Raw genomic sequence first — 144,179 nt, 5'->3', positions numbered from 1 at the left:
GGGCACACGCTTGCTTGAATACCCACTCACTTGCCATAGATGAAGTAGAAACCACTTACTGCTCCTTGTTGTGAAGACAAATCCCCTTTGTGGACAAAGGTGATCCCTCTAGCCCGATTAGTGGGTCTAGCAACAAACCAAACAATCTAATACACACTTTCCTAGCTTATGCTTGACAAATGCAATAAGAAAGAGGAACCTACATCATTCTAATGCTAATTGCTCAATCCTCAGAGATGGATTTTAATCTTTCGCTCCAGGCCGCGCTCCTAAGTTGTTATTCACTTTCGAAAACACGCAAGGAAGATCAAATTACTATGCAAGACACGAGGGCATATATAACATACATCAAGCATAAACTACTTAACAGATCAAGGAACATTAATCTAATTGCATAAATATTTACACAATTATGGAAAGTGAACATCAGATGTTATACTAAGAAACTAAAAAGGGAAGCATACGACCTATGCCTTGATGTTGAGGCCTTCCTTTGGGTGGATGTCCAAGTCCAAGCAAAGACTCTTCAAACACTTCTCCAAGCTAAAATGGGTAGCATGTGAGTATAATCTCAGAATAGGGATGCACCAATCAATGACTAACCATTTTGGGATGGAATGGAGTGAATTTATAGGAAGGGAGAGGGAGTTAGGGATCCACAAAAGAGGGAGGAAGGTCCACATCTCAAGGGGAAATCCCATGATGATAAGATCAAGAGGCCCATATAAGAGAGCTTGACCATATCAATAACAACCAATATCCAGCTCGTTGTTCCTGAAGGTTCTAGTGAGCAAAGCTTCTCCCCTAGTTAAGAAAACCTACCAGAAGACGTTCAACACGAGTTTTCCTATGAAAACCCGCGTTGGCAGCGTGAGTGTCTAACTGAGCAACCTGCCATCAGCACGGGAAAGTAGTGGAGAAAAGCACGGAGATGCCAGAAATTAGGTTTTTAGTCAACTTTATCGAGAATGATTTCAGGGCATCTTTCCTTTGATTCTTCAAGAAGGTTTTGGTTTGTATATCATGATGGATATGCTGCACATTAGTCAATTTTTTTGACACTTTGGGATATGGCACAAGAAGTGGACATGAGATGTGACAAAATATTGTGTAACAATCTCGGGGGCACCTTCAACGGTAAGTGGTTTCACAAAGGGGTGTTGTCAAGGTTCATCTCAACTGTAAATTGCCCCGATTACAATTTTCCACCGAACTGTCTACAAGGCACTACTCTGCATAACGAACGATCCTTTTGTGATGTTGGTGTTAATGTGAGCGAGACCTCGACGCGTTCAACAACCACACACCAACTAAAATTCCCTCTCTTTATCCTTTGATCTGGCATAGGGTGGCCCACGTGTTCATAATTACATTTTAATATCCGCTCCCAACTTTGGTCCTGTGTCAATCTTTGACATTCAAACATTATGTTATAAAGAATATGTGCATTTTTCTATTCTTTTTTTGAAAGATATATATATATGTTCTCATCACTTTTTTTTGTCATTTCATTTTTGTTTCTTTTGTGATCTTATATGATTTTTACAATTTTCTTTTTGAAAAGTAAAGAAGCTAATTATAACATTAGCTCCACCTGGGGATAGCGTTTTGGAACAAAACATTAAGAACCACAGATTAGTGCCCTCACCTCGGGCATGGATTCATATTGTAGCTGAGACATTTCAATGAGTTAGCACACCAGATACTTATAGTGGGCACACCGATATTTATAATGAGAAAAAATAAATATTGTTTAGTGCTGGAATCAATTTTTTAGAAACTACTCATTGATAGGCAGCTGCAAAAATTCTCCATCAATATTTTCCAACATGAAGGTGTTGTTCCCTCAGACTTTTGCTATTTTGAAATGTCCAAACCATAAGGGGTAAAACTTTCCATGTTTACCCTTGTCCTCCTTTCTGACATGCCACCTCAGAACAAGGTCTTTAGGCTGAAAGGGTCTATCCTTGGCTTTCTTATAAAAAAAAAAATCTTTTCTTGATAATTGATCAGATTTTTAGTCACTTGTTCCTTGCATTGATTCAGTTCCACTAGCTGGTTTATTCTCGTGGTCGATGCATCACGTTCTTCTTCAACATCTTGAATCAGTCCAACTACTGGTTTAGCTAATTGACTGGGAAACATAGTTATCATTCCATACAACATTTCAAAATGTGACTTTCCATTAGACCTTTTGGTTGTCGCTCTATTTGCCCATAAGGAAAACTTAAGCTAGGAATCCCAATTCTTTTTATTTTTTGCAATTGTCTTCTTCAAAATTCTAACCAGAGTTTTATTTGAATATTATGGCATGGAATCGTATTGTAGCTGAGACATTTCAATGAGTTAGCACACCAGATACTTATAGTTGGCACACCGATATTTACAATGAGAAAAAATAAATATTGTTTAGTGCTAGAATCAATGTTTTAGAAACTGCCCATTGACAGGCAACTGCAAAAATTCTCCATCAAGATTTTCCAGCATGAAGCTGTTGTTCCCTCAGACTTATTCTATTTTGAAAGGTCCAAACCATAAGGGGTCAAACATGCCATGCTTACCGTTTTCCTCCTTTCTGACATCCCACCTCAGAACAAGGTCTCCATGATGAAAGAATCTATCCTTGGCTTTCCTATCAAAAACAACTTTCATCTTTTCTTGATAACTGATCAGATTTTCAATCATTTGTTCCCTGCTTTGATTCAATTCCCCCGGCTGGTTTATTCTCGTGGTTGATGCATTGGGTTCTTCTTCAACATCCTGAATTAGCGCAACTATTGGCTTAACTAATTGTCTGGGAAACATAACTGTCATTCCATACAACATTTCAAAAGGTGACTTTCCATTAGACCTTTTGGTTGTCACTCTGTTTGCCCATAAGGAAAACTTAAGCTAGGAATCCAAATTCTTTTTATTTTCTACAATTGTCTTCTTCAAAATTCTAACCAAAGTTTTATTTGAATATTATGGAATGGAGTCATATTGTAGCTTAGACATTTCAATGAGTTAGGACACCAGATACTTATAGTGGGCACATCGATATTTACAATGAGAAAAAATAAATATTGTTTAGTGCTGGAATAAATGTTTTAGAAACTGCCCATTGATAGGCAACTGCAACAATTCTCCATCAAGATTTTCCAGCATGAAGGTGTTGCTCCCTCAAACTTCTGCTATTTTGAAAGGTCCAAACCATAAGGGGTCAAACTTTCCATGTTTACCCTTGTCCTCCTTTCTGACATCCCACCTCAGAACAAGGTCTCTAGGCTGAAAGGGTCTATCCTTGGCTTTCCTATCAAAAAAAACTTTCATCTTTTCTTGATAACTGATCAGATTTTCAGTCACTTATTCCCTACTTTGATTCAATTTCACTAGTTGGTTTATTCTCGTGGTTGATGCATTGGGTTCTTCTTCAACATCTTGAATCAGTGCAACTACTGGTTTAGCTAATTGACTGGGAAACATATCTGTCATTCCATACAACATTTCAAAAGGTGACTTTCCATTAGACCTTTCGGTTGTCACTCTGTTTGCCAATAAGGAAAACTTAAGCTAGGAATACCAGTTCTTTTTAGTTTCTGCAATTATCTTCTTCGAAATTCTGACCAAAGTTTTATTTGAATATTATGGAAACCCATTCCCTTGAGGATAATAGGTGGTTGAATGAGAAAGAATTACATTATATTTCTTGACAAAAATACTCAACTTTGCAGATTTAAATCCCTGAGCATTGTCTATCACCAACTTTTTGGGGCAACTGAATCTTGCAAATATATTTTCTTCCAGGAACTTGATCACCACTGAGTCTATTGCGTTTTTGGTTAGACCAACCTCCACCTGTTTCATAAAATAATCAGTGGCTGTCATAATACACTTGTGTTGTCCACTAGAAGGTGGGATGATTTCCCCTATGAAATCCAACCCCCATTGCCTGAATGGTTCTTCTACAAATACTGGGATTAATGGCAGTGGTTCGAGCTTCTTCTTTTCACCGAAAAGTTGACATTCTTTGCAACATTTGACCAATTTATAAACATCCGAAAATAGAGTAGGCTAGTAAAAACCAGCCTTCAAGATCTTGTGTGTTGTAACTCTCCAGCTGTAATGATCCCCACTAGCACACCCTTGATATTCATTACTAAATTCAATCATTTTCTCCCCTATTAGACATAGCAACAAAACACTAACAAAGCCTCTCCCATATAATTGACCATTTACTATAACATACTTTTGAGCTTTCATCCTCAAGACCTTATATTTTGCTCTATGAAAATTTGATGGACAACTAGGATATATCAAATAATGGACAATATTCTTATACCAATCATAATAGAGATATTTATAAGAAATCTTGTTATCTTGCCCATTTGACTTAGCTCCCTCACCAAAAGTATTTGATTTAGGAATTTCAGCTAACAAATTTATCCCCACTGCCTGGTAGTTTGCTTCTGTCAAGATTTTGGCCAACCCTTGCCCTTTTATCAATTTTGTTGGCTTAGTATCCATTTCATACTCTTGTATCTTAGCTATCCACTTGCCTCTTCTCCTCTCATTGTCCCCCTATGTCAGTACATCTTTGACAACTGAATTTGGTACATATGAAGTAATATGAGATTGTAAAATGTATGTTTTGAATGATTTCAAGGATTTAATAAGGGCATAAGCTTGCTTCTCTAAAATATTATATTTTAATTCAGTAGCCCTTAATACTTGACTAAAGAATGCAACTCACTACTCCTTGTTATCTTCATTTTTTTGCAAACGTATTGTTGCAATCATAGAAGGAGAGGAAAAAGATAAAAATTGGAAAGGTTTTTGATAATTAAGACTTACTAAAATAGGAGATTCTACAAAATCCTTCTTAATCATTGCAATTGACTCTCTCGGTGTTGGATTCCATCTAACCTTTGCATCTTTCTTTAGCTTATCAATTATTTCCTTTACACTTTCTGCATAATTGGGAATAAACCTCCTGAGAAAGTTTATTTTGCCTAGGAAAATTTGAATTTCCTTTTTGTTTCTATGCAGAGGTATGTTACTTATTTCTTCCACACACTTTGGATCAATTCTAACTCCCTCTTTTGATACAATATGCCCCAATAATTTCCCTTCTCTAAAAGAGAAATGAGACTTTTTTTGGATTGAGAGATAATCTATATTTTCTAGATTTCTCAAAATTCTGTTGTAAATGTTTCAAATGGTCATCATTAGATCTAGAAAAGATTGTAAATCATCCAAATATATCACCAAAAAATTATCTTTTTCTCCAACAAAGGTTATATCCATATCCCTTTGAAAGGTAGCTCCAACATTCATCAAACTGAATGACATATTGCATACATAAAAGTTCCCCATGGTGTTGTGAAGGTTGTTTTATTTTGATCATCTACCTGGAATGCTATCTGATTGTATCTAGAAATCCATCGATCATGGATAACCTTGAAGATCTTATAACTTTCTGAAAAATGTAATCCATATTGGGAAGCGGGTAGTTATATTTTAACAATGTTGTGTTCAAGTTTCGAAAGTCATAGGAATGGTCTAATATGCAGTGGAAATATCAACAATCATTATTTCTTCAACTTCTGAAACAACTGGGAAGGAAAAATAAACAGATTCGAAGGATCTTTCTTCAAGGATAGGTTCAAGAAAAGGAAAATGAGGAGGGAAACTTTACTTAGAGAAAACCAAATTTCTTGCAACTTCTTCTAGATATGATTCTTTGATATCCTCTGAAAAATAACTAGAACCAGAAGTAGATAAAGTTGGACTTGGGGTTTTAGGAGATTGTTTTTCTCTTCAAACCCTTCTGGAAATGAGCCTCTCAGGGTCAGATAAGGCTGGAGTTTTTTGCTGAGAAGTATCTAACCTTGTGTGGGGTCTTGTTGGAGCCAAGATTGCTTCTTTTAAATCCCCACTTGGAGAGAAAAACTCACCCAACACACTATCTTTGGTCACCAGACTAAGAAATGGTTTCAAGAAAGCGCAGGGAAAATAACATCGTTCTCTGTTCCCTGGTAGTGGCGGAATTTGGCTGAGAAGATGTTAGTGCTTAAGACATCTCTGCAAAAATATGAAAACTTTGTTTAATATCACATACATAGTTTCCGAAATATATTTTATGGAGATGTAATGTAGGAATGGATCTTGGAGAAAAGACACCCTCCCAAATGGCCACACTGTCTATGATTTTTTTTCTTTTCGAAGTAGTAGTAGGGTGAAAGAATGAAATAGCGAGAGATTCAAAATAGAATGTTGGATTAACATAATATTCTATATCAAATCTTAGCAGAAACCATGAAAGGTTAAAGAATTGAAAGTATGAAAATATGGAGTGCAGTTTAAGGTTATTTTAATTAAAGATGCACATGTACTGTAAGCTATTCCAAGCAAAGTAAATTTGTTTAATGAAAATAACCAGCAGCTTCTTTACACATTTTCAAAGGAAGAATAACAGATAATGACTTACAGTAAAGAAAAGAACACATATCATGCCCAAAAGACAATTGGAATCACCCAGAAATTTTATTAATTCTCCAAGAAAGTTCTGATACATTACACAAGATTTACTTTATGATGCCAAAATTCAGAACCACAAAACTAGTTCCTTCATGTCTTTTTAAAGAATATTTTTACACTGAGGATAGTTACAAAAATGTTAATTGTAAAAAATGATTCAAAACTACCTCTAAATTTATTTGGTCCTTATGAGGACTCAAAAGAATAAACTTAGAAACTAAACTAGTTTAGCTTTAAAATAAAAAATGTAGTATTTCCTCAAATTAAAAATAGGTGCATTGTCATCATTCAATCACTTAAGACTCTTGTGCAAGCTCACCTGAGGAGGCTCTAGGTTCCACCACTTGGATATTTGTTGGTGATATTAAATCCCAATATTTCTTCCATAATGCTAATTTAGTAGTTGGGAATTTTATCATTCTGTCATAGACCATATTTAAATTAATTATCCTAATGTATGTTGGCTTTTCAGTAAAGATAGTTTTAACTAACCATAGCAGCTGGAAATCTCTTTGTAAGTACAATTTTTGATCCCTTCAGAATTGTTGTTCTATCATGGGAGGCATTTATCTTACTTTTAGTCTCCACTAACAAGGTTTCATATGTTTCCCAAGGGAAGAGATTTCCCTATTGATCCCAATATGAGGGTAATATTGCTTAGAGTATCTTATCAAAATTGGAATTGAAATCCAACCATGACTCCTTGATTTCTCCTATTATGCTCTCTATATCTTTATTTAGATGTTTTTCTTCACCATTTCATTTATTTATGAAACAATGGATGTTTTGTATACAATATCCATTTCTCAAAACTCCATAGAAATCTTAGCATTTAGAAAATCAATCATCCTCTTTTCCAACTGTGCACTCTGTTGTGACTTGTCTTTGTTAGTGAGGATAATGGATTCAAGATATTTGACCATTGTTTTCTCATTAGCCATGACCATCATATGATCCCAAATGGCTTTCACCTATTGTATAATGTCATTCTAGATGATGTATCTTGCTTGAATAAGAGACATGTTTCCCTTCAATTTCTCTTTTAATTCCTTCACTTCATCACTAGCTCACTGATAGTTCTAGTGATGCTATGATGCATTCTTTTTTACCATGTTCATTTGTCTCTATTTATGTTTTAATTGCTCCTTAGCATCATCTAAATTCTTTTGTATCTTCTTCAAATCATCTTCTGAAATCTTTAACTTAGTCATAACTCTGGTGAGTTTGTCAGTGGGATCTTTACAATTTGGTTGCACCATAATTATGTAGACATGTCTATCTATCTTTTGTTGTAGTTTTGTATTGAGCTCTTTAAGACTTTCCACTTCCTTATTCCTCTCCACCAATTTATGAGTTAGAATTTCCTTCTCTTTTTCAATTTGAGCCAATTCTAGAGCCAAGACATGTTCAGTGGCAGAGAGCTTAAGTTTTCTTCTTAACAATTGGATCTCAGATTTTGCACTCTGAACTTGTGTTTGAACAATTGTTTTATCTTTTGGATTCACCCAAAGATTTATAATTTTCTTCTTAAATTCTTCATTTTGAGTATGAAGAGCTCAGGAATTATCTTTCTCTAATGTTAACTGGCCAATCACTGTAGGAATTTACAGGGTAAGTTCCTCAAATAGAACAACAAAGGACATCGCTTACAAACAAATCACAGATCAATACACAAGTATTCTTGACGTGGTTAAAACCCTCAAAGAGGGAAACAGTCCACGATCTAAGCCAACACGTCCACTTCAGGCAATTTCTTAATAAAAGAAAGAAAATTTAGATAAGCTTCTCTCATGAATGGTCACCCTACAAATGACCCTCCATGCTCTTTAAATAGAGATCATGGACCAATTGGGTGTTAAGCCATGGATCAAGTGTCAGTAATACCGAGGAGAGAATGAACCGTTGGATCACTTCATGTTTATAACATATTGTGATTGTCAGATTGTAAGTTACAAATGTACATAGTAAAGAAACACACTTTACCTAACTCTACACTAGACCAAGTTATTCTTAACTATTTCCTATGTGTCAAAATATCCTAACATCCCCCCTTAAGAACAACTTGGGATAGGAGTGAAGGATGTACAAATATGAAACAATAGGAGAAGGAAGGAGGCATTAGAGCCTATCCCCCCTTAGTGACAACTTCCTGCTCTCTAACCATAAATCAAAGTTTTGTAAACTTCACCTCTATGAGGGCCTTTGTAAAGATGTTTGCAACTTGATCATCAATTGAACAATATTTCACTTCAAGAACATGGTCATGAATGAGATTTTTGATGAAGTGCATGTGTAGTTCAATGTGTTTGTTGTGCTGATGTTGGATTGGATCTTTGCATAGTTGAATCACACTTTGATTATCACACCAAAGTGTAGTCAGATGCTGCTGCTGAAAGCCAAACTCTGACAGGATCTGACGAAGCCACATGGCTTCCTTACTAGCTTCTATGACACCACAATACTCTGCTTCTTTTGAAGAAATATAAATGGCACTTTTTTTCTTCCAATCCCATGTAATAAGTCCAGAACCATGAGTGAAGACATAACCTGCAATAAACTTCCGATCATCAGGGTCACCAGCCCAATCGGAATCAGTGAAACCAACCAATAGAGGAGATGCTTCTACACTGTAATGAATCCTAAAATAAACTATACCTCGAACATAACGAAGTATTATTTTAGCTGCTTTCTAATGACTTTCATGTGGTTTTTGCATAAACCGAGCAATAAGGCCAACAAATAAGGAAATATCAAGACGGGTATGGGTCAGATACAAAATTTTTCCTACAAGTTGGTGTTATAAGGTAGCATCAACTTCAGGGGAAGTACAAGTGACTGAAAGTTTGACTCCTGACTGAAAGGGAGAAGGGGCTTGCTTACATTCTTCCATATGAAAGTGGAATAGAAGATCACAAGCATACTTGGATTGGGAAAGAGAAATACCTTCCTTGGATTGCAAGACTTGAAGACGAAGAAAATAATGCAAGTGTCCTACGTCTGTCATTTCAAACTTATTTTTAAGGCTAGACTTCACATGGTTTATAAGGTTGGGATCACTACCAGTAAGGATAATATCATCAACATAAATAACAAGAATGATAAGAGACTTACCCACTTTCTTGGTGTAGAAAGTATTATCAGAATGACACCTAGAAAAGCCAGTATCTAAATGAAAGCTATCCATTTTGGCATACCAAGCCCAAGGGGCTTGCTTGGGACAATAAAGGTATTTCTTACGCTGACATACAAGGCTGGAGTATGTTTGTATAAATCTAGTAGGTTGTTGCATATGGATTTATTCATGCAAATCCCCATGCAAGAAGGCAGATTTAACATCCATCTGATGGACTTCCCATTTGAAAGAGGCACCAAGGGAAAGAATAAGGTAGATAGAGCTCATTTTGGCAACAGGGGAGAAGGTTTCAATATAGTTAATGCCTTCAACTTGAGAAAATCCCTTAGCAACAAGATGAGCTTTATGTTTATCAACTTTTCCATCTAGTCCAAACTTGGTTCTGTAAACCCATTTACATCTAACATGTTTTCTTCCCTTTGGAAGAGGAACATGATCTCATGTATCATTTGCCAATAATGAACGATATTCTTCATTCATAGCTGCGTCCCAATCTGTCTGGCCTGAAGCTTCTACAAAGGTGTCAGGATCATAATTCACTGAAGCTTGAGCCAGTAAAGGAGAGGCTCTATCAAACTGAGAATGTGTACGTCGCTGATCTGTAGGATCACCTACAAGAGCACCTGCTGCATCCCGAGTAGCACAGACCCATTTTGGAAGCTGAGGAGCTGAAGGAGGATCCTGAGAAGGTGGGGTAGGATTGTCATCCTCACTGTCATCATCTGAAGAAGAAATATTTTCAGAAGTAGAAGGGATAGAGAGAGGTGGCACATCCGCCGAACTAGGTTCGTAGATGATATATTTTTAGCAAACTTTACATATCTTCTAATAATAAAATTTTTGTACTTAAGTGGAATAAGTCTATATCCTTTGACATCTTCAGAATATTAAAAAAAAAAAAAAAAACATTTTGCACTCTTAGGTTCTAAAGATTTATGTTTCTCATCTGGAATATGGACCCATGCTTCACTTCTAAAAACACGAAAGTGACTTACATCTGGTTTAATTGAGCTCCATGCTTCTTGTGGAGTGATATTATTTAAAACCTTATTAGGAGTGCGATTTACTATGTAATGCATTGTTAATTACTTCTGCCCAAAAATTAAGACTAAGTCCTTTAGATTGAAGCATACAATTAGCCATTTTCTTTAAGGTGTGATTCTTCCTTTTAGCTACACAATTTTGTTCTGGAGTATATGGAACAATATGTTGCATTTGAATTCCATGCTCAGTGCAAAAGTTGATGAATTTGTTGTTAACATATTCTCCGCCATTATCAGATCTTAGCTTAAGAATTTGATGTCCAGATTGTTTCTCAACAAAGGCCTTAAAGGCCAAGAACATGTTAAATACTTCACTCTTGAGTTTTAAGAAGTATACCCAAGTGTGTCTGGAGAAATCATCAATGAAAGTTAAGAAATACTTGTAGCCAGAGAATGAAACAACTGGAAGTGGACCACATAAATCACTATGCACAAGCTGTAAAGGGGTTGAGGCGTGTCAAGTGGCACGTTTTTCAAAACTATCCTGATGATGTTTTCCGAGTACACATCCGGAACAAACACCATCTCTGCAAGACACCATAGGAAGACATGTCACCATATTTTCTTTACATAGATTTTTAAGGGAGCGATAGTTTAAGTGACCAAATCACTCATGCCAAAGTTTGCTCACTTCATCATTATGAGCAACAAATGCTGAGGGAAGAGTTGATGACCCAAATTTGTTAAAATTATACAACCTTGTAGAATAATCAACAATGCCAGTATCTAAAATCTATCTAGGATCTCTTAGGTCCTTAATTACAACATCATGAGGTGAGAATTCAACGATTTTACCTTCACCTGAATGAGTTATCTAATATACAGATAGAAGGTTGCAGGATAAGGTTGGAACACATAATACATCATTAATTTGACCATTGTCTAGATGAATAGTTCAAGTCCCTACAACACTAAGAGATTTATCATCACCAACATATATATTTTTGGTGTTACAATCATTTAAAGAAGAAAACATGGCTTTGTTTTTGGCCATGTGATAAGAAGCTTCAGAATCAATGAGCCACTCATGAGAATGAGAAGAAGAAGATACATTTAGTTCATAACCAGACCGAGATGCTTGACAACCACATGTAGAAAGTGCAATTCCTGAAGACGAAGTTGAAGTTGAAGAGTGCTCCAAATGGATGTTATGCTTCTTCATTGCCGCTTCCAAGGCTTCCATCTTCTTAAAGCATTTCGATTCTAAGTGGCCATCTTGATTACAAAAGTGGCAATGTCTATCAACCTTCTTCACTTTGTTTTTATTTGCCTTATAATTTTGTTGAAAAGATTTTTCATTTTGAGAGTGAAATTGCTTAAGACCCTTGTTTAGTTTAGGACCATTATTTTTAGGATATTGTTTCTTAGGATTTTGAATTTAATTGCTGCTGGGTAGCTAAGGCTTTCTTAGAAGAGTTTCCAAGATTAAGAAGACCAAGATGTAAGAGTTTTTCTTGTTCTCTTATTAAAGAATCATGAAAGGCATCAAAAGAGGTGGACTTGTAGTCTTGTCCTTGAGAAATAAATGCTTCTCTAGTAGAATGGAAGGTGGAAACAAACACAGAGTAGTCTGGTCCCAACTTAGTAAGAATGGAATAGATAAGGTTACCATCTTCTTTCTTAACCTTAACACCTTCCAAGAGAAGTCTAAGGGTCTTGAACTTGGACAAAAAATCTTCAATGGAAGAAAAATTATTGGGGTCCAACGTAAGCATCTCATTTTCGAGTTGATGGGCTTTAATCTCATTTTTAATTCCAAAAACTTTAGTAAGTTGTTTCATTGCTTCATTAGGGTATCAAGTTCTGCAATATGGAATCTAAGGTCTAGATATATAGACATCCCTATTAACCCACATGCTTGATCTTGCATATTTTCTCATTTGGCTGCCTTATCTTCATCTTTAGGTTTAGTTTCTTGGCCTGAGGCTATTCTGTAAAGACCTTTACTTCTAAGTAAATCAACAATGTAGGACCACCATTGGAAGTAGTTGGTGCTGCCAAGAATAACTTGGCATGGACTTTCCATTTTAATAGAAACTGAAGTTGTAGATGTTGAAACTAATTGTTCCAAAGGAAGATCTCAAAAAATTAGGATAATTAAAAAAAAATGGCCTTGAAAACGGCTTCCAAATGAAGAAGTTATGGCTTTTTGAAGAAAAGTTGTTGAAGATGCGGACGAAGTGCGTGAATGTGCTGAAGTTAATGATACTGTTGTATTTAAAAAAAATCCCTACCTGCCCTCCCCGCCCTTCCAAACTTAATCTAGTTATCTCACTTTAAAAAAAATTATGTGACCGACTTTTATAAATAAGTGAAAGTCACTTTTACAATGGTACTTTATGAGCTACCCACTAAATTGTAACTTAAATAAATGATAAAGAAACTTTATAATTATAAGTGACTCACTTTTTATAATGGGTGAGAACATTTTTACATAAAGTAACTTTAAAACATAAGTGACATGTGCTTTTTGAAAAAGTAACTCAACAAAAAGAAAGACTTGAACTCAAAACCTCTAATCTCATAAAGTAACTTTGGACCAAGTGAGCTAGTTTAAAAGGTTAGTAATTTTTGGAAAAGAGGGGTTGGTTTTTTTTTAGTCACTGAAGCTCTAGGGTGCATGCTTACTTGAAAAAGTTCTTTTTGCCTACAAAACAAAAAATCACACAACCCAACATAGACATAAAAAAAAAAACCAAACCTTATGGCTTCAAGTTAGCTTTTGTTGGAAACCAAATATTTTCCTCAATGTTTCTGATTTTCCAAGATCACACTAAGGCGCGGCAGAAAAGAGCATACGCATGAGAAAAATCCTTCTTTTCTGTTTCTGAATTGACCAGATCGCACAGAGTTGCGGGGCAAAGAGCATACGCAGAAATGAAAGGTTTAGATCCGGTGATAAAAATTAGAGAGATAAATAAACCAAAATAAACAAAGAGATAAATAGTTAAAACTACAAATAAAGATTGTATACCTCTAGATCTTAAAAATGACATAGCTAGGTCTACCAAAAACCTTTTCGCGTGAAATGAAAGGGGTTCCTCACTGGAATAGATGCTCCTAACACAATAGAGCAGTCCTCTCAGCCTGAAAGTGGTCAGAAACAATAGATATTGGAAATAACAGTCGAATGCAGTTGTACTGGCTTCCGATTTGGATAACCAACGGATAGGGCCCTCAAATAGATCTGATACCATGTAGAAATTTACAAGGTAGGTTACTTAGATAGAACACCAAAGGACACCGCTCACAAACAAATCATAGATCAATACACCAGTATTCTTGACGTGGTTAAAACCCTCAAAACAGTCCACGACCTGAGCCAACGCGACCACTTCAGGCAATTTATTAATAAAAGAAAGAAAATTTACATAAGCTTCTCTCATGAACGATCACCTTACAAATAACCCTCCATGCTCTTTAAATAGAGATCATGGACCAATCAGGTGTTAAGCCACGGATCAAGTGTTGGTAATACCGAGGAGAGAATGAACCGTCAAATCACCTCATGTCTAGAACATATCGTGACCATCAGATTGTAAGTTACAAATGTACATAGTAAAGAAACACACTTTACCTAACTCTACACTAGACCAAGTTATACTTAACTATTTCCTATGTGTCAGAATATCCTAACAATCACCTTTCCCAACAAGGCCTCTGTTTTGCTTGCTGCTAATGATATATACTGAGATCATTGTAGATTAAATCTCCAATATGCTTTTGTAGGTTTATCTTTTCAAGAAAATGAATGCATTTTGTATTCACAGACAAGTTGATTGTCCTAAAATCAACTCCAAGACCAATTGATTGTGAAACATGATGTGTGAAGGATATTTCAACTGACTTCTTTCGAAATCCATGGATGAAAGGAGTTTTGTTTGATAGCCAAGGGTGGATTGAGCGTCCAACTAAGTAGCAACATTTTCTTTGAATTTCTTATGTATTTCCTCAATTTGTTCATAAGAATCCTTCAAAACACTTCAACATGCTCTTCTTCCCCAGGAATAGGAAACAAGGGTGCACTTTTTGCTCCTATCTGTAACTCAAATCCAATTTCAATGGAAGGGATTTCCCTAAAATCTTTAGGTTTTGTTTCTTCCATTTGAACTCTAAGCCTTTTGCTACTTTGAGATCTCCCCCCTCAAGATCGATGACATCTGCGGCCCCCTCTTTTCAATTCTTTTTCAGAAGGAAGAGGAGTTTTAACTTCCATATTTCTCTATGCTTCAACTAAGCTACCATTTTCCAACTTCTCCAACTTAGGTCTTGATTCATGTATATAAGGGGCAAAATAATTGGCTGCTCTCCTCCTTGAAATGACCTAATGAGGATCATAGGACCAATTTTCTCCTAGTTGGAAATTCATGGATTGTAACAAATTTTCAACTTCCTCAGATGCATGTCTGTTGTTGATAATGAATGGACCAACAGTCCTGGGAAATTTGAATAAATATCCTTTCTTGGTTAGAACAAAATGTATTTTATCTAATTTAGGCTCTGCCTGATGAACTCCAATGAAAATATTCTCATAGGTACAAAAGATGGAAGCCTATAAGGAGGAACCTCTGCTCCGTATAATCTGATTTATGTATAATCTTCAAATGAAAACCAATCTCCAACCTTCAAATATTTTCTTAATTGCAAAATAGATTCAGGCTTTAGTAAAATCCTAGGAGGGGAAACATTATTGATAACTCTGTAAACAATAGTCAATAAGGAAGAAATATAATAGGAAAACCCCTTATTGTTGGTTGGGTTTTGACAAAAGCAATCCAATTCACAATTGTTTGCTTCTTTTTATTGGCATCCTGTTAAATTGGAAACTAGGGCCAAACTCCATGTGGGTCAGCTTATTTATGGTAGCTGATATTTTTATTGAATCCTTGTCGTCGAGAGGTGTAGGATTGATCCAAAGATCATCCGATCCCGATAAGTATTTATGGAGATATGAATTTATTTTGATTATGTAATTATTATCAAGCCGACCAATGCTTATGTAGGCTCTAGAAGCCTAAACGTCATGTCTATTCAACCTATACATTTTAGTATAAATATAAGAGGATTTGATGTCATTTAAACACACTCTTTAGGTGATCTCCTCTCCACGTCTTGGGTTTTTGGAAAAGGAGAGATCCCAAAGAGATGATGCCCTCGCTGCAAAATGATGCTCTAATCCTACGCAGGTCAAGAAGACATCTATCCGTTGACAAATGATGAATCTCTATATGATGTTCAAGGAAACCAGATACGTTGCTCATATCTATACGCTGATACATGGGAAACCTTATACAGTATACACTGTTCATGTTATAAATAATATACGCAGTCATGATCTGTTCATGGTTACACATATTCAACATCCAACGCAGTCATGATCTGTTCATGGTTACGCATATTCAACATCCAATGCAATCATGATCTATTCATTGTTACGCATTTTCAACATCCAAAGCAGTCATGATCTATTCATGGTTACGCTGTTCATAGTGACATCAGTCAACATGATGCCCTAATTATACACAGGGCATAGATCCTTACACACAATGTAATGGGTCAAGGCATGAAGTCACAACCAAAGCATGGAAGTTGCAGTAATAACATAATGAAGCACGTAAGAGCCGCAGTCATGGTAATGAAGACGCCGTAAGGGTAATAAAGGCCGCAGTGATGACCTAGCTGTAGTAGCCGCAGTAAGGAAGTCACTTAGATGCAGTCAATGGTGACACTCAGCCCTAGCCGCAGATCATTGATGGCATTTATAAGCAGATCATGGATACTTCTTTATACGCTGTTCATTAAGGTCTTTATACATTGTTCATAAAAGAATTTATACGTAGATCATGAAAACTATATACGTTGTACTTGATATGTAATCTGGGCACATCTAAGAACAATTTTGATGTGCTACGAAAGATCTCGGTATATAAATCACAGCAACGCACATCCTGTACAACTGAGACTTAAAGTATTAAATGATGCACCAATATGCAACAATCACCTCTGCAAAGAATGTCATTCTCATCAAATGTATATGAGTATGATCAGAAATGGGACTATGAAGGACAACATGATCATGATGATATAAAGGGCAGCATGATCAGTAATGAGATTGCATGCAGATGTATGAGGCAGCATGATGATAGATGAGACAACATGATGATGCAACATAATGGGGATGAGCAGCATGATGATGAATATGGCTACATAATAATGAGAATGATAAGAATGATCAGTCTCAGATCATGATGGGCATGAGCAGCAAAATGATTAAGAGCAGATGAGAGCAGCTCAGTCATAGGGCTGCATGATGATGGAAGATGCAGCATGATGATGAATAAGATCATGGACATGGGCAACATGATGATAATCATGATTAGTGCAACATGGTACAATATGCAGTGGTGCATCTAGAGGACTGGATGCAGCACGATGATAGGTGAAGGAGTCACCTTGGAGAATCAGTTGAAGCAGAATGTCTTCAACTGATCTCATTGTTATAGGAGATGATCTATGCTTAGATATAGACAAGTCAAAGTGTTGACTTCTGTTGTAAATGTAATATCTCTCTCTCTTTCTTTGTTGAACTTTGAAGATAAAAGAAGATTTGATCAAAGGGTTTCCCCACACATTGTGGGGTTTGTCCCTGGCTAGCACCACATCTTGTGTCCTCTTGTCTTGGCATGTCTTCTGCGATTTATACTTATGTTCTATCTGCAGTTTACTTTAATGCTGATGTGATTACTAGCTGTGAAAATTTAAATAAATTGCTCTAGCATAGAACATACCTAAAATTAACATGGTATCAGAGCTAAGGTGAAGACAATGCCCAAGCAAGAGTGAAAGAGCAATCACCAAAGACAGTTGGGACAAGATGGAAGGATCAATGGGTTCCTCATAATTCACATAGGGTGAAGTCAAAGCATAGCATATTATCAGAATGGCGCAGCGGAACTTCTGTTGGCCTACCTAAAGATCACTTCATTGGGAAGTTCGGATCTAAGGGTGGAAGGAAAGGCAGATGTCTTGGTTATAAGTTCGGCCCTTATGTGAAGGAGTGTCTGAATGGTAGAGATGCAGCTCATCAAGGACACGGCTGACTCTTCAAGAAAGCAAGGAACCCCAAAATCTCTTTTATGTACCTGATTGCAAGAAGAACCTGGTGTCCATCTTGGAAATGGAAGTCAAAGGTTTCAGGGTGGCACTCATCGATGGAAAGGTACGTGTTTGAAAATAGATTTTTCAAAGATATTTTAGAGTTCGGGGTTGTATCAAGTCCACTGGGGACCATGTCCATTGACTCTACATCAAAGGTCTGTAAGTCAGACTGTGACTGAGATGCCTGAATTCAAAAAGAACATGAAGGTACATGTCTGAGATGTACCGAAGGAAAATCTTATAAGGGGACCATTCCCCTCATGCCACATGTCCACAAGTTTGGAACAACTCGAGGAGATTGAGATTCATGATCGGGAATCTCATGTATGCAAGTGGTAGAAAGCCCTCTATGGCTTGAAGCAAAATACCCTGCGCATAGTATGAGAGGATCAAAAGCTGTCTGATGAAGCTGAGATTCATCGATCCAAACCATTCGAATGTTGTGGATGACAGTCCTCTCATACCGGCACCTATGTCTAACAGGTGCAGACCCTCTCATTTGTAGAAGACAAAGGGAGTTGGATTCCGAATGTGGAAAGATAAACTGAAAGCATGTGAGTACGTCGAGGATCTTAACTTTCAGAAGTTATATGGTAATGATCTCGAACCAGATTTTGGAAATGCCTTTGAGTTTCATAAACTTATTCATGTTGAGTTTCTTGGTGAACCTCCGTCCAAACATATGTTTTGCAGTTAGTATGGTGAGCTCATATTTGGTTGAGCTTCACTGAATTGGTGCCTAGAATCTTATGACATATCTTCAGGGCACAATCTCTCATGGATTGAGATACACTGCCAAAATATTTCAAATGTTGAGTGGGCAGGCAGTGTAGAGGATCACTAGAGCACTTCTTAGTGCTGGTCCTCCTTGGGATCTGCTTTGATATCCTGGTTGAGCAGGAAGCAGAAGTCGGTGGCTTTGAGCACCACCGAGGCAGAGTATATTGCTGGTGGCATGGCTACCTAAGAGGTAGTTTGGTTATGGAAGCTCTTTAGTGAGCTGTTTGTACACATGATGAATACCACTGTGATTCTCTGTGACAACTAGAGGTGGGATTCGATTATAGAGGAATCCCGTATTCAATGATTGCTCTAGCAGCTAAACATCAGATGTTGCCTTATCTGGGATATGGTAAGTTGATGAGAAAGGAGGCTCCATCGCACTGAGATGATGTACAGGTCGCTAAAGCGTCGGGGGAAAGATCAAATCTATGATTTGCCCGAACGACTTGGAGTCGTCAAGAGAACCTTGTACAAGGGTTATGCATATTGCATACATTGAGCTCTAGGAACTCTAGGGGCTTGCAGTTCTTACTGGAGCAACATATGACCACAGGGTGACTCACCCTCCCCTGGTGGTGCGCCCTGGAACAAGATGATTCGCTCTCTTATGGGACAAGATGATTCGCTCTCTTGTGGAACAAGATGATTCGCTCTCCTGTGTAGCAGGATGATTAGTTCTCCTGTGAGGCCTGGATTGATGTGTTCTCCATGGCGATTGTAGCAGGATTGATGTGTTCTCTTGTGAGGCCTGGATTGATGTGTTCTCCATGGCGATTGTAGCAGGATTGATGTGTTCTCCTGTGAGGCCTAGATTGATGTGTTCTCCATGGCGGCCTGGATTGATGTGTTCTCCATGGTGATTGTAGCAGGATTGATGTGTTCTCCTGTGAGGACAGGATTGATTAGTTCTCCTATCGAGGCATCCTACCCATGCAGTCTGGGACTCATGGGAAGTACCTCTCATTTGATCAACAAGCAGGGAAATGAAGTTAGGGACCATAGTAGTACCGATGGACGCATTGTTGTATCTACCATACTCCCTATGCTAGGATGACCTCCATTGATTTGGGATCAATGATACTGGTCTGGGACCAGTGGTAGGAGTTGTACCATACTATGACACTAACTTCGGGTCGGTTGAGACTAGTCTGGGACCAGTGGTACATACTCTGAGACTGACTTTATGTCAGTGCAGTATTGGTCTGGGACCAGTGAGAGTGGTACATAATATGACTCTGACTTCGGGTCGGCTGAGGCTGGTCTGGGACCAGTGGTACACTCTCTGAGACTGCGATACTGGTCTGGGACCAGTGGTAGGAGTTGTACCATACTATGACGCTGACTTCGGGTCGGTTGAGACTGGTCTGGGACCAGTGGTACATACTCTGAGACTGACTTCATGTCAGTGCAGTACTGGTCTGGGACTAGTGAGAGTGGTACATACTATGACACTAATTTTGGGTCGGCTGAGACTGGTCTGGGACCAGTGGTACACTCTTTGAGACTGCGATACTGGTCTGAGACTAGTGGTAGGAGTGGTACCCACTATGACGCTGACTTTGGGTTAGTTAAGACTGGTCTGTGACTAGTGGTACGCACTCTGAGACTGACTTCGAGTCAATGGAGAATGGTATGAGACATTCTCGATCAATTCTTCTTCTTCATAGTTCAGCAGAGCAGAGCTAAGCAGAGCAAAGCCAACAGAGCCAGCAGAGCCAAGCAGAGTAGAGCAGAGCAAGCATAGCTGAGCAGAGTTGGGTAGAGTAGTGCAGGGCACAGATGGTAGAGATAGTACAGTCAGACTTATGGATCAACGGATGGAGATCTCCCTAGTTGAGAGGGAGTTTTAAATTGGCAACTAGGGCCAAACTCCATGTGGGTCAACTTATTTATGGCAACTGATATGATCCCTGTCGTCGAGAGGTGTAGGATTGATCCAAAGATCATCCGATTCCGATAATTATTTATGGAGATATGAATTTATTTTGATAATGTAATTATTATCAAGCCAACCAGTGCTTATGTAGGCTCTAGAAGCCTAAACGTCATGTCTATTCAACCTATAAATTTTAGTATAAATATAAGAGGATTTGATGTCATTTAAACACACTCTTTAGGTGATCTCCTCTCCACGTCTTGGGTTTTTGGAGAAGGAGAGATCCCAAAGAGATGATGCCCTAGCTGCAAAATGATGCTCTAATCCTACGCAGGTCAAGAAGACATTTATCCGCTGACAAATGATGAATCTCTATATGTTGTTCAAGGAGACCAGATACGTTACTCATCTCTATACATTGATACATGGGAAACCTTATACATTATATGTTGTTCATGGTTATAAATAATATACGCAGTCATGATCTGTTCATGGTTACGCATATTCAACATCCAACGCAGTCATGATCTGTTCATGGTTACGCATATTCAACATCCAATGCAATCATGATCTGTTCATGGTTACGCATTTTCAACATCCAATGCAGTCATGATCTATTCATGGTTACGATGCTCATAGTGACATCAGTCAACATGATGCCCTAATTATACACAGGGCATAGATCCTTACACGCAATGTAATGGGTCAAGGCATGAAGTCACAACCAAAGCATGGAAGTTGCAGTAATAACATAATGAAGCACGTAAGAGCCACAGTCATGGTAATGAAGATGCTGTAAGGGTAATAAAGGCCGCAGTGATGACCTAGCTATAGTAGCCGCAGTAAGGAAGTCACTTAGATGAAGTCAATGGTGACACTCAGCCCTAGCCGCAGATCATTGATGGCATTTATAAGCAGATCATGGATACTTCTTTATACGCTGTTCATTAAGGTCTTTATACATTGTTCATAAAAGAATTTATACGTAGATCATGAAAACTATATACGTTGTACTTGGTATGTAATCTGGGCACATCTAAGAACAGTTTTGATGTGCTATGAAAGATCTCGGTATATAAATCACAGCAACACACATCCTGTACAGCTGAGACTTAAAGTATTAAATGATGCACCAATATGTAGCAATCACCTCTGCAAAGAATGTCATTCTCATCAAATGTATATGAGTATGACCAGAAATGGGACTATGAAGGACAACATGATCATGATGATATAAAGGGCAACATGATCAGCAATGAGATTGCATGCAGATGTATGACGCAACATGCTGATATATGAGGCAGCATGATGATAGATGAGACAGCATGAGGATGCAGCATAATGGGGATGAGCAACATGATGATGAATAGGGCTGCATAATAATGAGAATGATAAGAATGATCAGTCTCAGATCATGATGGGCATGGGCAGCAAAATGATGATAAGAGAATATGAGATCAGCTCAGTCATAGGGCTGCATGATGATGGAAGATGCAACATAAAAGGCAACATGATGATGAATAATATCATGGACATGGGCAGCATGATGATAATCATGATCAGTGCATCATGGTACAGTATGCAGTGGTGCATCTAGAGGACCAGATGCAACACGGTGATAGGTGAAGGAATCACCTTGGAGAATCAGTTGAAGCAGATGTCTTCAACTGATCTCATTGTTATAGGAGATGATCTATGCTTAGATCTAGACAAGTCAAAGTGTTGACTTCTGTTGTAAATGTAATATCTCTCTCTCTTTTTCTGTTGAACTTTGACGATAAAAGAAGATTTGATCAAAGGGTTTCCCCACACATTGTGGGGTTTGTCCCTGGCTAGCGCCACATCTTGTGTCCTCTTGCCTTAGCATGTCTTCTACGATTTATACTTATGTTCCATCTGCAGTTTACTTTAATGTTGATGTGATTGCTAATTGTGAAAATTTAAATAAATTTCTCTAGTATAGAACATACCTAAAATTAAAACATCCAAAACATTTAATCCTAGGTCCATAAACTGTTCAACATGCATATATAGGAAGAGATACACTAATAATGAGGGAAATATGAAACAACCAGTAATGCCAAAATTAAGGAGTTGTGAGTTGATGGATTTCTCCCGAAAGGTAGGAATATCCAATGCCACATTAGGTTGCATCATCAAGTTAAAAATCCCTATAACATGACAATTTAATACTGAAGTGTCATCCATCCCAAGAAAATTCATAATTATTTGCAACACAGACCTTGCACTCTCAGAAAAACAAGTTATAAGAAATTGAATAGACTCTGAAGGTAGAACTGCATCTCGAGGCATAATATAGGCATATAGTTTACTACAGTCCTCTGTTGACAGATTTTGAAAGGTTGAGAGGAGGGTTTCATTACAGAAAGAAAGATAGTGTTATGACTGTGGAAAATCCAGAGCTTGGTGAATTAAGAGTGAAGAAACCTGCAAAATATTCTCTCCAAAGGAATTCTTAACATAACATTGCCGAGGATACAAAGATGAGATCAACTAAGAGACAAACTCTGGGAAATGATAGGTTTTCAGGATAATTGCAAAAAAAAACGCGATTTAACCATTCTAGCTTATACTTCTGACTCAATTTGGTTAACCAAGACATTTTGACGAAATTCTATTAGATTAATAGGACAAACTGGGTCAAAAATATCATGCTCAATATCCATGAGGGGAATGTGGGTAGAAGAGCTAGAGAGGATGATTTTCTTTGAAATTTTAACTTTTTTTTGAAAATTCACAGAGTGATGAATTTGGCTAACTACCCGATGAATTTTGAGTGTTGGGATGGAAGCTTTAACATTGCTGTAGGTAGCGATAGTCGTCCTGAAAACACAATTAAATTGAGCAAATTTGGGCAAAATAGGGCTTTTATGGATGGAGGTCAGTAAAAACAGAGTTAACTGAATGGACAAAAGGTATAGAAGGATGATATGGTGGGTAACGTGGCGAATGATGTGGAAAATATGGGTGAGGTGGCATGATGAGAAGCGATGTGATGGTGACGAGGATTTGGTAATTGGGCACACGCTCGCTTTATTACCCGCTTGCTTTCCGTAGACAAAGTAGAAACCACTTATCGCTCCCAGGGGCACCTTCGGCGGTAAGAGGTGTCGCAAAGGGGTGTTGTTGGGGTTAATCTCGACTGTAGATTGCCTTGACATTAGTTTTCCACTGAACTACCTACGGGGGCACTCCTCTGCATAACGATAAATCAATTTGTGATGTCGGGGTTACTGTGAGAGAGACCTCAATGTGTTCAATGACCATGCGTCTACTAAAATGCCTGCTCTTTATCCTTTTATTTGACACAGAGGGTGTCCCACTTGTTCATAATTACATTTTAATATCCACTCCAAACTTTGGTCCCATGTCAATCTCTGACATTCAAACATTATATTATAAAGCACATTTGCAAATAGTTTCTTCACTTTATTTCATCCTTTTCTCTTTATATATATATATATATTTATTTATTTATTTTTATTTTTATTTTTATTTTTTCTTTTTTTTTTTCATCGTTTTTTTTGTCATTTCATTTCATTTCATTTTTTTTATCATATATGATTTTGACAATTTTCTTTTTGAAAAATAAAGAAACTAACTACAATAGGTGACATCTACAATCTTCTTTCAATAGACTTGTATTAACCCATACAGATGTTGTTCAAAAATCAAAGATGAACATCAAATCATAGTTACCTTTTGTGATGGCATTTCATCATGCATCTTGGTTTCATGCAACATCCTGCACATTCATAAGCACATCTGCAATACTTTATATGTCAAGGGTCTCCTTTATTTACAAACCTTATTATGGTCTCCTTCTCTATGGAGATATCATGATCAATTCTTCTAGTTATCGGATGCTGACTTCCCTTTTTCTTACGTGAATGTAGCTGCATTTTTCATGATCTCTTCTTTCTTTCTTCACATATTTCTTCCCAGGAACTCATAGTTCCTTCATCTTTATCAACTACCTCAGATTCCATATGAGGACATATTGTGTTGATTTCATCTTTTCATTATCTGAACCATGCCTTCATGTATCTTTACAAAGGAATATATCCCTTTTCTTTGATCATGGTCACAAGGTAGAGTATTTACCCATACTCTTTGCAACTATTTCATGACATGACTTAATTTATCAAATATATATACCTCTTTTCTCCTTTAGGTCATCTAAACTTCCTTTGGCAGATTCCTTTTCTTGATTGAGAGTACTTCAATCATCTCGACTTGCTGCACTTATTTGTCATCATACCATAATCCTTCTAAACAATGTATCTCACACAGGGTGGAATGATCAGCGAGACACTTGCTTATTCCAAGTAGAGGTGAACCTTCTAATGAAGATTCCACAGAGGATCTTGATTATCCTCATCCTGCAAATGCTCCTTCCAAATGGTGATTATGTATGATGAAATATTTTTTTCCCTCATCATGCTAGATGAATTTCTTCTACCAATAAGTACTACTTATGCTTTTCATGAGGTAACCAAGAGCTACTTTCTTTCTATGATGACCGCTACATTCATGTAGACTTTTATTTTAGCTATCCTTTCAAGCATCTATAATGATGTCATGAGCTCTTGCATCAACTGTATGCTTCTAGTATGATGTCATCTTCTATGATGCATCCTATCATACTTACAATTATAGCTATTATTTACAAAACTGAAAATAACTTAGTGAAGGAGATTATCTCAGTCATAATAGAGATCTCTCACTTCCTCTTTCTTTGATTTGTTCTTCTTAGGTTCTTCCACTTCTTCAGTGATATGGGCTTCTTCCCTTCTTCTTTTTTTGTTGTCCTCCTTGAGTTTAGGGAATTTTTTCTTGTAGTGCCCATATTCATGACAACCATAGCACTGAATCTTTGACATATCCTTTTTTTTTTCTTAGGAACAAACCTTCCAAACTTTCCTTTCCTCCTAGCCATGGCAACAAATGATTGAACTTGCTCGTTTGATCCTACATCGATTTTTGCCTTCAACCTAGTTTCTTCAATCTTACACATTAACCAAAGTTCACTGAATGGGTTAGCTTCCTTCTTTCCATAGATGCTTGATGTAAAGTTGCCCCATTCCTTTGGTAGTGCATTGAGCATTATGGTGGTCATTTATTTTTCAAACATTATTTCTCTCAAATCTTGTAGTTGGTCTCTTATTTATGATACCCTCATAAAGTATGAGGCTATTCCATCTTCCTTTGAGACCTTCATTTTGTATATTTCGTTTCTCAAATATATCACTTCTCCAATAATACTTACGAAGAACAATTCTACTACCTTTTCTTATATTTCTTTTGATGTCTCTAACTTTTCTACATGCGAAATGAGGGGATCTTTGATGGATTCTATGAGCATTCTTTGAGCCCTTATTTCCCCTTTCATATACTTTGCTATAGCTTGAGCTTATTCCTTTGGAGTCTTGGTGATTGATCCTTTAACATGTTCAACAAATTCCTATTATATGAGGATCAAATCTATCCTCTTCTTCCATGCAAGAAATTTTGTTGACCCAACCAATGAAGTCATCTTGATAGCAGTTCCAGTCATAAATATAAAGGTACTAGTCAAGTGAAGATTCTTCTTGATGACAATATATTCAACTTGATGCCTTCTTCTCTTTAATGATGATGTTGATAATAAAAGATGTCTTCCTTCAAAAGTGATCCTTCAAGGAGAGCGAGATCACCTTGATTCCTTGATGATGATGACAATTCCTCTTCTTGCTTCCCTTGGTTGTATAGACTTCAAGATGCTTCAATGAGTAGTCCTTCTTTAAGTGGAAGTTTTGTAGGTTTTAACCTTGTACAGAAATTACATGCATACGAATTCTAAAACATAGAAAATAAACAATGTGAGAGAATAATACATAAAACACATATACACAGAGATTTTCCCCTGGATCCCAAAACCAGGACTACCAGCTTGATTTTTCATTATGTTCCTTTCAATGTTATAATACATATTTATACATGCCGAAGCATCTAATACCATGGACCGAAAAACCATCGCGTCCAATACCATGGACCGAAAACCATCGCGTTCAAAAAAAAAAAAAACATGTGCGAAAAACGTGCAGAAAACCATAGGTGGGTCCGCCCAACCTAGCATAGGGTCCAAAACCAAAATTTTCCGGGGTGCTGCCCCAAACCCCATAAAGTGGGGTTACGGGTACCCCTCAAACCCCCTGTGACCCCCCTGGTACACAATCAACGCAACGACGGGGGGGCTCCGCCCCCCCTCTAACCCCTGGTTAACTACATGGGCTAGTTGTGGAAAGAATATAACACAACCCAACATTCTCCCACTTGTTTTCTTTCCATAGGGGGCCACAAGAGAGCTTAGTTATTTTCCAGCCCTGAAACGCCCATTGTTTCTCTACACCAAGAGAACTTCTCAGAGCTCACAGATTTTGTTAATGCATCTGCAGTATTCTTCAAAGTGTCCACCTTTAAAAACAACACCTTTTTGTCTTCTAGCATATCCCTCACAAAGTGATATTGAACATCAATGTGCTTTGTCTTTGAATGATATGCGGGGTTCTTTGCCAAGAAAATTGCACTTTGGCTATCACATTCTATCCTTATAGCTTTCTGTACTAACCCCATACTTGAACAAAATCTCTGCAACCAAACTGCTTCCTTGCTTGCATGAGTGGCTGCCATGTATTCTGCCTCTATAGTTGATAGTGCCACTACAGATTGTTTCTTACTCATCCAACTGACTGCACCTCCAAATAGGTTAAACACATACCCACTTGTAGATCTTCTCTGATCCAGATCTCCAGCCAGTCTGCATCAACAAAGCCACAAATATCCAAAACTCTGTCTAATCCTGGTCTTCCTTGGTAGCACAAACCATAATCATTAGTGCCACGCAAATACCTGAAAACCCGCTTCATTGCTATCCAATGCTCCTTCCCTGGTTTTGACATAAACCTGTTCAATACTCCCACTGCATGTGCAATGTCTGGTCTAATACAAACCATTGCATACATCAGGCTACCGACTGCACTTGCATATGGAACATGGGGCATGTCCTCTTCCTCTTCTTGTGTCTTGGGACACTGTTTAGTAGACAACCTCACACCTACAGGAAAAGGAACCTTCACCAGTTTACTATCCTGCATATTAAACCTCTGCAATATTGTCTCGACATACTTCCTCTGGTTTAACCAGAGCTTCCTCTTTTCCAGGTCTCTTTTAATTTCCATGCCCAAAATATAGTTTGTAGCACCAAGATATTTCATGTCGAATTTGGAGGACAATTGGATCTTCAAATCCTGGATAATTTCTTTGTCATTTCCAACCAGCAACATATCATCCACATACAAGACGAAATAAATAACACGGTCACCAATTAATTTAAAATATACACAATGATCTGCTTTGCTTTTGGTGAAGCCAAGTCCCCGTATAAACGTATCAAATTTCTGATACCACATCCTTGGTCACTGTTTTAACCCATATAGAGACTTCTTTAACTTGCATACCAGTTCTTTCTTACCCTTTACTGCAAAGCCTTCAGGTTGCTTCATGTAGATCTCCTCTTCCAGATCCCCGTGAAGAAATGTTGTCTTCACATCCATCTGTTCTACCCCAAAATCAAAAGCAACAACAACAGATAAAAGTAATCTAATAGAAGTTACCTTGGCAACAGGAGAAAAAGATATCACCAAAATCAATTCCCGGAACCTGGGAATAACCTTTTGCTACCAACCAAGCTTTGTATTTCTCCACCTTTCCTTCTACATTTGTCTTCTTTTTGAACACCCATTTGCTGTCAATGGGTTTCCTTCCAGCTGGCAACTCCACTAGATCCCAAGCCTCATTTTTGTGCAAAGATGCCATTTCATCAATCATGGCCTCTTTCTAAAGTTTTCCATCCTCTGAATCCACGGCTTCCTTCACAGTTCGGGGATCATCATCAGTAACAGACAAAGAAAAATTTGAACGAAAGCAGATGGAATATACCTTTCTGGTTGCCTTCTTTCTCGAACTGATCTTCTCACACCCGGAGTTTGTGGCTCTTCATCTTCTGATTCCTCCTCTGCTGTAGAGTCTGATTCTTCCTCCTTAAGCTCAAACTCTATCTTCTCAGGTTCCTTTGGTTAGACTTCATGTTTAATAACATCCTTCACCTCTCTGAACACCACATCTCGGTTGTACACAACCTTTCTTGTTACTGGGTTCCAAAGCTTATAACCTTTTAAACAATCCTTATACCCAATAAAGATGCACTTTTCATATTTATTATCCAACTTGGTTCGTTTCTCCTTTGGAACATGTACATATGCATCACATCCAAATACCCTCAGATGTGAAAGAGAGGGTTTCTTACCATTCCATACCTCTTGTGGAGTCTTATCCTCCAATGCTGATGAAGGTGATATGTTGACTAGGTAACATGCTGTCTCCACCGCCTCTGCCCAGAATTCATGTCCTAACCCGGCACCACTGAGCATGCTTCTTGCTCTTTCCATCAACGTCTTTTTCATTCTTTCTGCAACTACATTTTGCTAAGGTGTATATGGAGTAGTCTTCTGTCGTGCTATACTGCACTTCTTACAGAATTCTTCAAATTCCTTGCTACAAAACTCTCCACCATTATTTGTCCTTAGCAACTTTATCTTCTTCTCTGTCTGATTTTCCATGAGAGCCTTAAATTCTTTAAACCTGTCAAAGGCTTCAGATTCCTTCTTAAGGAAATATATCCATGTATTCCTTGATAAGTCATCTATAAATGATACATAGTACACAGACTTATCCAGTGATGGAACCTTCACAGGTCCAAACACATCACTGTGCACAAGTTCTAATATTTGTTTCGCCCTCTTACTACCAGAGGGGAACTCACCCGATTCTGCTTCCCATATACACAATTTTCACAGAAATAAAAATCCAGAGAGCTATTACTCATACCTTTACCATGAAGTACTCGAAGGCCCTTCTCTCCAATATGTCCAAGCCTTTGATGCCACAGCATGGTCTTTTCTCCAGAGACCATTAGATTTTCCACTCCACTTTCAGGAACCACAGAACTGTTGCACCCATCAATAACAGTGCTACCTTGCAGCTTATACAGAGTTCCAATCCAAACTCCCTACATCAATACCGGTGCTCCCCGAACCATTTTGCAGGTATCCTTCTCGAACACTGTTTTTACATCTGCATCATCCAACTTGCTTACAGAAATCAAATTTTTGGCTAATGCAGGAATATGTAGAACACTTGGAAGCATTCTAACCCTTCCACCTTGCAACTTCAACTTTACTTTTCCGCGACCAATGATTCTAGCCTTCCTGTCATCCCCCAAGAAGACATCACCACCATCATATTTCTCATACTCGTAGAACCACTCTCTATGGGGAGTGAAGTGAAAGGATGCACATGAGTCAATCAACCATGCCTCATGATCTACATGTGTACTTGAAGAAGCCAAGTACATATCCCCACCTTCACCTGAGGTGGTTTTCACCTCTGCAGAAGGAGCCTCATCAGATCCCTTTCCTTTGTCAGGAGCTTTAGATTTATTGTCCCTTTTGAAGTGGCCTTCCTTTCCGCATTTCCAGCACACCACCTTTATAGGTTTTCCTGGAGATTTAGATCTCCCTCTAGATTTAGATCTCCCACTCGATGACTTATTTTTGTTTCTGTTCTGGGACCGTCCTCGTATAGACAAGGCATCACCATTTTGGCTCTCCATATTTTTTCGTCTCATATCCTCCATCAGCAAGGCTGAGACTATTTCATCAAACTGCAAGGCAGTTGCATTGCTACCTATTGCAATAACCAGACTATCCCACGAACCTGGGAGAGAACACAACAAACTAATGCAGTTATCTTCATCTGAAATTTTAATATCAACAGATGCTAACTAGCTTACCACAATATTAAATGTGTTCAGATGCTCTGTCATTGAGTCTCCATCTTTCATCCTCAGGTTATACAGCTTTTTCCGTAGGAACAGTTTATTCACGAGAGACTTAGATTGGTACAAAGTCCCTAACTTGTCCCACAAAGCCTTTGTCGTAGCTTCTCCTGATACATTCAACAATACTGAATCTGAGACACACAATCGTATTGTGCTCTTTGCCTTCCGATCCAACTTCTTCCATTCTTCATCGGACACTCCCATTGGTTTAGTACCTGGATCTATTGCAATCCACTGATCTTTATCCACCAATAGATCCTTCATCTTGAGTTTCCACAACTCAAAACTCTAACCATTAAATTTCTTGATCTCTATCTTTTCACTACTCGCCATCTTCTTTCACCACCAGAATCGATTTTGCAGATCTCCCACTGAACAGGGTCTACCACAGGCCCAAGCGAAACCCCTCAGCAACAAAGGCGTCCCCTTGAAGCCAAAACAACTCTGATACCAAATGTAGGTTTTAACCCCGTACAAAAATTACTTGCATACGAATTCTAAAACATAGAAAATAAACAATGCGAGAGAATAACACATAAAACACATATACACAGAGATTTTCCCCTGGATCCCAAAACCGAGACTACCAGATTGATTTTTCATTATGTTCCTTTCAATGTTATAATACATATTTATACATGCTGAAGCATCCAATACCATGCACCGAAAAACCATCGCGTCCAAAAAAAAACATGTGTGAAAAACATGCACAAAACCATAGGTGGGTCCGCCCAACCTAATAGGGTCCAAAACCAAAATTTTCAGGGGCGCTACCCCAAACCCCAGAAAGTGGGGTTACGGGTACCCCTCAAGCCCCCTGTGACACATCCCCCCCACCCCCACCTTGCTACACAATCAACGCAACAAAGGGGGGGTTCCTCCCCCCCTCTAACCCCCCGGTTAACCACGTGGGCTAGTTGTGGAAAGAATATAACACAACCCAACATGTTCAACAACTTCCTATTATATGAGGATCAAATCTGTCCTCTTCTTCCATCCAAGAAATTTTGTTGACCCAACCAATGAAGCCATCTTGATAGCAGTTCCAGTCATAGATATAAAGGTACTAGTCAAGTGAAGATTCTTCTTGATGACAATATATTCAACTTGATGCCTTCTTCACTTTAATGATGATGTTGATAATAAAAGATGTCTTCCTTCAAAAGTGATCCTTCAAGGAGAGGGAGATCACCTTGATTCCTTAATTCCTTGATGATGATGACAATTCCTCTTCTTGCTTCCCTTGGCTGTATAGACTTCAAGATGCTTCAATGAGTAGTCCTTCTTTAAGTGGAAGTTTATGATGATGTGAGCCTCTCAAGACTGCTTCAAGTATATAACCCTTCTTTGGATGAACTAGGGTTTTTAAGTTTTCTTTCTTTGAGATGTGATGATCCTTTAAATGAATGGTCTTTATTGATGATTGATTCTCTTGATGATATTCTAGTGCTTCAACCCTTGAATTTACTTATTTAAGTTGCCTTTCCTTGTATTGTCACCTTAGCTCTGATACCATGTTGAGAAATATAAGGGCAGCTAGATTAGGTGATTTTTTATGCTTTTGATGATATTCTAGTGCTTCGACCCTTGAATGTATTTATTTAAGTTGCCTTTCCTTGTATTGTCACCTTAGCTCTGATACCATGTTGAGAAATCTAGGGGCAGCTAGATTAGGTGATTTCTCTTTCTTTTGATAATTGCTTGCGATATATTTTTATTTAACTTGATTAGATTCTTCTTTCACTTGATTATTATTAGTGTTATATTCATAAAATATCTACCAAACCATAAAGAACAATAAGAGGACACAAAATAAGGTGATCAGTCAAGGCCAAAACCTCTCCAATTGAGAGGAAAATCCACAAGAATTCTTCTCTTATAGAACTTCAATTGATGAATTCTAAGACCTATGACCCTTGACCAAGACCCTCCACTACCAAGTCAAATCTTTCCTACTTTCTAGCAAACTTGACCTCATCAACTTATGCAATTTTTATTCCCAGTATATTCTTTTGCAATTTCGACCTATCCAATAGATTCTTCGGCAACTTCAACTTGCCTAGCAGATTCTTCTGCAAATCCGATCTGCCTAGCAAATTCTTTTGTAACTTCAACCTGCCAAGCAAATCCTTCCATATAAACAGTATCCCTTGCACATGTGGAAAATAATGGTAAATTCTTCTCCTTTACTTTTCGCTTGAGTTGATTCTCTCTCCTAGAAAACTCGACTTGCAAGGTGTACTTCTTGATTTCCTAACTTGACTTCTTGCAACTCGACCTTTATTGTTGCAATATATGCCCTAGTTCCTTCGCACGTGTAGAGAGTAATTTCCCAAAACAAATCCATAAATCTCACTTTTCTTTTCTTTTCTTTGTCCTTCCTTTCTTCACACTTATTTCTATTTCTTGATCGAACTTGAGAGAGGTGAGTGAGTGTCCAAAGTGAGGTCAAAGTCTCTCTTATATATAGGATTTCTGCTAGGTCGAATTGCACCCTTTAGGCTTACTTGTCCACTTGAGAAGGCTGACTTGATCTTTGCAACATGACGAGGTCTTGTAGGGTCTTTTGACTCAAATAAATCTTTCTTTACAATATGTAACATGCCCAAATGAGTCTTTCATACATGACAATGACTTTCTTGACTTGTAGACTTAATGATAAGCCCTAGAATCTCTCAATGGGAGCTTGATCTAAAATTAAATTTCCTTTGAGCATGAAATCCATGCCTCAAGAATAACAATAATAAATTTATTTTTCTCTTTTCATTAAATACATAAATCATGATTACATATGTCATTATGAAGACCAAACCTAGTTACATATTTCAACAGTGGAGAGGCGTTGAGATCTTGAAAATTGAAAGGAGAAATGTTGTATCCAGTGCTTGAGAATTCTTCAAGATAACGAAGGCCACTTGTGAATGTGTTGTATCGATCTACAAACTAGTGTGTTTGAGTTCTCTTGAGAAGTAGAAATCTTGAATATCGTGTTTTCTTTCCTTGAGGGAAGTGACCTTCACTGTATTTGTTGCCATTCTTCCTGCCTTTTTTCTCCACTTAGTTTTGACAAATAGTTACTTTTCTTTAAAATAACTACAACGTTGCAATGTACAAAATTATTAAAACATATGTAAATGCTTTTTTGGACAAGCCACTCCATAGGTGCATCACCATAATGACCTTTTCTAAATCCTTTAGAGATGTTGACAAATACACACCACTTAAAGCAAAAAAATAGTGTTTTATGTTGATGACTTATTGTTTCTTGTATTATTGTCTCTAGATGATGCATACAAATTAATCTTAAAAGTAATTCTGGAGATTCCTTCCCATACACATTTGTCCATATTTGTTCACTTATAAGTGGGGTGTTATTCAACAATTTCTTGTTATTTGTGCTTTTCAATGCTAATTTCCTAACCCTTATTCGTTCTTTTCAAGAAAGATATCTTATTTGAGTAGAAGATGAAGATGGATAAAGATGAGGTTTAACAATTAAACGAATTATTTTTCTCATTTGGGATCTTTATGGGAATCATATTAGTGAAAAAATATGATAAAGATAGACAGCAAACTATTTATTGACATTAATATATCCTACTTCATTGTAATTGAACTATTTAGCTATTGAGGTGGTGCTTAGCATTATATTTTTGGACAAAAAAACATTACCATTATATGTTATGAATCAAAAAAGTTGATGCATGTTGTAGTATTTATTTAATAAGTCAATCTCACTAGTTCAATTAATAAATATATAATATTCCTTTAAGAGTTTGATGTTGAGATAATAAATTGCAAGTGAATGTACGGTATCTTATGGCTAAGTAATTTACAAATATTTTGTTTTCGAATGAACAATAAGAGGATTCCTAGATTGTGAAACACGTTGTAGTTGGGTATAGTGTATATCTTATCCTTAATGTCAATTTTTTATATTTCATTTATTCTACATACCCATTGCATGATATAAACATTGTTATTATTTTATTGACTTAGAATGTAGGACATATTAGTACAACTTAAGATTTTTTTTATATGTGGCAATGGACTACATCAAAGCACACGCGGCTTTTGGAATGGAGGATACTTTGAAAGTTGACTTTGGCGAATGAGGGCAATAGGGTTTGGTATGTTGGATTTTGATAGCTTCATATATTAATTTGGTGTCTAGCTTAGTCTTGACCTTAAAATTGAATAGTCTCATACACTAATATGGTGTAATTAAGTTTGTTTCAAATGATTTATATGCTTTCCATTTAAATTTAATTCTGGTTAATAATTAAATATATTAATATTTTTTACCTTTAAAATAGACATAGAAACTTTTTAGTTTAATATAAAAGATCAAAAATACAATATTACAATTAATTATATAATATGAAATAAGTATATTTATAATTTGTTCATCATCTAAACAATAATTTTATTTAATGATCAATTATTATCCCAGGCGGGTATAACGTAAATAGTTGACCCTTGAATTAATTTATTGTTGATCAATTTTTTTTAAACAATATGTAAAGTGAACATTAGACAATATTTTTTTTAATTATAAAATTTTATTTATTTAAGTTTTGGTTGGTGTAGAAGAAATGGAGTCATACTTTGTAATCATCATTTCACCTTTAACATTATGAACTTGTCACATCAATCTTAATTAATTGTACCTGGGATCCTCCTGTGTGATATCACAGTATCATCGGTGTTTTAAGCTTTTTCAAAACACCCATTTTAATATAAAATTAGATATCATGTCTTTTATTTGATATTTTTAATATAATAGGAGAGAACTTTATCTTTTTATAAATATTAAAATTGAAAATTAAGACACATTTTATAAGTACGAAATTCAAATCATTCAAAAGTTATCCATGATTATCATTTTCCGGAATGAGCCGTGTTAAATATTTAATACTTTATTTATTTAATTAAAACTAATTGCCATGAGTGGGACATTCGAAGAAAGTTTCTACCCGTCTTTTATGCAATTTTAAAATAGTTGTGTTGGGTATTTAATATTTAAGTTATTAAATTGTAATCCATGTAGTCTAATGAGGCTTCAAATTTGCTTGGAAAATAATGGAGTTTTTTTTAAACTTTTGATCAAATTAGGAAGAAATTTTGGGAAATCCTGGTTACAGCTGTCAAGTTTCAAGATTTACGGTGTCACAATGTTTTTTACTATGTTGAATCCATTTCCCTTCTGTCACATGTGTTGAGAAAAAAAAAGGTCGGATTTGAGCTATTTTTGACCTCTAGGTAAATTTGCCACCTTAGTAGACAAGGCTATTATCATAATCTATGGATATTCAATTTGAAAATTAAGTAGATTCGGGGTTTGATAATTTAAACTATTCATTTATTAACTATATAATTTAAATTGAAATCGAGGACATATTATTTTGGGATTATAATTTTTGGTATTCAATATTTAGATCTTTTAATAAGTTTTTTATTTAATTAATTAATATTTTTAATAAATAAGATTGAAATTTCAAAGTTATTATTTTAAAATTGAGTAGACTAATTTATAGACAAAATAGTTTTTTCACAAAAGAATGTGATTTTGTTGTTGTTTAATATGTATTTTTTTATGCATAAATGGATTCACCACCTGAAAAGCCTCTGGGGTGCTTGAATTCTATAGATTAAACAACTTAAACTCAAGTTTATAAAATCTCTGCCAAATTTTGGTTAAAATCTATCAAAAAAAAAAAAAAAAGAGTACTAAAAACTCCTTTTAAAATAGATTATATGACTTACTTAACAAATAAATTTTATTATTTTATATATATTTATTTAAAATAAATTTGATAAAAAAAATGACTAATTAATAGAATTATAAATTTCAATTATTAAAATTAAACAAAAATGGAATTATTGCAAAAAAAAAATAATATCAAAATTTTTGAAATAACAAAATTTCATTATCAAAATTGTAACTTTTCATTATCCAATTATATTAATTAATTTATGAAAACATTACAACACAACTAATTTATTCCAATAAATTTTTAGAATTAACTTAGTTGATTAATAAATACCAAATCATTCAACAATGGCGTATATACCACTACTAGGATTATGAGTGTTATTAAACACTAAATTAATTTTGTGTAAAAATAATTAATTTAATTTTAATAAAAAAAATATTATATATATAATTTGTTTTTCCCTATCTAAGTTATCACAACTTACCTTTTTTTTCTATTTGTTACCATAACTTATGTTATGTAAACGTACTAAATAGATAAATTATATAAATGAAATATATAATTAAATAATATTATTTTATTTTATTTTAAGGTTTTCTCATATTTATGGGAAATTTAAATATTTAAAGTGATAAAAATGAGTTTGTTTTTGAGAGTGTTTTTGTTACAATGAACTCAAGAGATAAGACAAACAGTGCAATTAAAATTAAATATTATGATTTAGAGAAAGTTCATTGTGCATATACTAAAAAAATACTCAAAATTTTACTAGTGCAACATTTCTTCAACCTATTAAGTCATTAGGTCATTTTTTTAATGGGATTTCAATTCGGTAGTAACCTCAAAGTGTGCAATAAAATGAGATTCAAATACCTCATTGATCCAAAAACCATGAATAACACCATATTACTTGATACTTCACTAAATGGTACTTAAAAGTGTCATATGATTTCTATTTTAAAAATAATAAAAAATTATTGAGTGGAAAAGAGCATTCTATAACCAATATAAGAGAGATGTAATTTATTTAGTGCTCCACTTAGAGTCTACACATGTCCCTTTTGAGATAATCAATAAAAAACATGTTAGTTTTATTTAAAAATAAAAATCAACATGCAATTAGTATTACACAAATTAGTATTATTTGGATGTTTCAAATTAGACATTTTTGTGATTGTGTTAGACACCTGGTTTTACCACATTAAATACAAGTATGAAAATGTTTCAATTTAACAACATCATGATCTTACATTATGATTGTTCTACTTTGAAAACTTTGTGATTTTGTAAAATGATTTGGACAAAAGAATATTAGTTATGAAACAAGGAACTTAAAAAAGATGATTAATTGAAGGCTAATACAATCAAACTCAACCCTTGCACATAAAATTCAAAACTATGGCTTATACTTTGCCCATTATTATGAAAAGATGATTAATTGAAAATTAATACAATCAAACTCAACGCTTTGTACAAAAAATTTAAAACTAAAGCTTATACTTTCGCATTATTATGATTACATCTCTCTTAATCACCCCCAATGAAAGTCTCGTTTTTTACTCTAATTCAGCTATATTTAAACTAAGAGAGAGTATCTGTAATGTAGCCCTTGTTCAAATGTGGTCATTGGTTCATACCTTCCAAAATTCAATATTTAAACTACGTGGCAGGGAATGCTAGCTATGCGCCCTTGTTAAAGTTTGAAAGTTTTACATTTTTAAAATCTTAAAATTTATTAGTGGCTTATATTTATCTCATCATTGTCAATAGTTTGAGGGAAGGTATAAATTTGTGACGGTTGAGATGGATTGTTGAGGAAATTGTCTTTGACAAATTAGTGCTTGGCTTATCTTTATTAAGTAACATATCAATATCCTATGCATTTCCATCATGAAAATTTTCCATTTCCATTTTTGTTCTCATTTCCTCTTGCGATTTTGATTCTCATTTTCTATGCTTGCTTGTTGGTGTTTATCAAATACATTTTGTGGTTGTGCTAGTTATAAAACTAAATTACTTAATATAAATAACTTTTCTCAAGTAAAAATAATTGAAATAATTAATATTTACAATAAAGATTAATTAATTTTCATAAATAGACTAAAGGCTTTTTGCTTAACATTTCTTGGAAGAAAGTTGTAGGAAATTTGGTTGATCCAGGGTGTAAATATTTTTCAAATAAAGTTTGTACTAGTGTAACATTCTTGTGGCTTTGTGTGACTCATTATTTTTTTTAATAGCGTAATAAAAAGTCTTCTCAAGATGGTGCATTCAAACAAAGAGTGGAGCAATTTATCATGCTAATGCTAAAGAGGTCAAAGTAGAAAATTCTTGGGTGTTATCCCTACTTAAGTTTGGAAGCCAAGGAGAGGAGAATGTTCATCAAGTGTCGAAAAAATCCATTGAGTTATTTGGGGATATGTTGAATGAATAGAGGATTATAAAGTGAATACCAAATGGGTGAAATGATTGTGATGGATGTTGGATAATTGACATTGTTAGGTTGGCTGGTGGAAGCAAGTGTGTTGGCATTGATGTAAACTAGGCTAACATTGATGTGCATGGTGTGTCAAGCTCAAGGGGAGTTCCATGGTTGTTGTTGTCTTTTAGAGAACCATCATAGTAGCTGGATGAGGTAAGAAGCTAAAATATTATTCCTATGATGGTTACGGAGTCCTAGGATTTGAGTGCATTTTTGCCACAAGAATCAACTTAGATACTCCTGGAAATAACATAGCTGTACAGTGCTCGGAAATAGTTTTCCAATGATATACTAAAGTCCAAAAATGGCCTCTTGGATAAGAAGTTATTGCCAATCAAAGGTTAGTCCCCCAAAAATTAAAAGTTGCATAGTTAAATTGTTGGAGGACCATTTGGAGTAAGTTAAGTTTAGCGAGGTTACTAAACATAGTAGAGCGGCTAAGTGAAGGTCTGGGAAAACATGGCTAGACAACAAAGCAATGAGACACATTTTTAATGGCTGACAGTGGAGCCTATTACCACTCGAACTAGTTGGGGTCCTAGGAGGGGATCATATAGAGCAACTACTAGGTCAAGGGGCAATAATGGAGCGATAGCCCATTATTACCTCAGCTAAGGCTCCCTGCCCTTTATGGACTTTCACTGATGGGAGGAGACCTAGTATGAGGAATCACATGAATGAATAGGTCAATGAAAGCATGAAGGTTGATTCCCAAGGCCCATTCACATGAGAGACTTAATAATATGGTTTTCTTGCTTAGAAAGCAAGGTGATAGGCTCTTTAGGAAAGGCTAGGAGGATTCTTGAGGCTAGGGTTTGGGAGTATATCTTGTCAAGAGGTTTCCTAGACCCGAGAATCCTTTTGGAGAATAGTCTTTGTGTGATCTTTGTGGAATTAGAGTTGCAAGGTTGCGGGACCACACAAGACCAAGTGGACCCAGAATTAGGTCAAGGATGTGGAGTTGATCAACCAAGGAGGGGCTTGACCTAATTATGGAAGAGAAGAGGACCAAAGGACAAATATTCTTTTGATAATTTAATGCAATGGTCCAAATGAGGACACTAGCCAAGGGAAACCTAGGGCAGAAAAAGATCCTTGATCTAGGGCTTGCTATATCTCAAGATCCCATAGTCAGAATTTCTTGAAAGTTGGAGGGCCTCTAGAGAATACCCTAGTGTAGTTATGAACAAGAGATCAAACTTTTTGTATGGCTACAATGGGAGAAAAGTGATGCCATAGGTGATCTATGAAGGTTAGGCCTAGAAAGATAAAGAGAGGTGAGAGAAATATTCTTTAAAAGTGGTCAACTATGGAAGGATTAGTGCCTTGCCCTTTGTGAGATACAGAGCCAAAGAGAACTTGGTGTTTAGAAAAGATTTACCCAATCAAGGAGGCCTTCAAGAAACTTTGCATGGCATTAGGGCATGAGAGCAACTACTGAAGGTTTATACATCGATATGCAATAATTGATGAATTAACATGATATTTTTAACAACAATAATCTCTAGGAACATTCACCAATTCATACATGGCCCATGCAATGCTAAAAGATTTAAAAAATCCACAATTTCGCATAGAAAAGCAGTAAATTTCAGACTTGTATAATGAAAATCCCAACAACATTTCATGTGACAAAGTAAATACAAGAATAAGCAAGAAAATGAACACTTACATGTACAAATGAGTATATCCAATCATCAACTTATGCCAATAATGAAGCTCCAAGACAAGAGAAATAGATCCAAGTATCAAAATTCATCCATGCAATCCAAACTCGTCCTCCAAAAGGGAATGTGAAATTCTCAAGTAGCTACTAAACCCAATCTAAGTGATGATGAGAGAATGAATCACCTTTCATCTATTTATACAATCTCTAATGATTTCAATTTGCCTAATATGGCATAATTGAGTCCCAAATAATAAAATAATGTGTAATAATAACATCCCTTGATGACAAGCCCACCAAGATAGCTCAATAACATAATAATAAGCCTCTTAAGAGGGTAGAATGATCAATAAAGTGAGTCATTGGGCCTTTGAGGAGGCCTAATGAAGTCCAGAGTGTGCCATGATGTGAGAATGTACCTCAAACATAGTGGAAAGGGGTTGGTCCCTTGTTTTCCAAGCGAATCCCAATGGTGCTCCCAAGTGGGTGTGGGGGCACAAGGATATCCTCATGGGTCTCCAATTGGATCGAAAAATGCTTGTAAACCATCTACAAGGGCTAGGATGATGACATAAGACCTACCTTTGTCTCTTGTAGTGAGACACATCCTCATCTGGATACTGGAACATCTGCCAAGTGTATGGTGCAAATGTGGAGCTGGATGAGCATGGTGACCCAGGTGCATCATCCTCATCTAAAAGGTGGAACATGAGCAATCAATGAGTGGTGTGAGGGATTCATGAACTACTTTATGCATGGTGGATGCCTGTGACTCTCAACGCTCACCCTACAAGTGCCATTGCGGCCCTTTGGAGAGTTAGGACCTTGTATAAGGAGACCAAGCCCCAAATGGAGACCCACCTATAATCCTGCATTAGATCTATTGTGTCCCCTCACCCTCCAATACAAAAAATCATTAGAATAATCAAGCAAAAGAGCTTACAAGTCATGGAACCAATGGGGCACTTCATGGTGGCATGCCCTTACATAGAGGGCTTTGGCATGTACAAGTGTATCCAAGCTCAATAAGGGGTTAATCAAGGACCCTATTAGCTAGTTTCAACCTTTAAATGGGGGTGACATGTCCATTGTACATCCATCACGTGGTAGGTGGAAAATGATATAGTGATGGAACGAAGTGGGGAAGGGGAAAGCTCCAAGCCACATGCCATGGTACAAGGGTGACTATAATAGGGAAGCCCACACCTGGGTATATGAGTGTAGGAGGGAGAAAATCATGGTTCATGAGTTACCTTTTTTTTTCCATTCTTCTTCATATGCCTTTTGCCTTTTATTGACTTTTCTTCATAATTGCTTTGGGCTCCAGGGGATGGGAGCATGATGAGTAAGATGAAGCAGTAAGTACCCCCTTTTGAGATGGGGCATTACATTTCCCACCAGGGGTTGGGACAATCATGGGTTCTTTAATGATGGAGGGGGATCATCTAGGGCCGATAGGAACCAGGGTGATGGCCATGGATAAGGGGTAAAGCTCATGTTTGGTTATTGCCCATGTGTTAAATTTGTATGTCCCAACCATATTTTTCATTTTGTGGTACATTTCCTGTTGAGAGTCACCAAATTATGGTTTTCCTTTTCTTTTTAACTGCATCAACCTTCAAGCATCATTCCAGACCTAAACCAAAGTGTGGACAAGGGGAGGGGGAGGCTAACTCTGTGTTGACCCAGTCGACACATGTGGACCCAAATGGGAAACGAGATGAATGGAGCTAAAATGAATGGAAGGGAGTGATGTATATGGTTTCAGGAAGCAGGACCATGCAACCAAAATCGAGATTTCCCACGTAGTTTCAAATCTGAAGCTAATGTCCAATAAAAGAGATCCCACGAGGCTAGAGTACAAGGTTAACTACGAAATTAGGCAGTGGAGACAAGAATACAAACCTAGCCCACTCTTTCCACCGAACCCCCCACCAATATATGACCAAAAGTGTCCATGAAAAGTACGGAAAATTACCTAAATATATCAAAGAAAAGACACACCTTTGGGGTTGGGAGGCACACCTTCAAACATACCATGATAATAGATGGGCGAGGGATCACATAGCTGGCTCAGGTGGCAGAGATACTGGCACATTAAGTTATCTGGTGGCTGCAAGGCGTTGTTGGTTTCTAGTGGAGGACCATCTAGGAGAAAAAAATTCTCCTATATACACTACCCACAGGTGGTGGGTAACATCTGGCTCCAATTGGGACATGATCACTCGAAGATTTGCATGAAGCTACTCAAACGGGAGGTCATGAGAACACCAACAATCTCTTGGTATCGTAGACTTGTTACTTGCACATATCAAAGACCAAGCACACAGGGAAACATGTTTTTGTGGTGTCTTATGATCACCCATGCTTAGTATTAGGCCATAAAAATTAACAAGAAAGTAAAATCATTTTCCATGCAAATCTAACCTAAATGCAACTAATGTATCATGATAATATCATATGATGTTAGTTCTAATGAGAAAAATCAACATGCAATGCATCCTACCCTAACATGCATGTTACATCACCAAAATACTAAGTATAATCATAGACCCAATGCAACCAACATATCATCCAATGAATATGAAAACAACTACCCTTTTGCTTACTCATGCAACAGATCCATAGGCAAGGGCATGAATGACAACATGGAAGGTCACAAGGGTGGGAGGCAGGAAAATGAAGTAACCACTCATGGAGTATCATGGGGGAAGAGAGAGAAAAGGGATGTAATCCATTTCACAAGATCCTTTCTTCCAACCAAAAGATAGATATTTCCACCATTAATCTCATAAACTTCTGATGGATGGAAACCTTAGCATATCATCGCCATCATGGTCCTTATAATTAATATCATGATTCATGGCCACTGTAAGGTCATGATTGGGAGGAAAGGGAGATTGATGACATGGGATGACACAAGAGGCATGTTGCTCATGATGATCATATTCACAATCCTAAAGGTATGAGGGGGAAGGAGGGGTACATCTGGTGGATAAATCCTCCTTAGTATCATGCCTAGGAGAGGGAAAGGGATCATCAATAGTTGTGACAATGTGAGAATAACCAGGGTGAGGATTTGTTGATAATGTGGCTATGCTATTGGGATCCTAGAGAAGGCATGGGAAAACAAGGCCTTTGTCAGTGTCATCATCGATATCATAAATTGGGTCTGCTATTTCCAATAAACCCTCTTCATGCATGGGAAAACAATGATCCTCCCTTTCAATGGTGTGAGTAGTCCTATCATTATGACTAATGTCTTGGATAAAAGGAGAGTCAATTTCAACCTCATTTTCTGTGTCAGTATCATAAATAGGGTCACTGTCAAAATAATGGCTGCCCATATCCCATATTCCCTCATTAATGCATAATAAATTAGAAATGTCATATTCACAAGGAACTACAATATTCATATCTTCAAACCCTCTTTCTTGAATGAAGGTCCCCACTTCATGGTGTTCATCCTTATGGACTTCAATAAGGATTTCACTCATGTCATGGACATTCTCAATCCTTAAATTTACATCCTGAAGGCCCTTAAATTTACATCCTGGAGGCCCTCTACGGTCTTATGGCTATCACAACCTTCTTTAGATTGATCCCATTCTTCCATATATTCCTCATTTTCACGATAATTTTTTGTGTTTGAATTTTCTTCAAGGTCACCCTAATCATCCAACTGATTACATTTCATGGGACTTTACGACCGATTATAATATTTTTCATTGATAAGTTCAATCAAAATACTAAGAGCACAAGTTTGGCTAGCAAATTCAAAGAGACGACTAGGATCCTTCTCATAAACACACATTGCTAGGTATAATTGTTTTTGTGTTGTCCTATGAAACCTGAGCATGAATTCTTTATCCATGTTTTTTAGTAAATCTTCACAAAGCTCAATATTGGTCCACAACCTTTTGTCCATTTTGAAGGTCTTGATCACTAAGCTTATTGAAGGGAGATCAAAGAACATTCTCTCTTTCAGGACTAGCCATTTTTCATGATTTTTCATATAATTCCAAAATGGATTCGCTAGGGTGAATTAAAATGCCTTTACAAATGCTTGCTTAATCCTTCAATTGAAAATACTAATTACATAATATAAAAGAATCAATTTATCAAAATATTAATGTAAAGTGAACCATTTACATTATATTTTTGTTTTTACAATAAATTAGATTAAATATAACTCTCCTTCCCTGATGTGGTGTGATCTAGGATGGGAACAACATTCTCAAGGAAGGAGGGATGGGTAGACACTTGTTATCGTTCGATCATGGTGTGGCACATAGTAGGTAGGTGGACTTGGTTTTGGCACCCGACATCCTTTCAATATAAAAGCATGAGAGTGGACTTGGGGTGATAGAGGTATGTTTTGTATAGTAGTGGAGGTGAGGTGAAATCCTGACTTGCCCACTTCTGGTTTTATGGTGCAGTGAGATACACGCTCTGGACTGCTTGTTACTTTCTTTGGGTTACTTATTGAGGAGCTAGGCTCTGGTGATAAAGAGGTTTCCTTATTTGGGATCATTTTCATGTTAATGAGTGTGGAGTGTCAATGTTTTTCGTTTTATATTTGCACACAATAGAGAATGGGCCTATCTTTGAGTTGGTGGTTGTTAATTCCAATTCACCCTTCCTGGATAATGATTTTACATGTATTTCTTATCCCTGTCCAGTGTTGGTTTGTCGCTATTGGTATCTTGGTCACTTTTCTGTGGGGCTTTAAAGTGGGGAATTTTCTATTTGCTTATTTGGAGTCTCATTATGTAATTTGGGTTTTGAGAAGCTATTTCTTGAGTAAGACTCTACCTATCCCTGTGTTGGTGAATTAGGGTTATGTTTCTCCAATTATGGACCTCAATTGTTTCCTCAAGTTTGGCATCACAAATTTTATGCAGTGATTTGTCTTACGAATTGGGTTTGGGCTTGTAGCTTATTGGGTTTTCATCAGTTGTGAAGTGGTGTCTTGTTGGTGTGGTTTTCTGTGTCTTATGCCTTTAGTGTGCGAATAATTGAACATTGTCCTTGAATTTTGTCCCTTGTTATGGAATTTAAGGGACGACATTGTTGTATTTTGGTCGGATTTCGAAGGAGTAGTGGTTTTTCCTTTTGCTTGTTTTGCTGGTTGCAGTTCTCTCGTTGGTTGTCTACATTGTTCTCTTGTTTTGGCTATCATGGATCCTCATTAGCGAATGGCGAGTAGAAGAGGCAGCGTTGCCCATGTAGGGGTTAAACATCGTCGCCCATTTGCTTGAGATTCATTGGCTTCTTATTTTGATTCACTCCCTCTTGAAGTGCATAGGGATATTTTGTTGTTGGAATCCAAAGAGTTTGGGGATCGTCCCTCTCATTATGACTTCGAAGTTGGAGGAGATGGTCTGAAATGGTGCCAGACTCGGGAAGATTTCAAAAAAGGAGATTGAATTTCCTGTATTCTCTATCTATGTAAACATATGGATACTTTGTTAGGCCTAGTATTCAAGGTAAAACAAGTTGACAATTATAATGTTTTTCCTGGACCGGAGGACATTAAGAATATCTTATAGAATATCAGGTTTTGCCTCAATGATATTGATTCTTGCTTGATTCGTGTGGAGAAACTTGTAATAGTTAACTAATTTAAGTTGACTTAGTTAACTTAGGAATTTCGAGTTGAAAGTCTTTCTATCGTCATGTGTATGTTCTCCCTATTTTATAGGAGTCCAGTATGAGTTAATTGTGAGTGGTAATTAGACAACTCAATTTACTAAGTTAAGTTTAGTTAAATTAGTTCCAAATTGTTTGAGGAACTAATATCAAGTTAACAATGAGTGGTGTCATTAATGAACTATACTAGTGCTACTCTAGTTAACTGAATATTCACTCATCATAAACTCATGCATGTCGAATCAGAGAAAGATCCAATTGAGACTAGAGTGCAGGGACATTGTACTATTTCTAATTTTCTGAGTTGTATAGATGGTGCATGCAATCAGAGAAGGACCTAATTTTGGATTGCGCAATTATGGATGAGGAATTTCCCTTTGAATACAGGCTAATTCTCTTAGGAATGGTGCAAAGAATTAGAAGCTTGGAGGCTTGGAATTTTGTCTAAGTATTGGCCAAAGGAATTCATCAAGCGGAGGATAGGAAATACTTGTGTAGGTTAAGCTCAAGGTTGAGCAGAGCATATTGTATTCATCCAAATTCTTTGACCAAGGGTGCAAGGAAATAGGGACTTGGAGAGCTGGTGAATTGGCTAAGTGCTGGCCTGGAGTTTGCTTATGAGTTGGAGATTGATTTTGCTGAGTGATGGGATCGTTCTTGAGAGAACAAGCATTGTAATTTCATCTTGATTTTCTAGATTAATACAATATACTAGTGGGGTTTTGAGTTGTGTCTTTCCCTGGATATTTATTGTGTTATGTGCCCTTGATGTTATTCCTCTTGTCAATTATTGGTTGCTCGATCTTTATGTGCTTCCACTGTAAACAGTAGAAGTAGATTCTTGTCTCTTGTTTTAGTAGATTACATGAGCTTATGAATCTACAGGAAAATTCTACATGGTATCAGAGCTAGATTTGTAGAAATATTTACATGGTATTGGAGCTGAGAACAGTATACTAGAGGAGATTTCAAAGTTTTGAGTTTTGGGTTACAGGTGAAATTCGAATTTCCAATACATACTTCAGGATCGATAGATGGCGTTCTACGGTTTGCGGCTCAACTATGCCTTGGATGGTAGATCAAATTATATAGCCTGAAAGGACAGGATGGAGGCCGTGTTGGAGGATAATGGCTTGAAGGAATTCATTGATCAAGATATTCCTAATCCACCAGCATCAGATGCTCAGAATCTGGCAGAATGGAAGAAGCATGTGGCAGGCAATGCAGATAATCCTTGAGGGAGTTCAAGACCACATTGTCTCGAGTCTCCATGGGAAGGAAACTCCACATGCTATGTGGAAATCATTGAAGGACATTTTCCAGAATAACAGTGATAAAAGGAAGTTGGAACTGAAAGATAAACTTCGAAAAATCAAGATGGAGGCGAGCGACTCTATTCCAAAATACTTGACCAAGTTCACTCAATGTTGTGATGAACTTGGAAGTGTTGGAATCATGATTGCCGAGGAAGATATGGTGAGCCTTCTCTTCTTGGACTCCTAAAGAGTTGGCATAGTTATTATGATTCTGTCAATGGTCGGAAGAATCTGCCAGATTCGGAACGACTATGGTCGGATTTGATGCAAGATGAGATCAGGAGGAAAACCAGAGATGGGACCTCTTCCAAGGAAGTGGAAGAGGATTTTTCCTTACCGAGTAAGGCAAAGTGGGCCAAGGGAATGAAGTCCCAAGGCGAGGAGGGCCGAAAGAAGATGGATTTGATGAAATTCAAGTGTTTTCACTATCACGAGCACAGGCACTATGCCAAGAACTTCCCTCAGAAGAAAGCAAGCAAGAAGGAGCTGACAGTAGTGGCAGTAGGTGAAGTTCTAACTTCACAATTTGAACTTGATTTCACTCTCATTACATGCATGGCCGACACTACCATGGGAGGCATGTGGTATCTAGACAACGGTGCCTCATTCCATATGACAATGAATAACGATCTCTTTAGTGATTTTGAGGAGAAAGAACTCAAGCAAAGCATAGAATTTGGAGATGACGAGAGGTATAGAGCTACCGAGATCAATATAGTTATCTTCTGAGGGAGTCTGGCTCCCCTCTCAGGATCAAAGATGTGATGTATGTTCCAAGACTAAAGAAGAATCTTGTTTCAATTGTGGTATTGGAAGACCATGGCTATGATGTGGTTTTTAGTAAGGGAAAGGTTTTCCTTAGACACATCACCATGGGATAGGTGAAATAGATCGGTGCACGGGTCAAGAACTTGTATGCTCTTGAGGTTTAATATGCATGCAAAGCCTTGAGGAGAAAGGAAAAAGTTAGTGAATTATGGTTGAGAGGGAAAGTAAATTACCTCTCAACACGCAGCCCCAGAAGAAGCCTCAGAAGCAACTTCAGGAATTTGTGGAGTAGCCACAACTAGAGAAGCTGAGAGGAGACTGAGTGGATAGATCCACTCAAGCAGAGAAGGAGTCTCAGAAGAAGTCTCAGACAATTGTGGAGCAGCCACAATTGGAGAAGCTGAGAGGAGACTGAGTGGAAGCATCCAGTCATGTAGAGACCTCCAGTAGGGGGAAATTTCGAGTCAGGTGGGTAGATGGATCACATGTAGCCATACCTCCAGGTGTGAGGTGGGGCGATGTAAAGTGATAGTCCCAAGAGGGCTAAAATTGGGTAGGGTCCATTGAGTGGTTTTATCTCATTGATCGTACCTTGCTATGGTAGCCTAAAGTACATAGTAGTAGGAGGAATCAGTGGGATTGATGTAGTCAGAGGTCAAAGTGACAGAGGCTAGTGCAGTCAGATACTAAAGAAGCATAGAGAAGGGTTGACAAAAGTGCAGAATGGCAGAGTCAATAGAAGCACAGATTTTTCAGTCGACAGAGGCAATAGAAGTCAGAGACTTTGATGACAGAGACATCATTCTGATTCAGGTTGGATGTTTTTTGTTTTTGGAGTTTCTGGAGCAACAACAAGAGAGAGAAGTGTTGCATGCAGAACATTCCAAAGGTTTAGGATCCGGATCGAGTTGAATTCCTTTCTTGTTGAGAGGGAGTGTTGAAAATAGCAACAATAAAAGATAAAAATAGAATCCAGAAATTCCAGTTTAATTTGTCCTTGAATTAAACTGAGAATTAAAATCAAATTATTTTCTTATAGAAACTTGTAATAGTTAACTAAGTTAAGTTGACTTAGTTAACTTAGGAATTTCGAGTTGAAAGTCTTTTTGTCGTCATGTGTACTCCCTATTTTATAGGAGTCGAGTGTGAGTTAATTGTGAGTGGTAATTAGACAACTCAATTTGCTGAGTTAAGTTAAGTTAGATTAGTTCCAAACTGTTTGAGGAACTAATAGTGAGTTAACAGTCAATGATGTCATTAATGAACTATATTAGTGCTACTATAGTTAATTGAAGATCCACTCATCATATACTCATGCATGTCGAATAAGAGAAAGACCTAGTTGAGACTAGATTGCAGGGACAATGTACTTTATGTTGTAGAATTTTCTGAGTTGTACAGATGGTGCATGCAATTAGAGAAGGACCTAATTTTGGACTGCGTAGTTATGGATGAGGAATTTCCCTTTAAATACGGGCTAATTCTCTTGGGAATGGTGCAAAGAATTAGAAGCTTGGAGGCTTGGAAATTTGGCTAAGTATTGGCCAAAAGAAGTCATCAAGCGGAGGATAGGAAATACTTGTTAAGGTTGAGCAAAGCATATTGTATTCATCGAAATTCTTTGACCAAGGTCGCAAGGAAATAGGGACTTGGAGAGCTTGTGAATTGGCTAAGTGTTGGCCTCGTGCTTGCTTATGAGTTGGAGATTGATTTTACTAAGTTCTCGTATTGTTCTTGAGAGAACAAGCATTGTAATTTCATCTTGATTTTTTGGATTAATACAATATAGTAGTGGGGGTTTGAGTTGTGGCTTTCCCCGAATATTTATTGTGTTATGTGCCTTTGATGTTCTTCCTCTTGTCAATTATTGTTTGCTTAATCTTTATGTGCTTCCGCTATAAAGAGTAGAAGTAGATTCTTGTCTCTTGTTTTAGTAGATTAAATGAGCTTGTGAATCTACAGGAAAATTCTACAGGATATTTTTCTAAGCTTTGGTACAATAAATTGGGCATAGTGACGCACCTGCGGTTTCTATGCCAACCTTTGGTGGGTTTGCAAGAAATTTTATGCCTTCAGCTGGGTTTTTATGGCTATATAGGTTGTTTTCCTTTTGTTTTTTGGGAGGAAATGTTTGTCTTTCCTTATATGTATCTCTTTGTTTGAGATGGTGGCGGGCTTAGGCTGTGCAGTTGATTAATGTTTTAACTGAATGTACTTCCTATTGGTTTTTCTCTGGATATGTATACGAGTATGGGAAATGATGATGGTTGATGTTTTTTGTTTTTCTTTGGATATGTATACGAGTATGGGAAGTGATGATGGTTGATGTTTTCCGCACACTGGTTATGGCCATGCTTGGGCTTGCACTCCTAATGTAAATCTTGTTTTTGTTAATGAAATATATTGCCTTCTATTTACAAAAAAAAGTCTCATTTAATCATAATATTAAGCATTTCTCATATTTCTAATCTTAATTTGTCTTTAACATATCACGGAGATAATTGTATGAAATTCTTATTATAATATTTATGTTGAAATATGTTATTTATTATTTAATGTGGAAAACATGTCATGTTTAAAAGTTTAATAATAAATATATTTTAATATTAACTATAAATAAAATATTTCATATTTATTTTAGATAAAATAGCTTTATATTTATATATGTAAATAAATTAATCGTGATTTGAATTTATTTTAAGTGGTTGGGAGAAATGATTGGCATGTCCTGGCCCACATTCAATTGTCCTAAATGACGTGCTAAACTTTGATGTAATATTCCTCCTATAAAATATAAAAACAAATAAATAAATAAACAAATAATTGTAATTAAAAAAGTTCTGATTTCATTGATAAGTGCTTCCAACATATAATATAATATAATATTAATATTTAATCAACATATAATATAATATAATATTAATATTTAATTTTACTTAAATAATTTAGTATAAACTTTCTTTTTCTTATGTTTTATTATGCTATAGGGTATAAGTCATTGACTTTTAAATTTTTTTATTTGACCCCAAAAAAATTAAACTTTCTAATTGTAATGTTAACAAAATATATATATATATATATATATATTATTTAAAATTCGTTTTTTAAATTTGTGATTGGTTAATTGGGCTATTGTCTTATTAGGTTATGATAAAAAGCTTGTACTAAGAAGTTTACAAGAAGTTTCTCCCTCTGCATCATATCACTGACTCCAATTTTCGTGAATAACTCGAAAAATGAAAAAATAACATAGTGATATGGTATAGTATAGATAATGTACTTGTTTAAATCCAATGGTGGGCGTATGCTGCTACATGTATTTATAGCTAAATAGATTTATACATATTGATATAGTATCTTTTAAGTACAATATATTTATATATCACAAGGATTCAATGAATGTTACAATATAGTGGCAAGGACAACCAAACCTGATATTAAAAATAGGCATCAAAGCTGTCACCGCTGATTCATTGTGATGAATATAATAATCGATTGATGGTAAGAACAAAGTTCGTTGGGAAGAAAGTCGCTCTTGGGAGTCCGATTGACAAGTTTTCCAATGAACAATAAATTGATTTTTTCGTCGTCTTTTTAAAAGTTTCAATTTTGTATAAAAAAATAAAAAATATTTTTAAAATTGCTCGTCATTATTTATTTATGCAATAACAATTATTATAACATGATATAAGATGGCTGTATTTCAATACATCACTATAGTTACTACTATCTAGTCCGACAATGATCCTTGATTTATTATACCGTATTTCTTTTCATATTTAAAGATGGGATTTAATAATAATTTTGCCAATAATTTTTATTTTTTAAATTATATTTCATAAATAAAATTATAGTTTAAATTTTTAAAGAGATAGAGCAATATTTTTATTAAAACAAAGTATATTAAAATTTGGGAATATTTTTTTTTGATAAATTTAGATATTGGTACCGTCAATATATTTATAAAAATAAATCAACTCTATTAGTACTATGCTGATATTTTTATTTATGAATATAAATCACCACTGAAGTAAGGTGGTGCTATGCCAACATTTCCGTTTATAAAAATACTTCTTCGGTGAAGTTATGCCAACATTTCTGTTTATAAAAATTCTTCTTCTGTGAAGTTATGCTAACATTTCCGTTTCTAAAAATACTTCTCTGGTGAAGTAAATCCCGCTATGCTCTGTGCAGAGCAATGCTAATTTAGGCACTCAATTAATCTAACCATTTTATCAAGGGAGCATTTGCTAATTTTGAATTTAATAAAAATTCATATGCCATAATAATTATAAAAGTGATATGTTCAAATTTTAAGAAACAAATCAACTTCTTGATTATGAGATTAAACAATTGGGTACAACTTTATTGATTCACATTCTTTACATTTAGTGATATTTTTTGAACTAAACACAAAAGACAAGGGCTCTATATGATTGGATTTTCCACCCCACAATGCAGAATTACAAATAACAAAATACCTCAAATTACATAGACTTTGCAATATCTGTTTAATTAGTTAGTTAATTGACTCATTTAATTAACTAATTGTATGAGAAGACTAGTTCCAATGATTTCGATAAATTTATTTCAATAATTAAACTAAGCCGTAGGGAATGCTAGCTATACGACCTTGTTTATATATGAAAGAATGAATGACATTTTAACGTCCACGAGACTAAAAATAGTCTATGGGACTACCAACCTCCATTTTTTTTTGTTTTTTGCAATTCAATCCTTTTCTTACTCAAATTGATGATGAGCTGACCCAACCTTCTAATAGTTCCCTCACTGAAAAGACAATGCCAAGGAATTGAGGCTAACATACTACCATGACTGTCTTTGATGTCTCTAAAAGCATCACATTCCAAAATGAAGTGCTTTTTCGATTCCACTGCCCCATAAGTGCAAAAAGTACACATCCGTTCTTCCCAAGCTTCTTTAGGTCTCTTCCACCGTCTCGTTTCACACCGAAGTTGATGTGAGTTAGTTCTTAATTGAACAATCAAAATCTTTGCTCTCCACGAAATGCTGGCTCCAATGTACTCTTTTTGTTGGCGATCACAAATGGGGTTGAATTCCTGAACATAGTACTTCTTCTTTCTACCCAACTCTTTTCCCCATATAACTTACGAAACTTCTCCATAACAATATTCTTTAATTCCTTGCTATTTGTGGGACATGCATTGAGGTAAATATTTCATTTGTGCATCCATTTGTTGTTTTGTATCATCCATGATTTCTTTCCTTCACTCGTTCCTTCATTGAAGATAAATTTCGGCCATCTACCTACTCCCATTTTCTCAATTCTTTTTAGATACCTTATAAGATGAACCATAACAATTGCTTCTATGGGAGCTGCTCCTATTTCACTAAACATTATCTCATAAGGAACCAAACTTTTTATTTTGAACTTGCTCATGATCAAGCGCTTTTGGATTTTCTCAATTTGTTTCCATTTTGAAATAGGAATGCTGCTAGCCCACAGTTCACACCCATATAATAACACTAAACAAAATAGGAGTCCAAAAAACACTTTAATCATTTTCTAATCCCATAACTCTATCTCTCTACATCTCTTTTGAAGTGCGTATAATGCTTTCCACCCTCCTAAAATTCTCTTCTTTCTTCAGTCCTCCCAATTAAGCTTGTTGTCGAAATTGATATTGAGGTATTTGTATTCATTTACTTCTTCAAGAATGTTGCCTTCAAAGAAGAACGTATGTTGGCTTTATTTCCTTTTATTAAAGAAAATCATTATTTTGGTCTCACTGGTATTGACTTGCATCCCCACTGCTTTACAAAAATGCTCAAGGGCATATAGGTGCATCTGCAATCCATGGGCCGATTTAGCAATCAATACAAGATCATCAACATATAAAATAAGTTTTATCACAAACTCCCCCAATCGAACACCATCCCCACCTTGCAGATTTAGCCACTCTTCCAATTTGTCAATATATAAACCAAAAAGGGTAGGGGATAAAGGACAACCTTGCTTGACTTTGATGTCACTCCTAAAACTTTCTGAAATGCCCGTTGAAGTTCTAATTTTGACTTTCACCTCTTCATAAAACCTATGGACAACAACTCTATATTGCAAAGGAATTTCAAGTTCTTCCATTCTAAGCCACAACTTGTCTTTAGGGATTGTGTCAAATGCCTTTTTGAAGTCAACAAAGCAACTTTGTCCCCCCAAACCTTTTCAATATTGTGTCTCAACATGATACCATGATCCACTGTAGAATGCTTTGGCCTAAAACCCACTTGCCCTTTTGCCCTCTTTTCTTTTACTTCTGCTGACTTATTGATTCTTTTTTCTACCATGTCGCTGAAAAGATTTGCAAACAAAGGATTGATCATGATGGTTCTATAGTTGGAAGGATTATTAATGTCTCCACTTTTAAAAAGGGGTATTGCTAGACTAGTTGTCCAATCCCTTGGGAATCCTTGCCAAATGACGTTGTTGAATATTTCCATGATGTGCGGTCCAGAATGCTCATTCCACACTTTAGATATTCTGCTTGAAGTTCAACCAAGTCCTTTGCCTTCCCTATTTTCAACTTTTTAATGCTTGCCTCCACCTCCAGTGATGTGAAAAACTTTGTAGTTGTGTTGATCGTGGGAGGAGGCTCAACCTCTATTTTTTTTCAAAGAGTTATCTTGTATAGTCAAACCACTGAATAACTGTAATATTATTTTCAATTTGCTTATTCCTTAGTTGCAGTCCCTGCCAAAAATTTTTTAGATTATTCTTACCTAAATATATTAACCATTTTTTTTTATAATTAAAATATTTGAATGAACAAAATATATATATATATATATATATATATATATATTTTTTATATTTAATATAAAATTCACACAAACTTATTATAATTTCAAATTTATAACACATAGGAAAGAGATCAATTTTGTCAAAATTAAAACCCCGTATTTAAAATATATATATGAAATTTATAATTTACATAAATAAAAATACAATTATCACAAAAATAACAATGAGTAAAACGACACCTCTTCATATAATTATGTTATTTAAAAAATAAATCAAACACACCTCTCTCTATGAGAATCCCCACTAAATAAACTGTAGTTAACTGGTGCAAACAAAGCTCATAAAACAAACTCAAATGTCAAACATTTAGTTGATGACCTCATCCCAATAAAATATATATCTGGCCTCCGCAAATGTAGACCTGCCCAGCAGTTGCGTTAATTAACAGTTTTCAATGGACTTCGTCAATAATTCCATCTTTTATGTTTATTCTTAACTTAGGCATGAAGTTTCTATATCCATACTGTTTTAAGAGAATCCTGTGAAAAAGAGCCTTTCCTCAAATAAATGGCCTAGACCTTTTGGAAAACCGGACACATCTTTAAGATATGTGCCGTTTTAGCTTTAAATTTTAGGACAAACTTTTATGATTCCTCAGCCTCTTCCATGAATAAACACTGAATTTATACTGTCTGGTTTTCACTGAAGTATCAACCTTTACTCTCTTCAACTAGCGTGACACATTTGGATTCATATTTCATAAGGTATGTTATAATTTTCATTGAAATTTAGCCCATTTTCATGAAATTTCATCTCATTTCTCCACTCGTGAGTACTAGTTTTACGTCAATTAAAGCATTCTGTAGTGAATTTGAAAGAACCCATATCAGAATTTTGAATAGAGAGGGCTGAAACTCTGAAGGAATTTCTTGGGATAAGATGCAATTTCAGAAAAATGATTACTGCCCCGGCTGAGAATTTGGTCAGATTGTTCCATGCAGGATTACTTGGTATGTTTAGTCCTCTTTTATATCAAAATTCTGATTCTTTGTTGTCCATTAGGTGGAGAGAAACCCAATTACAAAGATGGGTGGTGGTCGAGACCACAGGGATTGCATTTCTGATTCATCAGACGAGACAATTTCAAGTAAGTAGTGCTTGCGTTCAATAGTTAATTTCATGTTTAATAATTCTAATTTATCGACTGTCTTTCTGTGAGCGACTTTGATCCTTTGGTTGCCGAGAGGTGGTTTTGGGTTGTTAGTGAAACCATGGGTGCCTAATAAGCATGGAGTAATGCTTCATCCTGGAGCTTCACCAGCTCCAAATTTGTATAAATTAGCACAGGCTCATCAAAACCCAGGTCTGGCATGCACCTTTGAGGCTATGAAGCTCATAAGTTGAGGCCTATGGATATATCCTCAAGGTTCACAACCTCGAAGGTGAATATCAGACATGGGTTTGGGTTGGATTGTGCAAATTCAATGCACCCAATGCACTTTTACAAAGACAAACATGAAGAGTTGATGCATCACACCTTGATCCCCACCCAAGCTGTAGCATGCTCTTCACTTCTCTCAGTGCATTAATTTTCCTTATTAGCTGATCGGTACATAGATTGCCTTTGTGTTGTACATAATTTGATGTTCTAATTTATATCTGCATGCCTGAAAAGCACAAAAGGTCATTCCGGCCTTGTAAGTTTTTGAATTCACTTTCACGGTTGGATAGTACTGTGAACACATGGTATTGTCTTTTAGATTGTATAGCAATCTTTGTCTGCTGAAAATTTTAATCGGAGTCAGCCTGAGTAGGCCTGTCTGCTCCAAAAATTAGGAGTTATGTCACTAGAAACAGGACACAGGAAACGGAACAGTAAACGTGACTCGCAGGGTTTCGGGTATAAGAAATGGCGCTTTGTAGAACCTAGGGTCCTTAGGTCGTAGTCATTACTCCTTGGTCATATACTAATCAAGACTCTTTATAAGTCTGTGAGCAATCCTGAATTAATTCTGCTCTCAGAGCTGGCTAGCTGAGTCAATATTCCTGATTAAAATCTGTCAGATTCATTTTTGTTCAATAAGTTTGCTGAGTTTGATTGAGTTTACGTTCCCTGTATTTTTATTAAGCTGTGATATTGCGGAGTTTTGCTGAGTCTCCACTTTGGGTTTACCAAGTCATTGTCGAGTCTAGGTCATGTGACTTTGCCCCAGGCACACAAAATTAGAAAAAAACAGACATGTACCAATACAAAAATTAGGATATCTGCCAACGAGCGTTTGGTTCAATGCCGGGGGCAGTGGCATTTCAAGCTGCTCGCTAGGTTTCTATCCCCTTGAGGTATGTGCACACTGCATAGCATCACCCTTTGTGGGCCAGTTAGTCTGTCAAAGCAAGACCGTCTGTGATTTTTTTCATAATGTGAAATTGTGAATGTGCATTAGATTTAGACACAACAATCAAGATTCAAAATTCAGGGCCTGAACTCCAAAATGATATATTATATTATATATAATGTAAAGTTTCAAATGACAAAATTGACTAGTCCATGTTGATTGTAAATTTATAAGATCCAAATGGGCTAGAGTCTTCTGCCTAACAGGCAATAATTTAATAATCGAAATCAGTGTCCAAGTCCTTGTCTTCTGCCTCATTTGATGCACTAGGCACGTAGTCACTGAGCCAGAGACACTAGTTTACATTCATCCGCAGGCCAATGGGCATGGACTGAGCCATCTGGCTTTCTCTCTACGTTCTCCTAGCCATCCAAAATGGAATGTTGTCTGGTTTGGATGCCATTTTTGGCCCAAAACCATTTCTTGGCCATTTCTCACAGAAATGTTACCCTCTTGTATCATGCTTGGTGTTATTCCCGTTCACATGAGCTAGAGAATTGTACCTTGGCAGTCCTCTGTATCAGATCCCATGGGCTCAATGGATGGAATTAGGTTCCTATACAGACAAAACATCTCTCTTGAGAATGTGCATTTGTATGCAATCTACCAAAGGGATTTATATAAGTTAATTCTAACAACATTAGGATGTCAATGGGAAAACCTGGATTTTTTTCATGTGATTTTTGAATTTTTGAAATTACTTTTCTGATTGGGATTGAAGTCTGAACTTATACTACTGTCTTTTAACTTGAAGAGCTATCATGGTCTGCTGAAGAGAGCAATCAGACTGGGGTCGAATCAGTAGATCCGCATTTTGAACAGGGTTCTTCACTTCCATGGCTTAGTTTGTCTAAGGTTCAAGTTAGTGGTGTATTGGAAGTTCAGAATAAAACTGATGAAAACTGTGAAATTGATGTAAGCTACCAGAAAGCCCCAAGGCCCTCTTGTTTATGCCAGTTACTGGACAAGTGAATAAGGTTCAAGTTAGGGGAAAATTGGAAGTTCAGAGTGAAATTGTCATCGACGAAAGCTGCCCAGAAACTGCAAAACTACTCCTGAGCATGCCAGCCAGAGGACAGTTAAATATGGTACAAGTTAGTGGGGAATTGGAAATTCAGAATACAATTGTCACAGAAGAAAGCTGCCCAAATTCCATTCAAGCTTCAATCCAAACATTACCGAAAGATTGCATTCGTAAGAACCTTGAAGTTTCCAATTGGACAATGAAGTTAAAGGATGCAGATGGCAGTCCTGAATTGGATTCTGAAGTGAAGAACGGAGACAGGTAAATTTTCAGAAGAAGGAACTCAAAGATGGCATTTCTAGTAGATTAATTTCATAGATTTATTGATTTAACCTTTTTCAAGTTATTCCAGAAATTAAAATTCACAATGATATAGACATAAGCAGGGGGGAGTGCCTTAACATAATATGCCACCTTTGTTATGGCCTCTTAAACTGAAAAATTGCTTTTTAACAATCTTGAATCTAGAAAGGATTCAGCTTTATTTAAAAATATATTTTCTCAGGTTTATAAGTGAGACTGAATTTACATTGTTGTCCATCCCAGGGCTGACAGAGTCAACAAGAAATCTGGTGCAGCAGAGAAGCAGGAATTTGAAAATCACCAAGAAAATACGTCTGCATTTGAAGACATTACTTTGAACCAACTACCATTTCTCAGTGGATTAGAAGGCCATTCAAGAGAGGAGCACCGGAGAGCAGAGATGCGTCAGAAGATCATTCAGAAGAAGGCCATGCGGGAAATGCGTTATGACAGAATTGAATATGAAAAGGAAAGGCTGTTAAGGTTTTTCTGAACCCTGACATTTTCATCAGACTTGGTTAATCTGGAGCATTCTTTGCTCCCTATTATCTTTCCTTGCTTGAATTGCTGATGGAAATCATCAAATTTGCTTAGAAGTCCAAAAACAAGGAGAGCATGTTCTGTGTACTGAAAATGTTAGGTCCTTCATTGCTGGTTTTAATGTTTTTCCTTGTCACACAAATTGTTGACTACTTTATATATTTGTTCTTCACGTCTAATGACCTTGCAGATACAGACCTGGGGCTTGGCTTATTGAGACTGGCGGTATAAACAGAAATCATTATGACATTCCAACTATTACAACACTTTTGCTAGTTGGACCTAAAGGAGCTGGGAAAAGCACTCTCATTAATAATATACTACGGGTGCTCAGCCATGGAAATGAAAGATTAGACAAAGCTCAAGTTTTTTGTAAATTCTGCTTCTTTTATTGCTTTCTTTGTCTATATGGTGATAGCATTGCAAGTTTATCAGAACTGCTATGATTACGTTTTTGGTATTTATTTGCACTTTAATGGTAACATGCTCTCAGTTTTTTATTTTCTTTCCCTAAAAATGGTTCAGTGTATTTGCTTTGACCTGTACTGTGTTATCCAACTTTTCTCCTTTTTCATTGAACTTCTGTGATTTAGGGTCTATTTGCACAGGGAACATTTGACTAAAATTGAAATAAGTTGGTTCCTTTTTTTTCAGACAAATCATCTGCTGAAAGTGGGAGCCTCTTTCTCCAGGAATATATGGTTCCTGGAACTTCGAAAGCATTCTGCATGTTTGACAGTAGAGGCTTGTTAGAAAATGTTGCTGAGGATTTCCCTATCCTGGAAAATTGGATGTCTAATGGCATACAGCATGGAGAAATGGTTCTAAGGTTAGATTTATTGTTTACAAAGTATTTATATTCTGTCTGTTTTTATACCACTTATTTTAGTCTAATGCATATTAGTTCTAAATTGTTTTATGGCTAGGTCGTCTGATGACAGCACTATAAGGATGTTTATGAAGCACAAGGCACGTGACAGACTTGATAATTTCAGTAAAAGAAGGAAAGTCAATTTTGTGATATTTGTTGTGAGTGCATTTTCTGTTCTTCAAATCATGGAAAATGCGGATACACTTGCTTCTGATACCCTGGCAAAACTTTTCAACTGCCCATATCTTTCATTTAAAGGTACAAATTCTCATGAATTCCTTTGCCTTTTTAATCACCTGATTGGCAATACCTGTGTCCAATCCTTGTGCTGTGACTGGGGTCACGCTAAATGACTTTTTTTTTGTTGATTTCCAAAATGAAATTTTATTATATTACAATAGTAGTATGATGGCTCTGGCTATACCCGTAGGGCTACATGCTGCAGGATATTCAAGCTTCCTGCTATCTAATTTTGCTATGTTGAGTGACAAGTATAACAGATTCAAAATTAATGCTTTAAAATTCGTCACTGTAAGACAAAAACAATTCCAAGCAGATGGTGTCCCGTTCCTTATAAATGACAAACTTCTGGAACCATGATCCATACAAAATTTCTTTACATATTTAAGATTTCCTGTTTTTATAAAAAGATAACGAAACCCATACTAAAGCTGAAAACTGAATTATCAGATTTGTCACCCTATCCTGAAGATCTAGGTTATGGTACAGATTGGATTCCTTGATCTGCACTGGATTCTGTAGGATCTAGCAGCCTTTGCTGGGGGATACATGTTCTGCTGCCGGATCAGTTTCTGGCAGCCAAATTGTTTGCAGGACCTGTTTTCTTCCTGCAGCAGGAAGCAGATATTGTAAAAAAGTGAAATTTAAGTTTGGCTGGCCTTTTTTCAATTTTTTATTTCTCTCACTCACCACAAGGGCATTTGGAAGCCTGACTCACATCATTTTCTTCTTTCATGTTGGAGAACAAGTTTGAGAAGTTTGGAGAGCAGAACAGCCTACATGGGCAAAGTTAGCAGATTTGAGCATTCTTTTGTGTTGCACATGCCTGTAGAAGAGTTTATTAGCTGTGGTTGAGAGGGTGTAGTTTTTTTTGAAGGTAGGTAAGATAAGATAAGCTAATTGCACCGAGAATAGCGAGGTGCTTGACAATCCAGTATGGGGGAGAAGTTGTTAGGAACATACGAATGAATGAACATAATGTTACATTAAAAAACAAAAAATACAAGTCGGCTCCAGTTTAAACAACAAAAGATTAAATAAAACAAAAAATAAAGAACTATGTACATATGCATGTAACAACATAAAAAAAATAAATTTAAACCAGCTTAGATTCATCTTAAACCCAGATTTACCAGGCAGTGAGAGCGATCAAATTTATTATTGTGTAAATTTTTTAATATGAAGGAATTAATACATGTCATGGAATTAAATGATGAAAAAATTTACAAATTAAGAAATTCAATCTCTCTTGATGCTTGATAGATCCAGGTTTAAAATGGATCTAAGCTGGTTTAATTAATGTCCAACAAATGACTATAAATAGGTCAATGGGACTGCTAAGTACATCAGTGAAATACAAAGTGGGAGCATGAAAGTGCCTCTTAGAAAATCATAATAAAAACAAATCTGGTCTACGTTGAGAAAGTTCCAAAGTCTAAGATCTAACAACATGGAGTGTTTAAACAAAGCAATGATGCAGATACAAGTACACACAAAAACTATGGAGAATTGAAGGCCAAGAACCATCGGACCTCCAGGGGGCATGTCTCGCATGGGGGGAAATTAACATCCTCTTTTGCTCTCTCGCTTAACATCCAAGGATGAGGGGAGATAACATTCCTAATAGATAATTGCTCAGATGATTTGGAGGAGTTGGAAGATATGGTACGAGATATTTCGTTCTTTGGATGCTGAAGCTTGCAACCTAGACTTGAAGGAAGTACCTTGACTACTCGTGTGGTGTGAGTTGTCTTGGGATTTGAGGTGACATGGTTGCAAGGGTCTAGTTGATCAAGTGTTGGTGGCCTCCTAGCATCTCATAGATCTGATGTATGATGTGCTGACGTCTACCTGCATTTGGTGCCTCTATTTGATGGAGGCATCGAAGAGAAATATGTAATCAGAACTCGGTCTGGTTTGTGCTGGAGAGGGTTGAGAGAGTGGGATCTAAACCCAAGGGCCTCCCTCATGTACAAGGTCAACCATCTATGGTCTTGGAAATGAAAGAGCCTAGATAGGGAGTCTTGAGACTCCCTAAAAAGGCAGTAAAATCATCCTCTAATCCCATAATAGATTGGGCACTTAAAGATGAAGTGTTCTTCTGTGTTATGTATAAAAGAATTAATAATAAAATTAAAAGCTATAGATTAATTATAATAAATAATAATTATAAGAAGTCATGTCTTTGTCAAAGGGCAACTTGGTCTATATTTAAGCTGTGTCCCCCACTCATTGTAAAAATCATCTCATTCATATTCATTTCTATATATTATGTATTATTTACCTTCAAGCAATTACAAATATTCTTGTACCATCTAGTATCAGAGCAGTCGAATCTGCACATGCTGTACATTTCTGTACACTCAACTGCCATTTTCTGCACAATTGTTGTACAACTGCTACATTACCACACACCACTATCCGCTGTACGAATTACAACTTCAAATTCCTTCAGCTACCATACCAAGTCATACCAGCACACAAATTCTTTCATCCGCTGTACAGAAACTGCAATTACAACATTTGTATAGTATGAGTTTTCATTGACTTGTACAATCGTGCCCGTGCAGCCATGCATTTGTGTCTGTGTGATTATACGATCATATCTGTTTGGCATACACGAATTAATTGTGCCTTCCATACTGGTATGAAATTACCTAAGTCACATGACACGAGGACACGAGACACGGAGGACACGTAAATATGAGTATTCAATATGAAACGCAGTGACCCGGAAACAGGACACTAGGGACATGTTTTATATATATATATATATATATATATACTGAAATATAGTTTTTGATCCATATTAAATTGCAGGCTGCAGCTTATCTAATCAAATTAAAATATAATTACTTCAAAGTTCATAGTTCATTTTAAAAAAATAAATAGAATCAAAATTTACTATTTAGAAATTAGAATGTGATATGCTTGGTCTTGATTCTTGAATATTCAATGTTCATTGAGAAAGATTTGATGAATTTGGGAGAACTGGGAAGATGAATACCGCCTTCAATGCCACTTTTATAGCCCTAATCTTAAATCTGATGATCCTTCTTCCTTTGAGGAATTAAGGTCCATTTATTTTTGTAATAGTATTTATAAGACTATGAAAGAGACAATTTTCTGTGGTATGGAGGCATGGGAATGGGTAAAAAATTTGCCATCTATATGGCAAGATATCCTTCGTGCGCAATAAATTGAAGGTTATACAACTTGCAATTATAGTTCAATACTTCTGTGAAAGAAGGTATATGTCATTGATGCCACTACATATTTATTGCCCAGTCTCTTCAAAGTAATTGTTACTGATTTTCTCGATAACTTCAATCACATTGTAAGCTTAAATTTTAAAGTTATGCACAATTAGTGAATGCATTCAAAATATGAATCTCACATGTATGGTGGGAGCTACATAGCGCTGAAAGAACAGTTAGACAAATATAATAAAAAAAGACAAAAAAAAAAGTTCATGGAACATAGAACTTAGATTATCCCTTCAGAGTAAAGAGATTCAAAATATAGTCAGAAACATGCCTCTAAACATGGTTGAATTGGAAACATAATAGGTGAGTACACAAGTAGAAATTTGTTTTACTCAAATTATAGGTGAGAAAGTCAAGAAGCTTGCATTTTATGATATTATAATCATACATTACTCGCAAAATAAAATTACCATAGAAGTTCCCAGATCTTAAAAGATGACAAGACGGGAAACTACTTGAATTCACACTCCATACACGCTGCAAGCTTTAGGAAAGACATCTTCTTCTGTCCATTCTAAGATGTATTTTGTTTTACTACTGAGCAATTACAGAGTTATAACTATAGACCACATTTATGAATTGCCCATCTCGAAGAATAGTTTGATAGATTGACACAAGTTTTCGAAGCGCATTTCTTTAAGGCTTAAATGTCTTTTAGTGATAGCACGTTCAATCCATTAGAAATAATAATCATTCACATTCACCAAAAAGATAGAGAAATCACTGAACCATCTAGAGTGATATCAAGCTACCTAAAAGAAAACCTGCGTGAGATCCAGCATCGCTTCTAAAGCAACTAACACAATTTCTGTAAGCAAACATGTCACGATGAATATACAGCGACGGACCACAGTTTACCTAAACGCTGCAGCCTGCCAAGTTGCCAAACCTCACACACGCCGTGACCAAACAACTCCACGAGTCCATGGAGATGACTTGGTCCACACCCGGCTCCTCACAACGAATATACAGCAACGGAGAGCGATGACCGAGGAAAACGACAGAGGAAAATAGGAAAAGAACCCCGAAAAAATAATTGCGCGGGCTTTAAACTAGTGACTTCGTGGGGTACGTATTCAACCGTAGAAAAAACGTTAGGGCAACGTATTCTAGACATCTAATACTCGTTTTCCAGGAGTCTGACACGACTAAAATGCCCGAATATGTTTTATAGGACACAATAAAAAACGTTTTCGACACGTTTTAGGGCCATTTTCGTGTCTGACACGTTAAATACGGGACACGGGACCTTGGAGGATATGTCCTGTGACTTAGGAAATTACATTAATTACAATAGCTGTACTTAGTAAATTAATTACAAGGAAATTCCCAAAAACATTACGGTAGTAAATTAAAATTCGATCAAAATTGATTGAAAAACCCCACCACTTGCAACGAGGAAAATGACTATAAATGAATTCAATACAAGTTTGAAGAAAGTGAAACAAAAACAAGAGCAGAGAAGAAGCTCTTGCGGCACTTTAGAGTGAGTTAAATAGGGAAGCATGATTTGTTAGAAATGCAGATCGATCAGAAGCACATTACCTTACAAAGGAGCATGCAAAATTAAATGCCAAGGTTGATAAAAATCATGTTAAATTAAAAGACCAGTAAACTGAATTAAAGGACCTCATAATAAATTTTGGCAAATCTCAAAATCTGGCCATTCCACTGCATACTTCTTCAAATGTTTCAAGACCCTCGAGCTTGTCTAGCACGCCAAACCCACAAATAAATATACTTCTAAGCTAGTCTAACACACCAATCCCACAAATAAACTGTTGGATGGTGTTGTCATTGATGTCAACCTTGGAGTTTGACTGGGTTTGACTTTGACCAAAAACACTAGTCATTATGTCAAACAGTTAATGAACGCTTCTTAATAATTATCTGGATTACATCAAGTTGGCAGCTCCACTGTTGGATGGTTGAAAACCCAGGTCCTAGGGTTTGGATTCCCTGAAATGAGGACATACCCCGACTTTGTTGAGGGTTTTTGAAGTGGAAAATCTTTGAGTTTGGCTTGGAGATCCACATCATTGGATTTTCCTTGTCGAGATGTTTCCAGTGGTATGTGGAACACCCCGTAGTTCATCCGGGTTTGTGAGACATTCCCAATTGAAGATGAGGACCCCAGTTTCTGGGCTAAAACCCCAAGGGGTGGTGCCATGACATACATTCATTGGTTAATGGTCATTAATACTGAACTTAAGGGTTATTTAGTGATATATCATCTTATAGTAAGGTGTTAAATTATTTATCTACCATTGAAAATGTCCCTCATCACTTTAAAGAGGAAGAAGACTCCATAAGGCTAACGACCTTCTCCTTTAAGGCTTAAGTTATTATTTAACTATGATTATTTAATCAAAGTCCTCCAATGTTTAATTGTGAAGCCCCTTCTAATAACTCTTCAACATTCACTTTAGGAACCCTTCTTAAGCCCCTTGAAGGTCTATAAAAGAAGACCTTATACCTTATCTCACACATCAAAAACTCAACAACGATTTGTGAGAAACCTCTGAAATATTCGGACCTATTGAGTTAAAAATAACACAGAGATTACAGAAGTAACCAACGATGAAATTTCAGTAAATTAAGGTTCGATGTTGGGAACTTTTGAGGTCCATTTTGATTACAGGTTGTCTTGATAAAGGAAGAGCGAAGGATTCAGGCTAATTTTATTATATAAATTTTATTACAGTTTCCTTTTCTTGGATTCGCTTGAGTGCTGGTGCAGGTCTTATTGCAGGCCTTCGACCTTCATCCAAAAATCACAAAGTCGTGGTTTAGGGTGAGGTTTTTTTTTTAATTCTCTTTCTTTTTGATGTGTGTGTGAGGATTTGCTTAAGTTCTGGGCCGTCAATCTCTCCTTTTCAGCCCTCATTAGGGTTCATCTTACAAACCCAAAATTAGCCCTAGTCCCGAAGAACACTCGGAACTGTGGTAGATGAATGATTGCAAACCTTAATTTGTTTGTGGGTTTGTGTTGCAAATTTTTCTTTGGGTCAATTGGGATTCGTTGGGAAATTAGAGTAGGCTTAATTACAGTCATTAGGACAGAACTATTAGTGCACACATAAAGCTAAATTGATTTTGTTTCTTGATCCCCTTGTTAATATATGACATTGAATTTCACCATAAGACAGTGGCAGTAATCGCTTTGTATATTAGTAACTTCAAGGATGAAATGCACTAAGCCAATCATTGACTTCGAATTTTTTTGTGAAGTATGTTATGATTATTATACTTGCAAACATCATTGATGTATTTAAGAGTTACATACATCGGGTTGAGTTTGTAAGAGTCCAAAGACATACAAGACTATACTACCATACAACATTCAGTAGTAGAGATTCACTTCATGACTAAGAGCTTTATATACTAATAAGGAGAACAACACATCTAGTATACAAGCTGTAAAGTGACTTGACACACAGATTTGACATTAATGCACATAAGAATATTGACATAACTCCTGACAGTGACAAGAACTTTTTGGTACTGCAGTAGAACATTCTCATTAAAGATCATAGTTATACTTTGTTGACAAGTGCTATTGACTGTACCTACAGTGAGAGAGTGTGTGACAGGGACATTGATTTGTAACAGGCTTGATGATCAGCGACTCTTGTGTGATATAGTGTTTTTGACTTGACATACATGCTTGAGAAGTGATATTGTGTGTATCTACAGTGACTTCAGATAGGGACTCTTAGCAATGATTTGAATTGGCTATCTATGACATATAGTTGACTATATCAATATAATTATTATGACTATGATTCGACACATTGACATTCTAACTTAATATACAAGACCTGACCTACAGATTACAGTGATCTTGTACTTGACATAGACCAATATACCTGTTAGTGACTTGGCATGTTTAGTGATTTGGAACATAGAATTAACACACATTAACAGTGATAATAACTTTGTTGTACAGCTTATTGACATAAGATATGGACAACAATGTATGACTTGTGATCAACAATAACAGTGATAAGACATATGCTGGTAGCCCTCTTTGGGCCAAGTTTGAGAGTGTTGTAAGGAGGGAATAGGGATGACCTGAGGCATCTAGGATTGTGCCATCATCAGACATTTGTGCTTGACACTTGCAGCAACATAAGCAGTTTGATATAATGATGTGGTTTGGCAACTTCATGAGCTATTGATCACATATTCATACGTGAGCAGTGCAGTACAGTGCAACAATGTTGTGCAGTGATCAGTTAGAGCAATGTTGAGCATTGTGGCTGCTAGGATTTGTTAGTGATATCCTTACCGAGCAGAGCAACATATCTTCTTTACAGTTTTCTTATATTGACTTAGAGCACAGGGGGATCCAGTGTGAAATTGTGAAATGTGGTCCGCCTACTCTTTAGGGTGGCAAGGTGGTGCAAGGCAAGTGATTGGAGTCACCAACAGGTTGGATCCTGAGAATACTTCAGGGTGGCAAGGTGGTGGTAGGGCAGGTTGTAGCTTGCAACAGGGCGTTGGAGCATCCTTTCAATGGGAGCTGATAAAGCACAGGGCATTGGAGCATCCATCCGGTTACAACTGGTATATAGGGTGTTGGAGCATCCGTCATGTTGGAGCCTGAGATCTAGGGCATTGGAGCGTGTCTTTACAATTGCAGTTGGTAAAAATTTAAAATAGGGTGTTGGAGCATCCTACAGATTGGAGCCTCCTTTAGTTGGAGCTGAAAACTTGATGGAATTATTTATTTTAAAGAGAAAAAGACAATTACTAAGAAGCGTTTGATGGTTTTCGACTCAGAGGGGGTTTTCCACCAAAAAATTGTGTCTATTGTCTCTATTTTTGTTAAAATTAGCAACTAGGGCCAAACTCCATGTGAGTCATCTTATTTATGGCTGCTAATATTTTTCTTGGATCCCTCTCATCGAGAGTTGTAGGATTGATCTAAAGATCATCCGATTCCGATAAGTGTTCATGGAAATTTATTTGCATTATAAGACAATTCGTCAAAGCCGGCCAACAACCAAATAAACCCCACATGTGCTCAACGTTTTAGTATAAATAGAGGTGGCCTTCAAGTCATTTCAACACACTTGGGATCTCTTTCTCTCTCTACTTGTCATTGGGTTTTAGTAGGAGGAGAGATCCTAAGGAATAACGTTGCCCTGATCCAGAGGGCAGAAAGCCGGAATTGCTGGAAAAGCCGGAACTGCTGGAAAAGCTGGAATTGTTAGAAAAGCTGGAAAAGGCAGAATTGCAGGAAAAGCCGGAACTGCCAGAAAAGTCGGAAAAGCCGGAACTGCCAGAAAAGCCAGAAAAGCCAGAACTGCCAGAAATGCCAAAAAAGCCGGAATGCCAGAAAAGTCGGAAAAGTCGGAAAAGCCGGAAAAGACGGAGTTGTCGGAAAAGCCGGAACTGCCGGAAAAGACAAAACTGCCGGAAAAGCCGGAACTGCCGGAAAAGCCGGCACTGCCAGAAAAGCCGGAAAAGACGGAGTTGTCGGAAAAGCTGGAACTGCTGGAAAAGACAAAACTGTCGGAAAAGCTGGAACTGCCGGAAAAGCCGGAACTGCCAGAAAAGCCGGAACTGCCAGAAAAGCCGGAAAAGCTGGAAATGCCGGAACTGCCAGAAAAGTCGGAACTGCCGGAACTGTCGGGAACAATCAGAATTGCCGGAATTGTCGGGAACAACCGGAATTGCCAGAACTGCTGGGAACTGCCGAAACAGCTGGAGCATCTGTCTCCGAAGGAGAGCAGCATGCAAGGGACAACTAACTAACATTGGGACAATTGTATGGTACTTAGCAGCAAATACACCAAGCATGCAATGTTATAGCTAGCATGCAAGGGACAACTAGCATGCAAAAACAAGCATGCTAAGGACAACAAGCATGCTAGGGACAACAAGCAAGCAAGGTGCAACCAACACATAGGTCAGGATGGCAACATGGTGCAACAATGGCACATAATGCAGTATAGTGATGGGTACAGTCATGATTAATGAAGAGCGATGAGATGCAGCATAGTGATGATGGGTGTAGCATGGTGCAGCGCGGTGAGGTGCAGCATGATGACGAAATGCAGCACAACGATAGGTGGAGTCACCTTGGAGAATTAGTTGAAGCAACATGTCTTCAACTGATTTCATGTATCATCTTCTTAGAGATGATTTATGCTCTTATCTAGATAAGTGAAAGTGTTGACTTCTGTTAGAAACGTACTATCTCTCTCTTTCTCTCTCTGTGCTGAACTATTGAAGAACATATAAGAAGAATTGATCAAGGGTTTCCCCACGTTGGGGTTTGTCCCTGGCTAGCGCCACATCTCGTTTCCTCTTTTTTTGGCTTGTCTTCTGCGATTTATGTTTATGTTCTATCTGCTGTTTACTTTAATGTTGATGTGATTGCTAATCTGGAAAAGGTATGGAGCTAACTGTCAGAATTGAAATAAATTGCTCTAAGCATAGAACATACCTAAAATTAACATGGTATCAAAGCTGAGGTGAAGACAATACCCAAGCAAGAGTGAAAGAGCAATCACCGAAGACAGTTGGGAAAGGACAAAAGGATCAGTGGATTCCTCATCCCTCTTCAAATTCACCAAGGGTGAAGTCAAAGCAGAGAATATTATCAGAATGGCGCAGTGGAATATGGCCTACCTAAAGATCACTTCATTGGAAGACTGGATCTCATGGTGGAAGGAAAGGCAGATAACTAGTTCGACCATTATGCGAAGGAGTGTCCGAATGGCAGGGACACATCACTTGATGATGATAACAATCATTCCAGGGACATCTTCAATGATCAAAGGAATGACAGGTAATGCAAGTCATCAAGGAAATGGTCGACTCTTCATAGAAAGCAAGGAACCCCAGGTATGAAGAATCAAATGTTGTTTCTGATAAGATAAAGAAGCGTTATCTTGTATTGGCCCTCTCCTTCAGGTTCTTTGGGAATCTGGCTTATAGATTATAGTGCTTCAAGGCACTTCATCGGATAGATGGGTGCACTCTCTAATTTGGTAGAGATGGAAACAATCGTGGGATTATACTTGGAGCCGATGCCACCTATCCTGGAAAGGGTTTAGGGAATGTTAACTCTCAATTGAATAAGGGTAACTCGATCCATTTACATAATCTCTTTTATGTACTTGATCACAAGAAGAACTTGGTGTCCATCTCGGAAATGGAAGTCAAAGGTTTCAGGGTGGCATTCATCGATGGAAAGGTATGTGTTAAAAAATATAATTTTCAAAGATGCTTTTTCTCATGGGTTCAATGTTGGCAATTTGTATCAAGTTGCAGGATGGTCCATTGGGGATCATGTCAATTGACATATTGCATCTATAACACCAGAGGTCTACCTATGAGGCCCTACCTGATGTGAGTCAAATGGTGATAGGGATGTCTGAATTCAAGTAGAGCATGAAGGTACATGTGTGAGATGCACCGAAGGAAAATCTTATAAGGGGACCATTCCCCTCATGCAGTAGGTCCACAGGTTTGGAACAACCCGAGGAGTTTGAGATTCATGATTGGGAATCTCATGTATACAGGTGGAAGAAAGCCCTTTATGGCTTGAAGCAAAACACCCCGGGCCTAGTATGAGAGGATTGATAACTGTCTGATGAAGCTGAGATTCACTAGGAGTGAAACTGATCCAAACCATTACCCGAAGGTTGTGGATGATATACTTCTCATACCAACATCTTATGAGGACGACCTATTTCTGACAGGTGCAGACCCTCTCATTTGTAGAAGTAAGAGGGAGTTGGATTCCGGATGTGAAATGATAAACTGCAAGCCTGTGACTACCTTGAGGATCTTAACTTTCAGAAGTTATATGGTAGTGATGTCGGACCAGATTTGGGAAATGCCTCTGAGTTTCATAAACTCATTCACGTTGATGTTCTTGGTGAAATTCCGTCCGAACATATGTTTTGCAGTTAGCATGGTGAGCTCATATTTGGTTGAGCCTCACTGGATTGGTGCCAAGAATCTTCTGAGATATCTTCGGGGCACAATCTCTCATGGATTTAGGTACACTGCCGGAAATATGACACTGCATGATTATTTGAATGCTGACTGGGTAGGCAGTGTGGAGGATCACTAGAGCACTTTTCAGTGCTCGTTCTCTTTAGATTCTGCTTCGATATCATGGATGAGTAGGAAGCAGAAGTCGGTTGCTATAAGCATCGCTGAGACCGAATACATAGCTACGAGTATGATCTCGTGTGACGCTGCATGGTTGCAGAAGCTCTTAAGTGAGCTGTTTGTACACATGATGAATACCACTGTGATTCTTTGTGACAACCAGAGGGGGGATTCGATTATTGAGAAATCCCGTATTTGATGATTGCTCCAGCAGATAGACATCCGATACTGCCTTATCTGTGATATGGTAAGTCGATGAGCGAGGAGGCTCCATCGCATTGAGACTAATCTACAGGTCACAGACATTTTGTCAAAGCCCCGGGGAAAGGTCAAATCTGTGACTTTCTCGAAAAACTTAAGAGTCGTTGAGAGACCTTCTTATAAGGGTCCTGCATTTTGCATGCATTGAGGTCTGGGAGCTCTGGGGGGCTTGGGGTACTTACTGGAGCAACATACGACCAGAGGGCGACTCACCCTCCCCTGGTGGTGCGCTATGAACAGGATGATTAGTTCTTCTGTGGGCCAGGATGATTAGTTCTCCCGTGGCAACTGTGGAACAGGATGATTAGTTCTCCCGTGGCAACTGTGGAACAGGATGATTAGTTCTCCTGTGGGCCAGGATGATTTGTTCTCCGTGGCGACTATGGAATAGGATGATTAGTTCTCCTGTGGGCCAGGATGATTTGTTTTCCGTGGCGACTGTGGAACAGGATGATTAGTTCTCTGTGGCATCCATTGAGAGGATGCTTTGTTCTCCTGGGGACAGGATGATTAGTTCTCCTGTCGAGGCATCCTACCCATGCAGTCTGGGACTCATGGGAAGTACCTCTCATCTGATCAATGAGCAGGGAAATGAGGATAGGGACCATAGTAGTACTATCGATGGACGCATCGCTGTATCTACCATACTCCCTATGCTAGGATGACCTCCATTGATCTGGGATCAATGAAACTGATCTGGGATTAGTATGAGTGGTTTGAGACACTCTCTTGTGACATTGATCTGGGATCAGTATGAGTGGTTTGAGACACTCTCTTGTGATATTGATCTGGGATCAATAAAACTGACTTCGGGTCAGTAAGATTGATGTGACACTCTCTTCAGATGACACTGACTTCGGGTCAGTAGAGAATGGTATGAAACATTCTCAATTAGTTCTTCTTCTTCATGGTTCTGTAGAGCAGAGCAAAGCAGAGCAGAGCAGAGCTCAGCAAATCAAAGCAGAGCAGCGCTCAACAGATCAGAGCATAGCAGAGCAGTGCAGGGCACTGATGGCAGAGATAGTACAGTCGGACATATGGATCAACGGATGGAGTTCTCCCTACTTGAGAGGGAGTGTTAAAATTGGCAACTAGGGCCAAACTCCATGTGGGTCATCTTATTTATGGTAGCTGATATTTTTCTTGGATCTCTCTCATCGAGAGGTGTAGGATTAATCTAAAGATCATCTGATTCTGATAAGTATTCATGGAGTTATGAATTTATTTGCGTTATAAGACAATTCGTCAAGGTCGGCCAGCAACCAAATAAACCCCACATGTGCTCAATGTTTTAGTATAACTTCAAGTCATTTCAACACACTTGGGATATCTTCCTCTCTCTACTTGTCTTTGGGTTTTAGCAGGAGGAGAGATCCTAAGGAATAACGTTGCCCTGATCCAGAGGGCAGAAACCTGGAACTGCCGGAAAAGCCGGAAATGCCAGAAACGCCGGAATTGCCAGAAAAGCTGGAAAAACCGGAACTGCCGGAAAAGTCAGAATAGTTGGAACTGCCGGAAAAGCCGGAACTGCGGGAAAAGCTAGAAAAGCTAGAACTACCGAAAAAGCCGGAATAGCCGGAAAAGCTGGAACTACTAGAAAAGCCGAAAAAGCCGGAACTGCTGGAAAAGACGGAACTGTTGGAAAAGCAGAAAAGCTGGAAATGCCAGAAAAGCCGGAACTGTCGGGACTGTCGAAATTGCTGGGAACAACTGGAACTGCCGGAACTGTAGGGAACAGCTGGAACTGCCAGAACTGTCAGGAACTGCCGAAACAGCCGGAGCATCTGTCTCCAAAGAAGAGCAGCATGCAAGGGACAACTAACTAACATTGGGACGATTGTATGGTACTTAGCAGCAAATACACCAAGCATGCAATGTTACAGCTAGCATGCAAGGGACAACTAGCATGCAACAACATGCATGCTAAGGACAACAAGCATGCTAGGGACAACAAGCAAGCAAGGTGCAACCAACACATAGGTCAGGATGGCAACATGGTGCAGCTATGGCACATAATGCAGTACAATGATGGGTACAGTCATGATTAATGAAGCGTGATGAGATGCAGCATAGTGATGATGGGTGCAGCATGGTGAAGCGCGGTGAGGTGCAGCATGATGACGAAATGCAGCACAATGATAGGCGAAGGAGTCACCTTGGAGAATTAGTTGAAGTAGCATGTCTTCAACTGACCTCATGTATCATCTTCTTAGAGATGATCTATGCTCTTATCTAGATAAGTCAAAGTGTTGAATTCTGTTGTAAACGTACTATCTCTCTCTCTCTCTCTGCTGAACTATTGAAGAACATATAAGAAGAATTGATCAAGGGTTTCCCCACATTGGGGTTTGTCCCTGGCTAGCACCACATCTTGTGTCCTCTTGTCTTGGCTTGTCTTCTGCAATTTATGTTTATGTTCTATCTGCAGTTTACTTTAATGCTGATGTGATTGCTAATCTGGAAAAGATATGGAGCTAACTGTGAAAATTGAAATAAATTGCTCTAAGCATAGAACATACCTAAAATTAACAATTTTTCTACATTGTTTTATGGTGTTTATTGGTTTCACTATCTGATACTGAATAATAATAACACTGCTGAAGATTAACTAATGCTCTGAAAAAGATTAATAAAGTGCTAATTGCTAAGAAACACTGATTCACCCCCTTCTTAGTATTTCCAACAATTGGTATCAGAGCAGGTCCCTGTAAAATCAGTCTAACCATTGAAGGGAGATCATGGAGTACACCAAGAATGGAGTTCCTCTGTTTGATGGGAAAAATTATGCACTATGGAATGGAAGGATGCAGGTATACATCCTTGCACAAGGATATGATATTTGGGAATCAGTTGAACAAGGCTATGATGCAAAAGCCTCTCCAACAAATGAAAAGGGAAGGAAACTTGCTGAATATGATGCCAAAGCTAAGAATGCCATTATGAGTGGACTCACTCAATTTGTCTATGTTAAGGTATTGGGTTGTAAAACAACTAAGGAACTTTGGGGCAAGCTTCAAAACATATATGAAGGAGACTCAAAGGTCAAAGAAGCAAAACTTCAAATTAGCAGAGCTCAATTTGAACAACTGAAGATGAAAGAAGACGAGAACATTGCAACTTTCTTTCAATGAGTGGATGAAGTAACAAATGCCTTGGAAGGACTGGGAGAACCAATTGATAAAAATACTATTGTACAAAAGGTCCTAAGATCTCTTCCAGCAAGATTTAATCCTAAAGTTTTTGTCTTAGAAGATAGATCTGATTTGAACAACCTTAGCATGGATGAGCTACATGAGATTCTTACAGCTTATGAAATGAGGATTGAAGAGGAAGACGGTTCATCCAACCAAGAAGTAGCATTCACAACATCCAAGAAGACCGGAAAAGGCAAACAAGAATCAAGACCTAGCTCCAGTTGCTGTGAGGAAGATGAATTTTCAGATGAAGAAATTGCAAACTTTACAAGAAAGATGAAAAGAGGAACAGGTAAGTTCAAAGGTAAACTTCCATTAGTTTGTTTCAATTGTGGTGAGATTGGTCACTTTGCAGCTAGATGTCCTTATAAGGACTCGGGTAACGAAGATGAAGCACCCTAGAAAGGGAAGAAGGGTCAAAGAAGATTCAATAAGCAAGGTAAAAGGAAAGGATTTAAGAAAAGTTTTTTTCTCTAAAGAAGACAACTTCTCATCTGATGAAGAAAGCAACAGTGATGAAGAAAACAACACGGGAAGAGTATTATTCATGGCTAAGGACAACAAAGCACTTGAAAAAGAAGAAATGGATGAAATTCAATTTCAAAACAAGATAGTCAGAGTTATAAAGGATCTTAAGGTTGAAAAGGAAAATGTCAAATCCCTTGAAGCTGAATTGAAGATAGCAAAAGATCATGCCAGGAGCATCAATAAGAAGAATGAAGAATTAAATGAAGTCATTATTAGCCTTAAAGTACAATTAGAAGAAGCCAGAAAAATTGAAGAGTTTCTCAAAAGAGAACTTGAAGAAAACAACAAAGGGAAGATTTAGAAGCAGAGATAGTCTACCTACGGACAAAAGCACAAAAAGAAAATATCCAGCAGAACTTTGCAAGCAACTCTAGAGCATTGGATGAGCTCATCAACAACCAAAGGCCAAATCAAAATGAAGGACAAGGATCATCAAGAAGATCATCCAGACGAGATAATCCATTTAGGTTTGCTAATTTGTTTAATGGTTATTGTTTCTCATGTACTAACTTTGGACATATGGTTAGGAATTGTAAAGCTTATGACAGGTACAATTATCAAGGACATTATCAATGGAATCAAAACCCTAGAAGCAGGTTTGCAACATCACGACACAGGTTTCATGATGACTTTGACAACAAAAAGTATGTGTCATATGCTCCATCACTTAGGCCAAACATTGAATGTTACAAATGCCATAACTATGGGCACATAGCTTGAGATTGCAGGTACAAGATGGAATCTTCCATGAATGACAACCCAAATATCAGGCACAGGATAAGACAATAGATGCAAGAAGACCAAGCAAATAAGAAAGTCTCCACAATAATGCTTTCAGGTTTTGTAAAGGAAAAGATAATGAGGAATCAATAGGTACATTGGATGATGACAAGGTTCAAGATGATCTAACCGAAGAGCTGGGTGATACATTATTTTGAAGAATCCAGCTTGATGACTCCTTGAATATTGAAGGGGGGGAGTCTAAGTAGTAATAGTTGCACGTTTGAAGTTCAATCATTGGTAAGTTGACAGTTGGCAGATATGAAGAAGTGTCATGGCAGTTTCAGTGGAATAATAGTTTTGGCAGGTAAAGTTGATCCATATTGACAGGTAGAGTCAATAGTGGCAATTCGTATGAAGCATAACATGAAAGGGGAGCACAAGCAAATTACAAGTCCATAGGAAGCAGGTAGATTGTTAGGGGAAGTCACCCTTACCATTGATGTCAAAGGGGGGGAGAAATTATGAGGAGATCGAAATCACGAGAAGGAGATGGAAGCATGAATTCAGGGGGAGTTGTACTCGCAGGAGTACGTGTGCTGCCATCAATGACAAAGGGGGAGATTGTTGGATGGTTTTGTCATTGATGTCAACCCTGGAGTGTATATGGGTTTGACTTTGACCAAAAATACCAGCCATTGATGTCAAACAGTTAATGAACGTTTCTTAATAATTGTCTAGCTTACGTCAAGTTGGCAGCTCCACAGTTGGATGGTTGAAAACACAAGTCCTAGGGTTTGGGTTCCCTGGACTAAGGACATACCCTGACTTTGTCAAGGGTTTTTGAAGTGGCAAATATTTGATTTTGGCTTGAAGATCCATGTCACGGGATTCTCCTCGTCAAGATGTTTCTGGTGGTATGTGGAACACCATGTAGTTCCTCCTGGTTTGAGAGATATTCCCAATTGAAGATGAAGACCCAAGTTTCTGGGCTAAAACCCTAAGGGGTGGTGTCATGACACACATTCATTGGTTAATGGTCATTAATACTAAACTTGAGGGTTATTTAGTGATATATCATCTTATAGTAAGGTGTTAAATTATTTATCTACCATTGAAAATGCCCGTCATCACTTTAAAGAGGAAGAAGGCTCCATAAGGCTAACAACCTTCTTCTTTAAGGCTTAGTTATTTTTTAATTATGATTATTTAATCAAAGTCCTCCAATGTTTAATTGTGAAGCCCCTTCTATTGACTCTCCAACATTCACTTTATGAACCCTTCTTAAGCCCCTTGAAGGTCTATAAAAGAAGACCTTATACCTTACCTCACACATCAAAAACTCAACAACGATTTGTGAGAAACCTTTCAAATATTCAGACATTTTGAGCTAAAAATAACGCAGAGATTACAAAAGTAACCAACAAAGAAATTTCAGCAAATTAAGGTTCAATGTTGGGAGCTTTTGAGGTCCGTTTTCATTACAGGATGTCTTGATAAAGGAAGAACAAAGGATTCAAGTTAATTTTATTATATGAATTTTGTTACAATTTCCTTTTCTTGGATTTGCTTGTGTGCTGGTGTAGGTCTTATTGCAGACCTTCGACCTTCATCCAAAAAGCACAACATCATGGTTTAGGGTGAGGTTATTTTTTTTTTGTGTGAGTGAGGATTCAATTAAGTTTGGGCCATCGATTGCTCCTTTTCAGCCCTCATTAGGGCTCATCTTACAAACCCAAAATTATCCCTAGTCCTAGAGAACACTTGGACCTGTGGTAGATGAATGATTGCAAACCTTAATTTGTTTGTGGGTTTGTGTTGCAAATTTTCCTTTGGGTCAATTGGGATTCGTTGGGCAATTAGAGTAGGCCTAATTATAGTGATTAGGATGGAACTATTAGTGCACACATAAAGCTAAATTGATTTTGTTTCGTGGTCCCCCTTGTCAATATATGATGTTGACCATAAGACAGTGGTAGTAATCTCTTTTTATATCAGTGCGTAACTTCAAGGATCAAAAGCACTAAGCCAATCATTCACTTCGAATTTTGTTGTGAGGTATGTTGTGATTATTATGCTTGTAGACATCATTGACATATTTAAGAGTTACATACATTAGGCTGAGTCCAAAGACATAGAAGACTATACTACTATACATCATTTAGTAGTAGAGAGACACTTCATGACTAAGAGCTTTCTAAACTAATAAGGAGAACAACACATTTACTATACAAGCTGTAAAGTGACTTGACACAGATTTGACATTAATGCACATAAGAACATTCACATAACTCCTGACAGTGACAAGAACTTTGTTGTACAGTAGTAGAACATTCTCAATGAAGATTATAGTTATACTTTGTTGACAAGTGCTATTGACTGTACCTACAGTGAGAGAGTGTGTGGCAGTGACATTGATTTATTAAAGGCTTGATGATCAATGACTCTTGTGTGATATAGTGTTTTTGACTTGACATATAGGTTTGAAAAGTGATATTGTGTATCTACAGGGACCTCAGATAGGGACTCTTAGTAGTGATTTGAATTGATTGTCTATGACATATAGTTGACTATATCAATAAAACTATTATGACTGTGATTTGACACATTGACATACTAACTTAATATACAAGACCTGACCTATAGATTACAACGATCTTGTACTTGACATAGACCAATATACCTATTAGTGACTTGACATGTTTAGTGATTTGGCACATAGACTTAACACACATTAACAATGATAACAATTTATTGACATAAGACATGGACAACAGTGTATGACTTGTGATCAATAGTAGCTGTGATAAGACATATGCTGGTAGCCCTCCTTGGGCCAAGTTTGAGAGTGTTGCAAGCAGGGCATATGGATGACCTGAGGCATCTAGGATTGTGCGATCATCAGACATTTGTGCCTGTCACTTGCAACAATATAAGCAGTTTGGTACAATAATGTGGTTTGACTGCGTCATGAGCTATTGACCGCATATTCATATGTGAGCAGTGCAGTACAATGCAACAATGTTGTGATGTGATCAGTTAGAGCAGTGTCGTGCAGTGATTAGTTTGAGCAGTGTTATGCAGTGATCAATTTGAGCAGTGTTGTGCAATGATTATTTTGAGCAGTGTTGTGCAGTAATCAATTAGAGTAGTGTTTAGTAGTGTGGTTACCAGGACTTGTCAGTGATATCCTTACCGAGCAAAGCAACAATATCTTCTTTACAGTTTTCTTATATTGACTTAGAGGATCCATTCTGAAAAGTTGTGAAACGTGGTCCACCTGCTCTTTAGGGTGGAAAGGTGTTGCAAGGCAGGTGATTGGAGTCACCTATAGGTTGGAGCTTGAGAATACTTTAAGGTGGCAAGGTGGTGCTAGGGCAGGTTGTAGCTAGCAGCAGGGCATTGGAGTGTCCTTTCAATGGGAGCTGATAAAGAACAGGGCATTGGAGCGTCCTTTCAGTGGGAGCTGATAAAGCACAGGGCGTTGGAGCGTCCATCCGGTTGTAGCTAGTATATAGAGTGTTGGAGCATCCGTCAAGTTGGAGCCAGAGATCTAGGGCGTTGGAGTGTCCTCCTTGTTGCAGTTGGTAAAACAGGGTGTTGATGTTAGAAAATTAGAAAGGCAGAAAGATTTTTTTATACTTGATAATTACTTGTGATGTTCTTGACTTCTTATTAGTTTTATTTATATCTTCTTTCTTTTAGTTCATCAAGCAATTACCAAAGCAAAAGCACAAAAACAATGAACACCAGATATAGGTTCACAACCAGGGGAAAACCCCTCTCTAGGGGAAAATCCAGTCAATAATTCTTCCTTCAATAGTTTTCAGAGATATTCCAAGACTCTAGACCTTGACACAAACTTTCGTCTACACCATGTCAGCCTTCCTCTTATCTTGCAGATGATCCTTCTTGAGCTGGCAGCAACAACAACAATGGGAACACTTTCTTCGACCCAATAACTTCTATCTTGCCTTGGAGACTTCGATCTTCACTGGAATACTTTGATCTTCTCTTAGAAACTTCGATCTTGGCCCAATACAACTTCCTAAGGCAGCAACACCCAACAATAGCAACTTCGACCTATACTTTGATTTGGCAGTAGCATCATACGACATTTGGCTACGGCATCAACAAGAGAACCAAGGCACGAGAGAGAGAGAGATAGTTGTACCAAAATTTCGATTTTCTTCCTTTCCTTCTCCTAGACCAAACTCACACTTCCTTTTCCTCCTTCTTCCAATTCACACTTTTTCTAGCTTCAAGAGATATCGAACTTGCTTGTGAGAGAGTGTGCTTCAAATGGAGTTCAAATTGCTTCTTTTATAGTCCTTTGGTGAAGTCGAATAGCCTTCTTGAGGCCAACTTGATCATCTTAAGGCCGACTTGGTGTGGAGATAACATAATTCATATTTGACTCAATAGTTAACCTTTTTACATTATTCATGTTAAACACATACATGGCAGAGGCAATATGAAAGATAAACATTAGATTGCCTATCTTATTCACAATGATACATATTTATAATACATAGGAATGACCTTTGGTTTCATATTCCAAGTGGTCCCTTGGACTCCCTTTGGTTGTTCAGCTTCCACACCAACCCTTAGAGGATTAGGTGTCCAACATTCCCCCCCTTAATCCGAAGGGTTATGTATTAGTCCAAGAAGAGAGCTGTAATACAAAACGTGCAAAAATGGGTGGCAGCACTAGGCTGAATGTGCTCTCTGAAATGTTGGTATAAAGGGGGGTGGTTTAAGGATGACCACCAACACTGGAACGCTTAGTGCAGTTCTCAGAACTCTTCCAAATCTGGCATGAAGCTGAGGTCTTCTACTAGAGGAAGTGCTCCTCATGTTTTGAAGAGGGAAACCTTCAACCTTGAAAGGGAGGTCTCACCCCGCATAAAAAGGGAGAACTTCAACCTGAAAAGGGAGGTCTCAACCTGTGATGGTTTAAGGATGACCAACAACTCTGGAATGCTTAATGTAATTCCTGGAACTCTTCCAAAACTGGTAGGACGCTGAAGACTTCCACTACCAGTTCTTTAAAGTTTGAAGAGATGTCTCAACCCCGCATAGATGGTTTAAGGTTGATCATCAACCAAAGGCATGCTTAGGGGCATCTTTGTCTCTAGCTACAACTCTGAATCTGGTATGGCAGGTTGTGGCTCAGGCTCGCTTGATGTGGCTTTGAAGCTTGTAGATGACTATCACTTCTCCCCCTGTCAGATACAAGGTGAGATGATGGAGAAAACTCAACTGCAAGAGTGCTCAATACTCTAGAACAAGTTCAGACATATGACTGAAATATCTTCTTGGCTGTTGATGCCCATTGCCAAGAGGCGATCCATTGTCAAGAAGCGATCCATCCAAGATGAATCTCTGTTTGTGAAGGAGGCTTGTTTCTGAAGCATCTGTGTGAAGAATGAGTGGTTTTATGACAATGTTCACATGGATGAAGATCAAAACGGTGATCTTTCATATGGCCAACTGTTAAATTTGGACAACTAGGTCCAAACTCCATGTTCTGATGCTCAGATTAAGAGGCTAATATTTTTGTTGGATTCCTCTTTCTGAGAGGTGTAAAATCCATATAAAAATAGTCTTAATCCGATGAGCAGAACTTATATTTTGAATTTATTATTCTTAATAAATTATATGTGCAAGGTCAGCGAGTTTTGTAATGTAGGCTCACATGCCCAACAGATGTGTCACACACCCTCATTGATGGATATATATACAGGAAAAGTTGGAGAGAATTTGAACACAACACAACTCACATCTTCCTCTCTCATCCTAAAAAGTACGAGCTACCTGGAGGACGAATTTCAGCCACACGTGGGAAGGACGAAGAGGATTTTTCTGCTGCTAGGGTTTCTGCTGCTAGGGTTTCGCAGAAGTTTGACCAGCGTTGACTTTGGTCAACGCTTGGTCCAAACAAGCTGAAAACTTGTGGGAGGTTCGATTTTTGAAGGCCGTACTACCTGGCACAAAAATCGAGGTCAAAGGGTTGACCGTTTTGCTACTGCGTTGACTTTTAGCTTGCTGCCCCTGCGTTGACTTTTCAGGACAGCGTTGACTTTTGTAGAACTGACTTGGGTTGACTCATCTACTGGTTGGAGGGTTGTTGTGACACATGCTGGGCTGGCTGACCAAAGGAGACTTTGCTGGTTGAAGCATCCTGTTGACCGCCGAAACGAACACATACATTTTTCTTGTTTCTGATTTGTCTTCTGTAAGATCTGCTTATATGTTCTATCTGCATTTTGCTTATCTACTTGTATGATTGCTGTGAGAAAAGTGAAATTGCTCTTAGCATAGAACATCTACAAAACTTTACATGGTATCAGAGCTGAGGTGAAGACAAACTCTATCTATAACAATCATCATCGAAGGAAATGGATTCCTCTAAGCTTGAATTCAGGGAGAATGACAAGCTGACTGGAAGTGATGACTTCCATGCCTGGAAGATGTTATTAGATCTCAAATTAGAAGATCATGATCTCCTAGATCATGTGACAGGGAAGATTCAAGAACCTCCATCAAATGCCTCTGCTGCTGTTAAACACAAGTATAAGAAGGGAGAAATCAGAGTAAAGCTGCTGATCAGGGAATCCATAAATAAGAGTCTGGTTGCCTACATATCTGAACTAGGCACATCCAAGGAGATGTATGACAAACTGATACTTATGTTCCGAGTAAACAATGTGAACCAAGTGCTATTCCTCAAGAACAAGTTGAAGAATATGAAGAAGGACCGAGACGAGTCTATTCAAACTTTCTTTATGAAGTTGACCGAAACCTGGAACAATCTGCTAGCTATTGGGAAGACAATAACTGATCGTGAGATGGTTCTCACCGCACTTGGAGGACTTCCATATGAATGGCAAGTATTCACAACTACCATTCTCAACAATAATACCATCCCTAACTTTGATGAGCTTCTGTCTAGATGTATGCAAGAAGAAACAAGGACAAAGGAAGGACTAAGACTCAAAAGAAGAAGGGTAAATGCTTCACCTGCCATAGGACTGGACACTATGCTAGAGAATGCCCCTTCCAGAAGAATTCTCCCGATAGTGACGACAACAACAACAACCGAAGGAATGGGAATTGAAGAAATGACAAATCCAAAGGAAAGAGGAAGGCTCACTTTGAAGGAAACAATCCACCTTCTAAAAGGACCAGAAATACCAGGTATGAGGAGTCTAATGTTGTTAATAAAAGAAATGAGTATATTCTAATATCTGCTCTCTCAGCTGCATCTCCGCCCGACACTATGGATGTCTGGCTAATCGATAGTGGTGCCTCAAGACACATCACCGGATTCAAGGAAGCGCTTTCTGACATGGTTGAAAGGGATACTAATCTAGAAATTATCCTTGGGGATAATGCCACTTATCCTGTGAAAGGGACCGGGACTGTGACCCTCCACTTGTCTCAAGGATAAGTCCTCCATCTACAAGATGTACTCTATGTACCCAAATTGAAGAAAAACCTTGTGTCTGTATCTGCCATGGAAGACAAAGGTTTCAATGTAACTTTCTCTGATGGAAAGGTACTCATGTGGAAGAAGAGCTTCAAGGAAGCTATCTCAATTGGTTTTAGAGTTGGTACACTCTACCAGGTTGGAGGGAGTCCGTTGGGAGCTATGACTTGTGATACTATCCGTCAAACCGAACTATGGCACCGAAGATTTGGACACCTTCATTACAAGGCTCTTCCCGAAGCAAGGAAGGTGGTGACAGGGATGCCTGATTTTGGAAATAATCATAAAGGTGTATGTAAGGGCTGTGCTGAAGGAAAACATACAAGGGGACCTTTCCCCTCAAGTGTCACAAAGACATCTGAGATATTGCAACTGGTCCATTCTGATCTTTCCGGTATGTTGACTGTAACATCCCTGGGGGGATGTTCTTACTATATGACATTTACTGATGACTTCTCTCGCAAAACCTGGATATACTTCTTGAAGAAGAAGGATGAGGCTTTCATGTGGTTCCGTACCTTCAAAGCCTTGGTGGAAAATATGACCGGAAAGAAGATCAAGATTTTGAGGACTGACAATGGCACTGAATATGAGTCAAATGAGTTCAAAGACTTTTGCAGAGAAGCTGGCATTAAGAGGGAGACTACCACTGCATATACTCCTGAGCAGAATGGTGTTGCTGAACGCAAGAATAGGACTATTGTGGAAGTTGCCCGTGCCATGCTATGTGACCAGGGTCTTCCAAAGTTTCTGTGGGGAGAAGCTGCAAATACTGCTGTGTACATTCAAAACCGATGCCCTCATTCCGCTTTGGACTCCAAAACTCCCGAAGAGGTTTTCTCTGGTAAGAAACCTGATGTCTCACATTTTAGAATTTTTGGATGTCCTGTCTATTTTCATGTGCCGAAAGAAAAGAGAAGTAAGCTGGATGCTACTGGGAAGAAAGGAATGTTTGTGGGCTACAGTGAGACTTCTAAGGCATATAGAGTCTATGTACCTGGTCAAAGGGAAGTAGAGATAAGCCATGATGTCACTTTTGACGAAGATGCTTCCCTGAAGAAAGTAGTAGATCTTCCTAGATCTGAAGAAAACCATGAAGAAAGACCTGGAAATCTGGAAGAACCCCAGGATGAGACTATGCCTGATGTTGAAGGGCCAATGGACCCTATTGATCCTTCCCCTTCTCTAGGAAAGAGGCCATCATGGCTCAGGGACACCCTCGAAGATGCTGAGGGTCATGCTACCCCAAGGGGAACATTCCGAGAAAGCAAGAAGCCGTGTAGATACCAAGGGTATCTAGCTGCCATGAGTACTATTATACAATCTGAACCTGGATCTTTTGAGGAAGCCATCAAGCATCAAGTCTGGAAGGATGCTATGCATGAAGAATATGAGGCTATTATGAAGAATGATGTCTGGGATGTGGTCCCGAGACCGAAGGGCAAATCTGTTGTCACCGCTAAATGGCTCTACAAGATTAAACATGGATCTGATGGGAGTGCTGAAAAGTTTAAGGCAAGATTTGTTGCCCGTGGCTTCTCTCAAAAGGAAGGAATTGACTATGACGATATATTTGCACCTGTGGCTCGATATACCACCATCCGATCCATCATAGCCCTTGCTGCTACGCAAGGATGGAGTCTTCATCAGATGGATGTCAAGACCGCTTTTCTGCATGGTGCAATAAAGGAAGAGGTGTATGTAGAACAACCTCTGGGATTTGAAGTTCAAGATCGAGACACTTATGTCTGCAGGTTGAAGAAAGCCCTCTATGGGTTAAAGCAAGCACCCAGAGCTTGGTATGAGAGGATGGATAGTTACTTGATGAAGCTGGGCTTCACTCGAGGCAATGCTGATCCAAACCTTTACTTTAAGGTTGAGGAAGGAAAGCCTCTCATTCTAGTGTTGTATGTGGACGACCTCTTCCTGACAGGTGATGACCCTCTCATTCATCAATGTAAGAGGGAGCTTGCTACTGAGTTCGAGATGAAAGACCTAGGACTGATGCACTATTTCCTAGGCCTGGCAGAGACCTGGAGAGATTTTCCTTTCTCAAGGAAAGTATATTGTGAAGCTTCTGGAAAGATTTGGGATGGTGGACTGTAAGTCCGTGTCGACACCAATGGAACTCAACTTTAAGAAGTTGAGTGGCAGCGCTGCAGGGCCTATCTTGGCCAATCCTACTGAGTATCGTCAACTCATAGGAGCTTTGATGTTCTTAGTGAACACCCGTCCGGACATATGTTTTGCAGTGAATACTTTGAGTCAACAGATGGTTGAACCTCATCATTTTCACTGGGTTGGTGCCAAGAATCTTTTGAGATATCTTCGGGGCACGATAAACCATGGGCTGAGATACACTGCCGGGAGTGTGATACTCCGGGGATATACTGATGCCGATTGGGCTGGCAGTGCGGTGGATCGTAAGAGCACATCTGGATGCTGTTTCAATCTTGGTTCTGCTTCGATCTCATGGATGAGCAGGAAGCAGAAGTCGGTGGCTTTGAGCACCGCGGAGGCCGAATACATTGCTGCTAGTATGGCCTGTTGTGAAGCAGTTTGGTTGAGGAAGCTCTTTAGTGAGCTGTTCCAACATGTGCTAGATACCACTGTAATACTCTGTGATAATCAGAGTGGGATTCGTATGACTGAGAATCCTGTGTTTCACGACCGATCCAAGCATATTGATATTAGGTACCACTTTATCCGGGATATGGTACAGCGAGGCGCCGTAAGGCTCGATCATATAGGAATTGATGAGCAGGTCGCGGATATTCTCACTAAGCCCCTGGGGAAGGTCAAGTTCCTAACCTTCCGTGAGAGTCTTGGTGTCGTGGAAAGACCCTATGATGTGGGTCCTGTTGGACGATGAGCTCTGGGAGCTCTGGAGGGCTTTGGGGATAGCTTCTTGGAGCTATAAGCACTCATAATGCTTCTGCCCCACCCTTGTGATTATTGAGCTGGTTCGCCACTCATTTAATCTGTGCCCCGTATGCATCCTACCCATTGAGTTCAGGGCTCATGGGAAGTACCTCTCATTTGGCCAATGAGGTGTGGAAAAACTAGAGACTATTAGCAAAGACTGATGGACGCATCAGAGATTGCCGTACTCTCTATCTAGGATGGCATGGTCCAACCACTTGATCTGGGATCAAGATTTGTGAGGTATGGGACCTCTGGACTGATTATGTCAGTCAGGGAATGATGTCTTTGTGACTGACCCACTTCTGTTCTGAAATAAAGAAGCCAGCAAAGCAAGTTTCGGCGGGATGACTCACGATGTTAATTGCACTAATAGATGAAGTTCTCCCTAGTTGAGAGGGAGTGTTAAATTTGGACAACTAGGTCCAAACTCCATGTTCTGATGCTCAGATTAAGAGGCTAATATTTTTGTTGGATTCCTCTTTCTGAGAGGTGTAAAATCCATATAAAAATAGTCTTAATCCGATGAGCAGAACTTATATTTTGAATTTATTATTCTTAATAAATTATATGTGCAAGGTCAGCCAGTTTTGTAATGTAGGCTCACATGCCCAACAGATGTGTCACACACCCTCATTGATGGATATATATACAGGAAAAGTTGGAGAGAATTTGAACACAACACAACTCACATCTTCCTCTCTCATCCTAAAAAGTACGAGCTACCTGGAGGACGAATTTCAGCCACACGTGGGAAGGACGAAGAGGATTTTCTGCTGCTAGGGTTTCGCAGAAGTTTGACCAGCGTTGACTTTGGTCAACGCTTGGTCCAAACAAGCTGAAAACTTTTGGGAGGTTCGATTTTTGAAGGCCGTACTACCTGGCACAAAAATCGAGGTCAAAGGGTTGACCGTTTTGCTACTGCGTTGACTTTTAGCTTGCTGCCCCTGCGTTGACTTTTCAGGACAACATTGACTTTTGTAGAACTGACTTGGGTTGACTCATCTACTGGTTGGAGGGTTGTTGTGACACATGCTGGGCTGGCTGACCAAAGGAGACTTTGCTGGTTGAAGCATCCTGTTGACCGCCGAAACGAACACATACATTTTTCTTGTTTCTGATTTGTCTTCTGTAAGATCTGCTTATATGTTCTATCTGCATTTTGCTTATCTACTTGTATGATTGCTGTGAGAAAAGTGAAATTGCTCTTAGCATAGAACATCTACAAAACTTTACACCAACTCTTTCACAATTTGGCATTTCACAATCTGTTGTTGTTGCTGTGGAAGAGGAGCAGAATCTGGAAGAGGTGAAGGTGAACTGTCATAAAGAAATCCAACACTCTGAAATTTGATGGGCTTTGAGTAATCTGGAATATGAAAGGAAATCTCCTTATCATATCCAAGACCTGTTCTATGCTTGTTATGGACAAGCTCTTCCCAAGGTCTGATGATGGACTTGGGAAGTGTATGCTGAATTTCTACTTCCTTCTACAAATTTGCTCCTTCATTGGGCTCTAGATTTGAATCAACTTCAACATTATTGACTTGTTGTTGATGGGAGTTTGTCTCAATGTTCTGAACAAAAACAGGTTCAGAATGACAACTGAGCTGTTTTAATTCATCTCGCTGGAACTGAGATTCTAGCTGCAAAAATTCAATCTTTTCATGTGCATCTTGTAGGCATATTTGAATATCAACAAGAGTGGTTTTGCTGATTTTTACTGTATTATGAATAGTAGAATGTATCAATGTCTTCAAAACCTCTAATAATTTTTCAATTTCCGTCATTTTCTCACTAACTCAAACTCAACAAATGAAAGTGTGAACTTGTGTAGAAAATGTGCCAGCAATAAAATAATCAATGAAATAAATGAGTAACAAATTCGGGATATTTCTTTGAAATATCTACCACTATCTTGCTTGGATACTAGATAGAAGTCATATTTAGAAACAATCTTGAATAGATCAATGTTCCTCCCTTGTTCAAAGTGAAATGTTCAAAGGTTGTTGCCCATAATTTAGAAAATATAGAGAAACTTAGAATTTCGAAAAGGCTTCCATGGTGTTTTCTCTTGAAAGATAATCACCCATCTTGTCCCTGTGCAAACCCTGTCACTTTCTTGCTAGGAAATTTCAATAGATGAAGCGATGAACAGACCCTCGAGAGAAATAAAACTCTTTCTACTTCTCACGGCATCAACTCATGTTGTATACAACATGACTGTCATGTTTAAATAAGCTGACTGGAATGAGGGTAAACAGAACATGTTCACGGTGCTCCAGCAATACAACAATAGTGTCGGGGTGCACTAAATCACTAGATGGGCCTTCTTGGTTGACTTCACAATGCTGCACAAACCTCCCAGTGAACTGAACTTTTGTGGAGGCACTTAATTTTGTTCAAGAAATAATGTTGAGTCCTTCGTCCAACTATTCAAACTCTCTTGTGAAAGATTTGATGGTTCTCATAAGGAGAACTCAATACACATATTCCCAACACAAAGCATGCATCATGGCTTCAATATATATAAGATTTCAATATTATGCCCATCTTCACATATACACCAGCACCGTCTTCAAGAAACAAATTCAATGCATATAATTCATACCATACACCATAGCTCCAATGCATTATAATGACCCTAGGCATATAAACTTCAATACATATCCCTCATGTACATCATTGATTTTAAATTGACGCAGGATAAAACAATTCCAAGGCAACATACATACCAATCAACGCACAAATTTTATGTATCAATTCAACACTCTTATATCATAACTAGCACGTTGTTTTGTCGGAGTGATGCACAACAGAACATCCATCCATGAAGAGGTTCAACACACCATGGGCTCACCATATGCCATTACATTGAAAGAAACATACCATATTGCTCCAACTCAACGGGGACGAGTAACCATCCATATTTCGTGGGCTTCGACTTCACCATTTAGACTCATGTTTATGGCCTTCAAAAACAACATTGATACGCATCACTGGTGAGCCAACGGAGGGTATAAACAGTGGTATAAGGAAACTGAGAGGTGGTATATGGAAACCGATGTGAGCATTTTGGATGGGAGGTATGGAGGACCGATGTGAGTTGGAGCGGGAGCTGTATGGCAAAGTTGTATGGTGTAGCACGGAGGAACGCAGTGGTAGCACAGGGAGAGGAGTTGAATGGTATGGTCCAAGGAGGTATAGATGCCAAGGTGGGTATGGCAGTGTATGGTAGCAGTGGGACCTCCAAGTGTATGGAGATATCATGTAGGGGAGTTGAACGAATTTATGGTATGGCTGCGAAGGTCAGGAGAGGAGTTGAATGGTATGGTCCAAGGAGGTATGGATGCCGAGGTGGGTATGGCAGCGTATGGTAGCAGTGGTACCTCCAAGTGTATGGATATATCATGTGGGGGAGTTGAATGAATTTATGGTATGGCCGCGAAGGGGAGAGCGGATGTATGGTGCCACTGTTGGCATTCAGAGCGAAGAGTGCGACTGTTGGCACCCACAACGAGGCCGGAGTGGGTATATACCAATGAGGGGTGTGAGGGAGCGTTCAAAACTAGGAGCGTTGTATACTATGGCATAGTAGAATATTGTGGTATGGCAACTCACGACGACTAGAGGGCGTGGATGCTCTCCAAATTCCTCTGCATCGTATTTTCTTGTTGCTATACCTTTACCTCTGGATCAGAGAGAAGTTTAGGCCTTTCAACACTTTGGACGTTCGAGTTAGTATTCTCTGCTAGCTGATCCTATTTTGCAGATACAGTGTCAGACACATAGGGACTCAGGTATGTGGGATTGGTGTCAGAATAGGCAGAACATAGGCAGGTGTGCAGGTGCGTTTTTTCTATTTGAGATAGTGGATAGAGAACCCAACACGAATCTAGCTGAGAGAGGTCACCCGGACAGTGTGCAGCATGAAATAGGCATGCACACAATAATGGCAGTTCTACCAACAAGAATGCAGAATTGACATGCACAGAGAGGCCACAATTAGTGGCTCAAATTTGAGCAAGGCAGAAATTCGCCTGCAGCTCTGGTACCATGTTAAACACATACATGGCGGAGGTAATATGAAAGATAGACATTAGATTGCCCATCTTATTCACAATGATACATATTTATAATACATAGGAATGACCCTTGGTTTCATATTCCAAGTGGTCCCTTGGACTCCCTTTGGTTGTTCAGCTTCCACACCAACCCTTTGAGGATTAGGTGTCCAACAATTCAAAAGCCCAAGAAGGGTCTCCTTAAAAGTACAATGACTCTATTGACTCAGAATAAATCCTATAAGTCCTCAATGGGGAGTTTGACCTAAAACATGATGACCCAAGCATGAAACCCATGCTTTAATAAGTCATAATAATAATAATAAAAATTATTTTCTTATTTCTTTTAACAAGATGACTCAAATACATTAAATGAATACCGAACCTAGTTACATTTTCCAACAGTGGGAGCATCCTACAGGTTGGAGCCTGTAAATCAGGGGGTTGGATCCTCCTTCTGTTGGAGCTGAAAATTTGATGTAATTATTTCTTTTAAAAAGAAGAAGACAATTACTAAGAAGCATTTGGTGGTTTTTGACCCGGAGGGGGTTTTCCACCTAAAAATCTGTGTCTACTATCTCTATCTTTTTGCATTGTTGTATGGTGTTTACTGATTTTTCTATCTAATACTGAATAATAATAACACTGCTGAAGATTAACTAATGCTCTGAAAAAGATCAATAAAGTGCTAATTGCTAAGAAATACCGATTCACGTCCCTCTCAGTATTTCCAACATAAACAAACCTCCTCATGTCATGATAATTATTAACCAGTTCCCATCATATAGCCAACCAACTTTTTCATACCCACCAAGAGCAAAACTTGAATTGTCAAAATTTGATAGGAATGAAAAACAAGGTGTGGCTTGGTTTGGCAAAGTAGAAGAATATTTTGAAATATATGGTATCTTTAATGATGATGAAAAAAATCAAATATATGCTATTGTAGGGGGACTCTGGATGCATATATCTAGTACATGTGGTGGAAAAAATTAATATGTTCAATAAATTGGATTAAGTTTAAAGGTAAATTCTTTAAATGATTCCAAGGTATCAAATAAGAATATTGTCACATAGAACTCACCGGGCAAGATTTTATTCATAGAACTCCACGTTTCAACAAAAAGGAGATTGGATGATTTTACGCGTGAATGGGAAGCACTAGATGTAAGAGTACTTGGATTGTCAACAGGACGTTAAGTTCAATCTTACATCACTAGACTGAAACCACACATCAAGAATGAGGTATGGCTACATGATATTACAACTATGGAAGATGCAATATGAAAGGCAAAAGATGCAGAGGAAAAGTTTTAAAGATCATTATTATCGAAATTTGATAAGACCTATTCACGGCTGTTACCACAAAATCTAGTAGGCTTAGTGGAAACTTGGAAAGGCTCACTAGGAAACCTAGGTCTTATGGCAACAATGAGATTAGCCACCACTATCACCTCAATGGTCTTTCTCTCATTATTTAGTGGTTGGATGTTATCCCCTTAAGGGAGGCTTCCTTGGCAAGTCTTATAGGTTAGATGACTAGGGTTCCAAGCCAAATGGCTATCTAAGGAGCTTGCAGATAAATCACCCCAAAAGATCTTCAATAAAGGATGGATTAAGGGTGAAGGAGGTTTAATGGTCATGGGAGAAGGTACTGACAAAACCTTGAAGCCCAATATAAGAGCTACAAATGCCCAAGTACACTTTAAACCAACCCCAACAAACAAATGGAAAGTTGTTATAAGCTAGGGTTTTATGATATGCAGATTTACAACATGAAAAGACATATAATAACTAAGAAATAGCCTCTAAAATGCTAAGATGAAAAAAATGGACTAAAGGCTACTAAAAAGGTAAGGAAGGGAAAGGTTAACAATGAAGTTTTAATGGCTAAAAATGCATATGACAACAAATAATATCTAGACGTCAACCCTATTTTGAGGTTTAAAACCTGCAATTAATGCTAAATGCCTTTTAAATTTATTAGATGCAATTCCTACCAATAGGACTATAACATATAGGTGTAAAATTGCTATGAAATGTAGATTTAGACTTAAACCTAACCCTAGTTACCAAGAAATAATAAAAGAGAGAAATAAAAAGAGATCTCCACAAGTAGACTAGTGTCTTTATTCAGTTGGGCAATGGAGTAAATTAAGGTGAGGTCAATGATTGAAGGATTTGGATGAAGAGGGTGGAAGACTAAATTGTTTCTCTTAGAAACCCTGACGACTCCTTTCAATAGGAGATTTAAGATCAAAGGATGCATGTAACTAAGTTTTTTTGATGGATTGTTGAACAACAAATTTTGCATAATAACATAGAAATGAGATTTCATGAAAGATATTGCACTTTTTAATATGGCACAAGTGAAATCACAATTTTAGAAAATAACATGCAAAATGGAAGAAGATACCATTAAACTTATATCATTCAATCAAGAATCACTTCATCAATCCAAAAGATAGTCTCTCAATGCAATTCTTCTAACCGTGGGGCTTTAAAGCGGGGAATTTTCTATCTGCCTATTTGGAGTTTCATTATGTAATTTGGGTTTTGAGAAGCTATTTCTTGAGTAAGACTCTACCTATCCTTGTGTTGGTGAATTAGGGTTATTTTTCTCCATTTATGGACCTCAATTGTTTCCTCAAGTTTGGCGTTACAAATTTTATGCAGTCATTTGTCTTGCGAATTGGGTTTGGGCTTGTAGCTTATCGGGTTTTCATCAGTTGTGAAGTGGTGTCTTGTTGGTGTGGTTTTTTGTGTCTTATGCCTTTAGTGTGCAAATAATTGAACATTGTCCTTGAATTTTATCCCTTGTTGTGGAATTTAGGGGACGACATTGTTGCATTTTGGTCGAGTTTTGAAGGAGTGGTGGTTTGTCCTTTTGCTTGTTTTGTTGGTCGCGCTTCTCTCATTGGTTGTCTAGATTGTTCTCTTGTTTTGGCTATCATGGATCCTCGTTAGCAGTGATGTCAGACATCAACAACACAGAGGGAGATGTTACAGAGAAGGGTGATGCTTTAGAAAGTTGCATTACTAGAGCACATTCCTCACTAAGAGGGAGTGTTGATTTATGGTAGCACCGGATGTGCTCTAAGCCTCAAAATTTGCAGGGAGGCTTGGACACATCTATTACACAATACCGAGAAATAGTTTTGGGAAATTCCACCCGGAGACAATTTTATTAAAATAATTAATTATTTTCAATGGAGGCCTAAGTCTAAACTTAGGAAATTAAAATAATTAAAGGGTATTAATCAAACTGAGGGTGAAACTTCTAGAAAAAGACGAGTATCAAGCCAAAATGATTTGAGCCATTGATTAGAATCTAATCTGGGTCATTGATTACTCAAGTGGAAGATTATAAGAGGAGGCTTGATGGGTATTTGGAAGACACATCAGGGTGAGAGATCAGAGATTGATTTTCTCAAGAGAGCAGCGCAGCAGTTGCTAGAGAAGGTGATCGAGGAGATTTCTTGCAGTGAGGGGCAGGGATAATTTTCCGGAGGAAGTTTTCCTGATCCAGAGAGTGCAAGGCAGAGAGGGCAGAGAGTAGTCCAGAGAGGCAGTGCTGGGCCACGTAGAGGTAGCGTAGAGCTATGCTGTGGCAGCGCAGAGCTTTAGAGGGAGTCCGTATTTCTGCTGGGGAACAGTCGGGATCTAGTGTTGGAGTCGGGGTGTGAGACCAAGAGGCTAGAGGGTCGAAGTTTCTAGCGAGTAGAGGATCGAGAGGAGGTGCAACGCAGTCCCAGCAACAGTGACGCAGTAACTACGTGGGTGTGACGCAGTACTACGCAGAGGCTCATTGACAACGTAGATCAGTGTCAGATTTCCCAGTGACATGGTGAGATCATCTCACTATATTTTTGTCTAGTTAGATCTCTGTATAGGATTGCCAGTTTGGGCGTCCGAAGAATTGTACTCATAAATTACTGCATAATAATGCAAACCCTCAGCTGTTGCACCGGTTTTCCTGCATTGGGTTTTTCCAAGGATATTTTTCCAAAAATAACGGTGTCACTTGTGTGTTATTTCTTTCTTGCTCAGATTCTTGTTTCCACATATTAATTTAATTAGTGGAGGCTGCAGTGTATTGGTTTCGGTATTTGCTGTAGGATGCAGTAAATATTTGTTTAGTAATTAACAAATAGAAGGAACTTAATCAGTTGCTGCAGTGGAAATTTGGGTCTTCCAAATTTTCACATTACATAGGTACTGACTCTTGAGGACTCCTTACACGAATGCCAATGACAAATAGAAATAGCAAATACAAAACAACTACAAGGTAGTAGGTAGCTCATCGATCATCATCATCAAAATTAGCATCACTGTCGCAGTCACCACTACTCTCCGCTGCATCCTCCTCTGTATCCAATGTAATCTCAGCGTCTGCTGGTGTGGAGGATGACCCCTCAAGAGTATCACCATCATAAAAATTGACAGGCTCTAGCACTGGCTCATTAATAGCCAAGCTGGCCAATGCAAACTCAACACTGCTATCCAAACCCATATCATCACGAAACATTGTCCTAAACCCTTTGCTACTTGCTCCCGCACACCCACAGCAAGAGAAACGCATTATAGTGAAGAGAAAGCGATGCAAATCAGGCTTTTAAAGAGTCGTGACAAGATTTTCGAGAGGGACACGGGTCCGAAAATCGTGACGCGTTGCTCAAGAGAATCAGATTCACTAGGTCCATGAATCCCTCGTGTTTGGACATGCTCGACCTATTGTTCCTTAAGAAACCAATTCCCTGGATGTAGGGAAATTGTGCTTAAGACATTAATAAAGATTATTTACTATCACTTATTGTTTATTATATTCCCAAATGAAGGACTTGGAAAACTTGGCCTTAGACTCTTAATACATGTATGACCAGAACATCTCAGAATGCCATTTGTTGCTAAATATAAATGATGAATGAGGAAAGTTTGAAAGGGAAGTTAAAGACAATATGCTGATCTCTCATAGGAACTATTATCTGTAACTTAGAGGAATTATGATAATGAGAAATAAATCATAGACAATATGCTGGTCTTTCACAGAAACTACTATCTATAACTTAGAAAGGAAATGAGGACTTTAAGTATAGGAGCACTCTTTAAGGGATTTTACCCTGCAGCTTCATTACTACACTTAAAAAGAAGAAAACATTGCATGACACATGATAGTGAAACTTACAAATTATATGTAACAACTCCTGGAAACTTCTGGTTGTTTCATTAATCAATGATGTTATCAGGAATACAGTGGCCCCGGTTCTCCAAAATTCCAACCCCCCTTTCTTAGTAAAATTTTCCACCTTTATACATTTGTGGAACAGTTATCGATTTCTGAAACCTATCTAACTGTTTTCTAACTATATGAAGTAAAAATACTACAGAATTTACAGAGGGTAAAACACCTCAGAGAACATGAAATAACAAGAACAAAACTGAATCTAGAAGGAGATGATAACTGCTGGCTCGCTCTGCTTAATCCGCTGTTAAATTCCTCAGTAAATGCCTTAATCTGTTTTAATCATGATAAACTGTGTTTAATTTGTGCGAAACCTGGTTACGCATGTATCAGATTCGACCAACTGCCTTTTCTTCCAATCTGGCCATATCACTGATTCTAATGAAAATAATGCAAACCTTTTGTTTACCGTGAAACTCAAAAGTATTAAATATATTTCATAAATCCATTAGATCCAAAAACCCATCGCATAGTCGGCATTTTCCATATGTGGAAAAAGCATATCCTATTGTATATTTCCATTATAAAGTATATAATGGAAAAGGGCAGCGTTGAAGAATTAATACGTACGTCGATATATATATATATATCGACGTACGTATTAATTCTTCAACGCTGCCCTTTTCCATTATATACTTTATAATGGAAATATACAATAGGATATGCTTTTTCCACATATCACAATCGGCCCAAAAACCATATATATCACGGACCCGACGAAATAATTAACCATAATGCATGTAATATTGGGTCCGGCTTACCATATCACAATCGGCACTCATTTCCATTATAATTCCCCTTATAATAAAAATATATAAAAAACTCGTAATTATAATGTATATGAAAAAGTTTTCGATATAGTGGACCCACCGGAACTCTACAACTAGATATATAATATTTCGGGTCCGTCTCTTCGAATCGCAATTGACAATAGGTAATGAACCAACGCATATGTGTTGGCCACTTTACGGACCCACTGAATTTTAAAATATAATATATATTTTCCAGGTCCGATGTTAATCACTTTAACACATGTTTTCTTTGTAAATCCATTACAATTATGCTTTGCGCTATACATATATACATATAATTTCATATAACCCTCTATATCTGATTATTTTGCATCTCTTCCTTTAGCGATGCCAATATATAATAAATAAAATATTTCTTTTCTTTTGGACTTTTCGGTAAGGATAAAGGATATAAAGGAGCTTTATAACTCCTGATAGTGATATAACGGATAAAGAAACCTCAAGCCCAATATAAGTTGCAACATCTGGCTCCAACTGGGGATAGTGCTTTTGCCCCAGATGCACCAAGAACCGCAGATCAGTGCCATATCCATTGGGCATGGAGTCATATATTGCTTCTCTGAACTCTTAACTGTGTGAAGATCTGTACAGTGAACCCACATCAATACCTGTAGAGATTAGATGCTTGTGCTCTGATAACAAAATATTAAGAATCATAGATCAGTAGCCTTAGTTGGGCATGGAGTCCAAAACTGTAAAAACCCTGAAATTTGGCAATTGAAAACCTGACAATCTTGAAGTTTGACACCTCTGCAAACCAGTTTCCAACTGGGAAAGTCACCCTTATTCATCCACTAATGATTTAATTGAAGAACTGCAACTTGAAACCAAATGCTCAACACATAAGCTTATTTATGTACAAGTTCCTACACATGTACATGACTGACCTCAATCAAGTGAAGTCAATCTTCCAATGATACCAGATTAACATTTGAGTGCTTAATCTAGAACCATTCTGCCAGTGAATCTAGAAAATACCATTCATCCTGAACAAAAAATAAATTATGCATAAAAGAAGCTCACAACAAAAATTAGAAGTATATCCACCAAAAGATATGTGTAGACTGCTGATAAATTCCTCCATGTAGTCTGCCACAGGATCTTCAAAAGTATGAGAAAAAACATGTTCTTAATCAATTCCAACAAAGAAATTCTCTATATATGAAGGTCCCTGCTTAATTGAACCTTCTGTTGGGATAATATATTCAGCAGAATAATCGGCCACATCTTTAAGAAAATGATCTATGTCACTTCCATGTTTCCACTCTTCATCTCTAAGCTTTGATTGAAATTAACTTGTAATTATAACCTCAGGAAGAAAAAGGAATTTCTTTACATTGCTATATGACATACAATCAACTTCAAGTAGATTGTTTACCTCTGATCCATGAGCATCATTGTGTTCTTCAATGCACTGATATACAATCTCTTTATCAGCTTCCTTTTTACATGAGATAGCCTCTTTTGATATGATAAATGGCTTAATATATTGCTGTCTAACATATTCCACTTGCTGGTTTCTTCCTGTAGGTGCAACATCCAACTGATGAACTTGAAGGGCTTTGTCTTGTTCCCCATTTAAATCATTTTCATTATAAATATGAGGCTCATCAAACTCATCAAAATAAGATCCCTGGGGATTTATTTGCAACTTAATTGTTTCTTCCTTTCTTTGACTGCTGAGCAGAGATTCTTGAGGCATGTTTGAACTTTCCTCTATCTGAATACTCTCTTGATTTGCTTGAAACAGAGTCAACTGATTCTCTGCTTGGGAGATTATTGAAGAAAACTGTTCTATAACCCTCTCCACATCATTTTGAGAAAGTGATAGTTCCTCACTTTCAGAGACCTGCTCATAACTCTGAATGCTTGATATACTATCAACAAAATCATTAGTTTCATCGACAAGATTATCTTGAGCCTTTAAAGTTTCTTTAGCATCATAATATTCACAACAACCTTCAAAAAGAAACTTGTGTGGATAATAAGTTTTACAAGAAGAATTGAACACTGAATGGAAATCTTTCAAAGATGAAATGCTTGAAAGAGGCAGAGACCTGAACCAAGCCCTAGCTTCTTGATCCAAAGAAAACATAAACAGTTTCATCTTAACATCTTCATGAATGATGCCCTGTTGCTCCATGCATTCATGAAACTCTTGGAGGTGTTGAGCTGGATCTTCATATTCCTTTCTACTGAATCTTGGAAGAAACTCATTCCACACAGAAAATGCAGGCATATCATGGGGATAGCCAGTGATCCCAGTAAAATCAAATGGATCAAATTTATGGACTAAGAATGCAGGGAGAGCCATCAAAACCCCGAAAAGAAAGCGTCAAAATACAGTGCATTTGCCAATCAATATTGTAAGTGAAAATCACAGGTGTGAATGTACGACCAACTGCTGAAACTTGTCACTCTCAAGAATCAACTTCAAATATAATAAACCTATGGAAAAGTGTTCTTATTCAGTTAGTTTACAGATTGTGGTCTTTGTTACAATGGAGTCGCCTTTTATTGCTTTTATTCAAACAGTGAAATATTTCCTCTTCACTGAACAACCAGAGGAAAATATTGAAACCCAGGGAAAAACCTTCTTGTCTTCTCTCCTCCCCAACAACGCCAATTAATGTTGTTCCTTAAGAAACCAATTTCCTGGCTGTAGGGAAATTGTGCTTAAGACATTAATAAAGATTATTTACTGTCACTTATTGTTTATTATATTCCCAAATGAAGGACTTGGAAAACTTGGCCTTAGACTCTTAATACATGTATGACCAGAACATCTCAGAATGCCATTTGTTGCTAAATATAAATGATGAATGAGGAAAGTTTGAAAGGGAAGTTAAAGACAATATGCTGATCTCTCACAGGAACTATTATCTGTAACTTAGAGGAATTATGATCATGAGAAATAAATCATAGACAATATGCTGGTCTTTCACAGAAACTACTATCTATAACTTAGAAAGGAAGTGAGGACTTTAAGTATAGGAGCGCTCTTTAAGGGATTTTACCCTATAGCTTCATTACTACACTTAAAAAGAAGAAAACATTGCATGACACATGATAGTGAAGCTTACAAATTATATGTAACAACTCCTGGAAACTTCTGGTTGTTTCATCAATCAATGATGTTATTAGGAATATAGTGGCCCGGTTCTCCAAAATTCCAACCCCCCTTTCTTAGTAAAATTTTCCACCTTTATACATTTGTGGAACAATTATTGATTTCTGAAACCTATCTAACTGTTTTCTAGCTATATGAAGTAAAAATATTACAAAATTTACAGAGGGTAAAACACCTTAGAGAATGTGAAATAACAAGAACAAAATTGAATCTAGAAGGAGATGATAACTGCTGGCTCACTCTGCTTAATCTGCTGTTAAATTCCTCAGTAAATGCCTTAATCTATTTTAATCATGATAAATTGTGTTTAACTTGTGCAAAACCTGGTTACGCATGTATTAGATTCAACCAATTGCCTTTTCTTCCAATCTAGCCATATCACTGATTCTAATGAAAATAATGCAAACCTTTTGTTTACCGTGAAACTGAAAAGTATTAAATATATTTCATAAATCCATTAGATTCGAAAACCCATCACATAGTCATCATTTTCCATATATATATATATATATATATCGACGTAATGTTAGACTTACGTATTAATTCTTCAAAGCTGCCCTTTTCCATTATATACTTTATAACGAAAATATACCGTAGGATATGTTTTTTCCACTTATCGCAATCGGCCCAGAAACCATATATATAACGAACCCGACGGAATAATTAACCATAATGCATGTAATATCGGGTCCAGCTTACCATATCACAATTGGCGCTCATTTCGATTATAATTCCCCTTATAATAAAAATATATAAAAAACGCGTAATTATAATGTATATGAAAAAGTTTTCGATATAGTGGACCCGCCGGAACTCTACAACAGGATATATAATATTTCGGGTCTGCCATATCAAGTCGCAATCGACGGTTCTTAACATTCAAAGCTCTACGGTGTGGCGGACCCGACGAGACTTTAAACCATGCCGTATATACCTTTCGGGTCCGTCTCTTTGAATCGCAATCGGCAATAGGTAATGAACCAACGCATATGTGTTGGCCACTTTACGGACCCGCCGAATTTTAAAATATAATATATATTTTCCAGGTCCAATGTTAATCACTTTAACACATGTTTTCTTTGTAAATCCATTACAATTATGCTTTGCACTATACATATATACATATAATTTCATATAACCCTCTATATCCGATTATTTTGCATCTCTTCCTTTAGCGATGCCGATATATAATAAATAAAATATTTCTTTTCTTTTGGACTTTTCAGTAAGGATAAAGGATATAAAGGAGCTTTATAACTCCCGATAGTGATATAACGGATAAAGAAACCTCAAGCCCATTATAAGCTACAACACGACCCACGAATCAAACACATTTCCCTCGAGAATCGTGTCCGACATGCAAGAATCAGGACATGAGGGGGGGGGGGACGAATCTGGTTTCTTAGGCTATTAGAGAGTCTAACTAGCTGTTGGACATCCAATGGACCATTTAGTTGAGCAATGGATCATGAGCAATGGGAATTTTGAGCTAAATTGTGGAAATTTGTCCAAATCGACACCCTAGTGGGTGAATTAAAAATATATTGTAGTATTTCATGAATTAATTTACTAAGTTTCGAACATGTGGATGACTAATAAATATTTTATTGAGGAAGAATCAAACTAGTTGTTAAATTTTTTTGTGTAAAAGGCTAGCCTCTCATCATTTGTAAATCGTTGTTGTTCACTTGAGACAAGTGTTATCTATTAATAAAGAGCTCATTTATTTGCAAACCCTTATACTCTCTTGTATAATTGCAGAGTGGTTATTGGTAATGTTTCTTTTCTTGTTGTTAATTCGGGTTATCTTGGGTGGTTGGGCGGAATGGCCATTATCTTCCCCAACCTGCTTCAAATCCCTGCAAGTGACATGATGAGCTATATTGCCTTGATAAATATTGTCATAATGACTTCATGCCTATGAATATTGTTGTATTGGCTTCTAACCTTGTGAACTCTTAAGTGAGTATGCCTGTGATACCTATGGGCTAGCCTAGTACCAACAACCTCACTCTAGCCCTTGGGCTGAGATGGAGGTTGATTTCTTTCATCTGCAAAAAAAATGTTTCTTTTATTGCTATTGTTATTGATCATTATTTGTTAAATCTAATTCCAATAATTAAATTCATTCAAGACTAATGTTTTCTACCATTGACGAGCTAATACGCTATGTGGAAGCAAACAACTAGAGCCTTCCCGCTTGTTTGTTTTGTTTTTGTAAGTGAACTGATCCAAGGGTTTTAAGCCACTTTGAAAGGGGGTTTTACTGCTTTGAAGGTTTTGTATTTTGTCACATAGAAGACAAAGGTTGGAGACGCCACAAAGAGAAGGTCACTCCTAGGGAAGGTTGAAAGTTTGCAGGGTGAATTAAGCAATAGTGGCGGCAATTTTCGGAAAGACCAAGCCCACTCCCTTGACGAGAACTATAGGCATAGCAATTTAGAGGGATATCTACTTCACACTTGTGCAAGAGGTGAGACTCTAAGGCACAGGGATAATTTCAACAACCAAAAAGTCCAAAAATTCTCAAAATCTCTTTTTTATTTTCTATAGTTAGGGTAGGATTTATTGACAAGTTTTTATCTTCATATCAATTTACAAGAAGTTATTTATTGGGGAAGATTAGCAAAATTGTTAGATCTCAACCCCATATTGATACAAGTTCTTATTTCCTCCATTTTGCACTTGTATTTAGCCATTTGATTGCAGATCTGCAGGTTAAGAGGGGGTTTTCGTTGCTGGACCTGCATTTTCCAGCCACAAGAAACAAGTTCTAGAGGCCTTAAGTTTAGTATTTTATACTAGAACTTGATATCATCAGGTCCATATTGATTTATTGTTATTTTTCTCAGATTGAGTTGATTTTCTTTCATTTTCCAGCTATTAAAATCATTAAATAATTTTCTGGAACTTTATGGGTAAATAAACATAACCTAGAAATCTGGAAATCAATTTCCATTTAGCTGGAAATTGTATTTTAAGTCAAAATTCAGTAGAAGGGAGGTTCTAAAGCCTATAATCACCCTTTAACCATTCCACGTTTTAGGGTAATTCCTTAGAGATTTTTTACACAGTGGATTGGCTAATAAAGTAAAATAGGTTGCTATCCCTGTGTTTTTACCCAGACTTTACAGTGTGTCATACATGACATGGAGTTGTTTTCACCCATAGATCTTTAACCAGACATCCCGAACTAATAAATAATTATATATTTTGATAGGATACATTTAGTAGAGAAAAATCCATAGGTCACATGCCATATCTTTGAGTTATTCTGACTACTAATATCTACTGTTAAAACTATGCACTACATTTTGCACTGTTTTTGCATAGGACAATAGACAGACCGAGAACACCTTCACTCCATTGACTCCATATAAGGCACTGGACATAAATCGGAGTTGTTGGGGGATATTTAGAGACTCCTCCCTTGACTATTTAGGGGGCGTTGGGCCTAAATAGTGGGGACTTGGGTTGAGGTGATATACACAATGTGGGGACCCATATCTTTGAGTTATTTTGACTACTAACATGTACTGTTAAAACTATGCACTACTTTTTGCACTGTTTTACATAGGACAATAGACAGATCAAGAACACCTCCACTCCATTGACTCCATATAAGGCACTGGACATAAATCGGTGTTGTTGGGGGATATTTAGAGACTCCTCCCTTGACTATGTAGTGGGCGTTGGGTCTAGACTCTAGATAGCTTGGGCTTGAGTTGAGGTGATATACACAGGGTAGGGATTTATTATCACCTCAATCCGAGCCTACGCTATTTGGACCTTATGTTTTGTACGGTGGTTATTATTTGCAAGAGAGACTACGATTTGATGGAGGGTGCACTATAGTTTAAGCTACTTTTGGCATTTTCTTTGTGGGTTTGGAAGGAAACTACTTTCTTGGAAGAGGGAAGCTCTACTGCAGCAGATAGGGAAGCCTTATGACAATGGGTTTGAGCAGTTTTTGGGACAGAAGATTGCCATTTTTGGAGGAGTTCTCTACTGAGAGAGCTTGATCTAGCTTTAGACCTCATCTATCCTATTCTTATCCATTCTTAATCTCTTGCATTCTATATATCATTGTACAAGCAGTTGAAAAGGGGTTAACTGGTGTGTTCCTCTTTCTTTCATTGCTTCTACTATTCTTTCTTGAGAGTGTATGGTTGAGAGCTGGGATAGAGCACATTGTGGCGGTTGGACTTCTTCATTGCAACATCGTGATTGTACCTATCCATACTGAAGTGAAAGAGTTGTAAAATTCTGCTTTCCCAAAGATCTTGCATATTCGTTGGTATGTTCCTACTTGTCAAGGATTTTGTTCTTCAGAATACACTTGGTAATAAAGACATTCAACAATTTTCTTGGTGACTATACTTGTGTTTTGTGCATGATAACTTCTTAAACTTTCACCTGCTGTTGTTAACGTTCTTGACAGGATCTAAGTAGTTGGACTTGAGTAATTTCATTTACCCTATTCCTTTTGTTTTCATTCACAATGCAGCTCCATCAGGAATTGGTTAATTTACTAAAGCTATTTAGTATTTAATCATTTACAAAAAACCAAAACTATTTGATTTCCTTGGTTTTCATGCATCCTAGGCACACAGGGCACATAGATTAGGCATTTCAGTTTTCTATTAGTTAAATTTTCTGTCATAAAACAGCAAAATTAGCTTGATTTTTGTTGACTTTTATGCAGGATGAACCATACATATTTCCTGATTTACATTCATTTCAAATGTATACAGAACATAAAAACTACAAAGGCAACAATTTTAATTAGCATTTACAGCCTTCAAAACTACCATTACAGTGCTGTACTTGTTTTCGGCACTTTATTTAGGCATATTTGAGCTTAGAGTTGCATCGGGTTCTGTGCTTGTTAGCACATAAATATCCACCACAGGAAAGTGCTGACTTAAGACCTGTAGCACACAAGTGAAGTGATAATTAATAAGCAATCAGTTCAAAGGTCACTAGCTAATTGCCTCTCCATTCAGATTGGTGCTTTTCCAATCTGAGGAGGGTGTCCCTAGTTTATCATGTGCTGAAAATCATCTAAAAGTCTGCATGTTAGTACAAGGAATCAGCACATAATATGGATCCTTGGCATGCAATTAGACACCTAAAAGATGATTGATAATTGGGAATAAATGCAAGAATTTCAATCTGTAATCAGCAAAATATGAAAGAAAGAGAGAACAAAATATGCTCTCTAAGTGATTGATAAAATAAAAAAATAGAGGCAAAACTATCTATATCACCACAATGAACATGAAATATCACATCCAGAAGTTGAGAAGCTATGAGAAGAGCATGGTCAAACTTTGTCTTCGTTTGGTCAAGAGACCGGCTGTGTTATGGAGATGATATACAAGATAGATCACAATAATATGCCTTGCATAGAGTATAGATTGTAGGTTTTAACCCTGTACAATTGATTGTGACAAACAAATTCTTAATAAAACAGAAAAAATGCAATGGCAAACACACACATTAACAAATATATTTTACCCTAGAAGCCCAAACCAGGAAAACCAGAAAGATTTTTCAATATATTCTGCTTTACAGTGTTGCATACAATATATATATATATATATATCCCACAACATCCATAAACTGCCAATCTATTTACCTTGGATTAGAATACAACCACAGTTCCTTAACTGAAACTATAACACCATGGACTAAACCACCCTAGCTGCAAAACTGCTAATGGTGAAAGCCATGTGCTGAAAACCACCAAAAACGGATGCAAAAAACAGCCAATTTTTTTTTTCAGAGGTGCTACCCTCAAACCCCTTGAGTAGGGGGCGATCCCTCCAAATGGGGGGCTGCCCCCCACTGTGCCCGATGCAATGTATGTGTGGTGGCAGTTGTGCAAAGAATATAATATATAACACATACCCAATATAGATAGTGAGGAAAGAAGAAGAAAAGTGATTGAGATGAAGCCCTTAAATGCCATTTGACCTTTGTTCAGAAAACTTTGATCCCTTGTAAAGGAGGAGCTACTTTCATGTGATGTGCCTTCCTTTACTTATGATGGAGTGAAGAGAAGAGAAGGAAAATGCCATGCACTCAACCCATGCAACCTATTAGGAGTGATGTAGAGTGAAGTGATCTCAAGCATGTCCGAGTTGAACTCTCCTATGCGCCTTGAGTGGAGTGTAATGGAGAGAGGTAATATGGAGCTAAACCCATGCATTCTCCTCAAGTTCTTCATGCGCTCTCTCTAGTGTAGTGGAGTGAAGAGAAAGGAAAGGCCATGTGGGGTTCTAGTTAACTCGTGTGCCTTGAGTGAAATGAAGTGAATAAGAGCCTGCACCCTCTCCACTCAATTAAGGATAACTCACTCAAGTCCAACAAGGCACCCTCCTCATGCAAGCTTCTGCAGCCTTAAGTGAACTAAAGATGACTTTTGATGATGACTCAACTAAAGACAAGAACTCTAGAGAGGTTGCCTTGTCTGACTCAACTGAAGACGAGTGAACAGTAGTGAGGTTGCCTAGTCTGGCTGAACTGAAGACGAGTGAACCAGAGATGAATTGACACAATAGAGGTCAAGTGAACTCAAGTCCAAGAAGGTGCCCTAAGATGAAGTGATGCCTACTACCACATCACTGCGAAATGGTGCCTTTGGTTGCTGTCACTAGCCATCCTGCATGGCAACCATACTTGTTAACTAGACCTACCATAAATAGGCATGCCAAAAATAGTAGTCCCCCATGAAAATAGGAAAAGGAGAAAAATATCGAACACTTGCTAAGAGAACCCTGCTAAATATAGCACCCCTAAAAATATGCACTGCTAAAATAGCAATTTCTGGCATGTTAATTAAATCAGGCTTATTGGATTTGATTTTCTGCAAGGAATCTGAATATGTGCTTAGAATCACCATGCAAGCCCCAGAACCCTGACTACAAAAAGCCAGTGTCTCACATGTTGCCTACAAAAAGGTCATCGGAATCATGAGCACACAAGGATCCCAAATATGTAATCACCTCTGACAGGCAAGCCTCCAAATCTTCCTTCTAAAAAGTAGGAAGACTATTAAAATTAGTAATCTCCTCAAAACTGATGAAAATGCCTGTGAAATGTCTGACTCTGAAATGGACTCAAATCACTGAAAAATACTGTATCTGACCTCCAGGAGAACCATTTCTGACCTACATGGAAGCTGACTCTGATAGTAGACCCTGAAAGCTAACTCCAAACACCAGCCTGATGAAGATTGGCTGGCTCTCAACCCTCCAGTTTGCAAGGGGCAAATCTGGGGGATAACAGTGCCCAAGATGTACTACAAATTCTGCGTCATTTTCCGTTAGGCAGTTTCCAGCATGCTGTTTTCTCTGTTTTATTTCAGATTTCAAACATAACAGTGAGCTTTTATTTCAATTTGAGCTGGTATTAATCATTTTGCGATTTATATTTGACTCCTTGGATCACTTAGGGATAACCCCTGAAGTTAATGAGCACTAACTTCGAACTGATAATACGTTTCTTCAAAATAAACCTCATTTAAACTCTTAACACAATTTTAGTTGCTTCTCATTATTAATTGTATTCATTGTGCACTGAATCCTGGTCTGTAACATTGTTGGTCAATGAATGAAAAGAGTATAAAATGATAAATTTCCTTTACATGAAGATTGTGTTTTTATGTTCATACATACTGATAAGATATGTTGTTCATTTTTATTGGATAATAACTTTGAAATGCTAGAGGAATCCAATCAGAATTGATTGATATTTGATGTAAAAAATAACTGGGATAGATGTTATTGTGCAGATGATAAACCTGTGGTTGTCATGACACATGGTGATGAACTTGATGATTCTGATCGTATCAGAGCCCATGTTTTTCTTGGAGAGTTATTAGGTGTGTCAGCCGTCGATCAAATTTTCGACATTTCAGGTTAGTTTGAAGGAAGCATCTCAAGGAAAGTGGTCATCCTTGTCTATGTAATCTGATTTTCTGTATTCTTACCAAAGGGGCATTGTTCTATACAGATGTCCGGAACCCAGCAGAAGACATTGCGCTGCTAGATATGCTAGAGCATTCCTTGCAGCGATCAGAAAAAAATCTTCCATACAGGAAAAGGGGCATGGCAGATCATTTTGATTTCATACTAAAGGTTGGCTTTTGTCTGGATTTATTATTTTGGCTTGTACTCTTGTAAATGCACATTTATTTTGACAGACTACATTACAAGTGTAAGTTGGTTAACATGACAGGAACTCAGCACAGCTGCCAAATGGACCTTAAAGAATGTAAAATTGGAGGAGGTCGTGTCTTTTGTGATTCTAGTGGTGCTAGCCATCCTAGTGTGGCTTCACTTCAGAACCTTAAATCATCGAAAACAAGATAAATTTGATTGGCATCGTATCCGCCATTTATGGCTTGGCTGAATCATGCATGGTTTTTTTTTTGCATGTGGAGATCTCTAAACACTATAGACATTTCGGGTAAGAATATTTTCTTTTCCTGGCATAAGATTGGTATCTTATATGAACATTTGATGAGAAATTATAGTGAGGTTGCTGTTCGAAACACAAAAACAATCTGAGCCAAAAAGGACAAAGATTGAATAATCATGCTCCCAAGCATGGAGGGAGCGGCCATATGTCAAATACATTTTATTTTATTTGAGGTTTGTTATGCAAATTTGCAATGATGTATATACAAACACAAATATATGTAAGTTCTAACATATTATGTAAAAATGGTTGGATTAAAGATTTCAATATTATTGTTTGAACTGAATTTAAGTAACTGATGTTTATAGCTACGTTGGTTGATTTTTTGTTGTCCAGTACTTGCTTATTGGGAGGTCGCGCGATCAAATCTTCTTGATGTCCTTAGATTTAGGCCTTAAGGCTTGCTAGTTTGCTTGTTGATGAAGTAAATATCCTAAAAGTTATCCTTGGGTTTAGGCCTTGCTAGTTTGCTAGTTAATGAAATAAACCTAAAAATTATTTAACTCTCGCCGTTCTCTCACATAACAGATAAGAGGAAAGTTCTGCTTCAATTGAAATTACTTATGAGCAAATTGCATTTGTTTTTTAAGTTGTCACTGAAGCTGACATAAAGCGCAAAATGCTTTAATACTGAGATTTTCTGTTGAACTTTTAATAGGAATGATCCCATTTTTGAAATCAATTGATTTCACCTATCTGATTTTTGAGTTTTGAGCTCTAATAACGGCGGTACTCAACTGTTTATAATATCTAGATGTGTAAACTTCGCCATCTAGATAAACTTCGCCTGTTTTTATTAGACTCTTTTCGCACCAGGTTATTTTTAGCACTCGCGTTACAAAATCTAGTTGATTTTTTTATTTATTTATATATGATTAAACTGCTTCCTTTAAGAATTAGAAAAACGGGTATATTTATTTACAGTGTTTTTTAATTTAATTTATTTGTCAGTATATTGCTTCCTTTAACTAGGCTGAAAAATAGCCAGGGGACATAAAAGGGTATTATATATATATATATAAAAGGTTATGTTTAAGTAATTTTTATAAGATCATTGTTTTAAGTGGATTCTAATCATAATTACTATAAACTGGTCTAGATTCATCTTAACTCCAAAGCTATCAAGCGTAGAGAAGAATAATTTGAAAAAAAGTTTGCATCCCAAGAGATTTGATTTATGAGTTTGATAAAATCAGAGTCAAGATGAATCTAGGTTGGTTTAATAATTATAATTATGAATAATTAATAATTTTATTTTTAATTTAATTTTCATTTTTATATAATTTCACTGAGTCAAAATGTTTATAAAAACAAAGTTACATTTTGTATATGCCCAAAGGCATTTGGTCATGTTAGACCAAAAAACTGGTTCCTATACCACCAACTAAAAAACGATTAAAAAATTATAAGTTGTGCTAAGTGAAAAAATCACTTCGCTACCCTTTTCTTTCTTTTTTCTTTTCTACTTTTTCCCAGCCTCCTTGATTTGGAATAGTGGTTACAATTGCTAACTGATTCTATTTCGTGTTCATTTCTCTGACTCCAAGCTCTCAGATACATGTGATCGTTTAAAACCCCTCACCTCTTTTTCACGGGGTTTCTTCTCATTGTGTTGCTTTGGAAGTGAAATTTTTGTTGCTCCAGGAGCTCTCGAGCTCGGTACCATTGTTTTGCCTTGTTGACCTGCTACATCTATTGATATGTCTTGTGGATTCTGATTTGCTGCATTAATTGGAGTGCATGTTTCCTCTTCATCTTCTTCGTCTAACAGGGACTGCCCTAGAAATTGCCATCCCTTAAGCGTTTTTTATTTGTTTCTTTTTTCCTTTTGGATCTCTCTTTGCTTGAGGACACATATGTTGTAAGTGTCTTGTTTGGAGACAAATACGACATCTAAAAGCTGTATTTTCAAAATCTAAGAATTGGGTCCAATGAAGATGGTTATGAATTGGGTGAATGCGATAAGGTAAACCTTTACTAAGGTCTACCTCCACACAAATTCTAGCAAAAATAAAAATTCCTTTTGCAATTTTGTCCAGGTTTGTCTTGATGTTCTTCCCCAATGTATTCTCGATTCCTTCTAATACCTTATGACGCCACAAATGAAGAGGAAGGTTATGTAATCTGATCCATATCGACATTTTGGAAACCACCATTGTATTGGCATCGAAACCTGAGAACCATGGGGTCATGAAAAGACCCACACTGCCCCAAATCATGGGCCCTCCTTTAAGATGAGGGTCCTGCCCTCTGGTGTTTCAAATTTTACAATGAAAAATCTCCTGGAACATAAGTGAATATTGCACTTCGGTGTCCAAGTAGAAAAGATCCACTAGTTTTGGCCATAAACCATTAAATCTACATATAACTGCATGGGATTAGAAGGTTGTGTGAATTTCATTTACCTTTGAAAGGTTGATTGCCATTTATGGAGCGTGATCATCTATTTCACGTTGTAGGGGCTTGGGACATTTAGAGATCAATCAGATTTATTTTCTCATCTTTTCTTTTGACAACTTTCTTAAACAACATTGATTCCTTGGAAAAGATTGGTCTAAGAAAACCTCCTTGTAGCCTCAAATTTTAAATGATAAATGAATCCCTTTGGATGTCATATTCTCACAGTCGGAGAGCATCTTGCAAAACTTTCCCTACATAGATCATACTTTGTGACTTTTGTAGGATTCCCATCTTTTCCTAAACCTTCTCCTTTAGATATTGTACCAAATCCTCTGCACTATCCCTTATGGAGATTGATCTCCCATCTGGGATTTTTACAAAAAAATTGGAATGGTACTCCCCTGTCTAGAGTTGTTTGACAACTCTCGCAACCATTCGGTTTTTGAGATACCACTGCCAGTTTTCACACTTTAGCAGGGGTATGAGAAAAATCTTCCAGGTTTGTAGGATGATTTGCCAGATCCATTAGAATATTATATGGATTTGGTGTTTTCCAGTATTCCTTAGCCAAATATGTAGAGCTATGTTACTGAGTTGCACCCAAGAAGTCATGGTCATCCAAACACGACTCATATGGGCAGATCCATACCTTCGAATCTCTACAAAATAACAAACCCTCATGGCATCTTTCAATTTCAATGCTTTCTCCACCATTGATTTACTTCACAAAGACCTGACTACGAATGACATTGTCCAAAGCCTAACCCAAAAAGGTTGAGGGTCGTTTTGCTCCGAACCATACCTTCCGTTGAGAAGATGATCCTCCATTTTGTTACCAACGAGGGCTTCAGAGTTGTGACCCTCCGTTGGTGACGTGATACTCCTTGTTTGAATACACCTTGGGCTTCAAAAATGGCCTTGAGATTACCATCGACGATCTAAGAATCTCTATAGACAGAAAATCTAACTATCCTTTAATCACTTTGAGTCAAAATGTTTTAATTAATAGTTTTATTTTCTATTTTCTATTTTTATGTAATTTGATTGAGTCAAAATGTTTAGATAACATAACATCATAGGACATTACAACATCTATTCCATACCGGGCCAAGTTTATAGATGCAAACATGTATTATTATTATTATTATTATTATTATTTTTTAAATAGTTTGATTTTGAAATGAGAGATGTTTTCTGAGCATGTGATATTGATGAGCCATGATATTGTAACAAAACCTATTTACAAGTTAACCTAGATCCATCTTAACCCCGAATCTATCAAGCTTTGAGAGGGATCAAATCTCTCAAGATGCAAACCTCAAGGATCAAATCTCTCAAAGTGCAAAACTTGAAGAAGATCAAATCTCTCAAGGTGCAAACCTCTTTTCTGAGTGCAAAACTTGAAGAAGATCAAATCTCTCAAGGTGTAAACCTCTTTTCTGAGTGCAAAACAAATTTGAAATTTGATCTCTCTCGAAGCTTGATAGATCTGGAGTTAAGATGGATCTAGACTGGTTTAATTATTAATTTTATTTTTTAGTTTAATTTTTATTTTTATATAATTTCACTGAGTCAAAATGTTTTAATTAATAATTTTATTTTTTATTTTTATGTAATTTGATTGGGTCAAAATGTTTAAATAACATAATATCATTGGATGCCATGGATGGAGAGTGTCTCTTGGCCCAAAAATGTAATAAATTTAAATTAAAAAAAAAAGTATAAAATATTTTGATTGTGAAATGAGAATGGATTTTGGGAATGTGGTATTGATGAGCCATGGTATTGGCCCATGGTATGGTATGGTTAATAATAACTATGATAAAGTGGAGTGAGAATCCATGGTTAAAAGTCTTGTTAATTGTAAGTATTATTTTGATTGTGAAATGAAAGAGGGTTTTCGGGCATGTGGTATTGAAGAGCCATCATATTGGCCCATGGTATGGTATGGTTAATAATATCTATGGTAAAGTGGTGGTGAATATCCATGATTAAAAATCTTGTTATATTGTAAGTGTTAAGTTTTTTTTGTGCTTATTAATGAAATTTAAATATGGTTACATAATCATTATTCTATTTTATAAGGGGTAAAATGGATCTTAACTTATTGTTGCTACTTATATATTTTAATGTAATATGTATATTATGATTTTTTTAATCTAAAAAGCTATTTGTAATTTTATTAATAAAAACAAAATTACAATGTAAAAAATTTGAATTTTATTATTTTGATTACTTTTAACTTTTTACGACACTACAACATCTCCCTTGGGCTCTATATTAGTTTTAACCGACAATGTTTACCAATTTACATACTATAAATTGGACATAATAATATAAATTCAACATATTAAGCCAACATGTAAAAACATTTACAAACTTTTTTACATTACATCTACACATTACCCTATACTGTTGTAGAACACCCAACATGTATGGTAAAGTGGGGTGAATATCTATGGTTAAAATTCTTGTTATATTGTAAGTATAAGTTTTTATGTGATTACTAATGAGATTTAAATAAGCTTACAACTTGATTATTTTAATTTAGATGGTAAAATGGATCTTACTTCATAGTATCTTATATATTTTAATGTGATAAAGGGTTTAGATATATCTCAAAAGTAATGATAATATTGTGGCTTTAGATTTGAAGTTATAAAATTTAATATTTATAAAATATTTTGATTGCAAAATGAGAGATGGTTTTTGGACATGTGGTATTGATGAACTAAGGTATTGGGCCATGGCATTGTAACAATATATCTTTCCAAGTTAATGATATCTATGGTGAAGGGGAATATCCATGGTTAAAAATATTGTTATATTGCAAGTATTATAGTTTTATGTGCTTATTAATTAAATTTAAATATGGTTACAAAATCATTTTATTTATTTATAAGGTAAAATGGATTAGCTTATAGTTATTAATACGTATATATTTTAATGTGATATGTATATTATGATTTTCTTTTATATAAAAAGTTATTTGTAAATTTATTAATAAAAACAAAATTACAATATAACAAATTGAATTTTATTATTTTTATTACTTCTAACTTGAGTCTATATTACTTTTGACCTTTTATTATTATTTAATTGACCCAACATGTAAATGTTCACAGATAGTTTAGGTCTTATAAATTGAATACATTAATATAAATTTAACATATTGAGTTGACATATAAACACATCTCTCTTATAGTGGATTGTAGAGTGTCTTTCGGTGCAATAATAACAAAATTAAGCAGGGGATGAATCAATATTTCTTTTACAATTGTTATTTTTATGTTAGTTAAGATCACTTAGACAGAACACAAAATCAACAATCATGAAATAAATAATTTTATTACTAACAAATGGTGAGGACTCCAATCCTCTATTACAACAATTCAATTTTTAATTTGTACAATCACACCTATGATTATGATCCAGGTGGATATTGGTGGCCACACACCTATTCCACTTCGACTCGCACCATTGTTTCTTTTCAGTTTATTGAATTGTAGCACAACTTACTATTTTTGGCAATTTTTCGGGTCCTAAACTTCCGGAGCCGTTTTGAGGGACTAAACGACATTTTTAGGGAAAACTAAGGGACCAAAAAAGTCCCAAATTAGTTTAACTATTCGTTTTTGGCTTCCTCTTTGAAATATTCTAAACAAAGTATTATGATAGCCAAACGAAGATCGTATGCCAAAGTTACAACTCTGGGAAGTTGATATACCAATTTACCCAAATGACGACCATAATTTTGACGCTTCATCTCCTAGGGTTAGGTTTTTGGATGTTTATGGTTTTCCATTATTTCTCAATAATAAATAGGCATTTGAACCTCATTGTAACACAATTTAGAGACATGTAGCCGCCACATCTCTTCTCAAAGATAAGCTACTATCGCCCGAGCTAGTTTATTTCCATTATGTATGTAAGCATATTTCAGTGCTTTGATATTAATGAAATGAAGTGTTATTTTCGCTGCAACTTGTATTTATGGTTATATACGTATTCTGTTTCGTTCTTGTTTAAGTTCAGATTAGTGGTATCAGAGCAGTCTACTCTTTCTCTATTTTTCTTTGCATGTCCCCAACAAGGTCAGGGTATAAGGAGTTAAGGCCTGAACTGGTTGAACCTTTGCAAGACCAACCTAGCAAATCCTGATGGCCTTCCATGACCGAAAAATAGAAAGATGAGGGGGAAAGAGATCCTTTCAAAATATTGCTCGAAGAAGCCCTTGAGCGACAAAATAACGCAATGATGGAAAACTTTTCCCAGATCCTTCAACGACTACCCACAAGCGACACATCTCCTTCCAGCAACCACTCTGGAAGTACCACACCCTTTAAGGTACAAGTTAACTTTGAAATCCCCATAATTGAAGGTCAGATAGATGTGAATGCCATAGATAAATGGTTAAATCTGTAGAATGATATTTTTCTTCGATTCGTGATTTTTCCAACCAGAAAAGGATTACTTTTGCACTCCTCAAAGCCTCTCCCATATCAAGCACTAGTGGGAAACCTATTGTGAGAAGAGGGATGTGAGTGCACCCTCACTATTTTCAGCCACACCCACTTGGAATTCTTTTCGGGATGCCATCAAGGAGCAGTATTACCCTGTCGAGATCTATGAGGATAAATACATAAAGTGGACCATGCTGCGGCAAGGAAGGGACTAAGACATGCCAAAGTTCACAAATATTTTTCATACTCTTCGCACGAAGTTGGGTATCAAGAATTTTGAGCGAAATTTGGTACTCAAGTATCATGGCTGCTGACACAAGTACATCTAGGACAATATGGAGTTCCTGGACATCTCCTCATTTGGCGTGACCTATCGATACACTGTCAAGATCGAGCATAAATTTAAATAGAAGAAGCGGGACTTTGGATCTGCGAATCCGAAGCAAGGGAAAGGTGCCCCCAAACCATAGAACAAAAGACAAAGCCAAGGTAAGGTGATTGAGGACAACTCGTCGAAGTCGCTAGCAAAGAAAAATACCACAGAGACAAAGAAGGACATAAGAAAATGGTGTGAGTTCCATAAGAGTCGCACTCACAACACAAGTGAGTGTCGGGCCAAGCAGTCACTGGTGGCTGAGTTGAAGGCTTCCGAATCAAATGCATCTTCCGACTCTGAATCAAAACTTAACAAGGGAAATGAAAAAGGGAAGCAGATTATTGATGCACAACCCAATGCCACCGTTGCCACCACCAAGATCTAGAAGAATGAGCCTGAAGATCCAGAGGAGGGGGAGTGCCTCTTCCAATCACAAATGTGGGTGAAGGGTTCTCCACTGCAATTCATTGTCAACAATGGGAGCCAGAAGAACCTCATTTCAGCAGAGGTCGTGAAGCGGTTGGGCCTATCGACCACAATACACCCACAACCATACACCATCAGGTGGCTTCACCAAGGACAAGATCTCTGCGCCAGCCATCAGTTTTGCCTTCCTTGCAACATCAAGCCCTTCACGAATGAGGTAATGTGTGATGTTTCTCCTATTGAAGTTTATGATGTATTATTATGACAACCATAATTGTGGAAGCGACATGATGCGTATGAGTCTAGGCATCACACTACTATTACTTTGGGCAAGAAGTTGTATAGGATATCGGAGATAGCACCGTCTACCACCCTATCTTTGATCACTGCGAAGCAATGCAATAAGATCATTTCCCATACTAGAAAATTTGTTTTCCTTATGATTCGCCCTCAGGGCAAGCAGAAGATTGTGGCCACAACCTTCAAACAGGGCTCCTCCGCGCGACAACAACAGATGGACAAGGTCATGGAGGAGTACAGGGATATTTTCACCTCACCCACAATGGTAACTCTACACTGTCAAGTCAAGCACTCCATCGATCTAACCCCAGGTGCACCGCTACCCAATGGACCTATCTATCGACGTTCTGTTCTGGAGAAAATGAAATTAAGAGGAAAATTTAGGAGTTGTTGTAGAAAGGGAACATCAGGCCCAGTTCATCACCCTGTGGGAGCCCGATTGTGTTGGTACAAAAGAAGGATGAGACCAAGAGACTTTGTATTGACTATCAGGCACTAAACAAGATCACTGTCTAGAACAGGTATCCAATCCCATAGATTGATGGCCTTTTAAGCCAGATCAAGGGAGCCAAATATTTCAGCAAGATTGACTTGAATTCTGGTTATCACCAGGTACCAATTGAACCCTCCGATGTGTGGAAGACTTCCTTCAAATCCAAGGAGGGCCTTTTCGAATGGCTGGTCATGTGTTTCAGGTTGACGAACTCCCCCGCAACCTTCATGAGGATGATGGATGACATCTTGTGACCCTTCGCCAACTCATTTGTGGTGGTGTATTTGGATGACATCTTGATCTTTAGCCAAAGTTGGGAAGATCACCTCCACCATATTTGATAGGTCCTCCAAACCTTGCGACAAAAAACGTGTTGAGAAATCTAGGGCATTCAATGTTAACAATTTATCTGCTTGAAAATTGCTTGTGATATGCTTGATATTCTTTTACTTATGATATTTCACTTTGTTAGCTTATTAGTGTGTTCTTTTCATCAAGAAAATGATCAAAATAAAGACAAGTGACACAAAATATAGGCTTCTCCAGCCAGGGCCAAAACCTCTCACCTCTAGAGAGGAAAACCTGACAAAATTCTTCTTCTAGATCTTCAATTGATAAGTACAAAGACCATGACACTAACCCTTGACTCTAGTATCCTCTTTCAAGAACCTTGTCACCAACCTAGTCTTCCTTGTCCTTCCTTCTCTTGCTCCTTCTAGAGAAACTCAGTCTCTACTTCTTATGTTGCACATTCGCAATTGCCCTGGAGAATCTCTGTCTCTAGGTATTCTAGAGAAACTCGGTATCTAATTTTCTATTCCAGAGGATTCCTTCCTTTGCTATCCCAGAAGAAACCTATTCACTACCTCCCAGAAGATTCCTTCTTCGTTACCCGAGAAGATACCACTGCCCCAGAAGATTTTGTTGCCCCAGAAGAATCTACTTCGCTGTCCCAGAAGAATCTACTTTGTTGTCTTGGAAGAATCTACTACCCCAGAAGAATCTACTTCGCTGCTCTAGAAGATTTTGCTTCAATTTACCCAGAAGATTCTTCCTTCGATACCCTATAAGAGTGTCCTTTTTACCATAGAGAAAACCCTTTCTTACAACCTCCTTTTTTCACACTTCTTTCTACACTTCTTCATTGGAATTGAGTTTGAACTTGATGCTTAGAATGGAGGCCGAGTTCCCCTACTTATACCCCTCTTCTCTGGGTGTTTAGGCTAACTTGTTTTGGTAGCTTGTTTAATGTTTGTAGGCTGAATTGAAGAGAGTTGGTGGCACGTTCTTTCGAGGATACTTTACATAGACAATATGACTTTTACATAGTGTAACATGACTTCATTTATATGAAATGACTCTTATATTTTATGACTAGATGAAAAATAAATCCTAAAGACTCTCAATGGGAGTCTTGACTCAAAAACAAAATCCTTGCTCATGAAACCCATGAAGCAAGTCAATATAATAATTTTCATTTTTCTTATTTACATATCTTTACATAAAATCATAATTACATGTCATTATGAAGACTGAACCTAGTTACAACTTTCAACAATCCCTCTTAACTAGGGAGGTATTCATAATGGTACCTTGGACTTTCTAAATCTGAATAATTTCTCTTAAGAAGAATTCAGATTTGTAACTCATTTGTATAACATCATACCAACCAACATTTATAGCAAGGCCTTGACTAACAACTCTATCCATAGAGAAAAATGCTGGAGAGACAAATGATTTATAAACATCCTCATCATTGTCTCTCTGAGAACATACCCCACTCGGTTTCTCTCAAGATATGCCCCATGGAACTATTCCTTCCTTGGACTCCTGAGTCCCCAAAAGAATATCGGTCCCCCACGACTACTCTTCCATGGGATTTCCTAACTCATCCCACGAGAGCATAAGATGCCAAATGATTACACAATCCTCCATTTTGTCTTCTCAGAGGAAGCACAAAACAACATGTCTATCACTCCTTCTTACACCAGGAGTTTTATTTCTTTGATGTACCCATTCCTATCACAGAGGAATGTACCTAATCTTTCGGCTTAGAAATTTCTAAGTTTCCTCCAAGTAAAAAACTTCTTCTCAGGGCTCCCTCTTAACCAAGGACCTATAGCATCTCTAGAACACTTAGCTGCATGAAGATCTCCTTTCTTCGATGTCAGGAATTTCTTTAAGGAGTCTTCAACTTTTGGGAACTTATATATATAGGGCACATATCATCCATCACTTTATTCCATGAGTTAGTCATGTCCCTAACTAATTAGAAAGTGATGCTTCAAATTTTCCATCTAGCTTTGCGTCATGTCAATCTGCTTTCATGCCATATTCCTCAAAGAACATTACATCCTTCCATATGGTCTGCTTAGAAGTCATTCACAAATCTTCCCTTTGACAGTCCTACATAAGCCCAACCAGATGTTAGTTCAAAAATAATCATTGAACACTTCAAATCATATTTACCTATGTGATGATCTTTCACCATGACATCTTCTTGTAAGTATCAACGTCCTACATGCAGATTGATACATCTCCCACATATGTTTAGTGTCAAGGGTCTCTATCTTTTTCTGACTTCTTTTGAGAGATATTCTAGTCAAATATTCTTGGAATTTGAATGCCTTCTATCATCCTTGTATTTTATCATGATCGCTTCCTTTCTTTTCACACACTTCATTCCCAAAATCTTCCAATCTTGATTGTAGTTAGCTTCCTTATGTTGCATATATTATGTTGATTTCATCTAGTGTGACTTATGCTCTTCTGCAATACCTAGGAGGAGGAGATCCTTTCTTCTCTAGATAATATTGTAACCATATGATAATAATCCATGTGAACATACCTCATTTTTCTTTCGGTCATCCAAACTTCCTATTGTAGCTTCATTCGAAAGTTATTTATCATTTAGACTTGCTTTCCTTGTTGTGTCATCATATTATTCGTTGAATCCCACAAGTTGGAATTCCTTAATGAAAAAAAATTGCTTCCTCTCTCTATCGGTGAGTCCTTTAGAGAAACTTGAGGATGTTTTATGTCCTCATCCGACAAATGTTTTATGATGATCCCAATCAATGATGATTTTTTGCTTCTTATAAATACTCATGAGGTTTCCTAAGAGCTTCCTAATTAGTAGGATTTGGACCAGACATAATTTATTCCTATGTCATGAGCTCTTTCTTCTAATGTTTCTATGTTATTTTTCTAATGAGAAGCATCCTATCTAATTTTAAAATGCATCAATACCATAATTTACAAGTGAAAAATACCTTCTTGAGAAGAATATCATCTCAGTCATAGTAGAGATCTTTTACTTCTTCATTCTTAGGCTTCTTGGACTCAGTTTCTTGCACTTCTTCTGTAATGTGTGCTCCTTCTCTATTCCTCTTGTCCTTACCACGATTAGGACAATCTCTTTTATAGTGACGAAGTTATTGACATTCGAAGTACCTTATCTTATCCATGTTCTTTTTCCGTGAGGGACCAAACTTTCAAAATTTTCCCTTTCTTCTTGTCATTGTAGGATATGCTTGATTCTGTTCGCTTGGTCTGACATCAACTTTTGATTTTATTTTGGTTTATTTGATCTTACATAGTGACCATAAATATTGAAATGGAGTAATTTCTTTCTTCCCATATAAGCTTGAAGTGAAGTTTCCCCATTCTTCTGGTAGTGCATTTAGTACCACTGTGGTCATCTCTCTGTCAGAAATAACTTCTCCTAGTTCTTGTAGTTGATCTCGAATTTATGATATCCTCATGAAGTATGAGGCTATTCCATATTCCTTGGATATATTTAGCTTGTAGATTTATTGCCTTAAGGAGATTACTTCTCCCGCGGTACTTACAAAAATTAACTCTACTACTTTGTCATATATAGCTTTTGCAGTTTCTAATTTTGATACATATGGAGTTAGAGAGTCTTTTATAGATTCTATAAGAATCCTTTGAGCTCTCACTTCTCTCATCATGAATTTAGCATGAACTTGAGTATCCTCTTTTGAAGGTTGGGTTATTGATCCCTTCATGTTGACCATGACCTCATTCTCAATAAGATTGAGGTCAGTCCTTTTCTTCCATGCAAGGAATTTTGCAGCCCCAATTAGTTTATTTCTTTCCTTGCAAAAATATATTTTGATATTATTGGATATAGTCATGGAATTACTTGTCAAATTGCTGCTTGCTTCCTCCTTCTTCTTGATGTTGATGGATGGCCTTCTTGAGAGAGATATTGATTTATGATCCTTTGATGATCTTAAGTGCTTCTAGGGTTTTAATTTTTTCTTCCTGCTTCCATTTTATGATATAGGTCTTGGACTTGTTGATAACCTTTGACTTTCTTTGATTCCTCTTTTGAAGTTTGATTTGTATGTCAGCTTGCTTTGTCTTCCCTTTCTTGTCTTTATCACTTTAGGTCTGATACCATGTTGAGAAATCTAGGGAATTTAATGTTAACAATTTCTTTTTTGATAATTCTTGTGATATGCTTGATCTTATTTTACTTATGATATTTCACTTTGTTAGATTATTAGTGTTTTATTTTCATCAAAAAATTATCAAAATAATGACAAGTGACACAAAATATAGGCTTCTCCAACTAGGGCCAAAACCTCTCACCTCTAGAGAGGAAAACCTGATAAAATTCTTCTTCTAGATCTTCAATTCATAAGTACCAAGACCATGACAATGACCCTTGACTCTAGTATCCTCTTTCAAGAACCTTGTCACTGACCTAGTCTTCCTTGTCCTTCCTTATCTTTATCCTTCTAGAGACACTCGGTCTCTACTTCTTACGCTGCACCTTCATAATTTCCTTAGAGAATCTCAGTCTCTAGGTCTTCTAGAGAAACTCGGTCTCTAATTTTATATTACAAAGAATTCCTTCCTTCGCTATCCCAGAAGAAACCTATTCACTGCGTCCCAAAAGATTCCTTCTTCACTGCCCCAGAAGATACTGTTGCCCCAGAAGAATCTACTTCATTGTCCCAGAAGAATCTACTTCGTTGTCCCAAAAGAATATACTACCCCAGAAGAATATACTTCACTGCTCCAAAAGATTTTGGTTCGATTTACCCAGAAGATTCTACCTTCGATGCCTTAGAAGAGCGTCATTTTTACCTTAGAGAAAACCTTTTCTTACTGCCTTCTTTTTTCGCACTTCTTTCTACACTTCTTCACTAGAATTGAGTTTGAACTTGATGCTTAGAATGGAGGTTGAGTTCCCCTACTTATACCCGTCTTCTCTGGGTCTTTAAGTTGACTTGATAGCTAGATGTAGGCCGACTTGTTCTGGCAAATTGTTTAATGTTTGTAGGCTGACTTGAAGAGGGTTAGTGACACGTTATTGGGAGGAAAATTTACAGACAAGATGACTTTTACATAGTGTAACAAGACTTCATTTATATGACAATGAATCTTATATTTTAGGACTAGATGAAAAAAAAATCCTAAAGACTCTCAATGGGAGTCTTGACTCAAAAACAAAATCCTTACTCATAAAACCCATGAAGCAAGTCAATATAATATTTTTCATTTTTTTTTTATTTACATTTCTTTACATAAAATCATAATTACATGTCATTATGAAGCCCGAACCTAGTTACAACTTTCAACAACACGTTGTGTGCTAATTTGGAGAAATGAAATTTTGGTATGACCTAGGTTCAATATTTGGGGTACATCATTGATGAGCGGGGGTGTGCGTGTGGACCTAGCCAAGATACAAGTCATTCAGGATTGACCAGCCCCAACCACTCTAACATAGCTCCACAACCTTTTGGGTCTTGCTAATTTCTACCGCAGGTTCATGTTAGGGTTCTCTCATATCACTTGGCCTTTAAATCAAGCCACCAAGGGCATTGTGAAATCACAGTTCTTTTGGTTTGAATCCCAATGAAATACATTTTTCAAGTTAAAGCATCACCTCTGATCTGTACCAATGCTCATATTACTACACATGCAAAAAACCATTTGAGATTGAGATAGATGCCTCTGACTATGCTATTTGTTGGCTTGTTGGGGTCTGACCCAGGTTCAAAGTTAATTAACTAAACAAATCCTTGTACTACTGGCCCTTTCGGCAACAGTCCGCAGAGCGCGGACTGAGGTCTCACCCGAAGTAGTATGGGGGGGTGCTGGAACTAGGTTTCCGTACCCTTGAGATGTATGAGGGTTTGATTTGGTCCAAATGCTAGTCCCTGCATCCAGGTTGCTTCACGCACTTCCCTGGCCTTCGTGCCCTGATAGATTCACCTTCGCGCAACTCTAACTACGGGCTGTGGGGATTCCGCGCTGCTGGAGCAAAGTTCTGCACTATTTCCCTAAATCACACTCGAGATCTTACTTGCCTTTTTACACCAGTTAGTTATCTTCGCATAAGTAGAAGCCTTGTGTTATATTTATTTATACAGTGCATACATATAAGTTCGCGCAACCAATAAACAATAAACTTGCAAATTATACCCAATAACACATAAAGAAGGAAAAGCTACACAGAAATATGATAAAATTCTCTTTATTAATTCTTCCCAAGGTTACAGACTCGATCTGCCCTGCGCACTCAGCTGTAGGGTTCCGCGCACTTAGCTGTAGGGGTCTGTGCACTCAGCTGCAGGGGTACGCGCACTCAGCTGTAGGGGTCCGCGCACATAGCTGCAGACTACTAGGCCTCTACGCACACAACTGCAGAGCCTTCTCCTACTCTACAACTCAAGACACACTTTACACTATGATTCAAGCTCTTAGACTCCTCATGCTTATTTTCTATTCCTTCTTCTTTGCTATCTTCTACACTTAGAGCCTCTCTCTATTTATACAATCCCATGGTCCGCGGACAATGGGTAGGTCTATCAAGCCGACATTACCTTACAAAACCCTCTATTATGACTTCACGCTCCGCGCCCACAAATCACGGAGTCTTTACAAAAGACTTGGTCAAACCTTGGGCTTTAAGCCCCAAAACATGCCTTGGGGGTATTCCATGCCCAATAGGCCCCCAACACAAACATCGTGACTCACTCTCGAGTCACTCTGTTGGTGTGGAGATCTTCGCATGGAGTCCCTCCAACTCTGCTTGAACCGCTGCAAGGTGGGAAACACACTGAGTGACTGCCTGCTGGATCTCCTGTACGCGTTGTTCCAAGACCGTGATGTCCAAACTACTTCCATGGACCTGTTCCTGCGTCCCTTGCATTTGTGCGAGATTTCATTCAATTGCTGCTGTGATAGTGAAGGACTCGTCAATCCAAGGCTGAACGCGTGCCTTTAGGATTGCTTCTTTGTGCCATGCTGCGTCCACTTGTTCTTTCAGCGCTTTGGCTTGTTGCATTCACGCAAGTCTTTGAGTGAGGGCCACCATCTGCGTGGTCCCTTTGTTGCTTTCGTACTGCTGCTAGACCTCATGTGCTTCTGTCTCTAAGCACTGGATGTTGGGGCCCTCCTACAGATTCGTGAGGACCTCAAATGATTCCTCTAACATTCTAGTGCATTCCCTTACTGCACTGCTGATCTCTTCCATCCCTGATGCAATAGCGTTGGCACACTGTTCTCTTACTTCGAGAGGGGTGGACGGCTGCACCTTTAACCATAGCTCTGCTATCTGGAGGTTCAAATCCAGTTGAACCTTAGTCATTTCTTCTCGCGCCTCGCGCACCCCTGCTGCTAGTTGGTGGATGCGCACCTCTGCTAGTGCGTCTGCCGGGATGGCTAGCTTAGGGACCATCTGACAAGCTTCTTCCAGTACCTTACCATCTACCTATTCTATGACACCACTTCGTTGTGCTGCAAGCTCAACTGCTCCATGTTGATCTTTTGCTCGTTCAACACTTGTAGCCCGTAGTTCTGCAGTAATCCCATCCTGTAGAACGTATAGTGTCTCCCATGGGAGTGCAACCATATTGATCCCGAGACCCTTAAGTGAGCTAATCATAGGCTTGTCGACCTCATTTGTGGTGACCAGTGCCCCTTTGAGCAGCGCGATGGTGTTTGTTGTTCGGGCACGTAGCATCTACTCTGCTGCAGATTTCCCTACTGTGAGGCTAGTCAAGAGGGTACAAGTATGAGGAGTGCACACTTGCAACTCCTGCAGCCGTGCTCTAAGGGCCACCAACACAATCTGGTTCTCTTGTGCAAAATTCTAGAGGGCCTCGGAGGTGACATCGCGCATCATCTCGTCGATGTCGTACAGATCACCCTCAGTAAGGGTGATAAGGTAAATAGACAACTTTGATGCCTTGACCTTCTTGCGCGGCCCCATCCGCTCGCTTGGGTGCTGGTGCTTGAGTTGTGTTGATGTGGTTTGTGGGTCCGCACCGCCCTCCTCTTCCTTTGTTTCCTGCCCATATGAAGGTGACTTCTGTCCCTCGTGTGCCTTCTCGGCTGCTGCTGCCTTTTTCTGTTCTGCTGCTGTTTGCGCAACGTCCTGCACCTCCTACACTTTTGTTGCCGCTGCTTCTTGCCTTAACTTCTCTGCCAAGTGCGCCATGTGCAACTTGGGCTCCTCTTTCTTCCTCTACGCCGCAGACTTCTCCATTGCTGTGATGTCTGGGGTGTGCCACTCCGGCGGACATGTCTCTAGTACATCAGAAATTACGTCATCCGTGGCTACAAAGGGTAGCTCTCTCCATTGCTTGGCGAGGTCCTTGCGCACTCTGATATAGATGCTGTGGAGATATGCTTTAAATTCTGCAAAACTTTGCAGGATTTTGTAGACAGTGGGTGATAACCGAAGCTTGCGGTCAATCCCCATTCTGAGGTTCATTTCCATGAACACCCAGAATATTTTACTGTGGCAAATCTGGTTCGCATTCTTTGTGGCCTAGAGCGAAGCGTACTTCGTGGCCTCTGGCAGATCCCTGTCAATTGTGGGAAATTGACTGTCCTCTGGAAATTCCCCTGCCACGAGCACTATGGACAATAGAAGCCATGCATATTGAAACGTTTTGCCTTGTTCCTAGGCCTCGCGGTAATTTTCCAGGAACTCCTTGCAGAGGAAATCATACTAGTTAAACTAGACCCCCTCCGCGCACTGCTCAGTAAGTGCCACCATCTGCGTGGGTACCTCATCCGCACGACACTTGCACATAACTTTACTCCCCAGTATTTGGGTTGCCACTTTAACTGCTTTGTTGTTGATGCTGGATATGGCGTAGCCCCTTTTCTTCTTCTCCAGTTTATATTTTTTCTTCATGGCCTCCGTGATGGCCAAGTCACTGCTCTTCCCCTCTGAGATGTCTGCGGGGTCCTCTCTTCTGCATGGAAGCTGAGTAATGTTGTGAATTAAGTGGTTCGTGATGGGGATGGGCTCCTCCAGCCACAAACACCCACCATGCACCAGGCAGAGCAGTTGCTTGATGACGAAAATTATTATTGGGGCGTGGTGGAAGTGCGACACCCAGAGCAGGTTTAGTAACCTTGCCTTTTCCACTCCGCCTAACCACTTTCGCATCTCCAACTCGGTAACCCCCGCCATGGTGTTATGCTTGGGCTTCATGAACTGCGTGGTCTCGAGGTGAGTGAACTTCTCGTGGTTAGCGAGATCCCAATCTTCAAATTTCAAGCTAGGCACCTGTCCCAGGTGCATGCCCTAAAAATGATGTTATCTGGGACGAGTGGGGTTTGGAGAGAGCTCTTGCTTTCATAGAGATCCTTGGGCACTTTTTCCTTCCCCTTCCACGGGGTAATATAGGCTGGAAACTTTGTTGGAGGGTGCGCAGGCTCAATTTCTTCCTCCATGCCTCCGTCCTCGTATTCTTCGATGATAAGATCCTCCAGGTCTTCCTCCTCCTTGTCGATTTCCAAGTTAACGACTTTCCCTTTCTCCTCCATTGTTAACCTCGTGTGCAGCAGGTTTCTCGGGGACACACGTATGGGAACCATCGACTATTTGTCTTTCTTCGGCCATGGCGTGTGTGGTGATTTAGGGATTTCCGCCACAATCTTGATGCCTTCAGGGGAATCCCCCATAGTCAGGGCCTGCGCGGCCTCTTTGGCGGTCATCTCTGAAATTTCCATAACTCCCTTAGATGCTTCCATCACGTCTGTCTAGAGATCTATCACTCGTGTAATTGGGGGCTCAATCAACGCTCTACATAGGTCAACCAGGGCTCTGCTCAGAATGCATGACGTATACTACAGCTCAATTCGAAAATGACCAAGTGTTGTTTGTTGGGTAGTCGTTTGTAATTTACGTGCCTTTTGAATTTGAATTCGACTGTTCCCCCCAAATCTAGTTCATTAATGCTCCCTTGGCAACAGATTTTCCCAAATATTGCCCATAAATTGTGTCTTAAATGCCTGCCGCCCACTCCATTTGGTCTCAAGTTGAGGATCACATCATGAATAGTGACTTCAACGGTCACTTTCTAGCCAACCCGCATGGCAGCGCAGCCCCCCTTGCGTGGTTGCGAACCTTGTGACACTTTACTCTTGCATGCAGCTCCCGGGCAGAGTAGTTTATAGTCCCGCTCCTCCTTTCAACTGCTTGGAGTACTAAGACTGTACTTCCTCTGGCTAATTAGGTGGCCGCACCACCTGTATATGGTTTCCTCTGGTCCTACATCACTTTCCCTGGAAAGTACCCACCTTCTATTGTTATTGGCGGCGTCTCACACTTTATCATCTATAGCGTGCCACCATGGTTGATTCATGTAGTAATATGCGGTCCAAGCCAAGGCATCAAACTAATCAATTTGCGGCGATAGTCCCCAAATTTGTTAGTGTGATCGTGCACACCCTGTTTTATCACCCTGGTCTTCTTATCGAGAAAATCTTCCTTTATCTCATCCTCCAGCTTCTTGACTTCTGCTTCCACCAGAGCGCTTTTCTCCCTTAATCGCACCCTTTCTTTCCCAAGTTCTTGGAGCCTAAAATTACCCTGTTGGATTTCTTCCTCAGGTCCCAAGCATTCTGCTTCATTCGGCTATGCGATCCCTTCTTCCAAGGCTCCGCGAACCATCGTATCTACCAGTGCTGCCATGCGCAGACTAGGCATTTCATGCTCTATGGGGATTACAGCGTGTGCTTCATACTCCAGCCTTGGAGGTTTCTGTGCCACTAGTTTCTTGCACACGGTCCTATAAGCCCATAGAAATGCTGGTATGCGCAAGTCTCAGTCAGTCTGCTATGCATTGTGGACCTTGTTCAGCGTTTCACATACTTTGTTAAAGGCTTTTGCGTGGATAACCTTCTGCGCACTTGGTCTTTCTATACTCCGTGGTTTCAACCGGAGGGGTCGTTCGCGCCATTGTCTTGCCCACACATGCTTACTGACTGTGTCTCCTAACGCGAAGACTGTGTACATACGCGTAGGTTTCGTACCATATGCCTGCATCCATCTGGACAGGTGGGTGCATGAACCGTCTCGTTCGACAATCTTGTCTGTTAATTGCATTTGAGGCTTCCCAAATTGTATGCGCAACATCCTCCTACATTCGCGCCAGTCCTCAAAGCTTCTTTGGTGCGTACTGTTAGGATTCCAAGAAACTCTCCTAGGTTGTAGCTCAAAGATGCTTGGTAACACATAAATTCAACTATTGTTGCAAGGTTTAATGGAAGGAATGATGGTTTGGTTCAAGCCAGATAACCACTTCTACTTTGTTTCACTCCAGACATACATGAACACCCTCAGACTACAAGGCTTTAGACCACCAATGCTCACAGTTTTAGATATTAGGTGAATATGGAGAATACTAACCACACCAGTAGATATACAAGACCATGTGATGGCCGGCTTCAATTAGTACAGAAACCTATAAATCTAATCTATTAATGCAAAGACAGGATGACAACTCTCCTGCATTAGATAGAAAGAAACCTGAGCAACCTATTCAGTGATGCATTCGAGATTCTAACACAGAGATAAGATGACAGTTATCTAGTGCTAAACATCAAGAGATCAAGAACACAACATATCAGGTACAAGCTTAGAACAGAGGAAAATGGGTAGTGAGCAGTTAACAACAAAAGAAGCTTGTATTTGTTGAAAATGAAGATGAGACGCTGCAAGTGATAAAATTTCTACAGTCTCTAGAAGTTGAACCTTACATCAAATGCCAACCCTCATTACATTTTGCTCCTGGGTATTTATAATTTTACATTATAATGGCACCTGGCCGTTTAGGTATGGAGGGGTCATAATTGACCATCAACTGCATTTAGTTGTCTGATGGAGTCTTTGGACGAGGTTTCTTAGTTCACTGGGAAAATCTAATGTGTACAACTGCTGTGTTGTCATTTATGCGGTTGGAATGCTCGAAGCAGTGAAGTCCATGACTGATAAATTTTGTTACAGAGCCGTGCTATGTTTGTTTCTCCTTTTGGCGATGCTTTCTGTTTAATGTGGTTGTTGGGGATATTACTGTAACCGACCTTGGTAGAGCTGGTCATCTCCTTCTTCGGGTGACAGAATGGTCAAGGACGTGGGATGCATGGGTACACGGACAATTGGGATGAGAGAGAAGGATGACGTCGGATCAGGGAAATGGACGGCGAAAATGGTAATCAACACTGGACATCGCCGATCAGCGATCACCGATGATCGGATCGACGGGTCGCAATGGCGAAGGCAAATCGACGTAAACCATGGGGCGATGGCAATGGTGATCAGCGATTAAATGAGGATCATCGATCATGCACGCAGATCGGCGGCCTAAATCACATCGGTGGATCGCAGATCAGGGAGACCAAGGGGCAGAGCCTTTACATATAGCGATATGCGATTGCGATCAGATCGCATTGCAATATTGCATCGGCGGAAACCAAAGGGGCGGGGTTTTATGGTTGGTTTGGCTTTGCGCTTAGAGCTGGGGCCAAAAGGGACTTTGTCGGATTTTAGAAAGTTTATTTAGGGAATGGGAAAGGTTTAGATGTGAGCGGGGTGGAGGAAGAGGAAGGGAAAAGTGACCAATGCAAGCCCCCTTTGGACACAACCAAATAGACCATGCTTCTTTCTGACCTTAGAAAGTCAGCATTGCATATCAGAGCTAACTCTGGCTCCTTCTGAGGATGAAAGCCTCCCTGTAAGGTTTCAAGAACCGTAGACCACTACCTTTCATACAAAAACGAGATCAGTAAGATTTCCTAGTGTTCCATTGGGCATGGAGTCTAATTAAGCCTACACTAAAATTTGTAAAAGAACATATTTACAATGTTGAGGCCTAAAGGCCTTAATTAACATAAACTTTCAAAAACCGCCCATTGACTGGGCCATCAAAAACTATTTCTCCTTCCATACTTTGCAGCATGAAAGTGTTGTTCCCCTGAACCTGAGCAATGACAAAAGGTCCAGTCCACAGAGCATTGAACTTCCCATGATTGCCTTTCTTTTCCTTCAGTGCATCCCACTTAAGAACCAAGTCTCCAATTTGAAAATTGTCCATCTTTTCCTTTCTGTCAAAGGCTTCCTTGATTCTCTTTTGATGTGCTGCAGATTTTTCAATCAATTGATCTCTGATTTGATGCACTTCAGCCAAGTCACTAATCCTCTTTGCCATGTCATTTTCCTCATTTTGCTCTTCTTACAAAAACTTGGCCACAGGGAGGGTCAACTGGATTGGGAATATAGCCTTAGTGCCATATACCAGCTTGAATGGAGAATTCCCTATGGATTTCTTGGTGGTCACACTGTCAGCCCATAATGCAAACTTTAGTTTGGAATCCTAGTTCCTTTTGTTATCTTCCACCATCTTTTTGATTATCCTTATCAGGCTCTTATTGGATGATTCTGCTAGACCATTACCTTGAGGGTAATATGAGGTGGAATGCTCTAGCTTAATGCCCATTGAGTCATACATGTCCACCAACTCTTTTGCCCTGAAGGCCGCTGCATTATCTATAACTAATTTGTGTGGACAGCCAAACCTGGTGAAAATGTTTTTTGTCAAGAACTTCATGACAACATGGTGATCAACTTTCCTAGTAGGGATGGCCTCAATCCATTTAGTGAAGTAGTCAGTGGCTACTAAGATCCATCTGTGTTGGCCACTAGAATGTGGATTAATTTCCCCTATGAAATCCAAGCCCCACTACTGGAAAGGGCCACTGGCATGTATTGGCTTCAAGGGTAAGGACTTCAACTGCTGTTTTCCTTCAAACCTCTGGCATTTGTCACAGGATCTTACAAATGAAAAGACATCAGAAAACAGAGTGGGCCAATAATACCCAGCTCTGAGAATCTTGTGGGCTGTGGTTTTCCAATAGTGATGTCCTCCACAGATGCTAGAATGAAATTGATGCATGACCTCCATAGATTGTTCTTTGTCCAAACATCTTAAAAGGATTCCAGATGGATCCCTCCAATAAAGCAAATTTTCATGAATACAGAACTTGGCTGTTCTGAGCTTAATAGTCCTAGCTTGGCTTGAACTGAGGCCTGGAGGGACTTCTAGCTTCAGCAAAAATTGAGCTATTCTAGAATACCATTCACAAGAAGCTATATTTTCAGCCAACAACCGGTCATGTCCTATTGTTGCTTCTTCTGTCTGTCCATCCTCTGAATTTGTACCCATGTAGTTTATGTCAAGCATTTTGCAATTTTCTTCAACCATCAGCTGAGCAAGGCCCTGGCCCTTGACAAGCTTAGTGGGCTTCAATTCTATGTTGAATTCAATAAACTTTGCAATCCATTTAGCCCTTCTTCCATCAACATCTGGCTGTGTTAGGACATCCTTTACTGAAGCAAAGGGCACATATGCAATTACCTTGGAGTGCAAAATGTAGATTCAGAAAGCTTTTAAAGATTTGATAAGAGCATAAGCTTTTTTTTGATAATATCATACCTTAGTTCAGCATCCCTTAAGGTTTTACTGAAAAATGCCACTGGATGCTCTGAATCCCCATCATCTTTCTACAATAAGATTGCTGCAAGGGTGTCACCGGAAGCAAAGGAGAAGATATGGAACTCCTTGCTATAGTCTGGGCTGATCAAAGTGGGGGCTTCCATAATAGCTCTTTTGATGGCTTCAAAAGATCTTCTTGCTGTATCAATCCATTTGATCTTTGATCCATTTTTCAGCATAGAGGTGATGTGTTTTACCAATTTTGCAAAATTAGGAATAAACCTCCTTACAAAATTCATTTTTCCTATAAAGGATTGGATGTCATTTCTCGATCTTGGGACAGACAAGGTCTGTATCACTTTCACTCTCTCTGGGTCAATCTTGACACCTGCAGTAGAAATAATGTGTCCTAGAAGCTTGCCCTCTTCTAAAGCAAATTGTGTCTTCTTAGGATTCAATGATATCCAAAACCTTCTGCACTTCAGAAACACTTTCTTCAAATGCTGCAAATGATTTTGATTGCTGCTGGAGTATACTGTTATATCATCTAGGTAGACAAGGACAAACCTATCATTCTCTCCTACAAAATATCCATGACTCTCTGAAAGGTAGCCCCAACATTCATCAGCCCAAAGGGCATCTTGGAGTACATAAAAGTGCCCCAAGGAGTGGTGAAATGTTAGGCCCCTATACTACTAGTGTAACCCCTTATTGTTATTAGTACAACCCACTTATTATATTGATGTACCCATGTAGTTCCCATATTGTTACTATTGTGCCACATAGAAGCCCACTATTGCTATTATTGTGCCCTTACATTATTATTGTTATGTCGGCTCTGATTATGTTATGACCCCTTAGACTCCTATATATAGAAAGGAGGTCATTTCATTTGAATCATCCAAGAATTGTTCATTTATGTAATTTAAAGGAGGTTTCCCCTTGAAGAGGCTAAATTCTAAGGCGTTGATCTATCTTTTCTATCTTTTCTTGAGCTGGTTTCATAACATTTGGTATCAGAGCTTTGGATTCTAGGGTTTCGCTGCTCCAAACAGGTCATCGTGGCATTTTCGCTATAAATTTTTTCTACGATGTTTCAAAAGTTTCAAAAAAAACCATTTGAGAAGAAATCGCACTGAACCTCGGGTCCAAATTTCAGAGCTTTTCGCGCTATATTTGCGGAGATATGATATGAGGAAGTTGGTCTTTTTGCAGACTCCTGAATTACATTCCAAACAGGTGACCTGGGGAAAATCGTCATAACTTTCTCTCTGGGGATCAGATTGAAATTTCATAAGAAGGCATAGAAAGAGGATGGATGGTAGTTTCTTGTATGCATTTTTCAGATCCAAAGGTTGAAACAGTGACTCGTGGCACATCGTACAAGTTCGCTCTACTAAACTAGTCTATAATCAGGTCATCTTGGGAGATTGTGCATAACTCTTCCTTGGAGAATCCAATTTGGATGAGACTGGTGGCATTGGAAAGAGGACACAGAGGGCTACTACAGATCACAATTTCAAAACTTAAAGATCCTAAAGTACATAGTTATAGTCGTTTCAAGATCAAGCTCCTAAAACCAAGAAAAAGAAAGATGAGGAAGTTTGATGGCAAGGATCCGGTAAATTGGATACTTCAGATGGAGCAATATTTTGATCTACATGGTGTACCACTGTTAAAAAAGGTATGTATTGCATCTTCATATTTAGAACCGGATCAATTTTTATGGTATGGAGGGCTTTGTTCTCATAAACAACTTGTTATGTGGTCAATTTTCACAGAGGAAATGATAGCACATTATGAGGATACAAAGAGAAACACCTTCTTTAGAGCAACACCGCAACAATTGGAAAGAGTAAAAGGGCTTTGTGACATAGTGGAAAGAAAAATTATGGAAACCAGGAAGCATACCCATCACAACTATAAAGATGGAAGTGTTGTTTCTCCCAGCCTTCCACAACCTACAAGGGTTACACCACAACAATTGGAAGAAAAAAGAGAAAAAGGGCTTTGTTACAATTGTGATAGCAAATGCACTAAAGGTCATAAGTGTTCTGAGAAGAAATTATTTTACATAGAATATGAAGAGGAGGAAGAAAAGGATCAAGAAACATCAAAAGAAGAGGATATACGCTAGGACCCCACCCCAGAGAAAGAAGAAATGAATTAGACCGTATCTTGTAAAGCATCGGCAAGAATTACCACTCCTCAAACTCTCAAGATAGAAGGACATATCAAGAATAAAAAGGTGCAAGAAGTGAAAGATCACATTGAGAAAGAAGAAATGAATCCAACCATATCTTGTAATTCATATGTCAAAATTACCACTCCTCAAACTATCAAGATAGAAGGACATATCAAGAAGAAAAATGTTCAAGAAGTGAAAGATCACATCGAGCATCAACAACAAGTTCTCCAACTTTTAAAGGATAACGCCACTTCGGTGCAAAATCAAACGAAACAACAGGTATATCATCATCATAGTGAAAAATGTTTTGATGTAGGTGATTGGGTATTTTTATTGCTACATCTCAAGCAAGCTATTTATGAGAAAGAAACGTTGGCAATACTACATGCACTTAAAAAATGGCGACCTTACCAAATGGGAAGACTCTTCAAGGATGAGGATGTGGAAGCATTGTTTTGTGCTATTTCTATTATCCAACCAGATTGGATAAACGAAGCAAGGGATGAATGGAAAAAGGACAAAGAAGTATGGCCACTTATTCAAAAGTTACAAAAGATCCCAATTCAAACAATATTGCCAGAAATTGAAGAGGAAGGAAAAATCATATTGGAACTTGGAGCAGTCACAGAAACAAGAACCCGATAGCTACGAAATCGATCAATTTTAGAGTATCTCATCAAGTGAAAGAACTTACTCGCTGAAGATTCCACATGGGAGGACAAGAATTTTATACAAAAGCATCAAGAACTACTCAAGCATTGAGGACAACGCTTTTTGAAGGAGAGGGGCATGTTAGGCCCCTATAATACTAGTGTAACCCCTTATTGTTATTATTACAACCCACTTATTATATTGATGTACCCATGTAGTTTCCGTATTGTTACTATTGTGCCACATAGAAGCCCACTATTGCTATTATTGTGCCCTTACATTATTATTGTTATGTCGGGTCTGATTATGTTATGACCCCTTAGACTCCTATATATAGAAAGGAGGTCTTTTCATTTGAATCATCCAAGAATTGTTCATTTATGTAATTTAAAGGAGGTTGCCCCCTCGAAGAGGCTAAATTCTAAGGCGTTGATCTATCTTTTCTATCTTTTCTTGAGTTGGTTTCATAACATGAAAGCAGTCTTTTCTTGGTCATCCGGATGTACAAAAATTTAGTTATACCCTGAAAATCCATCCAGGAAAGACATAACTTTGGCTCCTGAGACTTTCTGTAGAAAATGTTCCATCTTTGGCAAGGTATAGTTGTCCTTTCTGGAACATTTGTTCAGGTTCCTGAAATCAACACAAAGCCCAATTTCTCCACTTTTCTTCCTCACCACTACCAAGTTGGCTACCAACTTTGAATATCTCAAAGGAACTATGATTTTGTCAGCCAACAACTTCTTGATTTATTTTTCAATAAGAGGGAGGAGCAAAGGATTAATGGGTCTCAGCTTCTGTTTGAAAGAAAATGGTGTCTTTCTCCAATGGCATCTTATGATATTTTTTTCATAATTTTTAAGGTCACTGTATTCCCAGGCAAAGACATCATCAAATTGCTTCATCAAGGTGCAATACTCAGAACTTTGGGCAGCAGAAAATTGGGTGGACAAATTTATATACTTTGGATGATTTGGACTTCCTATGTTATGCCTATGGACTGCAGACTGGTTTTCTTTTTGGGTAATCTTATGAGGCACATCATTATGATCAAACAACTTCTCTAGAGGTGCTAGCCCTTTAGGTATATGATTGCTAGGCAACTGAACAATATTGTCTTGGCCAATTCTGTTCCTTAGCTGGGGTTGGGGATATTTCTCCAAGGTTTCAGTCTCTTGATCAATTTGCATTTCATAGAATTCATCAATGACTTGCAGAAACCTCTTTACTTCATCATCATCCTCGAAGACTTTCCAGTGCTGGACATTATCATGCAAGGATGGTCTATGTTTTATCTGGACTTCATAAGCCAATCTAGGGGGCATGGGAGGGATGAACATGCTAGCAGACACAGCAAGGGAACCAACAAGCTGATTTTTAACTCTAGGAATATATGAGATACAAAAGCTATCAAAAGATTCCTTGAGTCTCCATACCTCATCTTTGTACGCTTTCAACCTTGGGTGCCTTGCTTGGAACATTTTGTTCACTTGTTGAATGATGAGATCGTCATCTCCAAACACCTTTATGTCTCTGATTCCCATGTCTTTGGCAGCGTTTAAGCCCAATATCAGAGCCTCATACTCTGCTATATTGTTGGTGACCTGAAAAGTCAGTTTGAAAGACAGATGTGTGCTTTCTTGTTTTGGGGACACCAGCACCACTCTTTCTCCTACAGTTTCCTTTTAACAGGCTCCATCAAAGGACATATCCCAAGCCTGTGTCCCTTCCTCTTCCATGGCCTGGCATACTGGTTTCTTGAGCTGCACCGGGTCCCTATGGGATTCTTCAATTTGGAGAATACATGCTCCAAAATCAGTGTCCATAGTGTAAATGGGATGATTAGTGGGATTCTTCTCATCATTGATGATATAGGCCAGTTGGGATTCCCTGTATAGTCTTCTACTTTCTCCTCCAAAAACTGAGACGGTGGCATAAGACAAATCATTTTACAATGTCCCATCCAACCTCTTAATCCACCCTATGGAAAGTAGCATACCAAACTTAGGAGGGAAATCTGCTACCACAATATCCATCATCATGCTCTTCATGGGTAGCTGAGTTAGGGTGATAGCTAAGTCTTTGATTAACCCCAGACATTTCACCTTCCTTGAATCAAAGGAGAACAAGTCATGATAAGGTCCGGTAATATCAAGGCTTAACTCTTCTATGACAAATTTAGACATCAGATTATGGCTGGCACATGTGTCCAACAGACAGTTGTGGAGGATTTTGTCATGAATGGTCAAGGAGACATAAAATGATGGGGAATTGTCATCAACAGGTTCAGTCATTGGGCTGAGCACAACTGCAGGTTTATCATCTTGTAAATTCACATAGTTATTGGATGTTTGTGTGGCTTTCAGCTCAAGGGCATCAAGGATGGGCTTCTTAAAGACCTCACTCTTTACAAGTTCTATCAGAGGTACATATATTTTTAACTTCTAGACTTCTGATTCAAAACTAAAAGGGGAAGGGGACTTGTCAGGGCCTCTTACCTCTTGAGTTGATGTTTTGAGGATGATGGGATCAGCTGTTGGTCGCTTCTGCTTGCTGATCTACTGCTCTGTGGGGACAACAACTCTTTGGGTAGGATTCTCTTTGACATTACTCATTCTTGACCTCAAGTTATATCTTTGCTGGTCTTTAGTCTGTAGAACAACTTCTCTGTCCCACTCTTGACTGGTCTGGTTCCTAAGTAATGACTCCTCATAGGCAGCTAATTTAAAAAAGGTAGCACTGCCCTTGTCTTCCATGCAGTTAATCTCATCCCCTTCATCACTGCTCCTCCTCCATGACTATGTTCTGGAAGGAGTCTTAACCCTTTGTTCTTCACTGGCCTCTTTGCCTCTCTGAATGACCTGCAATTGTTCATTTTCTCTTCTGAATGGATTTGGATTTTTAGGAGCAAATGTATTAGGAAGCCTTGCTTTCCCAGAACACTGCTCAACCTTTAGTTCGGATATTTCAGCAGCCAATGACTCTATCATTTTAGTCATTTTGTCTATTTAGGTTTCTGAAGATGAAGAAGAAGAGGAAGACTCACCTCTCAGCCTCCTTCTATCAGCATGTCGTTTGAGTTTCTTTACAACCATGATATTGCGCTCCACCTCCAAGGCTGCATCTTGCGTTTTAGCTAGAGAGGCACATCTTCTCTCTCTTAATAGCAGGTAGAAATCAGAATCAAAGGCATTGGCATAGGTGAGTTTAGCAGAGGTGGGGGTAGGCTTGACTTCATCTGGTATCTTGTTACACATACGATTGAATCTTTTATTACAATCAGACAATGACTCCCCATTTTCCCTTCTTAGGTTTCCAAACTCAGTATGGTAGTAAAGCAGGTCTTTCTTATCTCCCCAATGCTTTAAAAACACATCATCTAATGCTTCAATGTTTGCTATAGACCTAGGGGTTAGCTCTCTGAACCACTTTCTAGCCTCTTCATCAAGGCTTTGGACAAATACTCTCATCGACACATTATCTTCACTGATATCTAGGTTATCAACATAACTATAAAAAGATTCAAGGTGTTCTTCAGCTTTTACTCCCTCTGTACCAGTGAATTTAGGCATGTATTTCTGATATTTTCCTGCAGGCATGGCATTCAAAGGAATAGGCAGGATCAGGGGTCCAAACCTAGCAGCCATGATTCTTTCCATTTTCGTGGGTGCTTGTGGACCTGCCATGACTGGGGTGGATGGAAGGGTACTGGCAGTTTGGATGATAGAAAGCTGAGAAGTAAATGACAGGGCTGAAGGAAAATGATGGACTGGAAGGGAGGTTTCCTTTGGATTGGGATCCAAAGGGGAATTTACTAAATAGGGAGCTTTATGAATCTTTGAAAATATTTCTTCACTGCTAGTACTAGAGGCTATATTTTCAACATGTCGCCGCTCTGTTACAAGCCTTTCAGGCAGAGATACATAAGATTGTTTAGGCTTACCTGATCCTAATGCTCCTTTTTGTGATATCTTGCTTTTCTTGACAATCTTCTTAGGGTCTGGTACTGGGTCAGCTAGTGATGTTTGAGGATTTCTCCAAGTATGTCTCACAAACTGAGCTAGAACTGCGATGTGGAGTCGCCAAAAGGTTAGTCCTCCAGTAGAGTCGCCAGATAGATGATTACAACCAAAAATGCGTCCAGACTTTGTCTATAATCAAAGCTGGATCTGTGTCATTCTCCTAGGGAAGTTGAGCTTCAATCTCCTCTCCCCGGCAACGACGCCAATTATGTTAGGATTCTAAGAAACTCTCCTAGGTTGTAACTCGGAGATTCTTGGTAACATATAAATTCAACTATTGTTGCAAGGTTTAATGGAAGGAATGATGGTTTGGTTCAAGCCAGATAACCACTTCTACTTTGTTTCACTCCAGACATGCAGGAACACCCTCAGACTACAAGGCTTTAGACTACCAATGCTCACAATTTTAGATATTAGGTGAATATGGAGAATACTAACCACACTAGCAGATACACAAGACCATATGATGGCCGGCTGCAACTAGTACATAAATCTACAAATCTAATCTATTAATTCAAAGATGGGATGACAACTCTCTTCATTAGATAGAAAGAAACCTGAGCAACCTATTCAGTGATGCATTCAATATTCTAACACAGAGATAAGATGACAGTTATCTAGTGATAAACATCAAGAGATCAAGAACACAACATATCAGGTACAAGCTTAAAACAGAGGAAAATGGGCAGTGAGCAGTTAATAGCAAAAGAAGCTTGTATTCGCTGAAAATGAAGATGAGACGCTGCAAGTGACAAAATGTCTACAGTCTCCAGAAGTTGAACCTTACATCAAATTCCAACCCTCATTACATCTTGCTCCTGGGTATTTATAAATTTACATTACAATGGCACTTGGCCGTTTAGGTGTTATGCTCTTAACCTGCGAAAGATACCCAAATACAAAATATGCGAAGAAGATACCCAGAACATAGAATAATGAGAGACAAAATCAAATATTTTATTATTCAGAAAGCAATGTTCACTGGCCTCTTCGAGGGGGCAACCTCCAATAGAGCAGAGCTCGATACAAAAATAAGACACGTTGCTCCTCGCAGGGAGTCTCTATCCTTTATATATGACTCATACATGCAATACCATGGATCAGTACCATGGGTTTTATTAATACCATCTATCTAATACCATGGCCCATTTGCAACTAACTGTGGTCCCGTCATTAATTGCGGGTTAACCACTTACAATTATTAATATGGGCTTTATTGACTCTTTACTATGACTCGATCCCACTACATAAATAAGGGGGTTAGGGTGGGACTTCCTTCATGCAAATTTTTTGGTAGCCCGAGCGAAGATCTAGCTTAGTGAAGAATTGAGCCCCATTGAGTTCATCCAGCAAATCGTCAACCACCGGGATGGGAAAGTTATCTTTGACTGTCAAATTATTGAGGGCCTTGAAGTTTGGACACATCTGCCACTCCCCATCTTTCTTGAGCACCATGACCACCGGTGATGAATAAGGACTAATGCTGGGACGAATGACACCTGCTTCCAAAAGTTCCTTGATTATTTTTTCTATTTCATTCTTTTGGGTGAACGGATATCTGTATGGGTGCACATTTGGGGGTTGGGCCCCTGGAACCAAGGTGATGCTATGATCATGTTCCCCTCGCGAGGGTGGAAGCTCATGAGGCTTTTCAAATACTAGAAGATGGTAATTTAAAATTTGTTGCATCTCAAGAAGAATCGGCAGAGGCTTGGTTTCGACTGCCTGGATGGCATTAAATTGAGCTATAACTCCATGATGGCCCTTTTTTAGCAATTTTTCCATCCTATGCGAGCTGATGATAGAGGGAGCTCCCTCCCGGAGTCCACAGAGGGTATGTTTGGAGTTGTTCTGCTTAAAACTCATATATAACTCATGGAAATCCATTGTGATTGGCCCAAGAGTGCAAAGCCATTCAACACCGAGGACAATGTCGCACCCTCCCATGTGTATGGCAAACATGTGGGTCTTCAACTGATAATCCCCCATTTGAAGTTTGACATTTTCACAGCGGCCTGCACATTTCATTGTGCCCCCATTTGCAATTTGGACTTGGAAGTTAGAAACTGCTCGTACAAAACAATGCACTGCTTCCGTGACTTTTTGATGGATGAAATTATGTGTACTTCCACTATCAATCAAGACTACTACTGGGCGATGTTTAATAAAACCTCTGATTTTGAGAGTTTGAGGTGAAGAAATCCCTGCCAAAGCATGCAGTGAAATAACTAGTTCGTCAGGGACATTGTCCTTTTGGTTGTCCTCTTCTACCACCTCATGTTCCTCCAGTGGTGGATCTTCCTCCGATGAGCTGTAATCAGTGGCATCAATTTGAAAAAATTTGGGCTCCTTGCATTTATGACCTGGGGAGTATTTTTCATCACAGTAGTAACATAATCCTTGCTTTCTTCTTTCGGCCATTTCTACAGGTGACACCTTTTGAACCTTAAGTGTTTGAGTCGTGCTGTGAGCCTGTGGGGGGCGACCCTTAGCAGTGAAATTTGGGTGACTGTACTGGGCTGCTAACGCATGTTCCACGTTACGAGCTAACTTACAAGCCTTCGTCCATGTGGGAGGGTGGTGCAGTAAGACATGGGATTTTATGGCTTCTTTAAGACCGCTGATAAAACATTCCATGTAGAACACATCTGAGAGACCCCTAGTGCGGAAGGCTAAGGCTTCAAAGGCTGTAATATATTCATCCACTGTGCCAGTTTGTCGGAACTTAGTAAGACGACCCAAAAAAGAAGATTCCTGGTCAAAGCGTTTTGTAAGAGCTTTTTTGAAGGAGTTCCAAGTCCTATAAGGTCCATTGCAACGTTGATGCCATTCCCACCATTGCCACCTTTCATTTTCCAAGTACATGCTCCCCACCATAAGCTCAGTCTCATTATCTAAGATGTTATTTAGATTGAAATACTGCTCCATTTGTGCTATCCATGCTGCCGGGTGAGAACCATCAAATTTATGCATATCCAACTTGGGAGGTCGCGGACGGGATTGTTGGTGGGGTCCCCCGAGGTGAAGAGAGTGGCTAGACTCACCCTCACTGTGTCCATTGCCAATATACGCCTCCTCATGGGCTTCCTCCTTGCTCGTCGGGATTATGCTGAGGATCATGCTATTTAGTCAGTCAAGCTGAATTTGGAGGGATTGCAAGGATTCTTTAAGTTTGTCCATCCTTTCATTGGCCGTAGCTTGAGCTCAAGTTTCTACCATGCACCGACTTGATGTTCTTGAAAATTGGGACTGCCCAATTTTTTTTTTCACTAAGAATTGAATGGTACCACCATGCTCAGCTCGTCGTCCTGATTTTGATGGGCTAGATCACCAATTTTTACTCCTTCCTTAGGAATACTGCAGTAGCCGAATCCTCAAAATGTCAATGCTACCAAAATTCCTGCGAAAATCATGCCCCGGTACAGGAACCCCACACAGCTACTCAGATCAGGTGGATCTGAGAGATATGAATGGCGGATCAGATAGCTCTGAGCGGCAGAAAAGATTGCTACTGCGGATCTGATGGATCTAATAGATTGGAATGGTTGGTCTGCTAACTCGGAACTTCGAGATTGATGTCTGCTGCTGCTGCACCCCTTTGCACGCTGATCTGGCAGAGATGATGCGTGATCCCCAGATAGAAAAGGGAACTATGGTCTCGAGGAGTGTCAGGTGCTACAGATCGCAATATACATAAGGGTTTGACAATAGTACTCGGCCAAATGTTTCAGGGCTCTAACTAAGGAGGATCAACCGTACCCTTAGCCATACAACCCCACTACCTTATCGTACGGGCGAGTAATCTCTCCAAGTGCTATTCTCGGTGTACTATAGCAGCAAGACGGCTGACGGTTGATCTATGGTGAGGTTGTAGAGGAGCTAAGGGGCTTTCGATATACCCCGAAGGTACTTGGAAGACAGTCTGTACGCGGTTCTGTCTAATGCGCTACTACTCGAAGGGGTACCTAGAGGGGTTACAAGGGAGTCCAACAAGCGTGACCACCTCTTCTATTTCCTGCATGCATGCCTCCCCAAATCTACAGTTTTATGCGCTCAATGACAGATCCCATGGTTTAAAGACGCCGGAACATGTCTCTAGCCAAATTTTTTTTTGCTAAGAAATGGAGATCCCACTGGCCCTGGAAAGTGCTCTGATACCACTTGTTATAGCTCTGATACCACTTTTTATAGATCTAACCCAAGAATATTATAGATCTGATATGAAAATATAAGACAATGCAAATAAACCCAGAAATAATATGAAATGATTCTTTATTGATCAAACCCTTAAGGTAGGGCAACACCATACATTCACTCCTTAAGGAAGGAGAACACTCCACAAGCCATATGCCTGTTCAAACAATAATCCTTGACAATATTCATTGACATCTCTCCATGTGGAGTCTCTAGCCTCTATATAGGCCTCATACATACAATACCATGGGTCATTACCATGGTTCCCTCATACCATCAAACTAATACCATGGGCCCATTACCTTATTACTAACTACTTGTGGTCCCTTACATGATATGGGTTAACCACCTTATTTATTACTATGGCCCATCCCATTTTTACATTATTACCTTGGGTACCTCCCTGGTACCCCATATTATCCCCTCTAGGTATGGAGGGGTCATAATTGACGACCAACTGCATTTAGTTGTCTGATGGAGTCTTTGGACGAGGTTGCTTGGTTCACTGGGAAAATCTAATCTATAAAAATGCTGTGCTGTCGTTTAGGCAGTTGGAATGCTCAAAGCAGTAAGTCCATGACTGATAAATCCTGTTACAGAGCTGTGCTATGTCCCTTTCTCCTTTTGGCCATGCTTTCTGTTTAATGTGGTTGTTGGGGATATTACTGTAACTGATCCTGGCAGAGCTGGTCATCTCCTTCTTCGGGTGACAAAATGGTCAAGGACGTGGGATACATGGGTACACAGACATTTGGGATGAGAGAGAAGGATGACCGTTGGATCGGGGAAATGGACGGTAGAAATGGAAATCAACATTGGACACCGCCGATCAGTGATCACCGATGATCGGATCGGCGGGTCGCAATGGTGAAGGCAAATCGGTGCAAACCATGGGGCGATGGTAATGGTGATCGGCGATTAAACAAGGATCGTCAATCGCGCACGCGGATCGACGGCCCAAATCACATCGGCAGATCACAGAGCGGAGAGACCAAGTGGCAGGGCCTTTATAGCGATATGCGATTGCGATCAGATCACATCGCAATATCGCATTGATGGAAACCAAAGGGGCGGGGTTTTATGGTTGGTTTGGCTTTGTGCTTAGAGCTGGGGCCAAAAGGGACTTTGTCAGATTTTAGAAGGTTTATTTAGGGAATGGGAAAGGTTTAGAGGTGAGCGGGGTGGAGGAAGAGGAAGGGAAAAGTGACCAATGCGAGCCCCCTTTGGACACAACCAAACATACCATGCTTCTTTCTGACCTTAGAAAGTCAGTGCTGCATAGCAGAGCTAACATGTACCCCACCACCTCGTGGGCATAGCGCGCAGTACCGATTTCAAAGCTTTGACACGTTGCTGCTCTGACACTTCTCTTTCAAATCTATTCAGGAAGTCATCCACCTCACTTA

General features: G+C 38.3%; 1 protein-coding gene across 1 annotated transcript; it reads left to right on the top strand.

The window, feature by feature from the left end:
• The first annotated feature begins 55,219 nt into the window (after positions 1–55,219).
• On the top strand, positions 55,220–108,664 carry LOC149173210 (uncharacterized). The gene is made up of 10 exons (XM_089424533.1): positions 55,220–55,619; positions 55,918–56,002; positions 58,006–58,536; positions 58,822–59,061; positions 59,309–59,490; positions 59,773–59,947; positions 60,045–60,247; positions 107,795–107,920; positions 108,016–108,140; positions 108,241–108,664. The coding sequence occupies exons 3-10, from the start codon at positions 58,202–58,204 to the stop codon at positions 108,412–108,414; spliced, it is 1,560 nt and encodes a 519-aa protein (XP_089280659.1). The 5' UTR covers positions 55,220–55,619; positions 55,918–56,002; positions 58,006–58,201; the 3' UTR covers positions 108,415–108,664.
• The last annotated feature ends 35,515 nt before the right edge of the window (positions 108,665–144,179 follow it).

Source organism: Pinus tabuliformis, chromosome 4_2, assembly GCF_031772625.1.
Source record: "Pinus tabuliformis cultivar Carrire ecotype Pingquan chromosome 4_2, CPIR1, whole genome shotgun sequence".
NCBI classification, from domain to species: domain Eukaryota; kingdom Viridiplantae; phylum Streptophyta; class Pinopsida; order Pinales; family Pinaceae; genus Pinus; species Pinus tabuliformis.
This window is presented reverse-complemented; position numbering and strand designations above follow the sequence as displayed.

What these genes read in the sequence shown, in the direction of transcription:
- LOC149173210 (XM_089424533.1), top strand. Translation starts at nt 58,202, where the DNA reads ATGCCAGTTACTGGACAAGTGAATAAGGTTCAAGTTAGGGGAAAATTG. An exon ending in GAAAAGGAAAGGCTGTTAAG is followed by an intron (nt 59,062 to 59,308) that starts GTTTTTCTGAAC and finishes ATGACCTTGCAG; the next exon opens with ATACAGACCTGGGGCTTGGC. An exon ending in ATTTTGATTTCATACTAAAG is followed by an intron (nt 108,141 to 108,240) that starts GTTGGCTTTTGT and finishes TTAACATGACAG; the next exon opens with GAACTCAGCACAGCTGCCAA.